This window comes from Magnolia sinica, chromosome 6 (genome assembly GCF_029962835.1).
Source record: "Magnolia sinica isolate HGM2019 chromosome 6, MsV1, whole genome shotgun sequence".
NCBI classification, from domain to species: Eukaryota; Viridiplantae; Streptophyta; class Magnoliopsida; order Magnoliales; family Magnoliaceae; genus Magnolia; species Magnolia sinica.
Window position 1 is genome coordinate 38030555 of NC_080578.1, and position 144179 is coordinate 38174733.

General features: G+C 40.3%; 1 protein-coding gene across 1 annotated transcript; it reads right to left on the bottom strand.

The window, feature by feature from the left end:
* Nucleotides 1-7942: 7942 nt before the first annotated feature.
* LOC131248674 (mediator of RNA polymerase II transcription subunit 15a-like) lies at nt 7943-91537 on the bottom strand. Its single transcript, XM_058249060.1, has 12 exons — nt 91366-91537; nt 91002-91221; nt 81461-81572; nt 79804-79918; nt 69786-71258; nt 46133-46203; nt 25242-25316; nt 22925-24256; nt 11064-11408; nt 9497-9688; nt 9327-9415; nt 7943-8494 (listed from the first exon to the last, which is right to left on the bottom strand). Exons 2-12 carry the CDS (start codon nt 91127-91129, stop codon nt 8290-8292), a joined length of 4137 nt encoding a protein of 1378 aa, XP_058105043.1. The 5' UTR covers nt 91130-91221; nt 91366-91537; the 3' UTR covers nt 7943-8289.
* Between the last annotated feature and the right edge of the window lie 52642 nt (nt 91538-144179).

Sequence of the window (144179 nt, forward strand, 5' to 3'; positions counted from 1 at the left end):
CCTGAAATTGTTTAGTTTTAGGCAGAAGATCCAAGCATTTTTTCCAACCATATGAAAAACTCAGTCTCACACGTGTTTCATATCTGCACATGTGGTGTATGTGAATGGATCTACACGAGTGTGTTTTCATGTTGTTCGCTAGCCCCGCTCGCCCCTCCACCTACACCTCTGCCCAACCAAACAGGCCAACATGGGTCATTGTGTAAGAGATTCTAGCCATGCATCCGGTGGGACTTACCGCGCAAATCATCCGGTGGATCCGCAACACATGCACCAAAACAATAGAGGTATTAGAAAAAAGAAACGAAGATGTTGCAAGATTTTTTTGCCATCCGTTCGTGCATGTGTCACCTAATGGTTAAACGGGTACTCGGTTTGCCATCACAGGCCGTCCAGGCTTAGAAGCTAGATGGCCCCTATGATGTTTGTAAGAAATCCACCCCATTCATCTGTTTTGGCAGATCATGTTAGGATATGAATGAGGTATATCTAAAACTTAAGTAAGCCTCATGACAGGAAATAGTAAGCATTGAATGTCCAACATTTATCAGGCCACAGCCATTTTGAATCAGGCTAAACATTTTTGTGTTTTCAGTTCATCCAGTAAGAATGATTTTATGAATGGTATGAATAGCATATAAACATCACGAGGTTTCAATGGAAGGCATTTAACTAATCACTTTTTCCTTATCATGTGGCCCACTTGAATCTGCGTTATTATTTAGCTCATATTTTAACATGAGATGGAAAAACGGATAGAGAGGATGTATTTCATCATGGCTAGCTTCCAGGTCGCCCGGATCTGGCTACAACACCTAGTTGCACCATGTGAAACTATCCAAACATGGGTCGCTAGGATCTGGTCACAACACCTGGTTGGATCATGTGAAACTATCCAAACATGGGTCGCTAGGATCTGGCTACAACACCTGGTTAATGTGAAACTATTCAAACATTGGTTTGTACAAATTGCTAGAGATTGGGCTGCTGCTTCAACTTCTTGCATCAGGATTCATGCCTGTTGGTGTTATTGATGTAAAGCATGAGATTGAAATACTGGATGCGGCCCTTTCCGTTGGACACGTGTATATATATTACGGACGCGGATATGATCATAAGGTCACGTAGACCTGAACGAAAGGAAACCAAAAATATCAGCTTGACCCAAAACTCCTGTGGTCCCGTCAAGTTTTCAAAGGCAGGTTTCAAGACCCGCTGCTTCCTGTAGTGGGGTCCATTTGAGCTTTCGATCTTCCTCATATATCGAATCATACAGCGTGGATAAAAACTATCCATTACGGTGGCCCCACAGAACACCTGATAGAACCATCCGTGGCAGGATTTGATTTGGCAACGTGCACTGTCAGAGATGAAAGATGTTTGTTGGACGTACTGAGCCCTTTGTCTCACATCGGGTAGCCTTACCGTACGTGCCACACGTATGCACTCATCAATCAGTTAGGTGGCAAAAGCAGGCACAAGACATTCAAGAGTTGGTTGTACGTCCACCATGCACGGCCCCAGTGGGGTCCACATGCAAGGGCTTGATAAGAGCGATCATCTACTTGGCAGTACGGATGATGGGCCAGTCTCGAAAACTACCTTTAACCACTTTTAGCCATTGGCGAAGTTGAATGTGGACAACTGGTATGATGTTTTCGGTCATGATCAGACCGTGGCCACTTGGGTTAGCATCCAGCAGCTGGATAGTTACTGGTTTCTAACACCTCGTTGTCTCTTCATAATGAGGGGAGAGAAGGAAATCAACGGCTAAGAAAAAGCAACCAACGGTCCAGAGTCGATATTCATATGCATCCCACCTGATTATTAGGACACGGCATTGAAAAAGTGGAGGCCATCTGATGAACGACACCGGTATCACACATGTGACTCGTTACCACATGTGAAGGGAGTGCAAGTAAAACATCCACATTATATAATATATTTACAAAACTACCACTGAATATTACCGTACCATTCACGGAATCCCATGGATATGCCCCGGCGTGCTCGGCGGCGTGGAGTAGGGCGAACCCTCGAGCGGAGTCAGGAACGGAGTTGTCCCCGTCGACGGAGAAACCCCGCCGGAATCCTGACTCCCGCCGCAACTCCGAGAGCTCCTCCGGCTGCTCCTGCGGCCTCCCCTCGTCCTCCCGTCCTCTGACTCCGTCATCTCCTCCTCTCCGCTCTCCTCCTCCTTGATCGCGAACAGCGTCCTAGGTGGGCCCCAAATCCCGCTTCTCAGCCACGTCATCTCCCCGCCCTCCACCCCCTCCGTCGACGGCTTCTCTCCCTCCGGTACAGATCCAGCAACTCCGTTGGCTTCTTGCCTCCGGCAGCAGCAGACGAAGAAGACGTAGAAGAGGCCGATTACGACAAAAATAACGGCAGCAATAGAGATGGCCGTTAAACCGATTGCTAATCTGCCCAATGTTCTCATCTCATCTCTGATAATATCGCATTTTCTTGTCTTCTCTTTTTCCTTTTTCTCGCGATACTTTATCTCCTACTTCTCTTCTGGAAGGTGCGAGAAGGGTTGTTATAGAGCAGAGAGAGAGAGAGAGAGAGAGAGAGAGACGGTGGTGGGTGAGATTAAACGGTAAGCTGTAAAGGACGTACAGGTCGGCAGCCGGTGATAGCGACCTTCGCGGGAGGTGGGCCGTACACGGAGAGACAGATCTTTTGCGTCTGATGAAGGAGAGACAGATGAGGTGATCTGCTTCTTCTCGTGTGTCAGCAGCACTTAACAGCAACAGAGATATGCAGTTGTTGAAGAACGTATGGTACTCTGGAGGACTATGATGGTTCCTACACATGCGCTCGGGTATTATTTACATGGCCCACATTTAATTAGCACTAAGCCGTCCATATCGTGTGCCCGACTTTGGATAGATCCTGGAGCAGAGGTTCCACTTAAATGATGTCCTATCTGGCCTACGGATGGGCATTTAATGGACGGTTTGGATTAGATATGGCCAAATCAATCTAATTTTGATGATGTAAACCTTCCAAACCATGGGGCGTAGTGTATATGGCACATCTGCGGAAAATGAGATTCATTTGCTTATTGAATTTGAACCGTTGACTTTTTTTTATGGCCGTTAATTTTGTTGGGTAGCAATCAGATGGCTAATAATCGTTTAATGTGCTTTTCCGGCACAGGTCATGACCCATCTACAGTGCCACATTTTTTCATCAGTTTGTAGAGGAGTACACGTGTACGTGTACGAGTGATTGTGCGCTTGCTTGCGTGTATCTGCAGAGTATGTCAGCGTTTATCGAAATCTTTATGCGTGTGAGTGTAACTATGAAAAGACAGAAATGCCCATGTTATGTCTTGTCTTCTCCAAATGCATGTACGGTGTGGACCCTGTAAAGGTTTCAACGCTGGACATCATTATCACCGCTGTTCTGTGGTGTGGTCCACTTGAGCCTTATATCTATCTCAAATTTGTTCTTGTACTCTAAGATTATATTGAAAAATGGATGTACGGTGTGGATAAAATCTATACATCACGGTGGGCCCCTCAGAGGACCTACAGGTGCGGAGCTGGGACACGCGGGGTAGTACGCGACCGGCGTCCAACAGTCCTGGACCCCAAAGTACGCCATTGGATGCCTGGTGGACCCAGGCATATACGAATTTGGCTGATCACGTGAGGCACTTAACGTACTCTCATGGACGTTCACATCAGCTGACGCACACGATTGCACGCATGTGGGAACCCTTCTGCGGTAATCTGATTAGCACCGTGGGTAGGTGGAACGAGTTTTGTCTGGTGACCCAATGCACCTAGCCGGTGTTAAAGCCCTGTGGGCCCACCATGATGTACGTGTTTTATCACCCCGTTCATCCATTTTGCCAGCTCATTTCAAGGCATAATCCGAAAAATGAGACAGATCCAAATCTCAAATAGACCACACCACAGAAAAATCGTGGGATTGAACTCTTACCTTACCGTTGAAAACTTCGTGGGGCCACGGATGATATTTGTGTTTTCGTTAGTCCAGGTCCGTGTGACCTTATGAACAGGTTGGATGACAAATAAACATCACCGTGGGCCTAAGAAGATTTCAACGGTGGACCGTATTATGCCCACTGTTTTATGTGGTGTGGTCCACTTGATCTTTAGATTTGCCTAATTTTTATGATTATGCACTAAAATGAGCTGAAAATATGAATGGAAGGCATGGATAATACACATACATTATAGTAGGGCCCACAAAACTTTGACATAAGCTAGTTGGTTGGGGTTGTGGTAAGTGTCACTAGGGCTGAAAGTCGGGCGGGTTGGGTTGGGTCGGGTTGGTGCTCAACCCTAACCCAACCCAAGGTTCCTATACCTCAACCCTAACCCAACCCAACCCAATCTCGGGTTGGGAATCCTCAACCCAAGCCTAACCCAAGCGGGCTCGATCGGGTGTATATGTGCTACTATTTTCGTTATTACATTAGTTTACTATATTTTAATATAGGACTTATTTTTTGTATTTATGATTTTATTAATTATATATGTGATTATTCATCATAAAGAACTTCATTTTTTTTCTTTAAAAAAACAAACTAAAATATAGGACAACTACTCCTTTAAAAGTCATGTAGCATAGCACACAATCTATTTGAGAGAGAGAAATTCGGCATATCTTGTTAGCTTGAGTACTTTTAAATGACGTGGACAAATGAGACCCGACATCACTAGTGTGCCTTCAACACAAACGATCCACACTCAATTATAATTTATAAGTAACTAATATATTGATTGGGTTCGGGTTGGGTCGGACAACCCGAGACCTCAACCAGATCTCAACCCAAGTTTTATCCGGTTGGTGTTTGTATAGCCCAAGCTTGAGATCGGACCCGATATATCTTGCCCGAGCCCAACCCAATGTCGGGTCGGTTACGGGTCAGTCGGGTTGAACCCGCCCAACTTTCAGCCCTAAGTGTCACCAGCCAAACCATGTCATCCGGATAGATGATCCATAGCCAAAGCACGTGCGGATCTTCAATTCTTACAAGTGGGGCACGTACGGGGACCTGGACCATTGGCATGTTGAGTCCCACCGCGGATGGGCTGAATGCGGATTGCGGGCACTCCATCCAGCGCCCTAAGCCATAGCCATGTTTGTGAGAGATATCCACCATTTCTATACATTTCTCATGCGAGTAAATTAGGCCAAAAGTGAGCAAAACCAATACTTAAGTGGGCCACACTAAAGAAGAGAGTGGGGATGAAATTAGCCCAAAAATAAAGTAGATTCAAGAATCAGGCTTCAAAATAACCCACGAACCAAATCAGATCAGTTAGTGGGATCTTCCAATCAGAGATATTTTCGTTGACAACAGAGGACTGAAGATGAAAAAAATCAACTAAGGTCCATATTCAAGTAAAACAAGTCCCAAGATCGGTTAGTGGGATCTTCCAATCAGATATTTTTCGGACATGTTTCATCCTCTGCCGGATCCAATAGACAAATGGTCTGGATCACTGAACCAAGAACCCCACTTGTAAATCTTTAATATTAGATGACTCTAACCGTTCAATCAATGACCTCCTAATAGACAATCAAGGAGAATATGTCAATTGTCCACATCCAATTTACTAATTCCAATCAAAAGGTATTGAGATCTTCCAATCTGGCAGATTTCTGAAAGTGCATCAGATCAATGGTTTGGCCCACGTTCACCAAATGGTGGCCACTAGCTTTATTAGCAAGAAAATCAAATGCAAGAAGGGGAATGTTGCGAAAAGAAAAACCTATGTGCATAAACTAAATACAACAGAATGTGGTTTAAGAATCATAAATATCTGTGTTTGGATGTTAGACTTAGAGTAGATTGGATTGCAATCATTCAATTTAATAAGGCTTAATGATCAAAATGGCCCGCTTGGCCCCACTCGCGAGGGGCTCACCCTATATTGCATTTATTTATATTTCAAGTCTAACATAATCACAGGTCTGTTGATTGCAACTAGTCTATTTGGATTTATTTATATTTCAAGTCTGACATAATCACAGGTCTCTCTCTGTCCATTGCAGCTAGTTTATTTGGATTGTGAATTACCTCAGTAAAGTAAAGCATAATATTACAAATTACATTACCTGTCTATAACCGCAGTTCCTTACTCAGAATATTTAAAACGTAAATTCACAAGTCATTCCATGAAGGGGCCAAGAGATCAATGGAGTCCATGAAAGCAATAAAGGGTAAATATATATCATCTTAAAGGATTGCAGTGTGGGAGAAATGAAAATGTTTGCAATTGTTGTACTGAACTTATTACCCTCCAAACAAACAATTGGAGGATGAAATTGCCAGAACGGTAGCCTGGACCTGCCTTGTCTCCAATGAGGTGTTTGTGTTATCATAGAATAGATGTTAAAATCCATTGATATACATTGATATCCTATGCTTTGATGGCTCGAGTTCGTGTTTGAATCCCAAGAGCAGCAAATATGCCTAGATAACATATTTTGCCACTGGGGCCAGGAAAATTAAGCCCAACTTATTTATGGTGTGACACGTGTGTGTGAGTTTGATATACATTAATATGCACTTCTAAAAGTGGAGAGGAAATAGCAATTCCTTAAATCGCATAGAATAAATACCTTGAGCAGTACACTGCAATCAGTGTTCGAAGTGTTGGTATCGCTACAAGTTTCGCTGGCCAGAAATATGGAAACAATATCGATATCGTCGATAATATCACTGATAACCAGAAATGCAGAAAAACATTAGGAAAATAGTAGAATTTTTAGTAAAACTTCAGGAGATGTTAAAATGTACATATTTGCATATTTAAAAATAAAAAAATTACAAAAAGAATGCATACATAACAGGTTTCCATTTAATGGGGCCTTAAAAGCATGTGTTGTAGTAAGAAATCAGTCCAACCATCCCATCTAGCCTATTTAACCATCCAACCTTTCATCCAAACATCCATCGATATTGCAAAATATCAACAAATGATATTTCATCAAGAAATCATCAATAATTGGAAAGGAAACAAAAGATTGTGTCTCAATATCGCACATGTTGCGATATCGATAATATTGAGATATTATTAATATTATCAATGGTAAATTAAACACTACATACAACCATGTGCCCATGAAAAAAAAAAAAAATTGAATTTTTTTTTTTTTTTTTTTAACAAACAAATTTATAATGATATCAATACATTGGCGATATTATTGAAATATCATCGATACACTTATGATACAAGCATGACCTAGAATTTACATAGTCGAAAATATTGGCAATACATTGCTGATATTGATGCATTGGCAATACAAGCGACACCTAGAATTTACAAAGTTGAAAATATTGAGGATTAAATTAGCGATATTGATGCGTTGGTGATACTTAGCGATACATTGCTAATACTTGAAATTTCTGATACTACAAGTGACACCTAGAATTTACATAGTTGAAAATATTGACGATTACGTCAATGATATAGATATAATGGCGATACTTAGCAATACATTGCTAATACCTGAAATTTCTGATACTACCAACGTTATTGGTATCGCTGAGCTGGAGATAAAGATAATATCAGAGATATTTCAATAATATCAAAGATAATTCGAACACTGACTGCAATAACACCATCCTCGAACACTGACTGCAATAACACCATCCTCGAAGTAGCATTTCCTTAAATCGCATAGAAGTATAACTAGAGCAGTCCACTGCAATAACACCGTCCTCTTAAACCTTCATTTCAAACGATGCTGATATCATGCCAAATGCAAGAGAGGTTTGCTAAGGAAATGCAAGGAAGTGGATTTCCTTATTTAATTGTATTTTTCGCAATATGTGCAAATTTGCAATAATGATGATTTTACTTGCTATTACATAGGTAATTCTCAATATAAACAGGACCTAAGTGTTTGTTTGTAATTCTGACCTAAAATGGCGCTGCCCACACTTTGTTAATTACCCCTTAAAAAAATTAAACAAATTGCAATTTAATTCAATCGAGCATCCAAACACACCCCAAATCTCACCGCCGTCTGCCTGACCTGAAGCCAAACATGAGCTAGAAAAGAGAAGTTCCAACGACTAACTGTGCAGAGTAAATGGAAAAGTATACACACACACACGCGCGCGTCTAGATCAGCGTTAAGCTTTACAGAAGGGAGGCTTTAAACCCCTTGCATGACAGCAGACACATTCAACAGTGCCATACGAACCCGAAACAGCTCCGTTTTCTGAGTAGGAACAGAATATAATAGATACAATACCACCCGGGGACATCAATTCTCATACCGGCAATGCTGTGATCAAGCACTGATGCAATTCTCCCACGTCCCATACCTAGAGCTGAAGCTGCCTCCTCCACTCTCTTGTGCATATTCAGCTATCACCTTGCGGGCACAAACATCCCAAGTCCTAGCCATCTCCGCCAGTGATATGGGCTGTGAAATGCCACGGAGGTAGATATTGAGCCTAGATTTCGCCTTTGCCGACAGATCCTCAAGCTCCTTTCTGTCCATGGATGATTAGAACGAATAAAATGTCAGAAACGACACTGATGGTTGATTGAGGTTTTATAAAAAGCTTGATAGAGAGAAACATCATTTTGCAATGTTAAAGGCGGGACCCATGTTTCAGTAACCTAGGCAGTTTGATCCAGACCATGGGTTGAGCACAGTAAGGGCGGCAATGGGTCGGGCTGGGCTAGGCTAGTCCTGGGCCTGACTGGACACTTACACCCCGAGCTTAGATCAGTAGGCCCTAGCCTGAGCCTGAAAAATTGGTAGGCCGGGGCCCAGCCCAGAAATTTGAAAAAAAATAAAATCCCATTTACCACTTGAATGCTCCTAATCTATCCATTGATCAAGTGCGCCCCACATGCACAAAGAGAGACATTTTAGAGGAATGAAACCAACGTCTATATTCAAGACAGATGGCTTGGTATATTTGTAGGATATATAGAGTCAGTCAGGCCTAGCTGGGCCAGGCTGTGACGGGCTAAACTGATTTCAGCCCGAGCCCAACTTGAAAATTGATCGGGCTATATGCATTCGAGACCCAAGCATGGCCCACAGGCCAAACCCAGGTCAGGCAACTACCTAGCCCATTGCAACCTACAAGCATATGCCCTAAGATCACCCTAATCAGATGATCTTGGGAGCTGATTGGAATAGTCAGGTCATCCAATTTGGGAGATTTTCTGGTTATTTCCCATCACCCATGGGACCTAACCATATGAATGATTTGGACCACCAAATGTACATTCATTGGGATAAACAAAAGCTCGATTGAGCATTGAATATTTCCTCATAAGAAAAACATGAACGCTTGAATACATATGTACCTTGGTTCGATAGGCAACTTGTCTAAAAGTATAGGGGAGCAATTTGGATAATTGACGGGAACCAGCAGTCGCAAGGGCGAGATGGGAGACTGCATAACCGAAATACAGAATCAAATCAATCAGTACAGGAAGGGGCATAGAGAGAGCTGACGGGTGTTGCAAAAGCTCACCATCTGTGCTGAATCATACTGCGACTTCAGGTTTGAACAGAGAGCCACAGCACAGAAGGAGCACTTGACAACAGTCCCTTCGCCTTCAGCGGCAGCTGCATTTGAATCAACGTCCTTGTCACAGATCTCCACCACAGTATCAATTAACCGCTGGTTTATCACCCTGATCTCTTCCAATAGTGCATGGTTGACCTGGCAAGGTTGACAGATAAAAGCAACAACATCAGCAGGTTGGGGCAACAGTCGGGAGTTTATTGGATCTGGGCCCAACTTTTGATCTGTGCCCAGGTCGGGCCTGTTCCGATTTACTATTTTGCAAAGCCCCTGGCCCAGTCCATTGCCAGCTCTATCAGCATTCATAGTTATTCTCTATGCCTTCAGGTTTAAGATAATATCATCAGACCCTAAATTTTCTGTAGAGAAGCATTAATGCCTCTACACTATATGAATCTGAAAGTTAATCAAGTAATGCTTGATTTAAATAAAAATTAAAAAAAAAAGAAAAAGATATGGCGTTTTCCTGATCAACCCAGATGTTTTTTTTTTTTTTTTAATGACGTGTCCCTGCCCCTTATTAAGGCAAGACTATTCCCAAATGTTACAGACAATTCTTTAAATATCAATAGTATCAGCCAATATATATCGATTTCGCATGTGGCCTATACAATGTATGGAGCAAGTTATTAAATTCCCCTGTATCACACAAATATTGCAATGTATCACCAATAAATTGTGATAAAATTCCCCTGCATTGCCGATACATGCAATACATTGCGATATATTGGCAATACTTTGCGATACATTCTCTCACCAGAAATTTGAAAAAAAAAAATAAAAAAAAAAATCACAAAAAGCCCAATAAAAATTCATTTTCTCCCAAATTTGCTTGGGGAATCTATTTCATAACTGTATAGTATGATTTATGAATTATATAAACTCAATTTGGATATACTTGCATCACTTTTGTTCAACAGTGCATAACTTAGGACCCCTATATGAGGAAACTTGTGCATACTCATTTCTTGTGATCTTTCGAGTCCAAAGTGTGTAATCATGTCTCTTTCAACTTATCCTGAAGTTCTGTTGAAAAATTCCATCATTTCCCGATGTTCCCCTCAAACAGTGATACGTTCCCTAGTACATGCGATATTTCTCAAATGATACCGATATGTTTCCGTATCCCAAGGGCACGAGATGTGCATCAAATTGACATGTAAATCAGTGGTTTCAGAAGGGGGGCACCTTTCATTAGGCAACCTAAGCTGTCAATGTAGTGGAATGCCCCAATATATTCCCCACAATATCAAGTTGTCGAATGAAAATGGATAACTTGAACCAACAGCATGCATTTAATGGGAACCAGTCAGAAGGCCAGGATCCTCCAATGAGGGAAATTTTGGGGGTTATCTCCAACCCACTGCAGGGTCCACCAAATAAACAGTTCAAATCACCAGAACATGTGCTTGAAAATTTGCTGGTTGACCAAACACTGGGTTCTATATTATATATTTCCTCCGAATCCAAATAGATTCAGTATTATATAGAAATGCAGTAGTCCATATCATACCTCAACTCTGTGCCTCTTGATTTTAGACGTTGCAGTTGACTCTAACTCGGACGTGTCTAAACTGTTTAGCCTCTTGAAACTATCATTTACACTACCAGCTGATGGCACAGTATTCAAGGGCATGGCACTGATGTGGCGCCTTATTTTTTTAGTCGTGGCACCCCCATCTTGTGATATGAAGTCTCTCGCTTGCAAACGGCACTTTGTCATGGCCACCAAATCTTCGCCAACAGCAGCTCTAGATCTATTACCAGGTGCAGATCCTGCTACCCTATCAATCATACTGACCACGGAGCCAATATCGCTGACAGAGGAAGTAAATGCTTCAGGTGACACTGATTGGACCTGAAACATTGAAAAATCATTAGGGTTTCTACATTTATTCCTTAGAGAAAATATACAGTGTAATGCATGCAAAACTTGAGTAACAATTAGCCCAAAAGCTAAGTTTCTCACTTGCCTGAGATGGATGAGGCCTTCGTGGCATGCATGCCAAGAAGGCACGTGTAAAGTGAAATCTAGGGCATTCATCAGTAGGGCAGGCACATTGTGAACCCTAGGCCAAAACTTAGGTAGACCATGTGTATATTGAATACGAACCCATTGGTTTTCTTTAACTGTAGATTTTCCTTATATAAGTGTGGTCCACCTTTTTGGGACAGGGCATGCTTATGTGCACTCTACCAATGGACATACCAGATGCAGAATTGTGTGACATGTTAAAGCTTGTGACACAACACACCCTGTCCATCTCAAGAAAGTATACAAGCATACCTAGCATTTTTCTATCCAGAATTGCAAGAGGAATTTGCATAAACAAATATTAGGAATTGATGACTTCTAGCCATGGTCATAGAATTTATAGCATAGAACTTTCTCCTCACAACTATTGACTGATTGGCTGTGCATGTGGAGCTTCTATGGGTTGGATAGACTCGTTGTGAGGAAAAAAAAAAACCAACCATTATAACTGATTACTGCAACTTCACAAACATATAACATAAGAAAAACCCTGAAGAGAGCTTATTGGGATTTTGGATGCATATTGACATAGGTAAGCTGATTCCCTTGGTTGAATATTTAGATTCAGTTTTCCATGAACATTAACAAAAAGGTTCCTTGTACAAGACCGGCTAAATAAGAGAGAAATCTATGAATATCTGCCCCCCACCACATTTTCCCACCCCCAAATTTTGCTGGTTCTGTTGCCAAGACTTTTAGGTCATAAGAAGAGTAGCAGCACCAGAAATTCTGTATTGACATATCAAACCTTCCATTATTATTAATTTCCATCCATTCCAAATAGTGAGAAATGCTCCAGTGCTCTTAGAGCACTATAACTTATAGTGCTCCTTGTTGAACTGGGACACTTAGTCCAATCCGTTGATCTAAACTGTTCATAAGGTCCAAAACATTTCATGGGTTACCATGGTAACATCACACTCATCTGGCAAATATTAACCATTTGATCAATGGACTTTAATATGGACAATCAAGATCCTTTGCACAAAATTGGACCAATCAACAATTTTACCCACCTATTTGCTAGAAACAATCATGGATTGCTTTGGATTAAACAAACACTTCTATTAGGCAATCGTGACAATCCCATCCATTGCTTGAAAAAGGATGGCTATAGAAAAAAAGGCCAAACAAGGATGGAATGGACTTTTCGGATCAGTGCAATTTTTGTGTGATAACCATTTGATCAATGGACTTTAAATATGTACAATCAAGATCATTTGCACAAAAACTTCCAAACAACTATTTGACCCATCTATTTGCTAGGGACCATCATGGATTGCTTATGATTTGTTGAAACATATTCAAGTGAGAAGCATGCAAAGTTGAATAGACTATAGAGTGCAGTTGAATAAAAGGCAAAATCGCGAAGAATAGACTGTAGAGTGCAGTTGAATAAAAGACAAAATCGCGAACTATCTGTTATTGGGCCCTTGCACACACACTGTACACGGATTCTCTCTATATAAAACAGAGAGTGAATCACTGCTACTGATCATTCTACTGGCCCACATTTCCATCAGCGTCTGTGTCATTCGGTTGTGGAGTGCTGCTGCTCCATTGATGTTTTTGCTGTTGCTATTCCTGCTGTGGCTGCTACTGCTATTTGCGATTGATCATTAGCTGCTCGATCTTTACCAGAAATCCTGTCACCATCATCTGCAATCTGCAATCTACAACCAGCATCATGCTGCGGGGATGCTGATCAATGATCTGTGGACAACATAGTTGGGTCACTATCAATTGTTCTTTTGTGCTTGGTGATCATTGTTTTTTATTGTTGAGATCTGCTAGTATTTTGGATCGCCGTGCTGCTTGCAGTCATGGTGTCTGGACATTGATCACTGTGGGCCTAGTACTACTTTCTTTCAGCCTTCATGAAAGCTGTTTCAGTTTGTTGCCAATTGTATCGTCTCTACTACTGTTGTTTCTGATCAACGTGTTCTGTTTTTTGGCACATATTGCTGAACTAACGTCAGTTCAAGTATTTGTGGCCCACCTCGGCCAGTTTTGATGTTTGAAGTTGTTGAGGTTGTAGCTGTTGTTTGGCACTGTTTGAGGTGTGGTGCTGTAGATTAGTGGTGTTGTGATGTCAAAATTTTGGCCATTCATTTGGCCAAAAGAACTGCTGTCACGATCGTTACTGTACTTAATGTCACCCATGATTGGTCACCACAAAGTCTCCATGAAAAATATATGGGCAGGCTCCTCAACTTCTCCTGCCACCTCAGGGACTGCTCTTGTTGCCTCATATAGATTGTCACCTTGGGTAATCAACTCAAGGGCCACCGACCATAAAACAGGTAGTGTTTTCAGGAAGTGATATATCACCGATATATCAATATATTGGTCATCCCAGCTGGGCAATACGAAACCCAGCTTTAATATCCATTTTTCATGATATCGTGCAATATATTGCACAATATCGTGATATCGTGCAATATATCTGCTCCCCCTTAACAAATTCTTAATGTATCGTGCAATATATCAATATTGAGTATGCTATCGAAAGGGATAAAAGGAAATCGACATTGTTTTGTCGAGAAAATCCTCAAATTTTCACAAAACTCGACCAAAAAAAAAAAAAAAACTTCTTAGTACTTTATAAGGTGATTTCAACTAGTTCACTCTACTTTGTTGGAAAAAAATCTTCGAAATTTCTCTAAAATCGTGATTGGAAGCTTCTTGGAGCTGGATTCTAAAAGGCATGCATTTTTTTATTTTTGAGTTTTTTTATTTTTTTATTTTTATTTTTATTTATTTATTATTATTATTTTGTAAATAGTGTCAAATGGTAAAAATCCATGACTCTTTATATTTTGCATGAAAAATTATGGATTTGGAGCTTCAATTTCGAAATTTGGAGGAGATATGCCAAGTTGCGGAAATTTGGACAAAAATCGATTTTTTTTTTTCCAATTTTTTCAAATCGGTTGCAATTTTAGTATCCAAACACGAAGTCAATCATATATATAACCTGATCTACAAATTTTGTGCAATTTGGGGAATTTTTCGGAAAAAAAAAGTATTTTTTAATTAAAAAATATGTTATTTTTTTTTTCAAAATCTCCAAGTATATTTCTAGTTTTTTACTTCTTTTGCTTTTGAATGTAATGTTTGTCTTTCCATACCTATCTTCTAAGTTCTAACATTTATATATCTTATGAATTAACGTTGAAAATAATTGCATCGATTAGAAAGCGCATAGATTAGGACCCCATACAAAGGAAACCTACTATGTGCATTTTTTTTTGTGATTTTTTTTTTTTAAATTTTTTTTTTGTGTTTTTTTTTTTTTTTAAATTTAATTTTACGTGTGTATTGGTGTTTTTTTTTTAACAATCATATCATTGAAAAATTCGACCAAATTTCCCTTCAACACCGATAAATTATGCGATACAATCGATATATCCCTTGCGATGACCAATATGTATCTGTATCCCAAAGGGTGCGATACATTAAGCGATAATATGGAAAACATTAATGATAGGTTCTTCATCCCTCCTCTCAATACGTCCATTTCTTGTTCCCCGGTTTCCCCGGCGAATGGATCTTTGTTAAAAGTTATTGGTCAAGGAGTCACCTCACCCAGTATTCATATTACTTTATCATCGGTTTTATATATACCTGAGTTTCCTCTTAGCCTACTATTTGTGTGTAAACTTACTAACACATTGAACTGCTCTGTCACCTTTTATCCTTCTCATTGCGCGTTCTAGAATCTCAAGACAAAGGAGATAATTAGTAGAGGGCATGAATTGCATGGATTTGGAACCTCGCATCATTGCAACTGCTCTTAGTGTCAGTGCCACTCCATTACAGTGGCATGCCTGATTTGGAAACCTCTCATCGGACTCCTTGAAAACTCTTCTTCTTTCTTTATCATCTATTTTTTTGATCAAATGTGAACATGTCAATTAGCTAAATGCACCATAACAATCTTTTTGTCACATCTTAATAAGAAGAGTCTATCTCCATTTGAGTTAGTTCATAATGACGTATGGGGTTTGATTAGAATACCTAGTTTCATAATTTCAAGTATTTGGTTACGTTTGTCGATCATTATTCAAGAAATATGTAGGTATTTATAATGAAGGATCGGTTGAAGTATTTAACATTAAAAAAAAAAAAATCGATCTGAGATTCATATACAATTTCACAATGAAATCAAATGCCTCAGGTCCAATAATATATTTGAGTATCTCTTGACCTACTTCCAAGAGTTTCCAACTTCTGCTAGCATTACCCATCAGACATCCTATCTCTATATTCCACACAAAAATTGGATTGTTGAAAGCAAGAATCAATACTTGCTTGAAGTGAGACAGACCCTTCTTTTCATATGCTTGTGGCTAAACGTTTTTGGAGCTTTGTCATATTTACAACATATCATCTTATCAACTGGATGCCCTCCTCCTCCTTCATGGAAAAACTCTCCTTTCCATGTTAATTTTCGAAGCCCTTTACCCATATGGGTGTTTGCTTACACTATGTTTGTCCACACACTACATCCTGGTTTTGATAAACTTGATGCACGTGCAATGAAATGTGCTTTCTTGGGATACTCTCGCACTCAGAAAAGTTCCAAGTGCTTCGACGCACCACGCAATCGAATACTGGTTAGTGCAAATGTAACATTCTTTGAGGATACGTCGTTCTCCTAGCCAGAGAGAGAAATTACACTCAAGGGGAGATCTCTCTTCCATTCCCTATCCTTCCGTTCTCCAACACAGACCATCCCATGTCATCTGAATGAACAGGTTTCCTATCAGGACCACTACTAGGGTCCCTTCCCCACTATTGCCCCCTGTGGGAATCCGAGCTGTCTCAGTCTTAGTGTGGCTGATCATCCGAAAAGACAACCTCAAACGGTCCTGGGGTTCACCAATTGGTTGGTTTTTTTGGAGAACAAATGAACGCACACTTACCCAAAAACTCCACTAGAGTTGGGAGATAATAGGTAGGAACATAAACTAAAACATTATGGAGTTACAAAGTGTAAGGTCTGACCCGAGTGCATGTGTTTGCATTTCGTTTCTTTTGGTCCCGCGGTCCTACCAGTCGAATCCCGGCGACCCGCGACGCTCGGATAGTGTTTGCGGTCATCCTTAAGTCTGGTCACGTTGACCAGACCTGGATCGACCCGAAACCTATGCCATCTTGTCCGTATCATCGTTGCGCTTCCGATGACGCGTCCCCGTGCGTCCATCCGATATGTAGATCATAAGTTGTAGGCATTTCATTTCTAGCCCTTTGATCATGATCATGTGGCCCACCTAGTGTGGAAAGCACGTTTTCCAAGGTGGCTCATCCCATTTACACAATTTTCAACCAGCACCACACACACTACCTAGAGTTCCATCTCCCACACTACTCACACCACCAACACCACCAATCCCTACCCTATAGCCCTCCTTTTTTGCTAGCTCATGATTTGTTTCTCTACCCCATACACCTCTTTCCTAGAGAAAAATCATGGCCTTTTCATCCCTAGGCCTTATAACCCATCATTTCCTTACACTTCCATCATTTCTTCTCTACAACTCTCCTTTCTCTTTTTTCTCTTTCATTTCATTCCTCTTTCCTATTGCAAGATGTGGGACGTCCATACCTTCTTCCATTTTCCAGCAATCCTTCTCTCTTCTCTCTCCCAATCCCACCCTCTAATCCTCATCACCACCATTAGAAGCCTTCATTTGGAGCTTGGGAGCTAGCCCTTGAAGTTTGGAGGAAGATCTTGAAGGTGGGTGATGTATATGGAGCTTCTTCCTTCTTTTCTTCTTGCATTTCCTTTCTAGAACATTTGGTAGTATGCAGTACCCACCAATCAATGGTAGAGGTCCTATATCACTCCATGATGAGAGGCCAAAGGCCTATTTCATGCATGCATGTTTCCACGGTGGGCCATTCTCCATGGACCCACCATGATGGATTTCTTTGATTTAGGATCTTGTTTGGTCATCTAGACCATAACATGCATGTTAGGGATAGCATTAGCAACTTCTTTGGATTGTAAGATCATATGCATACATGATCTATGAAGGATGTATGTGTGATTGTAATGGTGGAGGATTCATAGTACCGGAATCCTCCCCTATGGCCATTGATTTCTCTCTCTCTCTCTCTCTCTATTTCTTTTTTCTATTTTTCTCTTGATGATTAGTGGCCCACTGATGTGCCATAAACATCCCAGACCCTCAGATTTTTGGGACGTCCAGGCCCACTAGGTTGGACGTCCCTATGCATGTTGCATGCATGGGATGGATGACTCCAAATGCTTGATTTTCTTGGAGATCTTTGATTGGGAATGGGTCTGGAATTTTTGTGGTCCATCTAGGTGGACCCCACTTGTATTATTTGAGCATTAATCCCCTTGGATATTTTTCTATGGGCTGGAAATGGACAGCATATGTTGCTGTCCAAATTTCAGACCCATTGGATATATGATTTTGGGCATTGTTTTAGGCCTGTTGGCAAGGCTTTTCTCCCTAATTTCTTTTAGGGTTTTCTGAGGTGTGGACCCCACCTTGATGTAGGATGGAGCCCACCTATCCCTGATTTGAAACCCATGGAGTGGGCCCAAGAGGCCTGGACGTCCCAAAAATCTGAGGGTTTGGGACGTTTGTGGCAAATCAGTAGGCCACCAATCATCAGGAGAAAAATAGAGAAAAGAAATAGAGAGAAAGAAAGAAAGAGGGAGAAAAATCAACGGCCATAGGGGAGGATTCCAGTACTATGAATCCTCCACCATTACAATCACATATACATCCTTCATAGATCATGCATGCATGTGATCTTACAATCCAAAGAAATTGCTAATGCTATCCTTAACATGTATGCTATGGTCTAGATGACCAAACAAGATCCTAAATTAAAGAAATCCATCATGGTGGGTCCATGGAGAATGACCCACCATGGAAACGTGCATGCATGAAATAGGCCTTTGGCCTCTCATCATGGAGTGATGTAGGACCTCCACCATTGATTGGTGGGTATTACATACTACCAAATGTTTTAGAAAGGAAATGCGAGAAGAAAAGAAGGAAGAAGCTCCATATACATCACCCACCTTCAAGATCTTCCTCCAAACTTCAAGGGTTAGCTCCTAAGCTCCAAAGGAAGGCTTCTAATGGTGGTGATGAGGATTAGAGGGTGGGATTGGAGAGAGAAGAGAGAAGAATTGCTGAAAAATGGAAGAAGGTGTGGACGTCCCACCTCTTGTAATGGGAAAAGAGAGGAATGAAATGAAAGAGAGAAGAGAAAGGAGAGTTGTAGAGAAGAAATGATGGAAGTGTAAGGAAATGATGGGTTGTAAGGCCTAGGAAAGAAAAGGCCATGATTTTTCTCTAGGAAAGAGGTGTATGGGGTAGAGAAACAAATCATGGGCTAGCAAAAAAGGAGGGCTATATGGGGGCTATAGGGTAGGGATGGGTGGTGTTGGTGGTGTGGGTAGTGTGGGAGATGGAACTCTAGGTAGTGTGTGTGATGTTGGTTGAAAATTGTGCAAATGGGATGGGCCACCTTGGAAAACGTGCTCTCCACACTAAGTGAGCCACATGATCATGATTAAATGACTAGAAATGCAATGCCTACAACTTATGATCTACATATCGGATGGACGCACGGGACGCGTCATCGGAAGCGTAACGACAATACGGACAAGATGGCATAGGTTTCGGGTCGATCCGGGTCGGGTCAACGTGACCGGACTTAAGGATGGCCGTAAACGCTCTTCGAGGATCGCGGGTCGCCGGGATTCGACTGGTAGGACTGCGGGACTAAAAGAAACGAAATGCATACACACACACACGCACTCGGGTCGGGCCTTACATAAAGATAGTTATTGTTGTTCCTACATCCCATCATGAGATATTAACTCACCCTAGGTGGTGAAAAGCTATGAAAGAAATTGCCGCAAGCACCGGATTAGTACTTGTAAATTGGTCCATTTCTCTCATGGTAAATGTTCAGTCAGTTGTTGCCAAGTTCTCCATCAAATACTTGCCTTATGGCTCGATCGAACATCTGCAAACTCGATTGGTGGGGCAAGCGTATACTTAAACGCCAGGCTTGGACTACGAAGAAATGTTTTCTCTAGTTCCTAAAATCAACTATGTACAAGTCTTGTTATCTGTTGCAACAAACAGATCACGGCCTCTTTATCAACTGGATATCAAGAACACTTTCCCGAATGGCGATCTCACAAAGGAAGTGTACATGGAGCAACCCCTTAGGTTTGTTACTCGGGGGGAGAACAAGAAAGTTTGTAAACTCAAGAAAGCCATCTATCGGCTAAAGCAATCTCTAAGGGCATAGTTCAAGAAGTTTAGCTGAGTTCTAGTGAAATTTGGATTTCACAGATGTCACGTGGACCACTCCATGTTTGTGAATCAAATGTCCAATGGAATTGTGGCATTGGTTGTCTATGTAGATAATATAATCATCACAAGAAGTGATGAAGATGGTATAACTGAAGTCAAGCAATATATCAAGGACCAATTCCAAACCAAGGATCTTGGCGTCCTGGTATTTCCTAGGAATTGAAGTAGCTCGGTCAATTGCAGGGATAAAATTGTCCTATGGGAACTATGTCTTGGACATATTAAAAGAAATTGGGCTCTTCGGGTGTAAACCATATGCAGTGTTTTAAATAGCGTGTAGCGAATAGTGTGGCATTTGGCCCCCTATAGCACGTAGCATAAGCTACACATTCCTTAATATTTTTTAATTAAAATAATAGAAAATATGATAAAATTTACAAAATGCACAATTTCTATGAGTTCTTGATTACAAATCTGGATCATCAACCACATATTTCAATTCAAAATCTCTCTCTCTCTCTCTCTCTCTCTCTCTCTGCCTTTAAACATCTCTAAGCGTGACCTCTTTTTTTTTTTTTTTTTCATTTATTGAAATATGACAAATTCATGATATAGACCACAATTTGGATGGTACAGATTGATCTAAGTGTTTTATCCATGACATGGACCACAATTTGGATGGTCCATATTAGTTTAATGTAGTGCCACATGTCATAGGTTTAAGTCATCACCATTTTAAAATAGGTGTTAAACTAACATAGAAAAAACACTTTAAAAATGAGATTTCAGGTAGCTTACACTACCCACTACACCATGCTACATGTAGCGTATGGTACATACACTGTAGCCTATGCTACATACCTTATAGCTTGCACTACCAAGGAGTTACGCTACTTGCATATGTTACGTAGCATTTTCTATATGCTATGCTACAGTGCTACTGAAAACACTGACCATATGACACTCCAATGGATCTGAACAACAAGCTTTCTGACGATTAAGGAGAACTTTTTGAAGACCAAGAAAGATACAAAAGATTGATTGGAAAACTTAATTATTTGACTACTAAATGACCAAATATCTCGTTTGCTATTGGAGTGGTGAGTAGGGTCATGCACTAGCCCAAGGTCCAGCACTGGAAAGCCATCATCTGTATCCTTTGATACCTAAAAAGAACTCCTGGACAAGGTTTTCTCTATAGATCCCATGGACATCTCAAAATCCAATCATATGCATATGTTGATTAGGGAGGCTCCATTACAGACAAGAAATCCACGTATAGAGACTATACCTTCGTTTGGGAAAACTTGGTAACCTGGAAAAGCAAGAAATAGACAGTTATCGCTAGGTCAAGTGCCAAAGTAGAGTACAAGGCCATGGGTCATTTTATTTGTGAGCTATTGTGGACACGATCACTTCTACAAGAAATTTAACTCTTCAAAGGAGAACTGATGATTCTATATTGTGACAATCAAGCAACTTCGCACATAGCCAATAATCTGGTTTTCCATGATCGGACGAAACACACAGATGTGGACTGCCACTTCATCGAAGAGAAGATAGCATTTAAACAAGATCCCACCCAATATGTTCCATCCAAGGCCCAGTTAGGTGACATATTTTACCAAGTTTCCACCACGCGCACAAGGATTGTTCATTAGTAATAAGCTGGGCATGTTTGACATTATGCTCTAGCTAGAGTATTAAAACATATTCAAGTGAGAAGCATGCAAAGTTGAATAGAGTTGAATAGAATGTAGAGTGCAGTTGAATGGAAGGAAAAAAATTGTAAACTGTGTTATTGGGCCCAACCCACGTATTGGGTCCTTGCACATGCATTGTACAAGGATTCTCTCTAAATAAAAGAGGGGTCCCCCCCCCCCCCTCTCTCTCTCTCTCTCTCACATCATCCCATCCATTTCAAGGATGGAATGGACTTCTGATCAGTGCAATTTTTGCATGGTAGCCTATGAAATGTGTTCTGAACTTAATGGACAGTCAAATTGATCGATTGGACTGTCGAGGTGAGTTAATGCAACTAGGAGCACTATAACTGTTATAGTGCCCAGTGAACACTTAGCATTTCTCTTCAACCAGTAATTGGCAATACATATTTCTAAAAGAAAGTGAAGCAGGCCAAAAGATCCAGGCAAGGCTTCTAACATGTGAAAAAATTGAGAAAATCTTGGGTTCCAAAGTGAAGAATGTGACTGCCAGTGACATCCCCCAGAAATTGAAAATTGCCAAAAGAAAGGAAACAAAAACATAAAATCAATGTTGGTTAATACTTAGTAGAGTTCAAACCAGGTCAATCAGAGGCTGTAAATGGACTGATAAGGTCAGTGTTGGTTTCAGTAATCCAATAGCAGAAGCATTTCGCTTCAATAGCCAATGGGTAATACACATCCACTATAGAACATGGAGCAGGCCAGCTGATGCAAGCAAGGCTTGTAACATGAGAAAGGTAAGAAAATGATAGGTTTGAAGGCAAGAGCTATGACGGACAGCGACATACGTCAGAAATTGAAAATCTCCAAAAGAGAAGGAAAACAAAAAAACAAAAACAAAGAATAAGAAAGAATCATGTTGGTTGATAGAGCTCAAACAATGGCTGCAAATGGGCAGATGAGGTGCCAAAGAGAGGCCAGGGTGGAATCCTGGAAATTTTGGATTGGGTAATGTCAAAACCATGATAATGACACCAAAGGCTGTGCAGAGTAGATGCCATCAAGGGTCAGCAGCAGAATATGTAGAGTGGAAGTCTATGAATCTGATGGCCTTTTTATTGATGGAGCATAAGGAAACAACTCATTTCCCTTCTCCCTAACTTGCTTTTTGAATGATACCTACTATTTCCCTAAAAATTAATATCCGCGATAAAGACTTTGAAACTTTGATCTAAGGTATCCTGCACAAGGATACTGAGACTTTGAAACTTCACCCAATGCACCCTTATGTACCAGAAATCTACCATATAGAACCAAAGATTGGAATGCAAATTAAAGAAAATCGACTAACCACTTTAATTAAGCGCTCCAAGGGCCGCTCTACTGTACTTGATTTGCCACCCTGATTACCATCTGGACTAGTAAAATCTTGGAGGAAGAGAGACGGCGACATCCCAGACGTCAAAAGATTCCCAGCCTTTGAGTTTGAGGAAATACCAGATAAAGGTTTCTCAGGGTCCAGTGGTATAGGAGAGGAGGATAAGGGAGTCGAAGGAGAATGAACAACGAAGGGGGAGGTGGCAGATTGCAAAGGCGATGCAGCTTTCGGGAGAGATGGTAGAAGACTTTGCTGGTCAATCTGAGGTGACGAGTGCTGTGAAATTTGAGGGGACACGGACTGCAGTTGAGGAGAAGAAGTCGGAAATGGAGCACCAATCTTCAGCTGCTGCTGATATGCCAAGCGTTGCCCCACTGGTTGCTGCTGTGAAAACAGGTCCGGTCCTGCACCAGACCTCATCTTCGACTCGTTGGCTTCATTCATCTGATGAAGCTGGGGCATTTGGTGTGGCTGTAATTGTGCAGATTGCTGCTGCTTTTGTTGCTGGTGTAACTGCTGCATTAGTGGTTGCTGCTGCAATATCTGCTGCTTCTGCTGTTGTTGAATCAATTGCTGGAGCACATGGCGCGGTGGGTATTGCTGCTTCAATTGTTGTGGTTGCATAAGCTGCTGTTCTTGCTGCTGCTTCAGATGCTGCTGTTGGAGCACGGTAGAATTTGGTTCGATGTTAGGCTGTAATGGATTCACACCACCTTGTGACAATGTATTAATTTTAGCCTGCTGGGGTGGAACATGGACAGTATTCTGCTGCAAAGATCCCATGGTGTTCTGCTGCAGGGATCCCCTAATGTTCTGCTGCAGGGAGCCCATAGCCCCCTGCGTCAATGAATTGAGCCCACTTCCCAGTGCAGTCGAATCCAAACTAGAACCAGTCTGAAGAGCATTCATCATGTTCTGCTGGGTGGCATGCTGTAAGTTTGTCGTGGTAGTTGAATGCATAGATGCCACCGGACCTTGTGCGCGCATCGGCTGCATCTGGTTTACGAGATTGTCGTGCTGCTGCTGAGAATTTTGAGATTGTGGTTGCTGCGGGATTAAGAGTGATTGACCAACAGAGGGCTGAAGTTGTTGCTGTCCAGGCTGCTGTAAAGCAGGCTTCTTTATCCTGGAGCTGAGAACACCAACAATCTGCTTCTCGAAATGAGACAGTCTCTCTTTGTAAGCAGGTGAAATATTGCTCTTGGGCACCTGCAAGAATGCTATCAAGCGCTCTAACATGGCCTTGTACCATTTTAGTCTCTCGATTTGTTCCGACTGCTTCGGCTGCTGTATGGGAGCATCTAGCTGTCAAAAATAAAAGAATAAGAGATGAACAAGAAAAGATAGCAATGATCAGGAGGGGATGCAAGATTTCCCTGATATCAATGTTATACACGTAGGCCATCAACACCCAAGTGACAAAACATTCTTGTTGTCAATTTCACAGGACAGTAACTTCTCAGAAAGTTTCCATTTTGGGCATTTTCTCGGATATATTTGGGTAAATCATGTGTGAAATAAAGCATAAATGATATGAAACTATAGGAAATATCAAAGATAAATAACCGATAAAGATAATAATAAATTCTAAAAGATTATTATTACCAGGAAAAGATCACAAATATTGTGATTACATCGTGCTATTTATCAGTTTTAATGTTAACATCATTAACAGTAGGGATGTTTTCTCTGATATCCCTATACAGGATAACGAGATCGCCAAGACTCTTGCCAAAGCAAGAGTGATGAGAGGGTCACTAAAAATCAACTCGTTCTTGCCTCTTGACTGTTTCATTTTGTTATATATATGATCACCTGCGCACCTTCTTAGGTGAGAACTCGTGCGCAGTTTTGCACGTGTCATGGGCACAAAATCTGAATGGTCCATGTAGTGCAGCACCCCATGAAACCCCCAGGGGCCAACTTTTAGCCTGATCCAAAACTCTGGTGGGCCATAAAAAAAAGGAAACAATTTCCTCCCTTGATTTGCCTCTACCTTTGCTATGGCCCACCAGAGTTTTGGATCAGGCTAAAACTTGGGGCTTGGGGGTTTCATGGGGCGCCACATCACATGGACCATTCGGATTGTGCCCATGACATGTGTGCAAAGGCGCTCACAAGTTCTCACCTAAGAAGGTGCACAGGTGGTGTGTGTATATATCAATGAAGCAAGAATATCATGCTATTTTCCAAGAATATCCAATATTTATCATGATACACATCCCTCGACTTTAGCTGAGTTTGGTAGAATTTCTACTACAAATCACAACCCAGAGGAAAAGCTCAATACCTGCTGGAACCTCATAACTATCTTCTGGTACATTTCGTTCAGTTCTGGTAGATACAATTCCTTCATGGATTTAATCTGCAAATAAAAATCAACAAAATTATCAATCACAAAAGCTCCACATTTTAAGGTGCTACTAAGGAACTATGTACACCTTTAAAGTCCACAAGCATATGAAAATGTGTTGCCCTGCATTCACAAAATGGCTGACATCACCAACACAACAATCATTCAGAAAATGTGTTAACTATGTTTCATGAGTACTGCGTATTTGGTAACCCTATTGACTTTTGTTTTATTTTAACAATTTGCAATTTATGCACTATGCTAAATTACCTGAGTACAAGAACAGAGGAATCCTCTAGTAAGGCTTAAATTCTTAGGATGAGGTATGGAAAAAATGGTGACAACTCATGAATATAATGAAGAACACTGTCATATACAATCGCATATATCGATCAGACACTCCAGATCACCCGGTTTAGCATCCAACAGGTCCCATGAGCATGTGCCATTGGATAGGTGGTGTAGACCACATCCTGAGGATGTGGTTAACCAAAGAGGTAAAGTACCCCCACAAACAACACTAGAAAATTGCTATAAAATAAAGATAAGAAAACAACAATTCGATATAGAAATGGTTATACCAAGCCAATGTTGCTTTCAACATCATTACATTGAAAAGTTTTAGAGTAATTGTTGAAGCAATAAGTCAATTTGGACCTGGAGTATCATGAAGTGACAGAAACATGCCTCAAAGCAAATGTTGATTTTACTAGAAACGTTATCGTTGAATACAAAGAAGCATGCAAAATTTCTAGATGTACTTTAACGGCATGATGGATAAACCAATAGATCCGGTCGGACACTGATTAATTTTCTCGTTAATTGTATGGTTGGGATAATATTCTTGAAGTCCATGGATGCATCGGCCCATTTCCCTATGGTTGAATATTTGTTTAAATAGTTGGGGAAATAGGAGAAGAACACATTGTCCAAGTTATCATAGATAACACAAACTCCTATACATCCATTGGTCAAGCAACGCCATTTATTTTGAACTCCATGGCATGAGCGGCAACATTGCAAGGATTTAATGTTAGATGACATATGTAGGTTGAATATTAGGGCCTGTTTGGGACCGTGGATTTGAAACCCCCTAGATTTGGAACCCCCTGGATTTGAAATCCTCTTGTTGTGTTTGGCACCCTAGAGTGAGTATCAACTTTAATCCAAAAGTAGCTATTCATAGTATATTTGCAGGGGTTTGAATTTAATTACTAAATCAACTTTAATATCTCTAATTAGAGAACTAATGTAATTTTTGACACAATGGTTGTAATAAGCCCGCTGAAATATATACTTCACCAAAAATTGATGAAATTGCAAGTCTCGGATGGGCCACAAGCACAAGATCACGTCTGAGTGACTAACCAACGATTTTTAACCATTGATTTACATGGACAATGTTTGGACGGTGCTGATCATCATATTAAAGTAATTATAGTGATGCAATTGATAATCTAATTATTTTAGGATATCATTAGTGGGTCATGTGTCCAATAGATTAATAGTCTAGTGATACACATGTTACACATGCAACTATGGGAATGATTTTAGATGTAATCCAAAGTAACACCTTGGATTTGAAACCCCCAGTTACTTTATGGTGCCAAACAATCCAGGGGATTTGAAATCCCCTCAAATCCATGGTGCCAAACGACCCCTAAAGGTGATTGCTAGGGCTAGAAGAATCACTGTGTTTATGTATAAACATTCCATAACATAAGAAAACACATTGTTTGTAATTTTCTGTCTAGTTGTCACACAATTTACAATTAGCCTTTTTAACACTACAAAAATAATAATAATAATAATAAATAAATAAATAAATAATTTGGGCAAAAAGTTTGTAGTGTCAACTGATCAAAATAACAAGCCTTGGTCAAAGAAGACCAAAAGAAAGTTAGTTTAACAAATTATCTTTTCATAATCATTATGGGCACAAGTACTGAAGGCACAAAAATCTTCAGAACCCTTAGTAGGTGTGTTAAGATTGGTGGACAGTAATGAGATGCCAATAATGGGATACATATACGATGCAATCGAAATGGCTAAATCGAAAATTATGGAGCACTTTATTTGTAAATACATGATTATAGGCTTGTATTAAATATTATAGATAAAAGATAGGGTAGCCAAATATCATCTCCTTTGTATTTGACCGCCTACATTCTTAATTTGGCCCTATTCTTCAATTTCACCGATTAGAGTGAGGCAGAACGAAGCATATGGTAAGATTCCTTGATGTTTTAGAGAGAACGATTCTAGATAAAGATTAACAAGATTGGATTTTTGGACTTTTGAACTTCTACTTGAAGAATACAAGGATTTTCTAAAGAGACATAGTTATCAGGCATAGAACTTTGAAATTGTGAAGTACGAACATCTTAATGAGTTAAACTTAGTATAATTTCTTACAATCTGTAAAGTCTAACTTACTTTATGGGCTTGTTTGAATAGAAAATTATGACAGTATTGTAATATAAAAGCGCCATCATTACAATTTCACAACATTTCTTTAAACAAGTAATTTAGTGGTCACATGCATATGTAATGGGAGACAGGTAAAGGTATTTGTAATCAACTAATCATTACAATTTACCATACATGGCAGTAAAAATCTCCCATCTAAACATAAGAATCAATGTATTTTTCCAATTGATTTAACATCTCAACAATGTAAAATTATCATCATTGTACTTATGCCACCCCTATCTAGACACATGATTAAATTACATGTCAGCCAAGAGAAAAGTATTGTAATTTGTAATCATTGCACTTTTACAACTCATTATAGTTGTCATTCACTATCCAAACAAGCCTTAACCATTATTTGCATAGCTGACTAGTGGGGAATGCACGAAGTGGACCTGAAGTGGAAGGATCCAACACTAAAAAGTTGGCCATGAAAATTCTTGGCCTCACATGTTTTGGTAAGGATTTGTGAGTGCAACTAGAATACATTTGAGTCTGTAAGATTTTCAATTCACTCTTCAAATATTGGATTTGGAGTGAATATTAAAAGTATCGAATCGGTAATCACTATCACTAATTCACTTTCAATTTAAATGTTATACTGATTCACATAAAATAATAATAATAATAATAATAATAATAATAATAATAATAATAATAATAATAATAATAATAATAAATAAATAATCATCTTAAACGAAAGATGCTAAATGACCTTATTTTCATCCAATACAACCAAAAGTTGCGGGAATGATTCCTAAGTGAGAAAAGCCTAGTTTCTCTGATCCTATTTGCCTAGATGATCTGGAGGCAGACAATGAGTGATTTGTAGTGACGAAGGACCCGGTGGTTGTAGGAGATAACTTAACATGGGCTCAAGTTGAAGATATCACATTTAGAGCGGCACTTAGAGAAAGTTCTTCAAGTCAAATATTGAGAAGACAAACAAGGCCAATTAGCAATCGAGGCCAAGAAGAAGACAAGATTCAATAGATAAAAGAAAAAGATGATCAACCATTGGATGTAGATCACGACCTCGTAAGAACCAATGATAAAGAAACAAAACAAAAGAAAGTTACAAGAAAGGAGATGGTGGTGGGGGTGGCGGCAATGATGGTGGAGATGTGTCACAATGGATTAAGGATAAAATTGTTTAGATTATTTTTGAATTTTGATTTTTTTTTTTTTTTTAGTTTGTAGTTTGTAATTGTAACATTGTAGTTTGTACTTTGTCACTTTGTAGTTTGTAATTTGTATAATGTATTTACTATTTCTCTACATCAAGTCATCAATAAAATTCCTATGTTGTTTCATTTTCACAATTTTGAATAGGTCGTATCATTTAAGTACTTTTAGTTATTACCTTTTTAGATAACTTTGTTACTTGTTAGATGTAATGCAAAATATGTAATAAATATAACAAAATATGACTCAATGAAATTACAATTCCAAACACTTGTAGTAGTTTTACATTTTTTATTTTTTTTTTCTAATTTTCCTCGTCTTTTGGTGTTTTTTTTTTTTTAAAAAAAAAAACCTATTCATGAGAGTTGTGCGATCACATATGCGATCAACCTTCCAGGACTGCTTAGGATCACTTATGCCATTTGACAACATTGACAATGAAGTTAAATTATTTCACCAACTGTATTCACTAGTTGGGCTAGTAACGTATCTAGTATTGCTCCTAAACTCTAGATAACTAGCAAGTCTAAAAATCAGGCATTTGTTCGAAGAGCAGGAAAGTGGGAACCTTGCACTCATTCGTATCCGACGATACGAGCATCCTGGATGGGTACTACTATTTTCTGAAGGTTCCTAGTATCGAAGGCAATGTGAAAACAAGTTATGCAGATATGAACACACGACTTGACAAGAGTTGTCCTTGAGATCATCTAATTGGATCGGATTAGGAGGTGTTGCATCCAAACTCCTTTTTGGTAAGATTTGCCTCCATTTAGGAACTAATAGACAACCCCTCAAACCCATTTAAATAAAATAAATAAAATCCTAGTTTTGTAGATTGCAACAAGGGCAGTGGGACTAGGTTGCACCACAACCCAACCCCGCCTCATTTTTTATTAGAAAATTTTGGTGTGTAAATTGGATTCCCACTTGTAGAGATCCAGTTTTGGCGGGATTCCATCTCCTTTGACTTATATATATATGAGTAATGCTCACACACAACTAGTTGGACATTACGTTTTCGTCCAACTAGCTATGCATTTAATGAAAACTTTCTTCTTAATTAATGTTAGTAAATGTTTTCACCGCACCCTAATTTCATTTTATCATGGAAAAGTGGCCACGGCTTGAGTGGGTCCCATCATGGTGTTATAAAATCAACTCTGACCATCACTTATGTCACTCAACCTTAGATCAAGGTCTCAAAATTTATCCCCATTGGTAGTCCAAGAGGACCACACGATTGGAATTAGTATACATGGAAAGGTTCACCCTCCAAATAGTTTCCCATAGAGTGGCTCATATGAATCATATATGAACCTGATTTTTGGGACCCATGCTTACTTTTGACGTGACATCTAATGATTGGAATAGATTCCACAGTTTCATCATGAATGGCCCTGTAAAAATCAAGGGTGGATGTCTCTCTCCCAATTATTCTCATTGGTGTGGCCCATCTGAATCACGGGTTAGCCTGATTTATTGGTTGTAAGCTTATTACTTGATTAAACATCCAATGGTAAAAGTGGATCTCACACACATATTAGAGTAGGCCCAAAAAAAACCAGAAGTGGGAGTCCATGTTATACCCGTCTCCAGAACACCCAAAACACTACTATTGGGCGTAATTTAAAGTGGTAATGAATGCTCGTAATGCTAGCAGTCGCAGATTAGCTACGGAACCCGACTGTGACTCACTATTGAAGTGATATGACCACGTTCTGTGGGCCCCATCATGATGTATGTATTATATCCATATCATTCATCTATTTGGAGAGGTCCTTTTAGGGCATGAGCCAAAGGATGAGGTAGATCCAAAGCTCAAGTGAACCACACCACAAAAAACAGTGGGGACAATGACGACCACCGTTGAAACCTTCATGGGCCCACCATGATGTCTATTTGAGATCCAACCTACTTATAAGTTAACAAAAACATGGAACAAGGGAAAACACAAAGATCAACTTGATCGAAAGCTTTTGTGGCCTCAAGATGCTTTTAAGGGTAGGCGTTCAATCCCCACTTTTTTCTGTGGTGGGGTCCACTTGAGCTTTGGATTTGAATCGTTCTTTGTATCGTGCCATAAAATGATCTCTCCAAATGGATGGACGGTGTGGATAAAACACATGCATCATGGTTGGGCTCACAGAACGTAGTGACATCACTTTAGTAGCTAATCCGCGTCCAATGGTACCGCATAGCATAATTTAAGGTTGTAATTAATCCTCGTAATGCCGGCATTATACACCCAAAACGTTGTGGATCACACCACTGTAAATAGTGTTGATTGTGAGGACCGGCCAAAAAATAAGGTAGATCCACGGCTAACATGGGTTGTGGAAAGAGTGGTCATGGCTGAAACCTCTTTTAAAAACAAAGAAATTAGCCTAATACAAAACTTTTGTGGCCCCACTAATGTTGGATCTGTCTTATTTTTGAGCTCATGTCCTGACATAATCTAAAAAAAACAGATGGTCTGGATAGATTTATCACAAGCATTTTAGTGGGCCCCACTAGCTTCCTATGACAAGAAGTTAACAAAGGGTAAGAGGCAATTGGCGTCAGTTACCAAGCGGCAGATAGGGAGAGAGAACATTAAATGTGGAGAGAGAGAGGTAGGAGGAATAAGTTACATACCGGTAGAAGGTGCACACATGTGAGGGGTTTGAATAATGTATCAAATGTGTAAGAAATCTAATCCATTAATCAAATAAAGTTCTTTGTAAGTATATTAAAGGTATAAAATATATTTTTTTTTATATCAATAGTACATAATATTTTTATACAAGAAAAGTGGGTTGTCATAAACCTATTTCAATAATCTAGTTTCAACTTACGTGGATTTAAATATAAAATCCATTTACTAATTTTTGCCTGATAAAATTTAACTATTGAGCCATGTTTTATAAACGAGATAGATCTTTGACACGTGTTTCCAATTTATCCATGTAATACTTGATGTCACGTGGCCTTTTATGAGTAGGCATTATATGCATTATATGTAAATAAAGAAAAATATTTCAATAATTTAATGCACAGATAGTTGGACCAATTTGAATGGTCCAACTAGTTGTGTGTGAGCATCTCTCTCTCTCTCTCTCTCTCTCTCTCTCTCTCTCTCTATATATATATATATATATATATATAATCATCTTCCCAATCATTTTCATTTCTCACCCCAAGGCATGGGTTGTGTCCCCTAGTACATCTACCCCTTAAACTCCCAAATATTACTGAAAGAACATCCTAAAATCTATAAATAGAGCCCTCACTCCTCCAGTAAAGGGCCTTTGGATTTTTTGCTTCACTACACACCCTTTTTCATACTCACCTCCTCTCTCCTTCACTTGAAAAACCCATCCCTTCTAGAAAATCCCACCAAAAGACAAGGAGAAAGGATTGCAAGAAATTAGAAGAAATAGAAAGGTACATTAAGAACTATAAAAAAAGAAAGAGGAAGTGGATGATGCTATTATCCAGCTCTATAAACATCTCCTTTCTAGTGAGAAGAGGAGAAGACCAACTCTCGATCATTTGGAGTTCCCTTCCATCCTGGAGGTTGAGGCAGTGGCATTGGAGAAGCAAATTACAGAGGAGGTGAAAAGGGTAGTGAGTAATTTGGTGAGGGATAAAGTGCAAAGACGAGATCGCTTTCCCATGGTGTTTTTCCAAGTATTCCACGAGGCAATAAAAAGGGATGTGGTCGGCTTTATATTGGAATTCTTCAAAAATGGTGGATTTGGGTGGAATTGGGGGTCACTTTCATTGCCCTGGTTCTAAAGGAAGAGGAAGCGGAAAGTTTGAGGGATATTATCAACCGATCAACCTAGTCGGGGCTCCGTACAAAATTTTTGCAAAGTTGTTGGTTACGAAATTTCACGTAGTTCTAGGGCATGTCATCTAAAACTCTCATGGTGCATCTGATGAAGGCAGGCAAATTTTGGATTGTACGTTGATCGCCCAAAAATGCATTGATTATCGTTGAAGACAAGGTGTGAAAGGAGAGGTATGGAAGCTCGACATCAAGAAAGCGTATGATAACAAGAGGTGTGAATTTCCAGACCAAATGCTAAGACACATTGGTTGCGATGCGAGATGGAGAGGATGAATTCAGGCATTTGTCGAATTGGCTAGGTTATCAATTCCAATTAATAGGTCATCAAAAGGAAACTTCAAATCTTCGAAAGGTCTCAGGCAGGGTGATCCACTTCTGCCTTTTTTTATTTATTGTGGTGCCAGATGTGCTAAGCAGGATGTTGGACATGGGGCAAGCAACGGGTCTGATAGAAGGATTAAAGGTAAATAGGAGCAAATTTCAAATATCCCATCTCCAGTATGCCAATGACACACTGTTATTTTGTGATGCAGATACCTCCAAAGTAGACAACTTGAGGAAGATTATTTTGTGATTTGCGTTGGTGTTAGTGCTTAACGTAAATACTTCAAAAAGTGAGATGTTAGGTATTGGCATCTTCGAGGAAAATGTGGTGGCCCTAGAAGAGGTCTTTCAATGTAAGGATAGCTCGTTTCCTTCATCCTACCTGGGGCTTCCATTATGTTTAGGTAAGTCGCCTACCCACCTTTGGGATAAGGTGGTGGAGATAGTGGATCAGCAGTGACATCTATCTTTGGGGGGTAGGCTAACTCTAATCAAAGCTACTCTTTTGAATATCCCAGTGTACTTTCTCTTTTTTTAAGTGTCCAAAGAAGGCATTAATGAAGGTTGACAAGCTTAGGCGAGATTTCCTATGGAAAGGGATTGAAGACAAGAACAAGTTCCATTTGTTGAAATGGAAGGAGGTATGCAGGCCATATGGGGAGGGGAGCGTGGGCATAAGTTGGAGGAAATGAATGACACCTTGTTGAGAAAATGACTAGGGAGGTTTGGGGTGGAGGAGGATGCTTTTGTGGAGGAGAGTGGTGGAGAGGAAAAATGGGGCCAAGGAGGGCGGCTAGTGAACCAAGGAGTCTTCTCTGTATAGGGCTTCGATGATTTGGAGGGCAATTGCAAAATTGAGGGTGAGGATCAAGGAGCGGGTAGGTTTCTCCTTAAGGGATGGGAGGAGAATCAGGTCTTCGGAAGATGTATGGTTAGTTGATAGCACCTTCCCGTGGATTTTCTGAGGTTAGCTAGTTTATCGTCAATAGCAAAGTCCCCATGGCTATGTGTTACTCCTTTTTGGGTAATAGGTGGTTTGGACTGTTGTGTCATAGAAACCTATCGGATGAAGAGGAATCTGATTTCATCTCTCTTGAATCGGCTAAGCAACGCATAGCCCCTAATGGATGCTAAGGATTTGTTAGTTTGGCTGAAAGATAAATTGGGAGATTCTCGGTGCACTCTTTCTATGAGTTATGTACGCATCCATCGCAAAGGGGCAAGGGGAACACATCTTTTGTGTGGCATTATAGGGCCCCTCCTAAGGTTGCTACATTGGCCCAACTGATTGGCAAGGAGTAGGGTGCTCACAATGGATACCTTCGTAAGAGGAATACAATAGTGATCAATGCTTTTCTTCTATGCTTGAGAGATGAAGAGTTGGTTAATCATTTGTTTATAGATTGCACATTCTCTAGGGAGCTTTGGAAAAGATTTTTGGGGATTTTAAAGATTTCTTGGGTGATACCTGAGTTGATCAAGAGTTTCTTTCTCTCGTGGCATGGGAGAGGGGTTGGAAAGAAAGGGCGTGAGGTCTAGAGGTCAGCGTTGCTAGCATAAAAACCATAAGAATTCAATTCCCTACCCTACCTAACCCACACATGTGACTGTACGGCCACATGTTTGAACTCATAGAGCCGGTTGTACGGTCTCACCCTTATCCCTTTGGCCTTCCACTACCCATACAACAAAACCCTATCTTCTCTTATCCAAACCCTAACCCTAAACCTAAAAATCACAATTCTAATTTCCCTAAATTACCAAACCCTAGGTCTTCAAAACCTTTAATTAAACCCAAATCCCTACATTCTCTTCATCCAAAACCTTAATTCCCCTCTACCAATACCTAAATCCATCAATTCCCTTAACAAATTCACCCAATTTATTCCTAATTTCATCTTTTCCCTAAATTCTAAACAACCATAATTCCCAATTCCCATGAACCCTAATTTTCCCAATTTCATATTTTTCCCTTCCTAACCCTAATCATGGAACCTACAAGTCAGTCCCTTGAGTGTGGAACATGCCTATGCTAATTTGGAAGTTCTATCCTTCCATTGGGCCTAATTTTAATTGATTTATGTGGTTTCTTACCATGCGGGCGTGTGATTTAGGTTAAATCAGATTTTATTTCTTATTATTTACTCTTAATATGTTATGAGTTAGCATCTTTTGTTAATTGAATTGCTTTACAGACTCTTTCATAATTTCCATGTTGCATGCTAGGATTAAATCATGTGTCAACGATCGATGTTTTTGCTATTGTATGAAGATGGGGAACATTTTTCAGCGTGCGAAAAGAGATGTAATAGATTAGGTCTTGTGTTTGAGGGAGAGAGCGAATGGCTCCGGTAACCAAGGTATTCTATAACGGTAACGATGGCCATAACGGCCACCACCGTTACCTTTACGATAAGGGTCGTAACGGTTGTTACGGCCCACGTAACAGCCATTATGATCTCTCTCTTTTTCTTTTTTTAATTGAAATGAAAAACCCAAAAAACATGTATCTGCCCTATAACATTGAAATAAAATCCGAAAAACATGTATTTGCATCATAACAGACCATTAGAGGACTGTTACGACCTTTATAGGGGGCGTAACGAGTCGTTAACGACGGTTACATGTCATTTTTTCCATAACGGTTGTTACGACTGTCACGGCCCCACAACATGTAACAGTTACCACTATTACCTTCAGGGGTCGTTTGGCACCGTGGATTGGAGGGGATTGGAGGGGAATTAAGGGGGTTTCAAATCCCCTGGTTGTTTGGCAGAATAAGGAACTGGGGTTTCCAATCCCCTCTTTGAGGGGGTTTCTAATCCATGGTGAGAGCTTGGATTACACCTAAAATCATTTCAATAGTTGCAGGTGTAACATGTGTGTCACTATACACTATCATTCTATTGGGCACATGGCCCATTAATGATGATCAGCACCGTCCAAACATTGTCCGTGTAAATCAACAATTAAAAATCATTGGATAGACACTCAGACATATCTTGTGCTTGTGGCCCATCCAAGACATGGAATTTCATCATTTTCGGGCAAAGCATATATTTCAGCAGGCTTATCACAACCATTGTGTCAAAAATTACATATCTCACTAATTAGAGATATTAAAATTGATTTAGTAATTAAATTCAAACCCCTATAAATATACCATGGATAGGTACTTTTGGATTAAAGTTAATTCACACTCCAGGGTGCCAAACACACTTGGAGGATTGCAAATCCAGGGGGTTTCTAATCCCGGGGGTTCCAAATCTACACTCCCAAATAGGCCCTTGTGTTAACGGCCTTTACAACCCAAAAACAGCCTTTATGGCACACCATGTCGGTAACCATTACAAAAGGGGAGGCTTTTAAAGCTTTTTTTTCCCTTTTAGAATCTCTACGCATTATAAGAAAAGTGATTATGAATCAAGGCTTCCGCAAATCCGACAAGAACATAACATAGAATAGAACTTTCAGTGATTCTCCACCACACCTTTTCACTATCATCTACTATTTTCTGCTCTTTATTTATTTATTTATTTATTTATTACAAAGAACAGAACTTTCGGTGATTCTCCACCACACCTTTTCACTATCATCTACTATTTTCTGCTCTTTATTTATTTATTAATTACAAAGAACAGAACTTTCAGTGATTCTCCACCACACCTTTTCACTATCATCTATTATTTTATGCTCTTTATTTATTTATTTATTTATTCATTACAAAGAATAGAACTTTTGATGATTCTCCAACACACTTTTTCACTATCTTCTAGTATTTTCTACTCTTTATTTATTTATTTATTTCATCATATATTCATCTTATATTCATTTCTAAAATTTCAACCCCCAAGTAGAGATTGTGTTTGACATGGGTAGAGGTGCCTAACACCTTCCTTTTCCATCATCAAGGCCCTTGTCCAGAATCTATAGTAGGAGGCAAAACCATTGAGTGGAGTCAATCAATGAAACAAAAAATCGAAATGTTTTGATATTTAGCTCTATGAATTTCTAGCCTCCTGTAGATTTTGAAAAAGTAAACTAGTGTCCACTCCTTTTATTTGCTGAAATTTTATAGGCAATTTTGTTGGTCTGCTCCACATATATAAAAAAGTGATGTTAAATTATTTAAGTCTACAATATCCATAGTTGGTGGATGAAAATGAATTCATTGTTTAGACATGCACTAGGTAGTCATTCTAGGTGTGAGGTAACGATATCGGTAGGTGTAACGGTCCCCACTGATACCGTTACGTGTAATGGCATGTACACCCCCATTATAAGTTGTGAGGTAACGGTATAAGTATGCCAACTACCAGGGTATAGTTATAAGTTGAACCACCAGGGCCATGGCTACGCACAGCATCCAGCCTGCCAACACCCATTCAACCAAAACCTACACAAATCCATTACATGTAGTAGCGTACTCACAAGACTTGCTCGTGGTTTCTTACGTACAATGTGTGACCGTATAATCTAGCGATGAGTGGCCTACTTTAAAGCTGGTCAAACTTCTTCCCCAGCCTTGACCTCAGTCAAAGAAGGCCCTATTAGTACCAACTCGGGTCCACGTGGGACGCTCGCCCAAGAATTTAAGGGATACTCGTTCCGCGAGTTGTCTAGTGTTCTAAAAAATCAACATCTTATAAAGTTGTTGCATACTTAGCAAATAAAAATAATAATCAATGGTAAACAAGCAATTGTACATGATACGCCACGATATGCATGCGGGATAATCCATCCGTGTAATTGACTGCTTATCCAACATGTCCACTATCCTTTAAACCATTTGGGCTTCTTGACCATCTCCCTGATGATCCGTCGGCTAGATTCCGGTTTTCTTTCTTTGAACAATTCTCTTTTGAGACATGACTATAATTAAACGATCTAGCCAGTGCACTATACGACTCAAGTACTGGTACACTAATATTAGAACAAAATCAACAATTATCAATGATCTAACCGTTGAACGGCAAGGCTGGCCCCTAATCCTTAGATCCATACCATAAATAGTCCATTCTATTGACAATACAAAATCTTTAATGCAATCCGAACTATTCATCAAGTCTAAATCTTATAGTTATGACAAAATCTTGCTTTAAGCTATGTTGGATGCTAAGAACCATCCGATCTGACCGTTGAATTTCATGATTCACCTTAAGGTTGGATCCATTGGTTTAGATTTATAAGTTAGGCCAGATGGATCTTACTTTCCTTACATTAAACCTCCCAAATAGGTGTTTATACTTAAAATAAACGGTTGGATTGGGCTCGATCAAAATATTAAATGCCCAAGTTGATCATTGTGTCTTTTCCTCTAAAACCATGGCTCAAATCTAAGATTGGTCCAATGATCATAGTTATCATGGCCAAATCATGGTCCTATACATGATTTAAATTATAGATAACTTTAGATATCCAAATCTACTGTTGAGACTTAGCATAGGCAGTATGGCCCACTTTTGATGTACAATTTAAAGTGGTGGGGCCCACTGATCTACCAATTGATCATTGGTAGGTCTACTATGTAATGCTAGATTAGATTTATAGTCTTATTATGGTTTCTAGATCTAAGTCCAAAGGTGGGGTCCACCTGAATCAAGATGTAAAACAAATCAAGGGATTTAATTCAAGACTCAAGTTGGCTAGGAATCCAAAACATAATATCTCACAACATCATGATCTTTAACAAGATATGATAATCAAATCTAAACAAATCGATGGTGGGGCCCACTAAGATGGTAGTGATCGCGAGAGGTGGGGCCCACATGATCATCTTGCCTCAAATCTAAAATAATCAAAGATACACTTTTATGGAAATCAAGTTTCCACTATCAAACAGTCGATCTTGTGGTGGGCCATCCACTAGATCCCTGGGTTGATTTGTTAATCCTAACATTTGGGTATTCCAAATCCATAAAATGAATTTGATATCCCTTCTTTTGCCATTTGGGGCCATTACATAAGATCGGGGTTAATCCATACCATTGATCAATGGTTATAGTATTTAGATCTAACTAGATCGCCGTTAAATCACAAACACAGGTCCATATGTACAAATTATTCTACATCTACAGATAAGCATATGTACACATTATCATCATATATTCATCTCAAGATCATGTGGTGGGGCACATTTATAGGATCATATCTAAATGGTCCTACTACATTAGATCAATCGTTTATACAAGAAATTTACGGTTCAGATTGATTCCAATATCTGCATCTTAAGAATCTAAAATCATGATTTGCTTATCCATCATCATATATGGCCTACATAGTCTTGGAATACTCGGATCTAATATGCAATTCCATGGATTACATATTTTTCAACAATATACATCAACAAGATCAAGATCAAGCAAGATGGGGTCCATCGACAACATAGGGGAAAAACCCCTTTTTCAATATTAATGGTTGCTGACGTGGCAATGGACCCCTTTTGATGTTGAAAAATGAGGATTTCCCCCCATGTTGTCAATGGCCCCTTTTGATGTTAAAAAAAGAGGTTTTCCCCAATGTTGTCAATGGACCCCATCTTGCTTGATCTTGATCTTATTGATGTATATTGTTGAAAAATGTGTAATCTATGAAATTGCATATTAGATCTATGTATTCCAAGACTACATGGACCATATATGATGATGGATAAGCAAATGATTTTAGATTCTTAAGATGTGGATTTTGGAATCAATCTGGACTGAAGATTTTTTGTATAAATGATTGATCTAATGTAGTGGGACCATTGGATCTGATCCTACAAATATGCCCCACCACATGATCTTGAGATGAGTATATAATGATAATGTGTAGATATGTTGATGTGTAGATGCAGAATAATTTGTAGATATGGACCTTGATCAACGGTATGGATTAACCTCGATCTTATGTGATGGGCCCCACATGGCAAAAGAAGGGATATCCAATTCATTTTATGGATTTGGATTACTCAAATGTTAGGATTAACAAATCAGCCCATGGATCTAGTGGATGGCTCACCACAAGATCGACTGTTAGATGGCGTAAACTTAATTTACATAAAAATGTATCTTTGATTATTTTAGATTTGAGGTAAGATGATCATGTGGGCCCCGCCTCTCGTGCTCACTACCATCTTAGTGGGCCACACTATCGATTTGTTTAGATTTGATAATCTAATCTTGTTAAAGATCATGATGTTGTGAGATATGATGTTTTGGATTGCTAGACAACTTGTGTCCTGAATTAGATCCCTTGATTTCTTGTACATCTTGATTTAGGTGGACCCTACCTTTGGACTAAGATCTGGAAACCATAATAAGACTTGAAATCTAATCTAGCCTTAGATAGTAGACCTACCGATGATCAAGTGGTAGATCCGTGGGCCCCACTGACTACGCTAGGTTTCAACGGTAGATTTGGATATCTAAAGTTATCTGTAATTTAAATCATGTATAGGTGATGCAGGACATGAAAATTAAATATGATATGCAAGATTTCAGGCTTTAGATCACACTAATTTTAAAACAATCACAAAAATTCCACATCCTATATACAGTCAAGCATTCAACAAGGGGAATCTACGAGGGTCCAAGCCTACACATGTTAGGGCTGAATCAATTAAGATTATGGACCAAACAATATGCAAAGGAGAATAGATTCATCCACACAAGCAAAGGATTATTCCCAATCCAAGGGATTCACATGTTTCAAATCGGGAAAACCTAGGGTTTGCAAAAAAGTGGAATAGGACTTAGGATTTAGGATTATCTAGGGTTAGGGTTAGGGAAATAAGGTGATAGAGGAGTTAAAGAGAGGAGAGAGAGAACTTGTAATCAGTCCACACGTGTGGACAGCGGGCTGGCCTGACGCACGCGCGAGGATTGCTGCCCCCAAGTGTGTGGGGCCCACGAACAAAAGAAGGGCCAACTAGGGGTTGGTCGGCTAGGGATGGGTCACCCACACACCGAGTTTCAGGGCAATCGGATGACTGGTTTGAGTACGGTGCTTCGCTGAAGTTTCGGCCCTCCTATAGGGCCTGATTCTGAAAATTTGTTGTAGAGAAGGATTAGCTGCAAAATAAAGGTGGATTTGAAGAGTGGATGGCCGTGGGAGATGATGAAAATAGATGGTAGGAGGTGGGGGCGATTTGGGATGGATGTGGCTTCGCGCCACGGTAATTAGCCCTTCGAAGAAGGGAGGGTTTCACACCCAATTAGATTTCCACAACTCAGAGAATTAGAGAAGCAGGAAAACGTAGAATTTTATTAATAATCTTCAATCCAGAAAAACCTACAAGGGGTTGCCTATTTATAAGAAAACCCTATACCTCAAAAGTCGTGCCATGTGCGCACACTATTACTTAAAGACGAAGTAACAAAAATAACAACTAATCAAAAGAATCTAAACCATTCATGATGTTCCTAATAACAATAATAAGCAAAACTCGAAGTCCTAGATTATCTAGGGTAGTGGGCCACAATCATGAGATCCAATGGTGGGATCCACATGATGATCAGGTCTACTCCAAGGAACCAAAACATAGTCCTCTAACTAGGAGGCCCTCCATGGATGTCGTCATCGATCCAGATCAATGGTGCGGCCCTCCTCCTTGCGTATGTGTGTAGGGGGGGCGTGCATGTGTGCGAGATGTCCCCATCAATAGGACCATAATTTGGTCATGATCACCATGATCATTGGACCGATCTTAGATCCGAGCCATGGTTTTAGAGGAAAATGCAAAATGACCAACTTGGGTGGTTAATATTTCAATCGAGCCCAATCCAACGTTCATTTTAAGTATAAACATCTATTTGGGAGGTTTAATGCAAGGAAAGCAAGATCCACCCAACCTAAGCTATAAATCTAAACCATTAGATCCAACCTTGAGATGAATCATGAAATTCAATGGTCGGATTAGATGGATCTTAGCATCTAACATAGCTTAAAGCAAGATCTTGTCATAACTGTAAGGTTTAAGACTTGATGAATGGTTCGGATTGTACTAAAGATAGTGTATTTTCAATATAATGGACTGTCTATGGCATGGATTTTAAGGATTAGGGGCCAGCCTTGCCGATCAACGGTTAGATCATTGATAATTGTTGATTTTGCTACCGGTACTTGAGAAGTGTAATGCATTGATTAGATCATTGAATTATAGTCGTGTCTCAAAAGAGAAAATTGTCCAAAGAAAGAAAATTGAAATCTAGCTGACAGATCATCAGGGAGATGGTCAAGAAGCCCAAATTGTCTAAAGGAGAGTGGACACATTAGATAAGTAGTCACTTACATGGATGGATTTTCCCGCATGCATCTCATGGCATATCATGTACATTTGCATGTTTACCATTGATTATTATTGATATCTGCTAAGTATGCAATTGTCTTATATGATGTTGATTCTTTAGAATACCAAACAACTCAGGAAACCTATACAGGAAACAGTGGTAATTGACCATTACAAACATCTTGTGGGCCATAAAAGCTTTCATACGGGGTTGATTTTTGGGCCCTACAGTTTAAATGGTGTGACTCACCTGATGATAGAGGTGGATTTCACTTAAATATCATGGTGATGCTCACTTCATGTGGCCAAAGATCAAGACCGTAAGGTCTGCATAGCAACATGCGCAAGGGCAATTTTGGAAGGAATTTTTTTCTGAGAAGAATCCGCAGAGCGCATTCCATATTCACTATTAAGCCAGGCCTCCATTGCCCAAAAAAAAAAGAGGGAAAATCATGGAGCGCTATACGGATTGGATGTTAACAAACAACACTTAACGCGGAGCGTTTTCTGGATTCCACATTCCGTGATTTTTTCAGTGTTAACAAACAGGCCCTAAGTCATGAATTTGTACAAATATTCATCGTACATCAATTCCAGTAAGAAATTAGAAAAAAAATAAAAATATAAATAAATAAATAAATAAATTGAAAACTTTCCTCTCTTTTTTTTTCGATTTTTTAACAGAATGGACCAAGGTGCTTTGATTCATCTAAATCGCTTGAATCGAATGTTTTAATCCGCGCACAAGGTATATCTAAATTAGCCTAAGATCACTTTGAGAACAATGAAAATTGAAGAGAAATGGGGAAAAAATTGGAATCATCTGCAGTTGTTTTGAAGGGGAAAAAAGTTTCCATACCATTATGGGGGGGAGGTTACTGCAAGGGAGGTAGCGGCCACTATGCCTCATTACGACCATTACGACATCCTTTTTTTAAGGGGTACCTGTTACAACCCTATATCTCTAAGGGGCGCCACCGATACCATTACATAACAACCGTTAGCTCATTAGGCCACACCTTGCATTTTATGCTCCACTAAAATAGTCAATGACATCTCAATTTCCAACACTCCAAGTATTCAGGAGTCGCATACATCTGCATTATGTTTCCTTTTTTTTTTTTTTTTTTTTTTCCTACCTTTTCCTAAATTAGGCATTGCATAACCATACAATTACATGGGTTTAGAATTCTACACCTCTCGAAAGGAAGCATTTATATGTAAAATGTAACATCACATTTATCTAACACATTATAACCCAACTACAATACAAATATTCCACAAGATCAAAATATAAAGCTGAATTCATAAATCCTAATTTTTGTGGTTCTTTAAGGAGGTTGCTTCTGAGATATGTCAAAATTATGACATTCATGTGCAACATTGTTGCCAAAGCAAGTGCAACACCAAGATACAAAAAAAACATTTGAATGTTTCATATCATTGTCTAAATCTTTTTTTTCTTTTTTCTTTTTTTTTAAAAAAAAAAAAAATTTCTTTTCGTTTTTTAGGATATATTGCTGTAAAACTTATAGAATATATCACTTTCTTTTCTCATATAGCTATAAGACCAGCCGTGCTTTATGGGCAAAATGTTGGGGGGGGGGGGGGGGAGGTTAAAGAACATGTTCATGGGATGAGTATAGCTGAAAAGAGGATGTTGAGATGGATGAGTGGCAAGACAAGGAAGGATAGAATTAGAAATGAATAACATTCAAAGGAACTTAGTAGTAGTACCGAAGTAATAAGATGAGGGAAAGTAGACTTAGACGGTTTGTCATGTGCAACGGAGACCAAGAACTGAGTCAGTTCGGAGTGAGTTGGTACAAGTTGAAGGCTCTAAAAGGGCAATGGGAAGGCCCAAAAAGATGTGGATGGATGTAGTAAGAAAAGACTTGATGACCTACGGTCTAACTAAAGGTCTGGCCCTTGATAGAGAGGAATGGCAGCCACTACGCCTTGTTACGACCATTATGGTGTCGTTTTTCAAGGGGTACCTGTTACACCCTCATATCTCTAAGGGGCACCACCGATACCATTACATAACGACTGTTAGCCCGTTAGGCCACACCTTGCATTCTGTGCTCCACTAGCATAGTCAATGACATCTCAATTTCCAACACTCCCAAGTATTCAGGAGCCGCAAATACATCTGCATTATGTTTTTTTTTTTTTTCCTACCTTTTCCTAAATTAGGCATTGCATAACCTTACAATTACATGGGTTTAGAATTCTACACTTCTTGAAAGGAAGCATTTATATGTAAAATGTAACATCACAATTATCTAACACATTATAACCCAACTACAATATAAATATTCCACAAGATCAAAATATAAAGCTGAATTCATAAATCCTAACTTTTGTGGTTCTTTAAGGAGGTTGCTTCTAAGATGTGTCAAAATTATGACACTCGTGTGCAACATTGTTGCCAAAGCAAGTGCAACACCAAGATACAAAAAAAAAAAAAAAAACATTTGAATGTTTCATATCGTTGTCTAAATCTAATTTTTTTTCGTTTTTCTTTTCTTTTTTTAGGATATATTGCTGTAACACTTGTGGGATATATCACTTTCTTTTCTCATATAGCTATAAGACCAGCCATGCTTTATGGGACAAAATGTTGGGGGGTAAAAGAACATGTTCATAGGATGAGTATAGCTGAAAAGAGGATGTTGAGATGGATAAGTGGCAAGACAAGGAAGGATAGAATTAGAAATGAATAACATTCAAATGAACTTAGTAGTAGTACCAAAGTAATAAGATGAGAGAAAGTAGACTAAGATGGTTTGTCACATGCAACGGAGACCAAGAACTGAGTCAGTTAGGAGTGAGTTGGTACCAGTTGAAGGCTCTAAAAGGGCAATGGGAAGGCCGAAAAGGACGTGGATGAAGGGAGCAAGAAAAGACTTGATGACCTACAGTCTAACTAAAGGTCTGGCCCTTGATAGAGTGGAATGGCAGAACAAGATTCATGGAGCCGACCCCAATAAAGTGGGATAATGTTTAGATGATGAAGATGTCTCGCTGTATAAATCAATTGTAATGCATTCCTGCAATAATGATACAATATGATACAATGAAGTGTAATCGATGTTACACACTGAACTCCATGATAATTATCTGGGGATAGATGTATCTACAATACACTGCATGTGTATTGAAGTGTAATCGATGTTACACACTGACACGAAAGATTCTTTCAGATGCAATTCTGTATCATGGCATGGGTGTTTGTATTGTAAATCCTTATGAACTTATCACGATACATTCCAAATGCTACAGGCATTATAATATTTTGAACCTCAGTATGAAAAAGTAACTCCTGTTGTAGTTGCAACTCATGCTATATCAATGGCAAATGAACTTAGTAAATTGCTTCAACTGCTTCAATGTAAAATGCATCATGCAAGGCAACAATCGGATTCGTTGTCAGTAAAATCCTAGAATCGCCCAACAAAGCACAAAGGAGACAAGATGAAAGACAAGAAACAGGCACATACATAACTTGCTCTTTTGAAAACAATGATACACCTAGACAGAACAATAAATTAAATTAAGGAAAGAAGTGTTCCAGAACAGATTAATGTAGTTGCGATTTTGCTTACATACCAAACAATAGCCTATAGAGTATTAAGAATTGTTCTCAAGCGTGTATTCTATATAGCCATGGAATAAAGATCCATCAAAGGACCAAGATAAACAAATAGACTATTACCAAAAACAAAAAGTATGAGACATTACCTTCTGATAAACATCCTCTTGCCAATCAGGTACACCCACATGTCCTGGCTGGGCTGTGGAATCCATTGATGCTGCAAAGAGGCAAGAGGAAAGTGATTGGAAAATAGACCCCTTTTTGTTGTAATTGAGCCCTTACTGTGATTTATTAATAGATTTCAAATTTAGGAACAAGACCATCAGAAGAATTTAAGATCGGGTGGCAATGCCAATCAAACTCAATCCCCATCACCCCCACCCAACCCCCCCCCGGTCAACTAATCAAAACTACTATTAACAATCTTCGTAACTCCCTAACTACTAACATCACAAAAGAATGACTGAAATACCCTTAATGGACCAAAGGCCCAAAACAAGAGGCTCCTCCATATTCCCAGATTGAATACCAAGCCTTCCTAAGGAACCAACTTTAATTGAGGGCCGGAAAGGCCAAATTTTAGAATCCTCAATGCTCATGCTCGTCAGAAAACATTTAGACCCGCTTCCAAACATTAGATTTCCCTGATTTGACAGTGTGCAAATTGACACAGTGCACTAGCCGCCGATCAGGCTGTGGGCGCCCTGATGTATAGTGCATGCTGTCTAGTGGTGTAAATGATGAAGAAGAAATGAAGAATGAAGAAGAAGAAGGAGAGAAGAGGGAGAGAGAGTGAGAGAGAGAAAGAGAGTTGTATGTATGGAGAAGAAGAGAGACGTGATGAGGATGGGTTGCTCAAACCCTAAACCTCTCACTCCTTTTATAATGTTATAAGACATGTACAAACCGTGTCTAGGCCCTTTGGGCTTTTAACGTGGGCTAGGCCCAATACCATACATATTCAACTATTGCTTGTAACTTGTTCAACTAACTAGAAAACTTTTTCAACTATGTTCCTTTCAACATTCCCCCTCAAGCTGGAGCATATATATCGAGTATTCTCAACTTGCTACTAACACGCGATCCTTATGAACATGACGTAGACTTGATGAATGTGTCGGCTAACTAGGCTTGGATGGGACACATTGGGTGAGAATTTCTTTGGATGTTATCTTTTCTCTAATGAAGTGGCAGTCCACTTCAATGTGTTTTGTCTGTTCATGGAAAACCAAATTATTGGCTATGATGCTTGATTATCGCATTATAGAATCAATGGTTCTCCACCGAAAAATTGAAGTTCCTGTAGAAGTGATGGCATTCACTGGCCACGTATTTTGCATTGGTGCTTGATCTGGCGACAAATATATATTTCTTGCTTTTACAGGTCACTAAGTTATCTCCAACAAAGATACAGTATCCATATGTGGACTTCCCATCTATGTCACCTCTATCATAAGACATTACACGACGAATAGCAGTGGAACCGTTTGAGACCTCGGATGCCACAGATGCTAAGTTGGAAAACTGAACCTATCGAGGAAAGGGAGGGGGACAATGATGGGGACATCTCGCGGACACGCATGCCCCCCTTACGCACGTACGCAAGGAGGGCCCCACCTTCGATTTGGATCGATGACGACATCCATTGAGGGCCTTCTAGTTAGAGGACTGTGTCTTTGTTCCTTAGAGTGGACCAGATCATCATGTAGATCCCATCATTGGATCTCATGATCGTGGCCCACTACCCAAAGTGATCTATGATGGGGACATCACGCGCACACGCGCACTCAAACCACCACCCCTACGCACGTACATACGCAGAAGGAGGACCCCACTATCGATCTGGCTCGATGACGACGTCCAGGGAGGGCCTCCTATCTAGAAGACAAGTTTTGGTTCAAAAAAAAAGTGGGCCCGATAGTCAAGAAAAGCACATCATGAGATCTTATGATCATGGCCCACTCGCCGGATTGATTTCATATTTTAGGTTTTGCTTATTGTTATTATTTAGAACATCACGAACACTTTAGATTTCTCTGTTTGGTTTTTATTTTAGTTTACTTCATCATCAAGTAATAGGTTGCGCACATGGTGTGAGTTTTTGGGGTATAGGGTTTTCTTATAAATAGGCACCCCTTGTAGCTTTTTTCATTGATTGAAGATTAATAAAAATTCTGCGTTTTCCTACTCTCTGAGTTGTAAAGCCTAATTGGGTGCGAAGCCACATCTAGGGTTAACTCCCGTGGTGAGAAGCCACTTTTATCCCGATTCGCCCCCATTCATCGCCATCTCTACTACCCATCTTCTACCATCCTTTCTTCTCATCTAACCCCATCATCTACACTTCGAATCAATCATCTATTGCAGCAATTCTCCTCCCCACAGCAGAATTTCAGAATCTGGCCTTACAGGAGGGCTGAAACTTTGGCAGAGCACCATGCACAAACCGTACATCAGATCGAGCTAAGATTTGGAGGTTTTGGAGTCTATCCCTGGCCGACTAGGGCCAAGGTGGCCTTTTTCTTAATAGTGGGCCCCACACACGTGCGGCCAGGATCACACACACGTGCATCTGGGCCATTGTTGTTGTCCATGCGTGCAGTACTTCTCTGGTTCATCTCTCTCCTCTCTTTCACTCCGCTTTCACCCAAAATCCCTAAACCTAACCCTAAATTACTCAAATCTTCAATTTTATGCCCCTTTTCTTACCCTAGGGTTCCTCGAATTGGAATTTTTAAATCCCTTGGATTAGAGACTGATTATTATGCATGTGTGGATGATTATTTCTTATCATTGAGTATCGTTTGGTTCATAATTTTTATTGATCCAGCCCTATCATGTAGAGGCCTGGACCCGCATAGATTCCCCTTAATTAAATGTTTGGACTTTCATGTGGGATATGGAATTTGTGTAATTGTTTCTGAACTAACGTGATCTTAAGCCTGAAATCTCACATATCATATTTAATTTTCATGTCCTGCATCAAATTTGGTATCAGAGCCTAGGGTTCTTGTAGGGGAATTCATTTCATGTTTAGGGTTTGATTGTTTATGTTCATTACGCATAAATTCTCATCATATATGGCTGTTTAGAGGTCCATAAACCCTGACATAAGCTGCTAAAAATTTCTGTTATCCCCTTATTCGAATTATTTTAGAAATTGACTTATCCTTCTATTTCTAGGTTTAGAAACTTTCCTTTTCTTTTTCTTTTTTTTTAGAAACTTTCTTAATCTGTTTTTAGAAACTAATTTCCTTTCCTTTTTCTATTTTAGAAACTAGTTTACTTTCCTTTTTCTTTTGTAGAAACTAACTTCCTTTCTATTTTTAGAAACTTTCCTTTTTCTTTTTCTTTAGAAACTAGGTTGTTTTTTTTTTTAGAAACTTTTCTAATTTGTTTTTTTTAGAAGCTTTCCTAATTTGTTTCTTTAAAAACTTTTCTAATTTGTTTTTAGAAACTTTCCTTTTTTCGTTTTTAGAAACTAGGCTGCTTTTCTTTAGAAACTTTCCTAATTTATTTTTTTAAAAAAACTTTCCTAATTTGTTTTTTTTTAAGAAACTTTCCTTTTTCATTTTTAGAAACTAGGTTGCTTTTTTTTTTGAAACTTTCCTAACTTGTTTTAAAAACTTTCCTTTTTCGTTTTTAGAAACTAAGTTGTTTCTTTTAAAAATTTATATATAAAAAAATAATACAATAAAATAAAATAAAATAAAAAATCTTATATTTTGACAACTATATTGCTGAATTTTGGTTGGCACCCTACACTAAACATGGAAATATTGCAAGAGTCAATAAACAAGCTGTCCCAAAAGTTAGAGTTTATGATTAAGCGCTTGGAAATGGACCAATACTTAGAACAACTTGATATGCGCATTACCCGACTAAAGACCATCGCCAGGACAAACCCCACCATTGGGGTAGATGTCTCATCTCAGGCAGGTGGCCTGGTGGATAGACCAATGAATGGAATTGGTGAAGGAATCAATTATGGGTGTGCACCCATGCACCCACCCCATGAGAGACATCAAGACCACTATTTTGAGGGGTACGACATGTGCGGCCTTGTGGCTGGAGAGAGTGCACCAGATGCTAGTGTAGAGTTACCCACTGAGGCCATTCCAATAATGGATGAGTTACGTGATGTCTTTCCTGATGATCTACCGGATAAGTCTCCCCATAGGAGGGATATAAAGCACACCAGAACATGGGACACCATAATACCTACAGCCGAGTTTGCATTTAATAGTTCTGTCGATAGGTCCACAGGTCTCAGTCCTTATGAAGTCGTTACTGGTTATAAACATGAGAAACTTATTGATCTTGTCCCTATGTCACTGTCCCATAGGCCGTCAGAGCCTGCAGAGTCTTTTGTGCATCACATTCATTCATGGCATCAAGAAATCAGGCAGAAGATCACTACTAGTAATGAACATTACAAATTTTCTGTATACCAGCATATATGTTTCAAGGAATTCAATGTAAGAGACTCTATGATGGTCTGCATCAGACCCGAGCGGTATCCTCTGGGGGTCGTAAGTTACACGCGCGTAGCACTGGACCGTTCAACACTATAAAACGAAACGGTCTCAATGCGTATGAGGTAGATCTTCCACCTTCTATGGAAATTAGTTCCACATTCAACGTGGAGGATCTAGTTACTTTTCAGGGGACCACTAATACTTTGTCTGACTCTTCGCATACCCGTCTTCATTCCCCATATTTATCCCTTGAACCATGGCCCCTTCCCGACCCATTTTTCCAGCCTCTACCTCTCATACCCACTCTTCCTGACCTTTCTTCGTAGCCTCTACCTCCCATACCTACCCTTCCCGACCCATTTTCCAAGCCTTTACGTCTCATACCTACCCGTCCCGACCTATTTTCTCAGCCTCTACCTCCCACACTTACCCGTCCCGACCCATTTTTCCAGCCTCTACGTCTCATACCTACCCTTCCCAACCCATTTTTTCAGCCTCTACCTCCCATACCTACCCGTCCCGACCCATCTTCCCAGCCTCTACCTTCCATACCTATTCTTTCCGACCCATTTTCCCAGCCTCTACCTCCCGAACCTAACCTTCACACACTCAAAAAGGAAATAGAGGATATCCTGGACCACCAGATAGTTTCGACGTCGGACGGCGGGTTTCAGAAGTACCTAGTTAAATGGAAGTCACGCCCAACTTCAAACAGCACGTGACTCATTGAGGAGGAGCTTCAGAGACTTGATCCTGACATCCTGGAACGGTTCAGGAGTTTTATTTCGCCAGTGGCGAAATCTTCGCAGCCGGAGAGAATTGATGGGGACATCACGCGCACACGCGCACTCACACCACTACCCCTACGCACGTACATACGCAGGAGGACCCCACCATCGATCTGGCTCGATGACGACGTCCAGGGAGGGCCTTCTATCTAGAAAAGTTTTGGTTTAAAAAAAAGTGGGCCCGATAGTCAAGAAAAGCCCATCATGGGATTTCATGATCGTGGCCTACTCGTCGGATTGATTTCATAGTTTAGGTTTTGCTTATTGTTATTATTTAGAACATCGTGAATGCTTTAGATTTCTTTGTTCGGTTTTTATTTTAGCTTACTTCACCGCCAAGTAATAGGTTGCGCACATGGTGCGAGTTTTTTGGGTATAGGGTTTTCTTATAAATAGGCACCTCTTGTAGCTTTTTTCATTGATTGAAGATCAATAAAATTTTTGCGTTTTCCTACTCTCTAAGTTGTGAAGCCTAATTGGGTGCAAAGCCCTCCCTTCATCGAAGGGTTAACTACCGTGGTGCGAAGCCACATCTATCCCGATTCGCCCCCATCCATCGTCATCTCCATACCCATCTTCTATCATCCCTTCTTCTCATCTCACCCCATCATCTACACTTCGAATCAATCATCTATTGCAGCAATTCTCCTCACCACAGCAGAATTTCAGAATCTGGCCTTACAAGAGGGCTGAAATTTCGGCAGAGCACCATGCACAAACTGTACATCGAATCGAGCTGAGATTTGGAGGTTTTGGAGTCGATCCCTGGCCAACCAGGGCCAAGGTGGCCTTTTTCTGAATAGTGGGCTCCACACACGTGCGGCTAGGATCACACGCACGTGCATCTGGGCCATTGTTGTTGTCCACGGGTGCGGTACTTCTCTGGTTCGTCTCTCTCCTTTCTTTCACTCCGCTTTCACCCAAAATCCCTAAACATAATCCTAAATTACTCAAATCTCCAATTTTATGCCCATTTTCTTACCATAGGGTTCCTCGAATTGGAATTTCTGAATCCCTTGGATCAGGGACTAATTACTATGCATGTGTGGATGATTATTTCTTATCTTTGAGTATCGTTTGGTTCATAATTTTTATTGATCCAGCCCTATCATGTGTAGGCCTAGACCCGCATAGATTCCCCTTAATTGAATGTTTGGACTTTAATGTGGGATATGAAATTTGTGTAATTGTTTCTGAACTAATGTGATCTTATTAAGCCTGAAATCTCGCATATCATATTTAATTTTCCTATCCTGCATCAATCTAGTACTTTGAGTTTTAGTTATTATTCTTGTTAGGAACGTTATGGATGGTTTAAATTGCTTTGATTAGTTGTTATTTGTGATTACTTTGTTTCCAAGTCATAGGATGCGCACATAACACAGCTTTGGGGTATAGGGTTTTCTTATAAATAGGCACCTCTTGTAGGGTTTATTTTCTCATGGAAGACGATTAATAAAATTCTGCGTTTTCCTGCTTCTTTAATTCTCTGAGTTGTGAAAACCTAATTGGGTGCGAAACCCTCCCTTCTTCGAAGGGCTAACTACCGTGGTGCGAAGCCACACCCATCCCAAATCGCCCCCATCTCCTACCCTCTATATTCCTCATCTCTTAAAGCCATCCTCTCCTCAAATCCACCCACGTTTGCAGCTAATCTTTTCCCTACAACAGATTTCCAGAATCTGGCCCTCTAGGAGGGCTGAAACTTCGGTGGAGCACCGTGTTCAAACCGATCATTTGTTTGGCCTGAAATTTGAAGGGAAGGTGGCCCATCCCTAGCTGACCAAGCCCTAGCTGGCCAATTCTAGATTCGTGGGCCCCACACACGTTTGGGCCGCCATCCATGCATGTGCGTCAAGCCGGTTTGCTGTCCACACATGTGAGTTGATTACAGGTTCCCTCTCGTCTCTATTTCACTCTTTCGCCTTGTTTCCATAACCCTAACCCTAGATCACCTTAAATCCCAAAGTTCTATTCCACTTTTGCAAACCCTAGGTTTTCTCGATTTGAAACATGTGAATTCCTTGGATTGAGAAATAATCTTTTACATGTGTGGATGAATTTACTCTTCTTTGAGCATTGTTTGGTCTATAATTTTCAATTGATCCAGCCCTAACATGTGTAGGCTTAGACACTTATAGATTCCCCTTGTTGAATACTTGACTTTATGTGGGATGTGGAATTTTTATGTGATTGTTTCTAAATTAGTATGATCTAAAGCCTGATATCTTACATATCATATTTAATTTTCATGTCCTGCATCAAATTTGGTATTAGAGCTTAGGTTTTTTTTATAGGGGATTGCATTGCATGTTTAGGGTTTAGTTTATTCGCATTTATTTTGCATTACATTTCATCATAAAGGGCTGTTTAGGACCCATCATTCACAACATAGACTGCTGAATTTTCTATTGTCAGAAATTCCTCAATTTTCATTGCTGAATTTTCTGTTAACAAACTGTTTGGACAGTTATGTTGCTGGAATTTTAGGAGCGTTGCGTAGTTTCCCTCATATAGAGTCCTATACGAGCATTTAGTCCCATTTAGACGCATATAATTGCATTAGAGAACCTTTGAGTTGAGTGAGTAGTTGTATGCCCACACTTGCTGGTTGCGGTTTTGGGTTGCACCCTGCACTAAACATGGAGCAATTAAGAGAGTCAATGGACAACATAACCCAGCAAGTTGAGTCTTTGGGTAGGCGCTTGGAATAACGTATTGATCAACGCTGGGATCAGCATAATGTGCGCGTTACCCACTAAAGACCTTTGCCTGGGCAAACCGTCATTGGGGAAGATGCCCAATCTCAGGCAAGTGGTTAGGAGAATATACAAGGGAATGGGGGTGACCAAAGAAACAGACATGGGCACGCACCCGTGCACCCACCCCGCGAGGTGCATCATGATCATTATGACCCAGATGCGCAACTCCTCAAGGGAATTAGAGTAGATGACCCTACATTTGATGGCCACTTGGACCCTAAAGCCTTCTAGACTGGTTGGCAGACATGGACCACTATTTTGAGTAGTACGACAAGTGATGCAAGACATGAAATTTAAATATGATATGCAAGAATTCAGGCTTAGATCAGACCAATGAAGAACGATCACATAATAATTCCACATCTCATACAAAAGCTCAAACATTCAGGTAATGGAGAATCTGCACGGGTCCAGGCCTACACAGGCAAGGAGTGGATCAGTAAAATTATGTACCAAACAATGCTCAAAGGGAAATAAAAATCAACCACACATGCATAGCAATCAATCCCTAATCCAAGGAATTCCTTAATTTCGATTTAAGGAATCCTAGGGTGAAAAAATGAGTAAATCAATTAGGGATAATGCAATCTAGGGTTAGGGTTTATGAAATTGAGTATAAAAGGAGAAAATAGGAAGAAAACTTGAAACTGGGACAACTCCTGCGTACGGACAGCGGGCCAAGTACTGGCGCATGTGCACTTGAGGCTGGCCGCACGTGCGGTGGGGCTCGAATCCGCAAACTGATTCCTTGACCTTGGTCGGCCAGGGGGGGACTTCAAACCCTCCAAATCTCATCGCAATCCGATGTGCGGTCTGGGCACGGTGCTCCGTTGAAGTTTCAGCTCTCCTGCAGGGCCAAATTTTGGACTTGGCTGTAGAGAGACAAACAACTACAAAACAAGTGGATTTGAAGCGAAGATGATCGTAGAATGGATGAAATAAGATGGAGGGGGCGGATTGGGGTAAACGTGGCTTCACACTACAGTAGTTAGCCCTTCTAAAAGGGAAGGCTTCGCACCCACTTGAATTTAGCCCTTTGAAAAGGGAGGGCTTCACACCCACTTGAATTTTTCCACAACTCAGAAACTCAAAGAGCCAAAAAATACGTAGAAATTTTTATTCAACTTCAATGAATCAAAAAAACTACAAGGGGTGTCTATTTATAAGAAAACCCTATACTCCAAAACTCGCGCTATGTGCGCAACCTATTACTTGGCGATGAAGTAAACTAAAACAAAAATCAATCAAAGAAATCTAAAGCGTTCATGATGTTCTAAATAATATAAGCAATACCTAAAGTATGAACTTAATCTGACCAGTGGGCCACGATCATAAGATCCCATGATGGGCTTTTTTTGACTATCGGGCCCACTCTTTGAATCAAAACTCCGTCTTCTAACTAGGAGGCCCTCCCTAGACGTCGTCATCAAGCCAGATCGACGATGGGGCCCTTCCCCATGCATATGTGCATTGGGGGGCGGCGTGCTTGTGCGTGAGCACATGATGTCCCCATTAACTCTCCTTGGTTGCCAAAATTTCGCCACTGGCGAAATAAAACTCCTGAATCGCTCTAAGATGTCAAGATCAAGTCTCTGAAGCTCCTCCTCAGTGAGCCACATGCTGTCTTAAGCTGGGCGTGACTTCTATTTAACCAGGTACTTCTGAAACCCACCGTCCGACGTTGAAACTATCTGATGGTACAGGATATCCTCTATTTCCTCTCTGAGTGTGTGAAGGTTAGGTATGGGAGGTAGAGGTTGGGAAGAAAGGTCGGGAAGAGGCCATGGATCAAGGGATAAATCTGGGGAATCAGGATGGGTGGGCGAAGGGCCGGACAAAGTATCAGTGGTTCCCTGAAAAGTAACTAGATCCTCCACATTGAATGTGGAACTAATTTCCATGGAAGGTGGAAGATCTACCTCATACGCATTGAGACCGTTTCGTTTTATAATTTTGAAGGGTCCAGCGCTACGCGCGTGTAACTTACAAACGGCCCCTGGAAGATACCGCTCGGGCCTGATGCGGACCATCACAGAGTCCCCAATATTGAGTTCTTTGAAACGTTTATGTTGGTCTGCAGAAAATTTGTAATGTTCATTACTAGTAGTGATTTTTCGCCTGATTTCTTGATGCAATGAATGTATGTGATGCACAAAAGACTCTGCAGACATTGATGGCCTATGGAACAATGACATAGGGACAAGATCAATACGCTTCCTAAGCTTGTAACGAGCAGTGTTTAAATTATCAGCGATATTATCGAAATATCACCGATAATATCGGTGTCGCTGCACTAGCGACACCGACACCCTAAAATTTCGTTTTTCTCCAGAATATCGGCAAAACATCAGCGAAATTTTCGTTATCGTCAATATTTTGGATTATCGCTAGTAGCCTTGCGTAAATAAGTAAAAATTGGAAGAAAAAAATTAAAAAAAGAAAAAAGAAAAAAAGATTTGATTTCGGTATTACCTGGTTGATCGGAACTCGAAAGAAGAGGATCTGACATCTATTGATAGCTCCCTCTTCGATAGAGGTAAGAAAAATCTCAAAATTTCCCTTCGATGTTGCAAGATGGATGATTTCGGCAAAAATTTCAGAATTTTAGGGGATTTCTTCTTGTTATGGGTTGGATTTAGGATTTTGAAACCCTCAATTGAAAATCCCCCTTTATGAGATGAGAGAGTTTTCAATGCAAACGAAATCCTCATTTCGAAAATCCCCCTTTCTTCGGCGAAATTCCCTCCCCTGCAAAATCCCCCTTTCTTCGGTGAAATTCCCTTCCCTGCAAATCATTTTTTTAAAGCTTCGTGAAAGCGGATTGCGTACTGATATACTCAGTACGCTTTATCGTTCTAAGTAAGCTCTCTTAGCCCACCTTGAATGTATATGGTTTATCCATGCCGTCCATCCTATTTTTCAACTCATTGTAGGGGTTCAGCCCAAAATTGAAGCATATCCAATGATCCAACGGACCACACCACAGGAAACAGTGAGAATAATGATTTCCATCGTTGAAACCTTCCGAGGGCCCACAGTGATGTCTATTTGTCATCAAACCTTTTCATAAGTATACAAAGGCAAGGATGAAGGGATAAAACAAATATCAACTTGATTAAAAAATTATGTGGCCTCGAAGAAGTTTCAATGGTAGGCATTCAATTCACAATGTTTCTTGTGGTGTGGTCCACCTAAGCTTCTGATATGCTTAATAAATCTTGGTACGTTTCCATAAAATTTCTTTCTAAAAAGGATGGACGGTTTGGATAAGACATCCAAATCATGGTGGGCCCCACATAATTTACAAAGTACGCTCTCACAATACTTTAGTGGATTAGGTGTTAGGCGAGTAATACTTTAGTGGGTGTTACCCTTGATGTGCAGGGCCACGTTGATGCATTTTTTGTATATCCACACTGTCCATTAGTTTTTATAGATCATTTTATGAATTGACGTGAAATCTTAAGTAGATCCAAATTTGAAAGCCCCAAGAAGTTTTCAATGGTAGACGTTCGCTCCTCACTGCTTTTTGTGGTAGGGTCCACTTGAGATTAGAATCTAACTCATTTTCTAGCCAATGCCTGAAAATGATATTGAGAAATGAATGGACGGTGTGAATATAACACATGCATCATGGTGGGGCCAATAGAACTTGGTAACATCAACACACCAAGTAGGTCGGTGGTGTGGTACACCATGCATTTCGTCTCCGATTTTGGAGCGGGACGTTGGTGAGACCCCGGAACCAGTGATGTGGGTGGGACCCTTACGTAGGGCTCACCTCAATGCATGCATTGTATATCCATGCTATCCATCTGTTTTTCCAGATTAAATTAGGGCATGGTCCAAAAAATGAAACAAATATAATTTTCATGTAGACCACACCATAGGAAACAATGGTTATTGGCCATTAAAAATATTGTGGGCCACAAGTTTTGGATCAAACGGATATTTGTTTTTCTTTCATCTAGGTTTGTTTGACCTTATCCATAGGTTGGATAATCAATAAACATTACGGTGGACCCTATGAAGTTTTTAATGGTGTACGTTCAATGACACCACTGTTTGTTGTGGTAACTGAAATTGTTTCTTCTTCATTTATTGAGACCACACCCTAATTTAAGCTGGAAAAACATATGGAAGGCATGGATATACAATGCATGCATCAAGGTGGGCTCCCGATTTTGAGGGATTTTGGGGTGCGGCTTTAATTGATCTTTGAATCCACTTAGGTGGGTGGAATCCCTGACCGTGGGGCCCACTGTGATGCATGTGCCTTATATCCACTCCATCCATCTATTTTGGAAACTCATTTTAAGGCATGCTCCGAAAAATAAGTAAATCCCAATCGCAGGTGGACCATAATATGGGAAACTGTGGGCCCCACAGTTATGTAATGCATTTGTGTGTGTGTGTGTGTGTGTGTGTGTGTGTATATAATTTTTAAGTATGCAAATATGTGTATTTAGGCATATCCTGAAGTTTTACTGAAAAATTTCACTATTTTCCTCATGTTTTCCCCTTTTTTCCCGAATTTCCAGTTATCGGCGATAACGATATTATATCTTTATCTCCTGCTAGCGAAACTTGTAGCGACACTTACAATTCGCACACTGGTAACCAATAACGACCTCAAAAGGACTCAAACCTGTGGACCTATTGACGAACTATTAAATGCAAACTCGGCTATGGGTAGTATGGTGTCCCATGTCCTGGTATGCTCCTTACTAAACATCGGAGCAAACTTCTTAGGCTCTTATTAACTACCTCAGTCTAACCATCGGTTTGAGGGTGGTAGGCAGAAGAAAATTGGAGCCTAGTATTCATCATGTGCCATAGTGTCTTCCAAAAGTAACTCATGAATCACACATCACAGTCAAACACTATGGTTTTTGGTAACCCATGCAGTTTGACAACCTCACTAAAGAATAGCTTGGCAACATGAGATGCGTCAGAGGTCATAGAACAAAGAATGAAGTGGGCCATCTTAGAGAAACGGTCCACGACAACAAATATGAAATCATGTTTACAAATAGTCTTGGGAAGTCCAAGCACGAAGTCCATACTGATGTCTTGGCAAGGGATGAATGGAACTGGCAAAGGAGTATATAATCCTGTATTTTGTTTCTTTTGCTTTGCCAGGTGACAAGTATGACACTGCCCTATAATTTTGGCCACGTCTTGCTTGAGGCGTGGCCAATGAAACCTATCCTCCACTAGGGCAATGGTCTTGTCTCGACCAAAATGACTCGCAACCCCTCCTGAATGTAACTCTCAGACAAGAAATTACAGAGGGAGGTGCGTGGTATGCACAAGCGGCCACTCCTAAACAAATATCCATCTAAAATCAAGTACTCACTACTAGCTCCTGACGGACTCTCTAACAACGACGCATACACAACTCCGAAATCTGGACACTCAGAATACTTTTCTTCGATGCTCTCAAGGCCCGTAAATTCAACGCTCATGGAATTGAGTAATGCGACTCGACGACTCAACGCGTCGGCAGGCTTATTCTCTACACCAGCCTTGTGCTTAAGCACAAAAGTATACTCTTGAAGGAATTGAACCCACTTGGCATGCCTAGGGTTTAATTTCTTCTAAGAGTTCAGATATCTCAAGGCCTCATGATCTGAGAATAAGACGAATTCTTGTGGTAATAAATAATGATGCCAATGGCGCAGTGATTACACTACCACATAAAATTCTTTGTCATATGTGGAATATCTTTGTATCGCCTCATTCAGTTTCTCACTAAAAAAGGCGACAAGGTGCCCTTCCTGACCAAGTACTCCTATGCCGACTCCTGATGCGTCACATGCGACTTCAAAAGCTTTTGAAAAATCTGGAAGCCGCGTGACTGGAGCTTTGGCCATCTTGACCTTTATCTCCTTGAAGGCCTTCGAGGCTGCCTTTGTCCATTAAAAACTCTTCTTTTTTTATGCAGTCCGTGATGGGAGCTATTATGGAACTGAAACCTCGAATGAACCGCCTATAAAAGGTAGCTAAGCCATGAAAGTTGCGCAACTCATGAATATTACGGGGTTCAGCCAATTGACGATGGCCTTGACCTTCTCAAGATCCGCCGATACGCCCTCAGCTGGCACAATAAAACCTAAGAAGATCACACTACTAGATAAAAACGGGCACTTCTTTAGATTGGCGTACAACTTCTTGGCCCTAAGGATTCTACAAACCTGCCTCAAATGGTTGAGGTGTTGCTCCTTGGTCATGCTATAAATCAAGATATCATCAAAGTATACAACCAGGAACTTCCCCATGAAGGGCCTCAATACTTGGGTCATCATACGCATGAAAGTGCTTGGGGCATTAGTTAACCCAAAAGGCATAACTAGCCACTCATATAGCCCATCTTTTGTTTTGAACGTTGTCTTCCACTCATCACCAGGGCGTACACGGATTTGGTGATAACCACTTTTGAGGTCAAGTTTTGAGAAGATAGTAGCATTGGCCATCATATCCAACATGTCATCAAGATGCGGTATGAGAAACCGATACTTTACTGTGATTTTGTTGATGACTCTATTATCAACACACATCCTCCACGTGCCAGCGGGCACGGCACACGAGCTCATGCTCTCTTGTATGAAACCCTTCTTTAGGAGCTCATCGATCTGCCTCTTCAACTCATCGTGCTCCTTTGGGTTCATTCTGTAATGCGGGAGGTTTGGTAGAGTCGCCCCAGAGATTAAATCAATGGCATGTTGTATATCCCTCATAGGGGGAAGCTCATTCGGTAGATCATCAGGGAAGACATCACGAAACTCATGCACTACCTGAATGGCTTCGGTGGGCAACCCCATGCATGCCTCTGGTACACTCTCCCTAGCCACAAGGGCATATACCATTGAGTTCGCCTCTGTTTCTCGCTCAAAGTCTTTGGCATTCAGAATATGGAGCGGTTTAGACTTCGACTTCGACTCCTTCAATTCTTTTGAGCCGCTCACACTACTCTGTGTGGTGGACTCTTTTCCAATCGTATTCTTGGGTGGCAGAGGATTTAGCTTGACCTTCTTGCCCTCAAACTAAAATGTACACACATTTGAACGACCAAATATGGTGACATCCCTGTCATAGAGCCATGGTTTGCCCAAAATGATATGGCCAACATCCATGGGAACAACATCACACCACAATGTGTCTTTATATGATCCAAACTGAATAAGAATAAGACAATGGTGTGAGACTGGAATGAAAGTTTCGTCAACCCAAGAGACTATGGGATTGCGGATGGGCTTCTAGCTTTTAAGCCCAAACGACTCACAGTGCTAGTCGATGCCACATTGGCACAACTACCACCATCCACGATCAACTTGCGACTCTTTTCCTCACATTTTGCATGAGTGTAGAATATCATGTTGCGGCGCCAGTCATCAGTGCTCTTGGCTTGAACTAAAGCGCAATGCACAATTGTGAGGGTCGTAGACTCTTGCGCTCCCTCTTCCTCATCACTAAGGGTCTTTACGGGCTCATATTCTTCTTCTTCGCCATCACTCTTTAGGGGCACTACTTCTACTTGCCCATCAATGAAGAATACATTGGTGCCCTCTCTCGTGCTACACTGGTGAGCAAAATGACCAAACCCCTTACACGTAAAACACCTAGTGGCCCCACTTCCACGTGAACTAGACCCGGCAATCTCTTTACCCTTATCATCCTTGGGCTTGGGTTGAATATTATTGGAAGGTTTGTTTTGGAATTCCGTGTTAGGTTTAGCCCCAGTGAGGTTGGCCTTAGCATTGAACTCGTGAAAGTCAAACCGCCTTCCCACAGATGCTTTAAGGTATTGCTCGACATCTAACACTACTTGATACAACTGTTCAATAGTGTCTATGTCTTTGGCGAGCAATTCTCTCCTAATGTCAGGACGGAAGCCCGTTTTAAAACCAGAAAGGGTCGGTACTGGGTCCTCATCAACCTCACAGTGGGTCGAGTACTCTTCGAACTTCTCGATATAGTCCGCAACACTCATGGAACCCCATCGAAGAGACTGCCACTCCTCAATCAACCGTAAGCGATAAGAGAAAGGGAGGTACTTCTCTTTAAGTGTTTCTTTCATTTCTCCCCAATGGACTATTTGGAGTTCCCTCGCTCTTTCTTTCTTTCGCTCAACCGTCGCCCAAAACCTCTTTGCTTGGTCCACAAGCTTCATCTTGGCGAACTGGACTCGTCGAGCATTCGACGTGTCATACCACTCAAAATAATATTCCATATCCGCCAACCAATCTAGAAAGGCTTTAGGGTCCAAGTGGGCATCAAATGTAGGGGCATCTACTCTAACTCCCTTGAGGAGTTGTGTATCTGGGTCATATTGATCATGATGTCCCTCATGGGGTGGGTACACAAGTGCGCGCCCATGACCAACTCCTTGGCTGCCCCCATTCCTTGGTCTAACCTCCTGACCACCTGCTTGAGATTGAACATATTCCCTAATGGTAGGGTTTGTCCCGAGGGAAGCCTCTATTTGGTCAAGGCGCTGATCTATTTGTTGTTCCAAGCACTTACTCAAGGAATCAACTTGCTGGGTTAACTTAGCCACTGCTTCTTGCAATTGCTCCATGTTTAGTGTAGGGTGCAAACCGAAACCGCGACCCGTACGTGTGGGCATACACTTGCTAACTCCACCTAAGGACTTTCTAGGACGACTATATATGACTAAATAGGACTAAATGATCCTATGAGACTCTATATGAGGGAACTAGGCGGTGTTACTAAAATCCAGCAATATAGTTAACAAATTAAGGGACTATGGACTCCTAAAAGCTACATGTGATGGACTGGATGCATGAAGGACTCAAACAACTAACCCTAAACAAGTAATGTATTCCCCTATAAGAACCTTAAGCTCTAATACCAAATTTGATGCAGGACATGAAATTTAAATATGATATGCAAGAATTTAGGCTTAAGACCAGACTAATGCAGAACGATCACATAATAATTCCACATCCCACACAAAAGTTCAAATATTCAAGTAAAGGGGAATCTACACGGGTCCAGGCCTACACAGGCTAGGACTGGATCAGTAAAATTATGGACCAAACAATGCTCAAAGGGAAATAGAAATTAACCACACATGCATAGCAATCAGTCCCTAATCCAAGGAATTTCCCAATTTCGATTCAAGGAACCCTAGGGTGAGAAAAGAGGCAAATCAATTAGGGATAATGCAATCTAGGGTTAGGGTTTATGAAATTAGGTATAAAAGGAGAAAAATAGGAAGAAAACCAGAACCTTGGACAGCTCTTGCGTGCGGACAGCGGGCCAGGTACTGGCGCACGTGCACTCGAGGTTGACCGCACGTGCGGTAGAGCCTGAATCCTCAAACTGATTCCTTGACCTTGGTTGACCAGAGGGGGGGAGACTTCAAACCCTCCAAATCTCGTCGCAATCCGATATACGGTCAGGGTGCGGTGCTCCGTCGAAGTTTCAGTCTCTTGTATGGCTAGATTCTGGACCTGGCTATAAAGAGACGAACAGCTGCAAAATAAGCGGATTTGAAGCGAAGATGATTGTAGAATGGATGAAATAAGATGGAGGGGACGGATTGGGATAAACGTGGTTTCGTACCACGATAGTTAGCCTTTCGAAAAGGGAGGGCTTCGCACCCACTTGAATTTAGTCCTTCGAAAAGGGAGGGCTTCGCACCCACTTGAATTTTTCCACAACTCAAAAAGTCAGAGAGCAGAAAAACATGCAGTAATTTTTATTCAACTTCAATGAATCAAAAGAACTACAAGGGGTGTCTATTTATAAGAAAACCCTATACCCCAAAACTCACACCATGTACGCAACCTATTACTTGGCGATGAAGTAAACTAAAATAAAAACCAATCAAATAAATCTAAAGCGTTCATGATATTCTAAATAATATAAATAAGCAAAACCTAAAGTATGAACTTAATCCGACTAGTGGGTCACGATCATGAGATCTCATGATGGGCTTTTCTTGACTATCGGGCCCACTCTTTGAATCAAAACTCCGTCTTCTAACTAGGAGGCCATCCCTGGACGTCGTCATCGAGCCATATCGACGGTGGGGCCCTCCTCCGTGCATATGTGCGTAGGGGGGGCGGCGTGCGTGCGCATGAGCGCATGATGTCCCCATCAACATGTCGTATGCTCGTCGAGTCCGATTTGCCAAGATGAAGCTCTTGGGCCAAGCAAAGAGGTTTTGAGTTACTGTGGAGCGAAAGAAAGAGAGGTTGAGGAAACCCCCAATAGTCAATTGCGGAGAAATGAAAGAAACTCTTAAGGAAAAATACTTCCCTTTCTCGTATCACTTGAGGTTGGTTGAGGATTCGAAGTCCAAGTCTAAGCCTTTCTATATTCTAAATACCAAAGACTTTGAGCAAGAGACTGAGTCGGACTCGATGGTGTATGCCCTTATGGCCAGGGAAAGTGCATCAGAGGCAAGTGCAAAGTTACCCACTGACGCCATTCCGGTAGTGGATGAGTTTCGTGATGTCTTTCCCGATAATCTACCGGATGAGCTTCTCCCTATGAGGGATATACAACACGCCATTGATTTAGTCCCTGGGACGACTCTACCAAACCTGTCTGAGGTGGTTAATAAGAGTCTGGGAAATTTGCTTAGGTGTTTAGTAGGGGAGCACACCAGGACGTGGGACATTGCACTACCTATCGCCGAGTTTGCATTTAATAGTTTTGCCAATAGATCCACAGGTTTTAAGTCCTTTTGAAGTCGTTATTGGTTATAAACTAGGAAGCCTATTGATCTTGTCCATATGTCTGTCCCATAGGCCATCAGAGTCTGCAGAGCCCTTTGCACATCACATTTATTCATTGCATCAAGAAATCAGGTGAAAGATCAATACTAGTAATGAACATTACAAAATTTCTATTGATCAACATAAACAATTCAAGGAATTCAATGTAAGGGACTCTGTGATGAACCGTATCAAGCCAGAGTGGTACCCTCAAGGAGTCGTTCGTAAATTACACGCGCGTGGCGCGAGACCATTGAAAATTATAAAATGAAACAGTCTCAATGCTTACGTGGTAAATCTTCCACCTTCCATGGGAATTAGTTTCACATTCAATGTGGAGGATCTACTTGCATTTCAGGGTACCACTGATACATTGTCTAGCCTGTTACCTAACCATCTTGATTCTCCAGACCTTTCCCTTGATCCATGGCCCCCTCCCGACCCATCTTCCCAACCTCTACCTCCCATACCTACCCTTCCCACACCCAGAGAGGAGATGGAGAATATTTTGAACCATCAGATAATATCAACATCAGATGGCGGATTTCAAAAGTTCCTGGTCAAGTGGAAGTCATGCCCAGCTTCAGACAGTACGTGGCTCACTGAGGAGGAGCTTCAGAGACTTGATCCTGACATCTTGGAGCGGTTTAGGAGTTTTGTTTCGCAGCCAGGGAGAATTGATGAAGACATCTCACACACGCATGCCCCCCTTATGCACGTACACAAGGAGAATGGCCCCACCTTCGATCTGGATCGATGACGACATCCATGGAAGGCCTTCTAGTAGAGGATTGTGTTTTAGTTCATTGAGGTGGACCCGATCATCATATGGATCCCATCATTTGATCTCATGATCATGGCCCACTACCCTAGGTGATCTAGTACTTTGAGTTTTGGTTATTATTGTTGTTAGGAACATCATGAACAGTTTAGATTGCTTTGATTACTTGTTATTTGTGATTACTTCATCTATAAGTCATAGGATGCGCACATTGCGTGGCTTTGGGGCATAGGGTTTTCATATAAATAAGCACCCTTTGTAGGATTTTTTCTCATAGAAGATGATTAATAAAATTCCGCATTTTCCTGCTTCTCTAATTCTCTGAGTTGTGGAAACCTAATTGGGTGCAAAATCCTCCCTTCTTCGAAGGGTTAACTACCGTGGTGCAAAGCCACACCCATCCCAAATCGCCCCCATCTCCTACCCTTTAATTCCTCATCTCCTCCAGCCATCCCCTCATCAAATCCACCCACGTTTGCAACTAATTTTTCCCCTACAGCAGATTTCTAGAATCTGGCCCTGCAGGAGGGATAAAACTTCGGCCGAGCACCATGTTCAAACCGATCATCTGTTTGGCCTGAAATTTGGAGGGAAGGTGGCCCATCCCTAGCCGACCAGGCCCTAGCTGGCCAATTCCAGATTCGTGGGCCCCACACACGTGTGGGCCGCCATCTACGCACGTGCATTAGGCCGGTTTGCTGTCCACTCGTGCGGGCTGATCACAGGTTCCCTCTCGTCTCTATTTCACACCTCTTTCGCCATGTTTCCATAACCCTAACCCTAGATTATCTCAAATCCCCAAGTTCTATTCCACTTTTGCAAACCCTAGGTTTTCCCGATTTGAAACATGTGAATTCCTTGGATTAGGAAATAATTATTTGCATGTGTGGATGAATTTACTCTCATTTGAGCATTATTTGGTCTATAATTTTCAATTGATCCAGCCCTAACATGTGTAGGCTTGGACCCTTGTAGATTCCCCTTAGTGAATGCTTGACTTTATGTGGGATGTGGAATTTTTATGTAATTGTTTCTAAATTAGTATGATCTAAAGCCTGAAATCTTGCATATCATATTTAATTTTCATGTCCTGCATCAGACAATGAAGTCTCTACTCCCTTAAAGAGAAATTAAGGGATCTGATCTCAAACAGCAAGGAGAGTCAATACTATTGTACATTTCTTTCCTACGAAGCCTACCCAGTCAGCATCTACATAAGATCTATAGAGAAGACGTTGCACGAGAGCACTTTTCAGGTATTGAAGGATACAAATGACGACTTCCTAGTGCTAGATCTTGGGTTGGTGCATGAATCAGCTCACCACTCCAACAACAAACATGATGTCTGGTTGAGTAACCGTCAGATAAATAAGTTTCTCAACTAGTCTTTTATACCTGTCTAGGCCTTCAAATGGTTCACCTTAATCATTAGAAAGCTTGTTCAGATCCATTGGAGTGCCACATGGTTTACACCCCAAGAGACCAATTTCTTTTAATGGGTCCAACACATTTCCTCTGGGGCAGATTTATACCTACAGCTACCCGGGCCACTTCTATCCAAACGAAATACCTCAGGGCGCCAAGATCTTTGGTTTGAAATTGCTCCTTGATGTACCACTTGACTTCAATTATATTATACCATCATCATCACTCCCTATGATGATTATATCATCTATGTAGACAACCAATGCCATCATTCCTTTGGATGTTTGCTTCATAAACACAAAGTGGTCCACGTGACATCTATGAAAGAAAAATTCTACCAGAACTCGGCTAAACTTCTAATGTGGGCTTTGGGCGAATGGTCTTCACCGTAGGTTTGCTCCCTACAGGTGAGGGTTCGATTCCCTTCCTTAGCTGTACCTGATACACGTGGTTGTGGGTGATTGCGTGTATCTGCAAGGATTGGTCTCACTTCAAAAAAGAAGTGGGGACAACCTGTGTCTTCCAAAAAAAAAAAACTTCTAATGCGGGGGCATTTTCACACCAAGCTTGAGTGGGGTGGCCTGTAGGATGCAGGGGCACACTCTGGGTGGGCGGCCCGTGTGATTTGGGGGTCGTGTGAGGCGGGTGACTCGTGTGAGGCAAAATCCATGGATTTGGGACCCACGAGGAGGGTTCGACCGAGGACCTAACCCATGGATTTGAGGTCTGGGCTATGAGATAAAGGGATTAATTCGTCACGCTCTATGAGTTCGAGCTTTTAGAGCAAGGGGTTAATTATCCTACATCAAATTGGTATCAGGGCGGAAGGTCTTGTGTTTGAGACTCTTCATCGTGGGTGATTAATGCGGGAACATTTTCACACCGGGCTCGAGTGGGGTGGCTTGTGGGATGTGGGGGCACACTCTGGGTGGGCGGCCCGCATAACCTATGGATTTGGGGCCCATGTGAGACGGGTGGCTTGCGAGGGGGTGGAACCCATAGATTTGAGGCCCACGAGGAAGGTTCAACTGAGGACCTAACCCATAGATTTGGGGCATGGGCTATGAGATAAATGGATTAATTCGTCATGCTCTATCAGTTCGAGCTTTTAGAGCAAGTGGTTAATTGTCCTGCATCAACTTCTTAAACCATGCCCGTGGAGACTTCTTTAGCCCATAGATGGCCTTTTTGAGTTTACAAACATTCTCGTTCACCCCCTCAACAACAAACACAAGGAGTTGCTCCATATACAATTCGTCGGTGAGGTCACCATTCAAAGTGTTCTTGACATCTAATTGATAAAGAGGCCACAACTTGTTTGCTGCAACAGATAACAAGAATCATACAAAGTTGAGTTTAGCAACGGGAGAAAAGGTATCTTTGTAATCCAACCCCATGGTTTGAGTGTAGCCTTTGGGAAGGAGCAGTGCCTTTAGGCATGTAATTGAGTCAACAGGTTGGTATTTGATTGTATAGAGTGACACCCAACCATTTTCTTTCTTGGATGTAAGGAGACCAATGTCCAAGTGATAGTGCGATGCATAGTGAACATCCGTCCCATCTACCATGGCTCTTCATCAGCCAAGATGAGCTAGTGCATCATGGTATAAGGTTGGAACCACATCACATGACAAGACTAAAGCAAAGGCATGAGATGGAAGACTAAGACGATGATAAGAAACCAAAAGTGAAACAAGATGTAAGGTACAAGAGCGGGTACCTTTTCGAAAAGCTACAGGCAGATTATCGTTGAGCTGTGGTGGAGCTGAAGATGGGATCCCAGGAGGTGTTGGTGGCACGTGTGAGCTGGATGCCTCTTCATTATAACTAGAAGACATCGAGGCAGATGAGGATGATGGAAGAAGGAAACTACTAATGCTTTTGGAGATGGGCAAGCATCCGATGACAACTCCCCCTCATGAGAGGGGGTAAAGAAGTGAGGCATGTCTTCAAAGAATGTGATATCGGCATTGGTATAAAGAGGTCCAGTAACCTGATCATAGAAGTTGCACCCCTTCTATGTACAAGAATAGCAGAGAAAAACACATTTGGTTGGACATGTGTCTAGTTTATCTGATGTTGGATTGTTTTTCTGGATAAAAGCTGTGGAGCCAAAAACCTTGACTGGTAAGGGAAAGGATGCAACATTTAGGAACAATACTGAAAATGGTGTTTGACCATTAAGAACACTGGAGGTTTGTCAGTTAATAAGGTGGCAGGCCATGAGAACAGCATAGCTCCAAAATCTTTTGGGAACCTACATGTATGTGAGGGATCTGACTACCTCAAGGAGATGCCGGTTCTTCCTTTCAGTAACTCCATTCTGTTAGGGGTATAAACACATGATATTTGATGGGTAATATAGGCTGATGTAAGGTAATCATGACATGAGTTTGAAAGGTATTCCAACACACTGCCATATCTAAAACACTTATTGAATTGGTTCTTGATCTCCGAATGAAATAATTTAAACATACTAAACATCTCAGATCTATCATGTATCATAAACGCCCATGTCATTCGAGAAAAGTCATCGATAAATGTAACAAAATATTGAAAATTATGCAAACTTGGGACCCCACACATCATAATAAGCCAGTGAGAAAGGTGTATGACTACAATCTAAAGGTCTAGAAACATAAGAAGATCGACAATGTTTCCCAATTGGCAAGCCTCACAATCTAATGAATTCAAACTTGGTCATACCAGTCAGATTATTAAAGAGCAGAAAGTATGGAGAAACAAGGAATATTTGAAAAGGAAAAAGAAAAAAGAAAAAGAAAAAGAAAAGGAGGGGGTCGAATAATCGCTTACTTGATGATGCCTCTGGAAGCACTCTTTGTGGCTGAAATAGTTGCTTCTGCTGATCGATTGCATTCTGAGACTGTGGTAAAGCACCTGATGTTTGTGTCCTTTGCTGCATATCTCGTTGTAACAAGTTCGGCTGCTGCTGCAATGGCTTCTGCTGTGGCAGTTGTGCTGGCTGGGACTGAGACATGAGCTGCTGCTGTGGTGGTTGTGATTGCGACTGCTGCAGTTGTGATGGCAACACCGTTGAAGATGTCTGCTGGTTTTGTGGCTGATGTGCTGCAACCTTGGCTGGCTGCAACATATGCACTGAGTGCTGCTGCTGGTTCGACACTCCAAGCTGGGACCCAAGTAATTGTTGTTGCTGCTGCTGCTGCTGCTGTAGTCCAGAAACAGCACTTTGAGGGCCCAGTTGTGGCTGCTGGAGTCCAGAAACAGTACTTTGAGGGCCCAACTGCTGCTGCTGGTGACGTAAGTTTGAGATGTTATTGTGCTGACCCAATAACTGTTGCTGGTGCTGCTGCATGTTTGAAAGATTATTCTGTGGGCCGGGCATCCTCTGCTGCTGCTTCTGCATGTCTGGTATATTGTTTTGTTGTCCAAGGAGCTGATCCTGCAGCATGTTTATTGCACTTTGTTGCTGCCCCATTAGCGGTTGTTGAGGCTGCGACGATAGGATCTGCTGCTGAGCGCTTTGTGTTTGCTGTTGCTGAAGAACCGATGTCTGCTGGTGCATGGAAGATCGCTGCGACTGCTGCTGCTGCTGCTGCCTGAGGGCCGATTGTGTGTATTGCTGAATACCAGATGGCATGTTCTGTTGAACAAGAGTCTGTTGATTCTGCTGAACAGAAGTCTGTTGATTTTGTTGAAGGCCAGACTGCGGATTTGACTGCATCATAGAAGGCTGCTGCTGAAGAGTTGGCTGGATCGACTGGAGACCAGATGGCATTTGTTGCATAAGGGATGGCTGAGAAGGTTGCATTTGGTTTGTTTGCATGAGGGGCTGCTGCTGCTGCTGCTGGAAATGTGACTGCCGAAGCAAGGGTTGAATATTCCCCTGAAGCTTCTGCTTCAAATTATGTTGCTGAAGCTGCTGTTGATAAATCATCTGCTGTGGATTCTGAGACTGCTGCTGGTTTTGTTGCTGGGGTACGACCTGCTGCAGATGCTGCTGCCTTCCTTGCATCTGTCTCTGTGAACTGGTGAAATTATTCAACGGTAATCCTTGTCCTATTGAGTTGCCCATGGAGTTCTGTGAAATTTCGGACATAGATTGTAAATTGGAGTTCTGATCGACAGCATTGGACATGGACATTTGTGTCAGTCCTGTCATTGATGATAGTACTGATTGCAAACTGGATGAAGAATTTTGTACGGCAGAAGATGCAATGGAGTTTTGTGTGTTTTGGGGTAAAAGCTGCTGCCGCTGTTGAGACTGACTAGCCGCAAGAATTGGTAGTGACTGCCCTTGGTTGCGTGCTAGAAATAATTTAAGACAAACGAAAAAAAAAAGGTATTGTATGTCAGAGAATATCTAGAAAAGACAAACACATAAGCAATGTTGTCAAAATCGTCATTGTATCGCAAATCGTAATAAGGGTTGAATCATATTGAATTGCAAATCGTATTGTAATCTAAGATTATTTTTTTTCTGATTTTCTTAAAAAAATTAAAGAAAATCTGCAAAATATTAATAAATCAGGAAAAATAAATAAAAATTCATCAGTCATCCATTTCCCGCCATATGCACCATTATACTTTCACATCATGATAGTGTTAGATGATTCTTGCCTTTCCTTTATATTTTCGTCATTCAAGAAATTTACCTTATGAAACATACAAGAATCCTTTAATCATTTATGTTCTTTTTACCTTTCTTGAGCATAGAGTCACATTGGAAAAGCAACATTCAGTTATGTAGACCGACAAGAAAATATATTTTTAACCATCATTACCACAATGTATACAGGTCAACATGATCACAACCATCTATAAAAACATTCCAGATAAGTCATAGATCAATTCGGTGTTTCAACCAATTAAGAAGGAAGAAATCATAAGAAAATGCAAAGCAATTTAACATTGGTGCATGTAATCTCTTGTAAAGAACGGAATAAAATAGTTGACCTCTTCTAAACGATTCTTAAAGCCCCCACCAGTTCGAAAAACATTAAATGAAAGCCAAGTAAAGCTTAAAACATAAGAGAACAAGTACAATGTGAATCGCAAATTGGGATTCGAATCTTAAATCATAGGATTCAAAACATTGAATCGTAGGATTCATCTAAAAATGAAATTCAGGGTGGGATTCAAATCATTTTGCTTAAGATTCAAATGAAAACATCAATCGTAGGATTTTGACAACATTGCATATAAGCAGGCATCCTGCCATAAACCTACTAATAAAATTCAAAATAACAAGTAGATAAGAACTGTAAAAGACCCCCGCTTGTTTTGCACGAGGAAACTACTAGAAGAAAGTCCATGATTTCTGTTCTGCGTGTTTTACTCCCACAAAACAAGTGTGTTCCAAGCATAGTGACAATCTCCTTCTCAGCAATATCTCGGCCCACATATTTCTTGGGAGATTTTCAAATTTTGAGGTTTTTCTCGGGATATCAGAAAATTCTCACTGAAAATATAAGTATCTAAAATATTTATTGTAAATTAATAAATATATTTAAATTTTAAATTTATATTTATATAACAAAATCCTTATCGTTATTACTATATCATGATAAAACCACAATATTGTAAAATCTGCATATATTTTTAAAATCTCACAATAAATGTCATGATAATCTCGTTTAGTGTATTTTTCAGTGATATTTGTCGGACTGGTTCCAAGCAGAGGCACTATGGGCCCATTTTATGTGAAAAGCTATTTTCTCTCCAGAATGTTCTTCCAAACTGAGCCTTACCTTTTCTTTGGAGAGAAAGATACATACTTGTGAAGAAAGGTAAAAACAGTTTTGGCTGCTTTTAATAGGAGATTTAGAGTACATACAGGAGTTCCCAGTTCCCAAGGTCAACACAACTCACTAATGTCAAAACTAAAGTTGAAAAATGTTGAGGACTGTTATGCAGAGTAGTATAAGCTCATGTTTATCTCCTGTGGTTTATCATTATCCCATGTACTCACGTCTAGTGTGACTTTTTTTTTATCTTTATAAATAAAGAGAGAAGGATGATTAGCTCTCTCATTTTCTTCTCTATAGCTCCCCTCTCTACCCTCTAATCGCTAATAGCATAAAAATATCAGCGACCTTCCTGTACAACCTCACTGGTGATTTTGGTTGACAAAAGGTGGGGAAAGGAAGCAATCTTAATGTGAGTTCACTTCCCACACCACCTCAAACGCACATTGCACATTGTAGGCTACAAGATCCTGCCAATTACTACCTTACCCTCTTATCTGTGAAGCTTGGACAAGGCTCATTTGTCTATAGTAAAAGGGAAAACAGATATCAGACACAGCAACCTTGGTGGTTTTTATCCAACCAGGTACTATGGTAGTGGAATAACGTATTATTATAACATCCATATGAATGCAATTGAAATATTTAAAATATAGGGAAAAAATATAGTCTATATGGTTTTTTTTTTTTTTTGGAAAGGCAACGAAGAAAATTTATTGAGAGTGCCAAGATGGCATAAAAGCTACAATCCAAAGAGAGCATAACATCACTAAAAAGGCGGAGAACAATCTTTCAACCCATCTACAAAGAAGCCCACTCTGCTACATTTAACAAAGCCCTGCTAAGGACATGTTCCCTTGAGTTGCCCTCATTTCGAAAACACCTCCCATTCTTTTCTCCCCATATTGCCCAAAGACCGGCCAACAAACATAACCTCCAAAAAGCCCTAGCTTCTGAATGCCCACTCCAGCCATGCCATGAATAGCCCTCCGACAACACTTGGCATCATCCAATCCACATTGAAGCTCCTAAGAATGCCGCTCCACACACAATGCACGAATTGACAATGGATAAAGAGATGACTGACCGACTTGACTTGTGAGATACACATAATGCAAACATTAGGGATCATCGAGCACTTCCAAGGATTATCCACAGTTAGAATTTTTTTCCTTTCCAACTAACCATCTGATGAGGACATCCGAGCAACTTACTAGAGGAGGGTTGAGTCAATCTCCTTATGGCTAGACGAACATTACATGGTGCCCATTTAGCCCAATTCACATTCCTAGCCACATAGAAGACCCCACATGTATGTTCGTGCATATTTGAGGACCCCGCACTAGGAAGATACACAGAATGTTTTAAATATCGTTATCACGTAATGTATCACACCCTTGGGATACAGATACATATCAGTTATCGCATGGGATATATCGATTGTATCGCATAATGTATCGCTGTTGTTGGGAACATGGGAACATTTGGAAATTGGTCGAATTTTTCAATGAAACTTCAAAGATTATTGAAAAAGACATCAATACACACTAAGAAATTAAAATATTACCAAAACAAATGCACATAATAGGAGTTTCCTTAGTATAGGGTCCTAATATATGCATTGTCCAACTGAACTGATGCAAGTATATTCAAAGTCTTTTCATATAATTTATAAACGTAAGAAGATATATATGGAAACACAAGCAATACATTCAAAAGCAAAAGAAGTATCATTAGATCAGGTTACATACATGTTTGATTTTGTGTTTGGATATAAAGATTACAACTGATTTGAGAGAAATTGAGAAATTTCAAAATTTTCCAAATTTCCGCAACTTGGCCCATCTCCCCCAAATCCCAAAAGCAAAGCTTAGAATCCATGATTTTTCATAGGAAACATGAAGAATTGTAAATTTGTAACCATTTGACACCAATTTAATATGATTTACAACCATGATGTGTCGTAAAGGCCGTTACGTAAAGGTAATGGTGGCAACCGTTACGGGGTCGTAAAGGCCATAATGACCATTACGAAAAAAATGACCCATAAAGGCCATTATAACCCCCATAACAACCCCTTACGCCACCCATAAAGGTCGTAATAGCCATGTAACAGTCCATTACTAGGCCAATACAGGTTTTTAAGATTTTTTCAATAATAATAATAATAAGAGGTCATAACGGCCGTTACACCCCGTATCGTAAATGTAATGGTGGAGGCTGTTAAGGCCACCATTACTGTTACAGAATACCTTGCTTACGGCAAATAAATTTTTTTTAAAAAAAGGATCGAAAATGCTTACTGGATCGAATAGGTGAGATATATTAGCACTACCTATGCATTTCATAACGCACAGGTGGGATACAAGATATATCGTGGGATATGTCGGCCAATATCGTCGATATTTAAAACACTGAATGCACGTGAGCTGCATATAGGAGCTTGATGGACACATTGGACCGTTGAATCGAGTGGACACGATGATTAGACCACTAGATCATCATCATCAGACATCTTCATCGTGGACCCCATGGGCCACGAAATAGTCTAGTTGTTTAGTTTGCTTATATGTTTCGTTATTTTTTGTATAGCTCATATTTGTGTTAAGATTAAGGAGTTAGAAACAACTTTTTAATTCTCTACGCATCTTTATGTTAATAATCTTATCTGAGAGCACCTTTTTGTAAAAGGACTTTTCTGATATTATAAAGGGTTGGACATCCGCACTCTAACCATTATGCATGTTATAAATGAAAGAGATTTTTCTCATTTTGCTTTGAGATTGAGCGAAAAAAAATTATCATGTGATTGCTTTGGTGGTGCAAAACCACGGAGAGCGACTCTCTTGTTATCCTTTCTACTTTTCTCTATTCTCAACAAGTTTTTAAAACCCTAATCATAATACTAAAATTCCCAAATTCCAAAATCCCTTGAACCCAAAATCTAAAATTTTAACCTGAAACCTCTCAAAACTTCAACCCTAAGGTTCCAAACCCTAATTCCTCTGAGCGTAGATACTCCAAACCCATTTCTCACATTCCCTAACCCTTAAACAGCCCTAACACATCAAAACTCTTACAAGACACATGATTTGCATTGAATTCAGATTTAACCATATGCTAGGATAAGGGTTCTATCTCCCATAGGTCTTGGTTAATCAGTAATTTATGAGATTCACATTGTGGGGCTGTCATAGGCTTGAATTTGGATATGCCATGAATCTGAAATTTCTAAATTTATGGTAAATTAGCTTTATTTTGTCGTTCGATTGCTCTAGTGAATCTATCTTTTAATTTCATGGCATCATATTAGGTTAGATCATTCCGTCCTACATCATTATCCCAAGGTCGCAACCTTCAGGGGAGCTCCGTAAGACCACACATGCCTTGTCTTCCCCAACTCACTACCCCTCTTTTACGTTGCAGAACAAAAAGAAAGATCAAACCGAGAAGGCGCCTCACTTATCCTTACCCCAAACCATTATATCATGCTTCCCTCCCAGGGCAACACAACTAGATACAATCTAATAACAATACATGCTCCTCCACCTCTTCATCAAGAAGAGGTCTGTTACAGGGAAGGGACCATATAACTCTCTCCCAAATGTAAGAGAAACACTGAGCCACCTTAATATTGATTCCTATAGACAGCCGAGCCATCAGCAGGAACTCTGCATGCGATGACTGATTGCCAATCCACACATCTTCCCATAATTGAATTTTTCCTCATTGTCAAGGAAAAAGCGAACGCCTTTAAAGAACTTGGCCTTAACAAAAGATAACCCCTTTTCCAAATGGTCGAAGCTCTATAAACAAAGGAGTCCCTAATACTCTACCCTCCATCCTGGCATCCATACTTATTAGCCATGAGCTCCTTCCATAGTGCTCCGTCCTCTGCCCCAAACATCCATAAACACCTCCCCAACAGAGCAAGATTCATCAACTCTAGTTCTCTTATATCGGTCCTCCTTCATACGAATTCAACACCTCCTCCCAACCTAAGAGACGGAACTTTTTATTCTCTTCTGACCCCTGACACAAGAATTCCCACCTTAAGCATTCTAGCCTGACTAACACCACCTTTGGGCATTTGAATACCAACATGAAGTAAACTGGCAAGTTCGAGAGGGCAGCTTTTATGAGAGTAATTCGGCCGCCAAGGGGTAGTTGCTGGCCCTTCTACCGAGCCAATTTCCTTTCAAATCTCTCCACTACTCCGTCCCACAAAAGTTTAGCCGACTTTCCTATGCAAAGAGGCAAACCAAGGTAAAAGTGGATGGGAAGGAGCCCGCCTCGCATCCAAATATCTTTGCCAGCCACTCGACTTCCATCTTGGGCATATAAATACCCATCATCTCGCTTTTAGCGATGTTAACTTTCAGTTCCGCACCTCTTCAAAACATCTAATAATCATCCATAGTTTTCCACCATACTAGCATCAATGTCCTAAAACATAATCATATCATCAGCAAACTGAAGATCGGATATTGGAGGACCTGGCCCTCCAACACTGAACCCACTTAAAAGACCAACTGCCTACCCATATTCCAGCATTATACTCAATGCTTCAGCAACCACAACAAAGAGGAGCAAGGATAACAGATCTCCTTGCCTAATGCCTCTTGAACTTTAAAAAAAGCCTTTTGGAGACCCATTGATTAGAACTGAGAAGCAAGCTTAGCTTACACACTCCTTTATCCACCCCCTCCACTTGCTTCCACATCAAACCTGGCTTAGCATGTAATCCAAGAAGTCCTAGTCAACATGGCAAAGGACTTCTCAATATCCAACTTGCAAGCAAATACTTTTCGCCCCACTCTTGTACCTCGAATATATGCACTAGAGAAATAAGCCCACTATCCAGAATATGGTAGCCCATCACGAAGGCTCCTTGGTTCTTAAATATGATGCTTGCCAAGACTAGGCAGAGCCTGAAGGCTAAGACTTTAGCAAGGAAATTATATGGCCCTCCGATAAGGCTAATAAGTACCAAGTGTCTCAAGCTTTCCATACCTGACACCTTCGGAATGATAGCTATAAAGGATGCCTCGAGGTTTACTGATAACTACTCCTTTGCAATGAATTCTACCATGAAGTTCAACACATCTCCTTTCACAAAATCCCAAAAAACCTGGAAAAAAAATGCCTAGAGGAACCAATCCGAGCATGGAACTTTATCCCATCCCAAAGAGAACACAGTTTCCTTTACTTCCTCAGAAAAAGGTCTTTTGAGAGACTCAACCTCTTGGCTGCCAAGCTCTGGCCTCCAATCTTCAACAGTCAATAGCTCATAAAAACACACCATTTCCTTACATACCTTGTCTTTCTCCTCTATCCTCCTTCTCTCCACATGATGCAGGACAATTAACCACTTGCTCTAAAAGCTCGAACTGTTAGAGTATGGCGAATTAATCCCTTTATCTCATCGCTCAGGCCCCACGTCTCATGGGTTAGGACCTCGGCCGAACCCCCCTCATGGGCCCCAAATCACATGGGCTGCCCACCCCGGGTGTGTTCCTGCATCCCACGGGCTACCCCACTCGAGCCCAATGTGAAATGTGCATTAATCACCCCCGGTGAGGAGTCTCGAACATGAGACCTCTCTCGTGGGCCCCAAATCACATGGGTCGCCCACCCCGAGTGTGTCCCCACATCCCACGGGCTACCCCACTCGAGCCCGATATGAAAATGCCCCTACATTAATCACCCCCGGTGAGGAGTATCGAACACGAGACCTCCCGCTCTAATACTAATTTGATGCAGGACAATTAACCACTTGCCTTAAAGCTCGAAATGTTAGAGTATGACGAATTAATCCCTTTATCTCATAACCCAGGCCCCACATCTCATGGGTAAGGGCCTCGGCCAAACCCCCCTCGTGGGCCCCAAATCACATGGGCCGCCCACCCCAGGTGTATACCCGCATCCTATGGGCTACCCCACTCGAGCCCAATGTGTAATGTGCATTAATCACCCCCCGTGAGGAGTCTCGAACATGAGACCTCTCCCGTGGGCCCCAAATCACATGGGTCACACACCCCAAATGTGTCTCCTTATCCCACGGGCTACCCCACTCAAGCCCGGTGTGAAAATGCCCTGCATTACCACAGCTATGTTGCTGATCTTGTTACACCTCGCCCTAGCACTTGTGACACTATAGAAAAGCCTTGCGTTTTTGTCACCCTCCTATAACCATGTATCCCTCGACCACTGTCTCCATTTGATCTTTTCTTCCTTTAGACCAGCTGAGTAAACTTTTGCAAGCTTGCTACGAAAATTTTTCCCTTCCTCTGACAAATCTGCTTCTTCCGCCTTTATATCAAGAGCTTGAATATTACTAAGGATATTTTCAATTTCAATCTCCCTTTTCCCCAACACTTCCCTCTTCCAGACTTCAATTTTTTATTTCAAAAGCTTCAGCTTCTTGCATAGTTTAAAACCTGCATAACCCTCCACATTGAAGGACCCCCACCAATCTTTCACTAGGTTGGGTACCCCTCCACCTCCAACCACATTATTTTTGAATCTAAGGGGCTTCAGGCCCAATCCTCCTCTACTACTTCCAGTAGGATAGTGCAATGGTCTGACACAAGCATTGGTAACTCGCATTGATGTACTAGCAGGAACCGTTGCACCCAATCGGCGGATAGTAGGAATTTGTCGTTCCTTGACATCCCTGCCCAATCTTATCCGTTCGACCATGTGTACTTCCTGCCTTCCATTAGAAGGTCAATCAGTTCATTGGAATCCATCCATTCAGAGAATACTCTCGTGCTGAGATTGATCCTACCCTTGATGGATTTTCGTATGTAAATCTGGTGACATTAAAATCACCTCCCACGCACCAAGGACAATCGGCTTTGGCACGGACCATGCTTAATTCAGCCCAATATTCCTCCCTTTTTGCTGCTACGTTTCACCCATTAACCATTATAAACATTGACTGCCTTTGGAGACCTCTAATATGTAATAACCAAACTCAGGTTTCCCCATGTAGGCAGCCATATTAACATACATATAAAGCTGAAACTTAAAAGAAGCTTATGCGTAAAGCTGCTCAGTAATTGCATCACGTACAAAAAGACTTGGTTCTTTCAAGATGTTACCTGGGTCTAGGGAATTCTGGTTCCCAGTGGCAGAGTTTGATAGTGTCACACCACTTGTTTGAGATTTAGTCTCCATCGTAAGCATCTTCATAGATATTTTCCGCAGATAATCATCCTGAGGAAAACGAGAACTTAAAATAACCACATATTCACATCCCTCTATATTAGTATTCAATACTAAGAGCTTTGCTAGGCCCACACGCATGTGCAATAAAGTTCATGTATGCACCACAAGTGCCAGCATTGCACAGTAGGTCCAAGATCCAATAAACAAATTAGAATGGTACCACTATATTGATGACCTGGGCCAAGAATCAAGTTTATCCATTGGTCGGGTGAGCCATAGATGGCAAAACAAATGCACAGCTCTAAAAAACTCGGTTGAAGTTATCTAACCCATCCACCTGTTTCCAATATTGGTGCCCACATACTGAGTGGTGCAGATATATTTTTCAGAACAAATATGTACAAGGACAGACCAACCTGATGGATGGATTGGATCTTGCACCTATGTGCCATGCTAGCAAATGTGTAGCATTTACATGACCTTTATTCAACTGCCGTGTGCTCTTAGCAAAGCTCTAATAATAAAGACCTCAATAAATAAAGAGGAAATGCCAAGTACTGACAACTGAAAAAATAAAGAATCTGAGGATAAATAAGCATGTACAAATTGGCAACATCATATCATTAGTAAATTTACGAGATTGGCCATCCCATTAGCTAGGAATAAGTTTTACATTCTTCCAGAGTTATGTATCTGTGTGTTCCGTGATATTTGAGGGTGTGTTAGTAAGAACTATCAAATTGAATTCCAATGGCTACTCTAATAAAATGCATATAAATAAATTGTAGGAACCTTCCTTAGCATTCACATTGAGGGCCCAGGCACCAAACTGCAATCACAATAGTTTCAAGTCAGACTCGAAAAAGACCCAAGTGCAATTTGTGGGCTACGTACTAGTCATGAATAGGAAATGTCATTGATTTTTTGTCATTTCCTCTTGATTAAACTGCGCGTTCACAATTAACTCACTTGTGCATCAGACACAACATGAAAGTCAGTAAAAAAAAAGTTATATGTTGACAAAGACTGTCTTCCAACATAGTTGGCTTTAATGTTCAGCCAAAATTCAAGTTAATTAGAGAGGATGTATTTATCACGAAGCACATGTGTCAACTGTCAAGAATGTGTCCTGTCAAGAATGTGTCCAGTGCCCTTTTAACAGACGGTTCAAAGAAGTTTGCTGATTTATCAATGTTATGTCTAAATGATTGTCGGACATGACTGTCTAATGACCAGCATTCTTTTCTTCTTCTTCTTCTTCTTCTTCTTCTTTTTCCATTTTCTTTTGGGTGCTTTGCTCAAGCAGGAAGACTTAAATAATTTACCTTTACCTTTGAAACATGTATAGGATGATAATTAAGATGAGAAATTGTTCTCGAAGGCAATAGAAATTTGCAAGCACTCAATTCTTGTAGATTGCATGTAGACTGTTTTTGCATTGTATGGGAAATTTAGGGAATGAAAAGATCCATTGGAACACTCAATGTGGTTTACATGTTAAAATTTTTAAAAAACAAAGAAACAAAAAGAACAACTAGCAATATAAAACCAAAGATGCAAAGAACAAAAGCCATTTGGAGATGGATGTACCTGACTTGTGGCAGAAGTAAAAATCTTTTCCTCAAATCTTGCAGCAATTTGCCTGAGTTCCACTAACCCATTGGGAGCAGAAATCGGCAAGTTCATCTTTAACGTGTCCATTCTATGCATGTGAAAAGGCAAGTATTAAAACATTAATGACTGTGCTGAAAATGTTAATAGTAAACCAGTATTATTATAGGCAAACTCAAGAAACTCATAACTGGGATGAATAATTCAGCATTAGAATTTTTATTTTTATTTTTGAAGATTAGCATTAGAAATTGTTAGGAAGAAAATATATGAAATTCCTAAAGCTAGGAGTTAACTCTTCAAATGAGAAAAATTCACTCCTAACCAATGATACCCAAAACTTCAAAATAGATAGCATATCCATAATAGTGTACAATACTTCAATTTTATGCATAAAATCCAAACCCAAGCCGCATCCCTGCCACATCCATGCTGCATCTAGGGCTAGAAATAAGTTGACCTCAATCAGCAGCAGCATTTGCATTGGGCCCACAAATGCTAGAGCAACATGACAATTTTGAGATGTATATTTTTGTTTTAGAACAATTCTCATTTCATTTCTCCAAGTATATAGAGTTCTCTGCCATATGATACATGGATTCATCGAGTTTCAATTAGTTGGAAATGATAGAGCTAGATGCCCGCAACTACATATTTTATTCTCTTTGGGGGGCATCTGGAATGAAACATTAAAATTTTAACGGAAGTCAAAAAGAAACCAAGAAAGTAGGTAAGAATAGTTAAACTGAAGCTTTGGATGCATAATTGAACCAAATTGCAGTTATTGGTTCGAAATAGAGGAAATGGCCAATTTTTAATTACCTTCCCTATGTATTAATATGAGGAAATAGTCTTCAAATTATAAATACATTCCTTCCAATCCAAGTTCAACTTCAAAGTAACATAACTGTTATCTGGAGGCTAATCCCACAATATGAATATTAAGGGAGGAGGTGACTGCAATTCAGCCATTTCCACATTATTGAACTAGTTATCACAATTCAATTCAATAGTGCATCCCAACAAGGCTTGAGGCTATTCAGTCACGGAATTGGATATAAAGATTATTATTTGAGTAAAGGTTGCATCCAGCTGTCCAATTTGATTGAATTGCAAAAATTCTGTTAGAGTACACAGCTGTTATACGTGAGGTGCACTAGTCTATTCTGAGCATATTTAGTATATCGTTCCATGGTCCTTCGTAGCACCATAACTTTAGGAGATTTCAATGCATCCTTTTAGATTAAGTAGTCAATTGGTGCTATTTCTTGTAATCTATGATTATTACGAATAAAGATTTCTTAGGGTAGGATAATCAAATCCTTTCCCTCTCTTCTCCTCACACGATTCTCATCTCCCTCTTCTCTTCTCAATCTACATGGTTGGCATTAGAGACTCGTTTCTAATCCTTCTCCTTTTCTTCCTCTCATCACTTTATTCCCTTTCTCATCTCTATTTCCCCCTTCTTTCTTTCATTTTCAAAGTTTTGAGGGTCCACCATCCCCACCTGTGTTTGAACGACCCTATATGATGGTGAATGATGTAGGACATGAAATTAAATATGATATGCAAGATTTCAAGCTTTAGATCATACCGATTTCTAAACAATCACAAAAATCCACGTCCCACATACGATCAAACATTCAACAAGGGGAATCTACGGGGGTCAGTCTACACAAGTTAGGGCTAGATCAGATAAATTTATAAACCAAACAATGCTCAAAGGAGTATAAGATTCATCCATTTTTGCAAAGGATTGCTCCCCAATTCAAGAGATTCACCATGTTTCAATTCAGGGGAAAATCTAGGGTTTGCAAAAGTTGAAAAACTTAGAATTTGGGATTATCTAGGGTTAGGGTTAGGGAATTTAAAGTGAGAGAGAGAGGAAAACAGAAGAAATACGGAATCTGAGATGGTTTCTGCGTGTGGACAGCAGGCCAACCTAGGCGCACGTGCATGATTGCTTGGCCGCACGTGTGTGGGGCCCACGAAACTAAAAAAGGCCACCAAGGGCTTGGTCGACTAGGGGAGGCCAACTCTCACACCAAGTTTCATGACGATTCGCCACCTGGTGTGTGCATGGTGCTCCGCCGAAGTTTTAGCCCCTCTGGTGGGCCAAAATCTAAAAATCTACTGTGGAGGGAAACTTGGGCAAAAAGAAAGGAAAATCTGAAGACAGGAGGGTTGTGGAAAATGGTGGATGTAGGGTGGAGGAGATGGGGACGATTTGGGATGGTTGTGGCTTCACACCACGGTAGTTAGCCCTTCGAGAAAGGAAGGGTTTCGCACCCAATTAGCTTCTTCAACTCAAAGGGATAGAGAAGAAGAAAAAAAATGCAGAATTTTATTCATAAACTTTAATGAAAAAATACCTACATGGGGTTGCCTATTTATAAGAAAAACCCTAAACTCTAAAAGCCGCGCCATGTGCCCACACTAATACTTAGAGACGAAATAACAAAAATAACAACTAATCAACGAAATCAAAACCGTTCATGATGTATCTAATAACGATAATAATCAAGAGTCAAAATCCTAGATCATCTAGGGTAGTGGGCCATGATCATGAGATCCAATGGTGGAATCCACATGATGATCCGGTCCACTCCAATGCTCCATAGCAAAGTTTCCTAACTAAGAGGTCCTCCATAGATATCATCATCAATCCAGATCGATAGTGGGGCCTTCTTCCTCCTTGAGTACGTACATAGGGTGGGGGGGCGTGCATGTGCACATGATATCCCCATCAGTGAAAGGGAACTAGGATCTCACCCATAATCATCATAGAGGGTCCCCCATCCTCACCAATAAATGTCTATTCTAAGAAATTCTATTTAAAAAATAAATTAAAAATATATATCTTAAATGACCACAGCAAGGCTAGCTCCACTGCCTTCATGGTGAACGAATATCCCCCTAACTAAAATTAAGACCATTTCAGTCCGGACTCAAAACACGTGATGCAATCAGCTCCAAAGGTTAGGTCCTTGTATCTCTTTCAGACTGTGCTATAGCGATGCTACGATAATCTAATCATCGTACTCTACACTTCTAAGTAGTTGTTTTCCCTACTTTACATAAGGTAAAGATTTAGATAGAATTTGGATATGATTAGGATAGTTGCTAGTGAGGTGTTAGCACCAATGCAGAACAGGTCGAATCTAGAGTAATGCAATAGCAATTCGACTAAATCCCTCCTTGAGGGATTTGCTCTCAAATATGACACATGTTGGCTAGCCTTTGAGAGAACAAAACTAGGACTACACAATAGGTATGAATATCAGTATTGTATCGGCCGATACGGCTGTATCATTTCCATATCAACACAAGACGATACGCGATAAGGGGTCGTATAGGCCTAATACAAAAAATAATAATAATAATAATGACCATTATCGGCTTACACGACGCGTATTGGCATCGATACGGGGCCAATACCACCAATACAGGCCAATACGCCCATAAAAGCCCAATTTTGAAAAGAAAAAAAAAAAATCAAATTTTCACTCATGTTTCCTCCTTTTTTTTTCATTCAAACCATGGAAGAAGTTTAAAAACTCATTTTATGTTAAATCTAGACCTATTTTGGAATCAAAACAAATTATTTGAATGGGATTCGATAAATTGAAGCAAAGTGGACCATTATGGGAAAAATCAGAAAAAACAGTAAACCTTAACTTTCTTTTTTATATTTTCATCTTCTTTTTGTTGTATTTCAATATAATGGGCCCTAGTTCACCAAATCATGCTTAATTTGTGTTCAATGTCCATTTAGTTGATCTTCAACAAGTCAAACCAACAAACAACATTCTCATCAAAGAATGGTCCGATGGTATCATATGCAAGTCCAAAATATTTTTAAAAATTGATTGATTCTTGAATATCTTATTATTCTCTTTTTTACTGATATTTTTCTTAATTATATCTTTTAAAAATTCAACCAATATGAGACAATATTGTCCGATACAAACCAATAATGGCACGCGACGCCCATATCGTATCATTTTTTGGCAAAGCCGATACGCCCCCCAATACTGATATTATAAACCATGGACTGCACACATGTTAGTTTAGCATCATTTTGAAAATGGTGGTGACTCATCCTCACGCATTGCACTGATATACAGCTATCCAAACCACCCATTGTGGGGCCCATCGTGGATGAAGCATTTCTCTAATATGTCACTGATGAAGCAATCCTAACCATCCAAGCAATGGTTATCAAATGGATGGTTAAAAGTAAAACAGTGAGCAGTACAAATTTGAAAGTAAAAATACAATGGTTAATATCATCTTCACATGGCAAGTTTTCGCTCATGCTCCATCTACAATTGGTTCAATGATTTGGACCAACTGGATAGCCATACAACTGTGTCGTGTTTGTGGTTGAAGACTCACCACAATCTTTTCAATGGTGCAAACTGACATGGGAGTCTCACCCAAAACACCAATCAATTGCAGGTGGCTTTACACTAAAATTGTCGTACAATACCATCTTTCTTGTCAAAATGGCATTGCTTAAAGCATCCCTCCCATGAAAACGGTGGGCCCCACAATTAAGATCAAATGAAACAAAAAGCAAATAGGTCATCTCATTATGTCAGAAACATGACCTCAATGGGCAACAAATGCTTAACTCATCTTACATGTAGACCACATATTTGATAACTGGACTAAATGGGTTTTGGGGTTTGAAGAAAAAAAAAAATAAAGGCATCTACAAATTGACATGCGTACAATTGATAGATTGGATCTCACACACATGTGACATGATAGCATATGCGTGACATGCATATGGGATCCTCTGTACACACATGGACGCTTAGCAAGCCTATTTGTAGAAAGGGACTTATCACATGCAGCTAGCTCTGGGGCCATTCGGATGCAATCAATATTGTCTAAGGTCATGTAGTCTTGGATAGGCTATCTAGATTATGTTGTCTTGGACTGGCTATCATATTCAGCGTTTCTCAAACCCTACACTAAAAATGGACTGTGGCACATGTGTCACAAGTTGGAGCTTAACACGTGCACATTGACGCATGTGGGGCACTTGAAGATTGATGGTGGGACGTGCGGCACATGAGGGGCACTTGAACATGGACATATATGGCACATTTGTCACATGTGCACAAATCATTATTTTTCTGCGTTCACTGAATCATGGATAAGCTTTCCTCATCCTTTTTTTTTTAAGGTACTTTCCTCAACTTTGTTACACCCTTTTCAAAAGAAATGCTATCCTAGCTTTATCCATCTTTTTTTTTTTTTTTTGAAGACACAGGGTGGTCCCCACCTCATTTTTGAAGTGAGACTAATCCCTGCTTTATCCATCTTTTAGGGACAAGATGTCCTTATTTTCATCGGTTTTTGTCCATAAATGGGTAAGACAAGCTGCTTCCCCAGGCATTTTATGCTGGAAACAACTTTCATTATATCCAAACAGCCCCTTTAAGTTTTTCCTGTCATGCAACACCATCTTTCATGCCAATGTGCCCCTTGTCTAGGATCTCTATACCATGCAAACGGTCGGCCCACGACAAAAATCAATTTCCTTGGAAATGAGGTAGATCCGATTATTAGGTCACCGACACCTATAAGTTGAGTCGGAACGTCAGTTCTACATTAAGTCAAAATGTGTGGTCCGCCAAATGCAATTACAAATCTGATTTTATGACATGCAATTTCTATTATGGGCCTACCATCTGCATGGTAGAGATTTCTTACTCAAGTGGCATGTTTGAGAGAAAATATTGTTGTATGAAAATTTAGCATATAATCATCCATGCCTTTAGTCCTCTTTTCCTAAAAAGCAGGAGCCACGATTATTGCTATTTTAGAGCAAATCACCCCTAGGGAGCAACTAACCTGGTTGGTTTGCTCGAAACTGGGCAATTCACTCAAACCACTGTAACATTAACCCTAACTCACAACTTAAACCAGCTAAGGACTCAATAAATGAAGCCCAACCCAAGACCACTAGCCTGGATCTCTTGAAAACTTCCGAAACTGAACAACTCCAATTACAAAAGCATTGATTATTTCTCTCAACCTACAATGCCCAAATACTTGCAAGGAAGGCAAGCCTCCAAAGGACCATTCCTTCTTTTCCTTCCTAAGACTGGGCAAATACCCACAAGAAGGGCAAGCCCAAAAATTGCGAATGGCACTAAATTCCATGGGATCTTTCCCTTTCCCCTAACTGGGCTATAACTCCATTGCATAAATTTCCTTCCAAGGAATCAATTATGGCCGGAGACATTTTGAATTCCACAAGGGAAAATCCCCAAATAGCATCCACTCCCAGACAGTGAAGAAGAAAATTTAAACCATTTGTTGGCATGCGTTGCCTGCAGCGGAAGAAGAGCATAGGAATATTGTGACTACTAGCATAGTAGTATAGAAGCTAGTAGGTTTTTGGTTTTCAACCACAATCCATTTTTCTTTTATATTGATCTGCAATGGATGTTGTGATTCTTTCATATCCCTATATTAGTCAAGAAGTAATTTTATAAGTATTTTCTTATTTAGGAACTTTCATAATAACAATGCTTTCTTATTTAAGTAGTTTCCTATTTTCTCATATCTTGGTTAGCTAGGAATTCTATATTTAGATTTCATAGCTTTTATTGCAGATTGTAAGGGCTGATTATAAGTAAGGTCTATGGCCTATGGAATAAGATATGTTGGATGATATTTTCTTATTTTTTTTATACGGTAGTTGTTGTGTGTGTGAGGGGGGGATCTCTAGTTCAAGACTAGAAGACTATTGAGCTTGCTCACAGTCTTCTATTCATGATCTCTACCATTCGGCTAGAGGATTGCCAGGCCTTTTCCCTTAATCTCTTTCTTCCTTTATTGATCTATTTACTTCCCCTTTGGAGTTTGCATTAAATTGGAATCAGAGCAAGTTCTACTCTTGCGAAACTTAAAGAATGTAATTTTCTCATCTCAATCCTACCCTTTCATCTTTCCCCTTCATCATCCATTTTCTTTTCTTTCCCTTTTCCCATCCCAAAATCACCAAATCCCAAACCATTCATTTTCCTTTTTCCCCCCAAACCCTTTCAACCCTAACCATACCTTAAAAAAATGTTCATATTCTCTTCCAACCCTACTATATCCTAATCCCGTTCCAATCCATCAATTCCTTGCCTAGAATCTTTTCCTTACTAATTTTTTTTTAAAAAATAAATAAATAATAATAATAATAATAATAATCCCAAACCACATAACCTTAGATCTAGAATCTAAGCCTATATAGTCAGTCCATGTTCTTGTTTAGAGATGTCGTGGATAGGAAGATGCCCATACGCCTCATACAATTATCCCCATCCAAACTTTCCTACGCATCCATATCTATTGCGTTATTCTGATCTGGCCCATTCTGACTACCATGATTATCATCCCTATTCATCTCGAGTCTCACCCATCTTCATATGGGTCTTCTAGAGATTCTTTTCAATGGCCCTCCAGATCTTATGAGCAACTACAACCACATGTCGGCTACTCAAAAGTATCCCATTGCATAGAAATATCATTGATGCCCAAGAATGTTCAAGAGACATGGGAAGAGAATTTGCAGGAAGTCAAGAAGGAGATTAGAGCATTCAAGGAAGATATTGTGAATGAATTCAAGGAACTAAAGGAGCTAGTGAGTGCTTTCTTTGAGCCCTCGATTGAACAGGAAAAGCTTTACGGGCTTCAATCTATTTTATCTAGCGTTCCAAGGAATGACGTGGTTATGGATAATGTGGCAACCCAAAAGGAATCCTCCTTTGGATTGGTTGATGGATCTATGGATGGGGATAGATCAATGGTCAAATCGGAAGAAATTCAAGTAAAACCAGAAGATCAATTGACAGATGATCTAATTGAAGAGACTGAAGGTTTAACAGATAGGGATGATCCGATGGTCAGAGAGATGGATAGTGCTACAATCATAGTAGCAAACTCCATAAAGGTCAACACACCAATACCATCTCAACATCAATCAAGGTATGCAAATCAGAAGCCAACTGTGACCACGGGGCCACAATTAACATTTAGAATGTGGAAGGAAAAGATGGTGCGTGTATCAACACAATATTATGCACCAACTACCTGTTAGGCGTGCAGATCTCCACCATCAACTACCAGCAAAGCCAAAGAAAACGCGCTACAAACAAGGATCTTCGCGGGAGATTATGACTACCAATTTAAATTTGAGGATGATTTTTTTTCAAAGCCGGGTGTGAAATTGATGCAACCAAATGGCCACATAAGCTTATTGATCAAGATTTGGGGAAAAAAAAAGGCACACATCTCACACGTGTACGCTTCACACGTGTGTACAAGAAAATGACCACTTTTTTTAGCCCGTCACTACTTTCCTTTTCTTTTAAATCTCTACATTATAAAATTCTCTTTTTTCTTTCATATCTTTATATTAGGCAAGAAGTAATTTTAAATTTTTCTTATTTAAGTATTTTCTTATTTAGTCGCTTTCTTAATAACAATGCTTTCTTATATAGGTAGTTTCCTATTTTCTCAAATCTTGGTTAGAAAGAAATTCTATCTTCAAATTCCATAGCTTTATTGCAGATTGTAAGGACTAATTATAAATAAGGCTTATGGCCTATGGAATAAGACAAGTTGGATGATATTTTCTTTTATGAAATTCTCTTATTTTCTCCACCGTAGCTGTTAAGGGGGTGGAAGTGATCTCTAGTTCAAGACTAGAGGACTGTTGAGCTTGCTCACAGTCTTGTATTCATGATCTCTAGCGTTCGGCTAGGATTATTGGATCCTTTCTCACAATCTCTTTCTTCTCTTATGGTTCTATTTTCTTCCCCTTCCGAGGTTTGCATTATTCACTCTTTCCAAATTGGTTGCCTGACCTCAACATGTAAATATAATATTAGTGTTTAAATATTCATTATGAATTAATCATGCATGCAACTGCACCCCATGTCACATGTGCACGTTCCACAAGTGTGCACAAGAAGAGGACCAGATGGGGTTTGTTTATTTGTTTCGGTTTCGGGTTTCCCTTTTATTGTTTCAGTTCCATAGTAGTTGTTTGGCAATTTTAGAAAGTTCATATTACAGTAGGAATAGAAATATTCAATAAGGACCTTCAAACAGACTATCATTGCATTATGCGTGGGAGAAATTTATACGATTTATGTCCAATAAGAAATGCTGAGAGATTTTTCCTACAGTAGAAGAGTGGAGATAATTTGTGTTATCTCTAGCATAAAGGCTATAAGACTGTTGAGCTTTGCTCTCAATCTTTCGTCTATCTTATCCATGCATGTGGATGTTTGAGCTTTAATCCGGTATGTAATCTCAGTTTTCATTTAGATTCAATTTATTTGATTGTATTTGCATTAATTGAGAATGCCCGCCTCCACTTTGGTATTTTGTTCTAATATCTGACCGTATCATGATTGCAATTCAGTTCAATTGGGCATCCAAACACATGCTGAAGCGAGAATGAAGTATGCCTGAAAAAATAAAACAGACAGAAGTCACTCACATCTTATTAACGAGCCTCTGTCGAGAATCAGTGGTCAAACGGGTCCTCCAATCAATACCGTCCATGTTGGAATCGCTACTATCCATGTTGGATTCCCCATGAGCAGGTCTCCAATTGTTTCCATCCATTGAAAAAAGCCCAAAACAAGAACTAGTAACAAAAGCAGGTCCGGGAAGGCTTCAGAGCGGCACGCCCAAACGCGAAATGCACCCTTCGGATACTGAGAAAAGGCACAAAAGTTCATCAAAAATACGAAAAAAAGGAAATATAAGAAGAATGAAATTGTAATGGGAATAGGATTGTGGTTTGGAAGATTTATCAGCACAATCAGAGGTAGAGAAAAAGAAAAAGAAGAAAAGATTACAGTTTTTTGAGAGAGAGAGAGAGAGAGAGAGAGAGAGATTTGGGTCTGATAGCGCGAGAGAAGGGGATTTGGAGGAATTAGCAGAAAGTAATATTTAGATGGTTTCAGGGTTTGTCGTATAATCCCATAGCTTGGAGTCCATCCCACTTCATGTTTGGAAGAGAAGACCGCCGTAGCGCGGAATGGAAACGGATTAGCAACTCACCCAGCGACTGGCCAATGGCTCGTGGTTGGTGTTCTGTGGGCCCCACCATGATGTATATGTCTCATCTATGCCGTCCACTCATTCCTCCAGATCATTTTATGGTATAAGCCCAAAAATGAGTTTGATCCAAATCTCAAGTGGATCGCACAAGTGTTGATTGAACGTCCACCATTAAAAACTTTTTGGGGCCACAAAAGTTTTGGATCAAACTGTTTTCCCTTCATCCAAGTCTTTATGACCTAATCAACGGTTTAGATGTCAAATACCCACTACAGTTGGCCCTAGGATGTTTTTAATGGTGGACATTCAATCACTACTATTTTCCCATGGTATGGTCTACCTGAGATTTATATCTACCTCATTTTTGAGATCAACCACTAAAATTATATTTCAAAATGGATGGACGGCGTGGATAAAACACAGATCATGGTGGGTCCACATATCACCGACCACTGGGCACCTGGTAGCAGCGTCACTAGCCATATCGCGTCCGCCTGGAATTGCCATAAACCACCACGGCCGTATAGTGCGTTGACGTCACCCAGTTATTTGGACCCCATTATGATGTATGTGTTATAACAATACCATCCATTCGTTTTGAGACATCATTTTATGGGACGGGCTCAAAAATGAGATAGATCCAGATTTCATATGGACCACACCACAAAAATCAATGGGTACAGTGACGCCCACCGTTGAAACCTTCCTAAGGCCCACCCTGATGTCTATTTTCCATCAAACCTGTTCAAAAAGTCAGACAGACTTAGATAAAGGTAAAAAACAAATATTAACTTGATCCAGAACTTCGGTGGCCTCCAGTAAGTTTTCAATTGTAGGCATTCAATCCCACTTCTTTTCATGGTGAGTTTCATTTGAGATTTGGATCTGTCTGATTTTTGCTCCAATGCCTTAAAATGATCTTGAAAAATGAATGAATGGTGTGGATATAGTCCATACATCATGGTGGGACGGGAAAGGAAAATCTTGCCGGCGTCGAGACACCCACGTCCGCTGGATTTGCAAAAACCAGGACATCGATTAAGGCATCATGCATCGAAATCCCAGATGGATTTGGAGGGGTTCTTCTTACCGCTCCTGAGCCGATGATATTAGGGCTTATTTTCCAAAGCATGCCAATCTTATATTCATTGAAGAAAACAAACAAGACGGATGAGTAGCTCCGTGATATTTTTAATTTAATTCCATCCATTACCACCGAATACACTGAACCAAACAGGCCCTTACTGGATTGAAACGTAAAGATCAGTTACGAATCAAAGCACTTTTTTTTCCTATTTCCTGAACACTATATCTTCTGCGAATCCAAGCAATCTCACTCCACGCGCCTTTGAAAAGGAAAGAAGGAATCAGTTGGGTCTCTTTTTCGTTACAGAGACGCAGGAGTCTTACGTTTCTTCGTTTGTTTCAACCATGCGTGCGATTCGCGCGACGAGAGATCAAACCGAATTTCATGTACGGTTGTCTCGTGTCACGCATACGAGATATCCGGGCCACTCATCATGTTGTAGAAACAGTGAAGTTTCCTGGGGAAGAATTTCATTACAACCAAATTGGAGATGGATCGGATTTGTAGGATGTGGAATGTGAATCTTTTCATTCATCCGTTTTTCTTAATAAACGCTTGGGACATGATGAGTGAAATGCGTGCTTTTCGGAATATGGATTGCTTGTGGAGTGTCCAACCTGGTGAATGGCATGGATCTCGCACAAATATGCCAAGTCATCAGCTGACCGCTTCAATCCTTCCTCGCGCAAATGGATTAGGACTTCCCGTCCAGAATCACTCTGGATTTTGGCCTAATAAAAGGGAGCAGTATGATACAAGACAAAACCTTCCACGTCAGTGATGACACGGAGGCTTAGAATTGCATATAAAGAGAGTAAGAGAGGAGAATGTTCCCACCGCGCACCTTGGCACACGTCTCATGGCCCAGAAGCTGAATGGTCCACGTGATACGGCACCCCTTGCAACCGTATGGGCTCAATTTTCAGTCTTATCCAAAACTCTAGTAGGTCACAACAAAGAGAAATGTAAATTATAGGAGGAAACTGTTTCCATTTGCCATGTCCGAGTTTTGTATCGAGCTTAAAGTTGAGTTTGCGAGGTTTCAAGGGGTGTCGCATTACATGGACCGCTCAAATTTTGTGCCTATGACACGTGCGTAAAGGTGTGTACGGGTGCTCAAATAAGAAGGTGCACAAGTAAGCATTCCGAGATATATATATACATATATATATATATATATATATATATATATATATATATATATATATATATATATATATATATATATATATATATATATATATATGACACACACACACACACACACCACAAGTAAGAATCATTAAATAGACAATATCTAGGTTGAGGGATTTTTTTGCTGTGTCTTTTTAACAATATTTTTACACCAAATTTTATAATGCTTCTAAACAAAATATTTGGTAAAATAAATATTTTTAAAAAAATCTTAATGGTACGAAGTAAACACACTTTAAAATAAAATTCATTGAAGCTACTGAAAAGCCTGTGAACCCATCATGTGGGGCCCACTTTCATTCCACAAAGTGATAAAAACTATATATATATATATATATATATATATATTCAATACTAGTGGACTTCAGTTTAGAAGAAGATACTTTATCATAACAGTTGTTATGGGAAGATCCGAGCCTTCTCAACTCCGAGGTCCGACGCCGTTCAGAGCCGACTGGAGATGCACGAATAAGTCTAGAATTACAAGAACGGCTGAAGGGAAAGACTTTCGGCTCGGCCTTAGTTACGCTCTTACTCCGAGGCTTTGGGCAGACGAGCTAGGGCCAGGGCTGTTAGTTCGGAGTAATCTGAGGCCGAGGTAGTCAGTTTGAAACTCAGATCGGGATCTACTTGTGGGACCTCAAGTTGTCCCACTACTGCATGTTTAGTGACGGTTATTCAATCGCCCACGTTCGTACGACCACACAACGGTTGGGCAACTGAGTCCCCCTGCGGGAGGTGGTGAGTGCCCCAAAACGCGCCGAGTTATACGGACACGCCCTTCTCAGGTGAGAGGGTATAAATAGTATCTAGTAGGGAGGAAACAGGTACGCAATATCTCGCACTCTCCCTCTACAAATCAACTTAGACCCAGATTCCCTTGACCGGACTTAGGCATCGGAGGGTGCCCTACTTGAGCCAGGGTCTCCTTTGCTTACCATTGTTGTGCAGGTTCAGGACCCTGAAGCAGCTCGGAGTTCATCGGTCCAAGCGGAGAGTCATCCAGCTTTTGTCAGCAATATTTTTGGCGCCGTCTGTGGGAATCTAATACAAGAAGTCAGTTCCTTATTCTTAAGCACAATGGCGAGAGGAAAGAAGAAATTTGCAGCTGTGGAACCGGAGCAGAATGATCAGACTCGGTTTTCCTCACTACTTCACGCCGAGTCAGCCCCAGGACCTTCCCAGCATTCCCGCAATCAGGCGAGCAAGTATCGAGATATGCAAAGCGAGATACAAGCCATGCGTGACGAAATTAACAAGATGAAACAGCGATAGGAGCAGCAGCCGGAGTCGTATCCTGTCCAGGAAATGGTCAGACTGGTGGTGGAAGTCCAGTCCACACCACGGAGTATAAGACCCGAGGAGTCTCAACATCAATCCGCTCGGGTTCCAGCCTCAGTCCAGAACCCTCCCTCGACCCAAGACCGAGTTTTAAATCGGAACACAATGACCCAAGTTCCAACGAACGTCTCGGTCACCTCAGCTCTGGCACTGGCAGATCTCCATCACGAGATAGAAAAGAGGAGGGGAAGAAGAACTCCTGAAGTAGAAGTCACGTAAGAGATAGTGGCTGAAAACAAAGACTCGTGGGAGACATGGTTTACAGAGCTCAACGACAAGATTCTGATGCTAGAAAAGAATCAGCAGCCATCATCAGTTCCCACCGCCGTCCAAGTGATGATGGAGGAGACCGAATCTCCCTTCACCGCTGCGATCATGAGCGAGGTGATGCCACAGAGGTTTCGGATACCTCCCGTCATTCAATACTCTGGGTCTGGCGACCCATCCAAGCACGTGGAGGCTTATCACTCATGGATGCAAATCCAGATAGCGACGGACGCAATGATGTGCGGGGGATTTTCAATCACATTCACAGGATCCGGTTGGAGTTGGTACCGCCAGTTCAAACCCAATTCCATTGGTTCCTTTGCAGAGCTCAACCGATTATTCCTTACCCAATTCATAAGTGGTAAGAAGAGTTGAAAACTAAACACCCATCTGTTCACCATCAAGCAAGGGCCTAAGGAGTCATTGAAAGACTACATCGTCCGTTTTAATGAAGAAGCATTACAGGTGGTAGACTATGACGACAAGATGGCGCTATTTGCCGTGTTCGGTAGTCTGAAAGAGGGGAAGTTCACCTTCTCTATTGGAAAGAATCCGCCGAAGACGTTAGCCGAGCTCAGAAATATACTAACACTGAGGAATTCTCCAACGCTCATAAGAATGTTCAAGTAGCAAAGCCAACTGGCAAGGGGAAGAGGCCGAGGAACGAAGAACCCAGTCGTCTAGTAAAAGACCAGACGACCGCACTCCTCGCGATCGTCGTTCGAGCAAAAAACTTGAAGGTAAATTTCGTTCCTACACTCCCCTTAACACATCTACCGAACAAATTTTGCTGGACATTAGAGACCAGAAGCTCTTGAATTGGCCCGTTTGCATGAAGGCCGATCTAGATCATCGAGACAAGCGCAAGTATTGTCGCTTCCATCGTGATCACGGCCACAACACAGCTGACTGCGTGGATCTTAAAGATGAGATCGAGACCCTTATCCACAAGGCTCACCTGTGTCGATATACTAAGGGGGGAGAACAACTCGGAGAGAAGAACGAGAGCAACCAAATAATACTGCGAAAGAGCTGGCTGAAATTCGTACCATCTTTAGTGGTTCACCCGGTGGAGGAGATTCAAACAGGGCTCGAAAAGCCCATTCTTAGATCCAGAACTCTACATCCACATGACTGAGTGGCCGAGCAAGGAACTCTGGGTCAGCCCGTGCAATCTGACCTTCACGTAAGATGATGCGTGCGGAATCCAGCATTCGCACGACGAAGCCTTGGTAGTTACTATGACCATAGCCAACCACAAGGTGTACCGCATCCTGGTCGACACCGAAAGCTCAGTAGATGTGATCTTGTAACGACCTTGGAATTTTTGTGCTAATCTTTCCTTAAGTAGTTGTTTTCGGGGTAATTAGCGTTATACTCGATTGCTTGTGAAATTCGCATCAATCACTTTAAATTGTATCTGCATGACTCTAAACTTGTAGATTAGTTAGCGCTCCATTACTCTGAAACCTGGGATCCATCGCTAAATCCAATTGTTCTAGGGATTTTTTGGAAGATTTGGATCGGACCTGGACCGCGCGTCGAAAGTCCGATGGCGATGATCTTAGGCTGTTGCGGTCACCGAGTTGGGCTTCACCATCACCTCGAAAATCAAGTCCATGTGATGTTTTGGGTCGATTTGTTTGAGTTCGGAGTGAAGAGTGTGAGAACGGTTGGAATTTATTAAGTTTTTATGAAATCTGAGTCGTGTCGCTTGCGCGACGATTTTAAGCTATCTGACCATTGGATTCTGACCCAATTTCACCCTCTGATCAGGATAGTTGGCCCAGGCATATCCTAGTGCTTGTGGACCTGATCGAGATTCCGTGACCGTTGAATTGAGTGTGGTCCGCCACGGCTGATCTGAAGAGCCGGTCGGTATGAAAACTCAGCTTGACCTAGATCCATGGTCAAGGAGCTTAAGTCTGACCTTTCGTGGTTATAGGCCCACCAGAAGTGCTTCGTTGGATCGAGAAAGGCATACTTTGGTTATAACCTAAGTATACCTTGTCCCTAGGGTTATTTCCATCAAAGATAGGCCTATTTATAGTCCTTAAACCCTAGCCCTCTTTTCTATACGAATTTTCTCTAACCCTAGCTTGGAAAGAGAGTGGAAAAGAGAGAGAAAGTGAGAGATATAAGTTGGTGAATCATCTTGGATTCTTCCTTGTTCTTCTTCATCTTTGAACCTTCACTTTGAATCATTATTCTGACGGTTCTGAGTTCATTTTGGGGTAAGTTAATCTAACCCTAATCTGTGTTAGAGCTTAGATTAGTCTTGGTGTTGTTGTATCTCATTTCTATCGTTGTTTTAGGGTATCCTATCGCCGTTGACGAAGACAACTCGTCTAAATCAGTTCGGTGTTCTTTCCTTGCTTAAGGTACGGACTTTAAGTGTATAGGTTATGGTTTTCAAGGCTTTCAACACCAGTTAGTGATTTATTCTTGTTATGGATGAGATTTCGCATGCCAAATGTTGTGTTTACGTTGCTTTCCTGATATGCATGTGCTATATTGAGATTTGTGTATTCTATGTGTATTTATAAAGTATCGTATACGTATAAAATATGCACTTATGTTTGCCATGATTATTTGTCATGTATGTATGCTAGATGCATGTATGACAACTCCTTGGTAAAAGGAATTGTCAAAATGCATGTATTTCAACATACGTCATGTATGTTGTTCCATGTATGCTAAGTATTTGTAGAAATGCATGAATGATCTAAAGTGTAATTTATTACACTAATTGCGGGCGTTGAGAAGTGATTCTCAACGCTCCTATTGATGTGCATGATTTCCTTTATACAAGTTACATTCCATGTTATTTAAATTCAAGCATTACCTATGCTTACATTTATGTTAAGTTGAGATTCTTCAGATGCGTATGTACCATGATTTAAGTTGTTATTCCATTACTGTTTTTCATTCCATATGAATATCTGTTGTAGTGTAAGGTGTGTGGGACTATGCATTAGTCCAGGAAATCGGTAATCTACCTTAAGGTTGTGGCTGAGATTGCTTTCGCCACAAAGGACGTGATTAGACGAACCCGAGCCGTATTAGAGTTGTCGGCAGTGGTTTGGCCACGCGGAGTGTTTGCGCACTCTATGTCATTCAACTCAACGTGCGCTCGTGCTAGTCGAGTTCGTCAAGTAACCCGATTATCCGATGTATGTTCACCATGTATTGGACGTTACTGCTTGAATCTAGGGTACCGAACTTACCAGTGAAATCCTATTAACCATGGTACCTCGATCCGCTAAGACTCATGAGCCGGACATGGTGGTATGAGACACCGTGGTCGAGCTGTCGGCCTACGTTGGGGTGACGAGCCTCCCCGTAGTGACCAGTGAGCAACCAAACTCGTGAGCCGATTATGGTGGTATGGGACACTATATTCGTGCTGTCGGCCTACATTGATTGGTGACGAGCCCTTTGTAGTGACCTCGAGCATACCTGGATACCGCAATGAGGTGACGAGCCGAATTATGGTAGTAAAGGTATGAAAGGCGTGCATTGATTGGTGACGAGCCCTTTGCTACGACCTCAAATATATGATCGTATGAGATGTCTAGGATTGACGACCCTAGTATGGATTACTGTTTGAATGGTGATATGAGGAAGGTATCTTAGCTTCCCAACCTTGCTGTGTGAAATGGACTAATAACAACTTGGTAATCATATCCATGCACCGCATTTGCATGTGCTTTGTAGATGTGGCGCACTTTGAGGCGATGTCATGCGTAACGTAAGATGAAGATGCTGAGGGTGTACGTGTGAGGGCACGCATCATATTGCATACATCCTTGCATTAATAAGAGTACTTAGGATTTATTTAATTGTCCTGTTTTATCATTATTGTTTGATTGAACTGATAACATGTTAACTAGTGCCTTATTGTTCCACTGAGTTGATCACTCACTCCCACGTTCTGGGGCGGTGTTAAACACCCACCAGACTCTGTCTTAGGTTCTGATGTTGCAAATGTGGATGCGACTTCTGAGGCAGAGCGGGAGATGGATGATGATGAGGCTGCCTTCTCCTATATGCAGTTTTCAGACGGGTTCTAGCGAGCCTTGGTCTGATGCACGAGATCTCTGGGATTATTTTTGGGAATTAAAATGATTTAACTTGATACTTATAATTTTGTTAAGTAACACTTTCATGCGACCTGGTTGTATATGTACTTCAGGGATTTACACTTGTACACATATTTTTCTATAAGTCTTCCGCTTGCTTTATTCACTTATCCCTGAATCATATCTGTGTTTTGGCTTAATCTATTCCATGTTTTATGCACTAATACAGTCAACATACATCCTTCATTAAATATGTTGCATAAGTGAGGTTTTGGAACTCGGGAGCTGAGTTATGCTCCACCCCGAATTTCAGGGCATTACAAATCTACTCTGAAGCTTTTGAAAGAATGGGAATTCCAAGGTCACGCCTCAGACCTATGAAGACCCTCCTGCATGGCTTTGCCGGAGAAAGGATGATCTCCGAGGGAGCCATTTCCCTCCCTGTAACTGCAGGAGAAGGACGTCATCAAGTTACCCTCATGGTGGACTTCCTTGTCATTAACATGTCGTCAGTACATAACGTCATTCTGGACAGACTTTCTCTCAATGCAATGAGGGCAGTCGTCTCCACCTACCATCTGATGATAAAATTTCCCACCGAGGGAGGAACAGGTTACCTCTGAGGTGATCAACGCGAGGCTCGGAGATGTTATGCGATAGGAGTAAAGAAAGGGTCAGTGAAGCAAGCCCTCACCATCAACATCCTAGATCCTAGGAGACCTACAGAGGACTCATCTGTGGAAGACTTGGAGAAAGTACCGCTCGACAAGGCAGATCCGAGCAAAACCGTTTAGCTCGGAACATCTTTGAATTCCGAGCAACGGTCTGAAATACTGGCTTTCCTGCAACAACACAGAGACGTCTTCACATGGTCGCATGAGGACATGCCCGGGATCTCTCATGATGTCATGGTTCACAGGCTGAATGTGCACCCGCATTATAAACCCATGAAACAGAAGAGGAGGCCGTTTGATGCCGAGCAGTATGAAGCCATAGTCGACGAAGTCTTTACACTGCCCAGTGCTTGCTTCATTGAGGAGGTACACTACCCAGATTGGATCGCAAACGTGGTCCTTGTCAAGAAAGCCAACGGGAAAAGGTGGGTCTGTGTGGATTACTCGAACGAGAACAAGGCATGTCCTAAGGATAGCTTTCCATTGCCTCGAATCGATCAACTAGTAGATAGTACAGCGGGGCACGAACTACTCTCCTTCCTGGATGCCTATTCTGGGTATAACCAGATCACGATACATCCCTCAGACAAGTAGAAGACTACCTTCGTCACCGACAAGGGACTTTATTGTTACCGGGTCATGTCATTCGGCCTGAAAAATGCTAAGGCCACATATCAGAGGCTGGTGAATCAAATGTTCGCTAAGCAGATCGGGCACACTATAGAGGTTTATGTCGACGATATGCTCGTTAAGAGCATCAGGGCGTCCGGTCACTTAGCAGATCTCGGAGAAACCGTGGCCATCCTTCAAGAGTATCAGATGAAGCTGAATCCCGCGAAGTGCGCCTTCGGAGTTGGCTCCGGTAAATTTCTCGGGTTTCAAGTCAGTCAAAGGGGCATTGAATCAAATCCCGACAAGATCAAAGCGCTCCTCGACATGAGCTCGCCTCAGACTATCAAGGAGATACAATGCGTCATAGGACGAGTAGCAGCGCTCAGACAATTCATATCTAGAGCCACTGACAAATGTCTCCCCTTCTTTCAGCAGTTGAAGGGTCATAAGAAGGCTGAGTGGACATCGGAATGTGAGTACGCCTTTTAGCAATTGAAACAGTACTTGGGCTCACTGCCTCTACTGTTCAATCCTGAAGAAGGTAAACCCTTGTTCATGTATCTTGCGGTCTCGGCCTCAGCTATCAGCTCGGCCTTGATTAGAGAAGTAGGAGACAAGCATCATCCCGTATACTAAGTGAGTAAAGTCATGGTACCTACCGAGACGAGGTATCTGGCTCTGAAAAAGTTGGCTCTCTGTCTCGTTGTCTCAGCTCAGAGGTTACATCCGTACTTCTAGGCCCATTCCATTGTCGTCTTGACCGACTCTCCCCTTAAGCAAGTCCTCCAGAGGCTCGAGGTGTCGAGTCGGCTAACTAAGTGGGTGATTGAACTCCGGGAGTTTGATATCCAGTTTCGACCAAGGACATCGATTAAGGTTCAAGCTATAGCCGACTTCATTGCAAAGTTCACCACCCACGACGAAGAGGAGATTAGCGCCGAAGTGGAGATAGCTCCTTCACCTATTCCTCCAAGCAATCAAGAGATAGTATCAGAGCTAGGTTGGATTCTTTATGTGGATGGGTCGTCCAATGTCAAGCGTGCTGGAGCAGGAATTGTCATGGTTGCGCCTGATTCTACACCCATCCAATATGCGATCAGACTCGGTTTTAAGGCCTCTAACAATGACAAAGAGTATGAGGCTCTGCTAGCTGGACTCAGGTTGGCAGCCAGTCTGGGGGTCCAATCTCTCCAGGTACGATGTGATTCTCAGCTGGTAGTGAACCATATCTCCACCGAATACAAGGCCAAGGAGACTAGGATGGTGGCTTACCTGGCCGAAGCAAGGAAACTGATAGAAAGATTTTGGAGCTGCACTATCAGTCAGATCCCCAAGGCAGATAATTCCTGGGCCGATACCCTAGCGAAGCTAGCCTCAGCCATGGAGGGAAAGATCCCGCGAGTCATTCCCGTGGAGTTCATAGAAAATCTTAGCATTGACCAAATAGAGAAGAAAACAGTTAACCCAGTAGAAGATGCTCCGAGCTAGATGAACCCAATTTATAACTACCTCGCATCTGGTGAGGTCCCCTTAGACAAGTTGGAAGCTAGTTGCCTGAGAGTCAGAGCAGCACGATACGTAATCCTGGATGAGATCTTGTACAAGAAAGGGCATTCACAGCCCTACCTCAGATGTCTCCGACCCGATGAAGCAGACTACGTGATTCAAGAGATTCATGAAGGCATCTGCGGGAATCACTCTGGTGGTCGGGCCCTGTTTATAAAAATACTCCGCCAAGGATATTTCTGGCCGACCATCAGGGATGACTCGAAGAATTACTTTCAAAGGTACGATAAGTGTCAACGGTATGCGACCGTGCCAAGGCAACCTGCGGAAGAAATGACTCCCATGAGCAGACTGTGGCCATTCACTCAATGGGGGATTGATATCATCGGACCTCTACCCACAGGGAAAGGGTAGGTCAAGTTTGTTATCATCGCAATTGACTACTTCACCAAGTGGGGCGAGGCTAAGCCTATTGCAAAAATCACAAAGTAGAGGTGGTCAATTTTGTCTGGAAGAACATCATCGGCTGATTAGGGATCCCACGTACCATCGTGTCTAATAATGGTAGACAGCTTGATAATGACAAGTTCTAAGGTATGTGCTGGGGACTCGGCATTTCGAACGCATATTCCTCGCCTCGGCACCCGCAATCCAATGGACAAGTGGAGATAGTTAACAAAGTCATCAAGTACCATTTGAAAACAAAATTAGAGAAGGCGAAAGGCAACTGGGTCGAGGAGCTCCCATTTGTCCTCTAGGCTTACAGGACTACGGCTCAGTTATCCATTGGGGAAACCCCATTCTCACTTTCCTATGGTTCGGAGACGATGATGCCAATAGAAATTAGCCTCCCTATAGCTCAGGTCAGAAACTATCAGGAAGATCAAAACACCGAGCAAATTGCAGCTAACTTGGACCTACTTGAGGAAGCCAGAGACATCTCTAGACTCAGGGTAGCAGCTTGGCATTAGCAGGTAGCACAATTCTACAATTTTAAGGTCAAGACTATGTGGTTCCATCCAGGAGACTTAGTCCTTTGCCGAGTCTTCCAGAACAACGCAGAGTTGGGGGCTAGGGCACTCGGACCCAATTGGGAGGGGCCATACCGTGTGGTTTAATCAACCAAGCTTGGCTACTACTTAGAGGATCTTGAGGGCCGCTAGCTCCCCCACCCCTAGAATGTCGAGCACCTAAAAGTCTAATATCTTTGATGTAATGGCCGCTGAAGGCTCCCAATAAGTATACACCTCCAAACGGCTAGCCTTTAAGGCTTTCAATAAAATTCATGTCTCTTCGTATCTACCTGAATGGATTATCTACTAATAGAAAGTTGCCTCTCATAAGCAGGGGCCGACTTAATGAACTGATCCTTTAAAGAAGGGGTTAGTACGTTATCCCACGAAAAGTTCTCTAAGGCATCCCTTCATATTCGGAGGAAAAGCCCGTAGATGACCCGACTCCTCGACAAAGGAGTCGGCTCATCATCCGATTGACAGATCTACTAAAAGTTGCTCGCCAATCGTGGGAGGAACCGACCCCCCCGGGGGCCGGTCTCGATAATTTTAACGTCATAAAATTCTACAAAATGGCCTTGGAGTGAGCCGACCTGCCAAGAAATTGGTTCGGCAATCGACAACTTAACATCTAGCAATCATCATTTAAAAAATCAACTATGATTTAACGATCATCATCCAAAAAATAAACTACCACGCCCTCTTTAGAGGGTTAAAAAATATATCATCCATTAGATTATCCATTAAAACATAAGTCTAGAAAAGTTATAAAAAGGAGGAATGTTAAAAGCTATTCAATCGGAGGAGCAGAAGCTTGAGAGGCAGAGGCTTGGTCCGGGCATGCGTCTCCAGTTGGCTTCTCCCATGCGTCCTCAAGTAGTAGAGGCTCAAGGTTAAGGTCTAGAGAGAGCTCTTGGACCGCATCTATACAAGCGTCGAAGCCGCAGTTATAGAACTTGGTGGCTTCAGTAGCCCTCTCCTCCGAGGACTTGAACGCGTCCACTGCAGCAACCACCACCGAGGCCAGGGAGGCCTCGTCTTTAGCCTGCTGAGCCTCTTTCACCAGGGTGATCGCTCAATGCTACTCTTCCGTAGCCTCAGCTTTGGTCTGCTCCAGCATGTCCCCCAATCGAGCGTTTTCCTTAGCGAGCGAGTCGGCATGGGCCCTGGCTCGAGACAGTTCGGCTGTAGCAGTGGCACATCGGGCTTCATGATCGTTGGCGACCCCCTTTAGTTGTAGCTCGTGGGCCTTTCCATCGTCAAGCTGTCGGCGTAGTTCTGCCTGCTCCATTCGGAGGAGCGCAGCCTCGTCTCGGAGGGTCCCTATCTGGTTCCTGATGGTCCTTACCTCCGCATCTTTCTGTGTTAGATCCCTTAACCTCTCTCGAGTCAAGAGGAGCCTCAGGACGGACTGAATTGAAGAAAGAGAATAAGCATACAGACATAACAAAAGAAACTAAAGGTAAGAAAGGTTGGTGGAAATACCCAGTAGAAGACAGAAGCTATGTCGTTGATGAAGGACTCATTCGACTTGGTAAGAAGGGCCGCTATCTCCTCCTCCGGGGCATGTTTAGCAGCCTAGTGAACTAAGCATGACATGTGATAACTCGGCTGAAACCTCCCTCCGCTAGTTCCACCCTAAGTCGACCCCATCACTCCCCCTTCTCCGGTCCTGCTACCCGCCGAAGCTTGGGCCTCAACCTCGGGGTCGTTCCCAGCTTTGGGAGGAGAGAGCATCACGTCAGTCATCCTAATAGCCTCCTCCGACTCGAATGAAGATGGGATAGCTATGTAAGGTTCGGGACTGGCGGGGGTGCATCATGGACGCGAGGCGTAATGGCAGGAGGGGAGATTGAAGCTACAGTTGGAGCTATGGCAATAGAAATTAGAGCTGCAGGTGAAGCTACAGTGATAGAAATTGGGGCCGAGGGGCTCTCACCGCAAGGAGCTGTCTGCCTCCTCCGAACAATTATTTTTGTTCGGGGTTCCGCTCTTAGCATCTCCTCGACAGTTGGAGCAGCTTTCCTCTTCCGGGATTCATAAGTCTCGGCCATACCTACATACAGAATAATTAATTGACTTCCGAGCTGAGAGATTCAATTCCCTCAATGTAAAAGATGAAGGAAAACTTACTGAATTAAGTAGGGAGTGGTTTGAACTTGCAGAGCCCGGATCGATAAAGATTATCGGCAGTGATTAGATCTGACTAGGAGCGTAGGTCTCCCGAGCGCGCCTTCGCCTTGGCGATCTGGTTCTTTTGGCCCGAGGTGACAAGAGGCGAGCCCCTCGGGAAGTCTGCAAAAATAAAAAGAAGGCTCCAGTCAGACTACAACAAATGAGGAAGCATCGTGAGAAGACTATTCAGAATCCGACCTAGAGAGTTAAATCGGGTAGGAACCCGAGTCCTTAAGTTCCTAAGCTCCATTGCCAGTGCCTCCCACTCAATTGAAGCCCAAAACTACTTGTTCTTCCAGTCCTTGTTAGAGGATGGAAGTTGCAGGACCAGCCACGAGCCCTTGTTGCCGCAAGTTGTGAAGTAATACCACGACTCTTGGCTATCGTGCTTGACCAAGTGTAAGCTGATCAGCTCCTCTGGAGTTAGCTCGAGTTCTCGACTTGGCGCCAGATGATGTAAGCAGATATCAAAACCCTCCAAGCGTTGGGGATAAACTGGCCTAGAGCCAGTCCCAAGTAGGCCGTCAGGGCTCGGACGAAGGAGTGCATGGAAGTCGGAGCCCACATTACAGTGCGCAGAGGAAGATCACAACTTCCCATTCAGAAGGAGCTCCGGTGGTATCAAGAGGCTCTGACACCCATATCTACACAGAGTCTGGGATCTCGAACTCCGATTGGATCCATCCCATCTGAGACTCGATTAACATAGAGCCTCCTGGGATGGTTTCCGTAGCCTGCCCGCTAGAAGGCATCTCTGCACGGCATGTCGTTAAGTCTCGAGGGGCTCGAGCGGTTTTCTTTCTGTCTATGTGGCGTGTCCGAGCCCCCACCTCTTTGTCCCTTCTGGGTGGGTGGAAGAGAGGTACTGCTTCTAAGGGGCCTTCAGAGGCCCCTCTTCTATCATCCGAGCACCCCGGCCCGGAGTTATCATCAAGGTTGTAATCTTCTCGAACCATATTTAAATCGTCCGACATCCTGCGGAGGTGAAGGAAATAGAAGTAAAGCGAAAACGAAAGGGGGGACTTACCAGACGGTCACCGGGAATCGCTTCTGCCAGAAACTTCGGGTCGGTCGGAATTGCCTTGCTGGAAATCACGGTCGCCAGAAATCACCTTCGCCGGAAATCACCTCCTCAAGGAACCAATAGCCACATGAATTCAGAACGCAAAAATGAGAGGTGTTTCCGAAGCATTGGGGTTTATATAACCCGTGAAGAATCCTCACATTAATGGTGAGACATGATGACTGCAACCGAACCATCGCGAGACGACTTGGGAATACACGTGGCCAAATGTCACTGGCTCAGCACTGCCAGGCCGCATGCCTCTGACATCGGGTGACGAGCTCTGAGCAGTGAAAGCATCGTTCAAGCAGTGGAAGCATCACTCGAACGTCTCTCATGGTTTACGTGGCAGTCCACTATAGGTCCTGCCACGATTCGAGATCTTAACCGTCGCCACACGTTCGTTGGAGGTTAACCCGCAGACGAAAAGCCTCGAGGATGTATCTCTTTGAATATGGAAATCATGATTACAACTATACGTGTGGAGGGTATAATAGTGGAAGCTGTTGATCTTCTGCATGAGTTTACTCTCTGAGTCCATGCTCAAACTCGGAGAGTAGGGGGCTTCTGTTATGGGAAGATCTGAGCCTTCTCAACTCCGAGGTCCGACGCCGCTCAGAGCCAAATGGAGATGCACGAATAAGTTTAGAATCACGAGAACAGCCGAAGGGAAAGACTTCCGACTAGGCCTTAGTTATGCTCTTACTCCGAGGCTTTGGGCAGACAAGCTAAGGCCGAGGCAGTCAGTTTGAAACTCAGATTGGGATATACTTGTGGGACCTGAATTTGTCCCACTACCGCATGTTTAGTGACGGTTATTCAATCACTCACGTTCGCACGACCACACGACGGTTGGGCAGCCGAGTCTCCCGCGGGAGGTGGTGAGTGCCCCAAAATGCACCGAGTTATACGAACACGCCCTTCTCAGGTGAGAGGGTATAAATAATATCTGGTAGGGAGGAAACAGGTATGCAATATCTCGCACTCTCCCTCTACAAATTAACTTAGACCCAAATTCCCTTGACCTGACTTAGGCATCGGAGGGTCCCCTGCTTGAGCAGGGTCTCCATTGCTCACCATTGTTGTGCAGCTTCAAGACCCTGAAGCAGCTCGGAGTTCATCGGTCCGAGCGGAGAATCATCCAGATTTTGTCAGCAACAACAACTATCCAGTGAATAAATTACATGAAATGATGTATACAACACTAGTAGACCCCACTTTAGTGTAAGACCTATTATTGCAACCACAAATGAACTTGCATTTGAAGACAATTAATCCATATAAACAAAATGCTTTTGAGTGATTGAATCAAAATATTTATACCCCTTTGTGAAGATGATTGATCAAATAACAAATTGTGGGTGTGTGTGCAAGCGGGCCGATAACTGGGTCCACAGGCGAAGTTGTGTAAGGTGTCTACTCCCTAATATAAAGATTACAACCGATTTAAGAGAAATTGAGAAATTTCAAAATTTTCCAATTTTTCGCAACTTGGCCCATCTCCCCCAAATCCCAAAAGTGAAGCTTCGAATCTATGATTTTTCATAGGAAATATGAAGAATGATAAATTTGTAACCATTTGATGCCAATTTAACATGATTTACAACCACGGTGTGCCATAAAGGCCGTTACATAAAGGTAATGGTGGCAACTGTTACGTAAAGGTAATGGTGGCAACCGTTACGGGGTCGTAAAGGCCATAACGACCATTACGGAAAAAATGACCCATAAAGGCTATTACAACCCCCATAACAGCCCATTAAGCCACCCATAAAGGTCGTAATAGCCATGTAACAGTCCATTACTAGGCTGATACAGGTTTTTAAGATTTTTTCAATAATAAAAAAAGAGGTGATAACGGCCGTTACATCCCGTATCGTAAATGTAATGGTGGAGGCTGTTAAGGCCACTATTACTGTTACGGAATATCTTGTTTACAGCAAAATAAAAGGATCGAAAATGCTCACTGGATCGAATAGGTGAGATATATCGGCACTACCTATGTGTTTCATAATGCAAAGGTGGGATACAAGATATATTGTGGGATATGTCGACCAATATCGTCGATATTTAAAACACTGAATGCACGTGGGCTGCATATAGGAGCTTGATGAACACATCGGACCGTTGAATCGAGTGGACACAATGATTAGACCACTAGATCTTCATCATCAGACATCTTCATCGTGGACCCCAGGGGCCACGAAATAGTCTAGTTGTTTAGTTTGCTTATATGTTTCGTTATTTTTTGTATAGCTCATATTTGTGTTAAGATTAAGGAGTTAGAAACAACTTTTTAATTCTTTAAGCATCTTTATGTTAAGAATCTTATCTGAGAGCACCTTTTTGTAAAAGGACTTTTCTGATATTATAAAGGGTTGGACATCCGCACTCTAACCATTATGCATGTTATAAATGAAAGAGATTTCTCTCATTTTGCTTTGAGATTGAGCGAAAAAAAAAATATCATGTGATTGGTTTGGTGGTGCAAAACCACGGAGAGCGATTGCCTTGTTATCTTTTCTACTTTTCTCTCTTCTTAACAAGTTTTTTAAACCCTAATCATAATACAAAAATTCCCAAATTCCAAAATCCCTTGAACCCAAAATCTAAAATTTTAACCTGAAACCTCTTAAAACTTCAACCCTTAGGTTCCAAACCCTAATTCCTCTAAGTGAAGATACTCTAAACCCATTTCTCACATTCCCTAACCCTTAAACAGCCCTAACACATCAAAACTCTTACAATGCACATGATTTGCATTGAATTCAGATTTAACCATATGCTAGGATAAGGGTTCTATCTCCCATAAGTCTTCGTTAATCAATCATTTATGAGATTCGCATTGTGGGGCTGTCATAGGCTTGAATTTGGATATGCCATGAATTTGAAATTTCTAAATTTATGGTAAATTAGCTTTATTTTGTCGTTCGATTGCTCTAGTGAATCTATCTTTTAATTTCATGGCATCATATTAGGTTAGATCATTCCGTCCTATATCATCATCCCAAGGTCGCAACCTTCAGGGGAGCTCCGTAAGACCACACATGCCTTGTCTTCCCCAACTCACTACCCCTCCTTTATGTTGCAGAACAAAAAGAAAGATCAAGCCGAGAAGGTGCCTCACTTATCCTTACGCCAAACCATTATATCATGCTTCCCTCCTAGGGCAACACAACTAGATGCAATCTAATAACAATACATGCTCCTCCACCTCTTCATCAAGAAGAGGTCTATTATAGGGAAGGGACCATATAACTCTCTCCCAAATGCAAGAGAAACATTGAGCCACCTTAATATTGATTCCTATAGACAACTGAGCCATCAGAGGAAACTCTGCATGCGATGACTGATCGCTAATCCACACATCTTCCCATAATTGAATTTTTCCCTATTGTCAAGGAAAAAGCGAACGCCTTCAAAGAACTTGGCCTTAACAAAAGATACCACTTTTCCAAATGGTCGAAGCTCTATAAACAAAGGAGTCCCTAATACTCGACCCTCCATCCTGGCATCCATACTTATTAGCCATGATCTCCCTCCATAGTGCTCCCTCCTCTGCCCCAAATATCCATAATAAACACTTCTCCAACAGAGCAAGATTCATCAGCTCTAGTTCTGTTATATCGGTCCTCCTTCATACGACTTCAACACCTCCCCCCAACAGAAGAGATGGAACTTTTTATTCTCTTCTGACCCTTGACATAAGAATTCCCACCTTAAGCATTCTAGCCTGACTAACACCACCTTTGGGCATTTGAATACCAACATGAAGTAAACTGGCAAGTTCGAGAGGGCAGCTTTTCTGAGAGTAATTCGGCTACCAAGGGGTAGTTTTCGACCCTTCTACTGAGCCAATTTCCTTTCAAATCTCTCCACTACTCTGTCCCACAAATGTTTAGCCAACTTTCCTATGTAAAGAGGAAAACCAAGGTAAAAGTGGATGGGAAGGAGCATGCCTCGCATCCAAATATCTTTGCCAGCCACTCGACTTCCATCTTGGGCATATAAATACCCATCATCTCGCTTTTAGCGATGTTAACTTTCAGTTCTGACACCTCTTTAAAACATCTAATAATCATCCTTAGTTTTCCACCATACTAGAATCAATGTCCTAAAACATAATCATATTGTCGGCAAACTGAAGATGGGATATTGGAGGACTTGGGCCTCCAACACTGAACCCACTTAAAAGACCAACTGCCTACCCACATTCCAGCATTATACTCAATGCTTTAGCAACCACAATAAAGAGGAGCAAGGATAACGGATCTCCTTGCCTAATGCCTCTTAAACTTTAGAAAAAGCCTTTTGGAGACCCATTGATTAGAACTGAGAATCAAGCTTAGCTTACACACTCCTTTATCCACCCTCTCCACTTGCTTCCACATCAAACCCGACTTAACATGTAATCCAAGAAGTCCTAGTCAACATGGCAAAGGACTTCTCCATATCCAACTTGCAAGCAAATACTTTTCGCCCCACTCTTGTACCTCGAATATATGCACTAGAGAAATAAGCCCACTATCCAGAATATGGTAGCCCATCACGAAGGCTCCTTGGTTCTTAAATATGATGCTTGCCAAGACTAAGCAGAGCTTGAAGGCTATGACTTTAGCAAGGAAATTATATGGCCCTCCGATAAGGCTAATAAGTACCAAGTGTCTTAAGCTTTCCATACCTGACACCTTCAGAATGATAGCTATAAAGATGCCTCGAGGTTTACCGATAACTGGTCCTTTGCAAAGAATTCTACCATGAAGTTCAACACATCTCCTTTCACAACATCCCAAAAAACCTAGAAAAAAAATGCCTAGGGGAACCAATCCGAGCATGAAACTTTATCCCATCCCAAAGAGAACACAGTTTCCTTTACTTCCTCAGAAAAAGGTCTTTTGAGAGACTCAACCTCTTGGTTGCCAAGCTCTGGCCTCCAATCTTCAATAGTCAATAGCTCCTTATAAAAACACACCATTTCCTTACATACCTTGTCTTTCTCCTCTATCATTCTTCCCTCCACATGATGCAGGACAATTAACCACTTGCTCTACAAGGTTGAACTGTTAGAGCATGGCGAATTAATCCCTTTATCTCATAGCTCAGGCCCCACATCTCATGGGTTAGGACCTTGGTCGAATCCCCCTCGTGGGCCCAAAATCACATGGGCTGCCCACCCCGGGTGTGTCCCCACATCCCACGGGCTACCCCACTCCAGCCCGGTGTGAAATACGCATTAGTCACCGCCGGTGAGGAGTCTCGAACATGAGACCTCTCCTGTGGGCCCCAAATCACATGGGTCACCCACCTCGAGTGTGTCCCCACATCCCACGGGCTACCCCACTAGAGGTCGGTAAGAAAATGCCCCTGCATTAATTACCCCTGGTGAGGTGTCTCGAACACGCGACCTCCCGCTCTAATACCAATTTGATGCAGGACAATTAACCACTTGCTCTAAAAGCTCGAACTGTTAGAGTATGGCGAATTAATCCCTTTATCTCATAGCCCAGGCCCCACATCTCAAGGGTAAAGACCTCGGCCGAACCTCCCTCGTGGGCCCCAAATCACATGGGCCGCCCACCCCCAGGTGTGTCCCTGCATCCCATGGGCGACCCCACTTGATCCCAATGTGAAATGTGCATTAATCATCCCTAGTGAGCAGTCTCGTACATGAGACCTCTCCCATGGGCCCCAAATCACATGAGTCACAAACCCCGAATGTGTCTTTGCATCCCATGGGCTCAAGCCCGGTGTGAAAATGCCCTCCATTACCACAACTATGTTGCTGATCTTGTTACACCTAGCCCTAACACTTGTGACTTTATAGAAAACCCTTGTGTTTTTGTCACCCTCCTATAACCATGTATCCCTCGACCACTGTCTCCATTTGATCTCTTCTTCCTTTAGACCAGCTGAGTAAACTTTTACAAGCTTGCTACAAAAATTTTTCCCTTCCTCTGACAAATTTGCTTCTTCCGCCTTTATATCAAGAGCTTGAATATTACTTGTAAGTGCTATGGTTTTCTGCTCCTTTAGTTGTCAAATTTTGTGGTACCAAAAACACAATCTCTGTCTTGTGTAGCATGTTGATTTATATGTTCAAGACACCGCATCACAATGCTTCAAGTTAAGAACGGTGATCTACTTCAAGACATGCAAGGTCAAGTACTTTGTCCACTCCTATAAGCCTTAAAGTCTAGAGTATTTCAAGAGCTACAAGAGCTACATCAAAAGACAAGTGCTTGTTCAAGATTCAAGATAATGTTCAACTCAAGATGAAGTACAACTCAAGAACAAAAAATCCAAGCTTTAAAAGATCTCAAGTTCAAGCTACATTATGTAGAGATCTCAAAGCTTCATAATCATCAAGGTCAACCATCATCTGAAGAAATGAAGTTTCAATGTTCATACTTCATGTCCTGTATATGAAAGACCTTAGATTGACCTTAGGGTAGGTCATTTTTTATACAATATTCAAATTGAATCACTTTATATGAATTTGGACTGTTCTAAGACTAGTTGTGAACCCTGTTCGACTAGTTCTAGCACTGCCTCGACCAGTCCAAGCAATTCCAGGACCAGTCCTAAGTTGCAAATTTTCAGAATTTTTTAGCTGATGACCAGTCCTGGACTCTACTCGACCGGTCGTGTGAACAGTGCACGATTCGTTCACGACCAGTCTAGCAGCTACGACTCAAACTACAACAATGAAACCTTGTGCCTCACGACCAGTCGTGGAGGCCTCACGACCGGTCGTGAACAGCCTACGACCAGACATGGAACGGTTTTATCCAATTGCGCTCAAAAATTTGAAAATCTGTTCGACCTACGACCAGTCGTAGTGTCCTCAGGACCAGTCGAAGATGCGATTTCTGTAACTATAAATAGAGCACGAATTTTAGAGTTTCATAATCCAATTTAAGAAAAATCAAGGCATCACTTTGAGATAAGTTTGTGTTCATTTTAAGCTACTTTGTGCATATTCAATATTCTCTTTTGTTAGCTTTGTCAATTTGATTTTGTTTCTATATTCCAATCTGATTTGAAAGAGGAATTGTTGTATACCTTCTTCTTGGAATCAAAATCAAATAGTGCTAGCCCAATTGGTTTAATTTAAAATCAATCTAGAACCTAGAACCATTTCAAAGTGAGTATTGGACATTGAACTTCTACATTCAAACTTCTACCCCTATTGGTTCTTCCGGGCTGCTACAAAAGGAGAAATCCAGGTATTTTACATTATTGTAAATTTTCTTATTTTGGTTTCTTTTGAGATTAAGCCAGAAAAATCTCATTGTGTTGGTTATCTGAGGAGAGTCAGAAAACTCAGAGGTTGGGGTTTTTGAATTGTGTAAGCCCATTTGAAAGACACAATTGTGAAGGTTTTGTGTGAACCTGAGAAACCTATTTTCATAGTGAACACTAATATCCCCTGTGTGAGGATATTAGGAGTGGAGTAGCAAGCTGTGTGGCTGCTGTTTAACAGTTGGTGTACACACAGGCGAACCACTATAATTATTTGTATCTTGTGATTTGAATGTTTGTGTAATTTCTATTTCTTTTATCATTCAAATTTGTGGGATGTTTGCGTGGATGTGAATGTTGTAATATTTACATTTCAAGCATTGTAGGGAATGTTATAATAGTTCAGACTTTCTTTCAAGCTATTTCTTTTTATTCCTCTTCTGTTTGAGTTTTTGATATAAGGACCTTTCTAGAAATCAGGTTGTACTACCATAAACCTTGGTTTTTGGTGTAAGGTTGTCCTTAAAACAACATTTGTATCAACCTCTCAAGACTAGAATTTTGAGGTTGCTTTTCATTTCAGTACTGTGATTTATTTATTATGCTATCTTTTCTTTATTCATTTATATTCCGCTGTTAAAGTTTTAATCTAGCTTAGTCCCATTCACCTTCCCCAGGACATATAGCTTGGCCTTTTACAAGCGGTATCAAAGCCTAATAGCTCATTTTTATTATTATACTTTTGGATTGATTTCCTGAGCTAACAGATCTAAACTATTTATAAGATGTCAAATTTTGATAGCCTTTCAGTCATTAGGCCTCCACCATTTGATGGCTCCAACTATGCCTATTGGAAAGCCAGGATGAGAATTTTTCTTAAATCCATGGATGAGAGTATGTGGCAAGCCACAGTGACTGAATAGACCCCTCCTACCATTGAAGTGACTGGTATCGATGGTTCAAAATCAATAAGAGTAACACCTTATTTCTCTTGGACCACTCTTTAGAAAAATGAGAGTGGTGCCAATGCAAAAGCACTAAATGCAATCACTTGCGCACTATCACTGGATGAATTCAAAAGAATTATATCTTGTGATGCTGCAAAGCAAGCTTGAGATATTTTAGAAATGACACACGAGGGTACATCAATTGTCAAGAAATCTAAAGTCCAACTCCTCACAACCAAATTTGAGGAAATACATATGGAGGAAAATGAAATGTTCATGGACTTTTATACAAGATTAAATGACATTGTAAGCTCTATGTGGGGTCTTAGCGATAAAATCCCAGAAAGTAAAGTGTGTGCAAAGATACTACGCTCACTTCTTGAACGGTTCATTTCTAAGGTAACCGCGTTCCAGGAACTTTGTGATACGGACAATATGAGGGTAGAAAAACTAGTTAGGTCTTTACAAACCTATGAATTAAATTTTAAAGCTCTTAAAAGTAAATCTATTGCCCTTAAATCTTCTAAATGTATTTCACAAGAAAATTCTGAAGACAATTTGGCTCTTTTAATGAAAAAGTTTTACAAGATTTTCAAAAGGAAAAAGAGGGTTGACTTTCAAAAATCAAATGATAAGAAAAGATCTAAATCTAAATCTAAAACTTAGAAATCTTTAAAAGATAGTCAATGTTACAACTGCCAAGAATATGGGTATTTAGCAAACAAGTGTCCTAAAAAAGACAAACCTAAAAAGAAAGGAATGTTGGCTACTTGGGATGAATCTTCTGGCACTGAAGCCTCTTCTGAATTAGAAGATTCTGAAACCGAGTCAGGCAATGAAGTTAAAGCCCTTACGACTCTAGCCAAGTTCACTTTTTCAGATCATGATGATTTAACTAGTGAAGAAAATCTAAATAGTGATCATGAAAATGAAGAAGACCTTCAAGATGCTTACAATGCCTTATACAAGGAAAGTTGTAAAATTGCCATAAAATTAAAACTTCAAAAAAAAAAGTTTTTAAAACTTTAAAAAAATTTTGATTCCCTTGTTTTTGAAAAATCCCACATTTCAGATTGTTTTGAAAAATCAAAACGCAATTTAGATTTCAAAACTTCCCTAATTGAAAATCTAAAATCTGAAAATGAAAATCTTAAACTTGAATTCTCTTCTCTTTTGAGTTTAAAGGATACATTCAGGTATGCCCAAGGTGATCTTAAGTTAGAAAAACTTTTGTCTGGATCAAGAAATGTGGCGACCGATCCAGTTTGGGCTACGATAAAAATGTTCCTCATAAACAGAAGAATACTCCTCCTAAGTTTGTGAAAGGAGAGTTTTCAAACTCGAAAGGAAATAGTTCAAATCAAAAGTTTTCTAAAAATGCTAAAACTTCTCAATCTTTCAAACCTAAAAATAATTATATCAACTATAAAAATCAGAACTGAAACCCTTTAGCTGAGAAAATAGTTGATCTACTTAAGGAGCTCTTAAAATCTAACTCAGTGGGTCATTCTTACAACAATTACAAATATAAGAAGACCAACTATACTATGAAACCCAAAACAGTTATCAAATGGGTTCCGAAGGTTACTTGCTTGGTTGCCCACATGGCTTTCAAAGCTTCAAGTCATTCAAAGTGGTACTTAGATAGTGGATGCTCAAGGCATATGACTGGTGATAAAGGTCTATTCACGACCCTTAAAGACATGACTGATGGATTAGTCACATTTGGTGATGGTAGCAACTGCAGGATTATTAGCCAAGGTACGGTTAAACTTTCTAACCTCCCTTTATTTGAGAATGTTTTATACGTTGAAGGGTTAAAACACAATCTGTTAAGCGTATCTCAAATATGCGGTAAAAATTATTGTGTTAAATTTTCTAACATAGGGTGTGAAATTTTAAACAAAAATGGTTTTGTAATATTAACTGGTTATAGAACGTCTGAAAACTACTATGTTGTTAGTGATTCTAGCTCATCTATTCAATCGTGTTACATGGTCCATATCGATGGGACTGAATTATGGCATAAACGCCTTGGACATGTACACTACCGTAATCTATATAGATTGAGCAAAAGAGAACTGATAAGAGGTCACCTAAATTACAGAAAGTAGACAAAATATGTGGTGAATGCCAGATTGGCAAACAAACTAGGAGTGCTCGCAAAAAGGTGGACTTCAATGCCACATCTAATCCTCTCGAACTTCTCCACATGGATCTTATAGGATCAACCAGGACGGAGAGTCGAGGTGGCAAAAAATACATACTGGTGATCATGGATGATTATACCAGATTCACTTGGGTAGCCTTTTTAAAGGATAAATTAAAAACCTTTGATGAAGTGAAAAAAGTTCTCAAACGAATCCAAAAGGAAAAAAGTTGTCAAGTCTGTAAGATCCGTAGTGATCATGGATCAAAATTTGATAATAGCAGTTTTGAGAAATTCTGTTGCGATCAGGGAATATCGCATGAATTCTCTGCACCTAAAACACCACAACAAAATGGAATTGTTGAAAGAAAAAATGGAGTGCTTTAAGAAATGGTTAATATAATATTGAATAATATAAAGCTCCCTAAAAATCTTTGGGCTGAAGTCGTAAATACTGCATGCTATATAATTAACCAGGTCTATACGAGAAAATCAAACTGTAAGACGGCTTATGAAATATGGTTCAATAAGAAGCCTACTGTCAAATATTTTTAAGTTTTTGGCAGCAAGTGCTATATTTTACGTGACTGTGAAAATCTGGGCAAGTTTGATACCAAAAGTGATGAAGGGATCTTTTTAGGATATTCCTTGAACAGTCGAGCATATCGAGTACTGAATAAGAGGACCGGTGTCATTCAAGAGTCCATTAATGTGGTCATCGATGATTAGTTGAATATACCTACATCAAGTTTAGATAATGATGAAGTTCTTTTAATTGACAAACTAGATACTTTATCAAATCAAACTAATTCTGAACTAAGGACTGTTAAATATCATCCAAGTACTTAAATTCTTGGAAACCCTCTCACTGGTGTGCACACTCATAGTCAACTAAAAGATATATGTAATTACATGTATTTTACATCCCATATAGAACCAGTAAACGTAAAAGAAGCTCTTACTGATGAAAACTGGATAGTTGCGATGCAAGAAGAGCATAACCAATTTGTGAGAAATGATGTTTGGTATCTTGTTCCTGGACCTAAAAATAAACATATTATTAGAATTAAATGGATTTTCAAAAATAAGTCTGATGAACTTGGTAATATAATTCAAAATAAGGTTAGACTGGTTGTAAAAGGGTACACTTAAATTGAAGGAATCGATTATGATGAAACATTTGACCCAGTAGCTCGTCTTGAATCAATCAGACTATTTATATCTATTACTTGCTTTAGAAAATTTAAAATTTATCAAATGGATGTAAAAAGTGCCTTCTTAAATGGTGATCTACATGAAGAAGTGTATGTTGAACAACCAACGGGTTTTGAAGACCCTAAGAACACTGATCATGTCTACTGCCTTAAAAAGGCTCTCTACAGATTGAAACAAGCTCCCAGGGCATGGTACGAAAAGTTGACTAAGTTTTTACTAAGTCATAAATTTTAAATGGGAAGTGTTGATAAGACTCTTTTTGTTAAAAAACATAACGATGACATCTTAATGGTACAAATCTATGTTGATGATATTATTTATGGATCTACCTGTACTAACATGACTATTGAGTTTGCAGATTTAATGAAATCTAAGTTCGAAATGAGCATGGTTGGCGAATTAAATTATTTCCTAGGGTTGCAAGTAAAATAACAACCTAATGGTATTTTTATTTCTCAAACCAAATATGCTTTGAACTTAATTAAAAAGTTTGGATTTGAGAATGGGAAAAATTTTGATACTCCTATAAGTACAACTTTAAGGCTCTCAAAAGACTCTACAAGTAAAAATGTAGATCCTAAATTATATCGCAATATGATTGACAGCTTACTTTATTTAACTGCAAGTAGACCTGATATTGCTTTTAGTGTTGGTATTTGCGCTAGATATCAATCTAACCCTAAAGAGTCACATCTAACTGCTATTAAGCGTATTATTCGTTATGTCACAAGTACTATTAATTTGGGTCTCTAGTATCCATATGATACTAGTGTTCAGTTGGCTGGGTACACTGATGTTGATTGGGCTGGAAATATGGATGATAGGAAATCAACTAGTGGTGGTTGTTTCTATGTCGAAAGTTGTTTAGTTTCTTAGTTTAGCAAGAAGCAAAGTTCTGTATTGCTCTCAACTGCTGAAGCTGAATACATCGCAACTGGAAATGCATGTACTCAGCTTGTTTGGATAAATAGAAAGTTAAGTGATTATGAAATTGCACATAAATCGATGGTTTTATATTGTGACAATTCTAGTGCAATAAATATTTCTAAAAATCTAATTCAACATTCACGTACTAAGCACATTGACATTAGGTATCATTACATTCGTGAATTAGTGGAAGAAAAAATAATATCTTTGGAATATATTCCGACCGAGAATAAACTTGTTGACATTTTTACTAAGCTGCTCGACAAAAGCAGATTTAATAAATTGAAATTTGATCTTGGTATGTGTAATCTAAATTGAATATTCAAGCATATTTGTATCATACTGTATATATATTTGATAATTTATTGGTTTAAATTTTAAAATTTATGAAAAATGCATGTTTTTGATGGTACATGACCAGTCGTGGACGTGCTCGACCAGTCGTGTAGCACGCTGGTCCTTTTAAAATTTAGAGAAAACTTCATCTTCTTCATTTCCTATTTCTTCTCCAATGAGCCGACGCCCGACCGGTCGTACCCACCTTCCTAGATCTTCAAGATTAGTGCGTTATTTACGTTTTTCTTGTAGATTCTAGTCAATATTACTTCATTTTCACTCTTAGAGTAATTTATTGTGTGATTCATTGTGATTTTGGGATTTTCTTTTGAAAAATCTGTTCTAGTTAAACCCCACTCTACATCCTTTCTTATATCTTGATTCCTTGAGTTTCTTCTTACAAATGGATGCTAAAGGGAAAATGAAAACTTCCCATGGTCCATCTTCTTCTAGATCTACTCCAATAGCACGGTGCCACCTTCGGTCATCCGAAGTTGATCCCTCATATGTGCGAGATTTGTGTTTACACAATGTTATTATTGAGCAATCTGTTGATCTTGAACACATTGCTCCTTTTGGTATCCTTCCACTTCTTCAAGCTATAGGATGAGCTAACATCTTACATTGGGGTGGGCCTGCATACCAGTCTATTGCTCAGTCCATATTTGCATGCATTTCTGATTTTTTGACTGAGAATTTAACGTTTAAAATTGATATTAGAGAAGGTCCATTTGAAATTGATCACCATCTGATTTTAAGGCTAATGGACAAACCTGTTAATGACAAGGGTATTCCTATTCATACTCTGGTTGAGAAACCCTCAGAATGAGAAAATGCATGCTCACTAGAGATTTATGCAATATGAATGTGCAATGGACTCATAAAGGGAATGCGCTCCCCTCAAAGTACTTGTTACCCAGATACAGGGTTCTCCACAAAATCTTTATTTCAAATCTATATCCACGTTCTGGTAATAAAATAGAACTGACTTCCTTTATGGTTCGGGTTTTGCATTATGTCATCTCTGGTACTAAAGTTTATCTTCCTTTATTAATATGTCATTCCATCATTCAGTTTCATCTCCATCCAGGTCACAGTGATATTCCATTTGCATATCTTAAGACTGTGTTAGTTATCACATGCTAGTTGTTATGCCTGTTGGAGAGGCTCCTATCCATCATCTTATTTTTAACAATTCAAATATTAACAAGATGAAATTGGAATTGGCTCCTAGCCAAGTAGATGTTGGTGGTGGTGGAGCTGAAGGAGTGAATGAAGATGAAGCTGGTGATCTTCCTCCTGATGATATAAATATGGATGGCATTTTTGATAAAATTGAATCAGACTCTGGAAATAATCTTGACTATGAACCATTTGATTTTGATGCGCGTCTTCATGCACTTGAGGAGAAGGTAGAGAATATGAATGTTGCCCATGATTTATAACTTAAATATATGCACAAGTATCTTAGGCGCTTAAACAAGGGCCTTCATCAACTTGATCCTACCATATCTGCTCCTTCTTCAAGATCTGATTAGGTGTTTTTATCCTATAGTCTGTAATAACTCCTATACTACTTTGGTTTCTTTCAGTGTGCTAGACTTACTTTGGATTATACTGGTTTATGATATGTGCACTTTGAATTTGCTTTTATATTTTTTTACCTATTTAACTCCTTTATTATTCTCTTATTGGTCTTCCTCTTCCATTTATTCCTTCTTCCTTTGTCATATTGTGACAAAAAGGGGGAGTATATTAAGTTGGATTGAATACTTATGGATATGGATTGAGGGGGAGTAGAGTAACATAATTTTTTTTTTGGATATATGTGTGCTACTTAGGGGGAGTAAGTAAGGAGGAGTTTGAATTTGTGCTACTTAATAATAACTGGTGCATGATTCTTTAACTAGGCTGTAACTGGTTCTCTTATATATGACTGATGCATGATTCTTTATTGAGTATGTTGTGCTTCTCTTATTTTGATTGGAGTGTATTTTGTCACAAATTTGACAAAGGGGGAGATTGTAAGTGTTATGGTTTCCTGCTACTTTAGTTGTCAAATTTTGTGGTACCAAAAATACAATTTGTGTCTTGTATAGCATGTTGATTTATATGTTCAAAACACTGCATCAAAATGCTTCAAGTTAAGAACAGTGATCTACTTCAAGACATGCAAGGTCAAGTACTTTGTCCACTCCTGTAAGCTTCAAAGTCCAGAGTATTTCAAGAGCTACAAGATCTACATTAAAAGACGAGTGCTTGTTCAAGATTCAAGATAATGTTCAACGCAAGATGAAGTACAACTCAAGAACGACAAATCCAAGCTTTAGAAGATCTCAAGTTCAAGCTACATCATGTAGAGATCTCAAAGCTTCATAATTGTCAAAGGTCAACCATCATCTGAAGAAATGATGTTTCAATGTTCATACTTCATGTCCCAGGTATGAAAGACCTTAGATTGACCTTAGGGTAGGTCATTTTGTATACATAATTCAAATTGAATCACTTTATATGAATTTGGACTGTTCTAAGGCTAGTCCTGAACCCTGTTCGACTAGTCCTAGCATTGCCTCAACCAGTCCAAGCAATTCCAGGACCAATCCTAAGTTGTTGCAAATTTTCAGAATTTTTTGGTTGAGCTACGACCAGTCCTGGACTCTGCTTGACCGGTTGTGTGAACAGTGCACAATTCATTCACGACCAGTCCAGCAGCTACGACTTAAAATACAACAACGAAAATTGGTGCCTCACGACCAGTCGTGGGTTGGTCACGATCAGTTGTGGAGGGCTCACGACCGGTCGTGAACAGCCTACGACCAGTCATGGAACAGTTTTATCCAATTGCGCTCAAAAATTTAAAAATCTGTTCGACCTACGACTTGTCATAGTGTCCTCAGGACCAGTCGAAGATGCGATTTCTGTAACTATAAATAGAGCACGAATTTCAAAGTTTCATAATCCAATTTAAGAAAAATCAAGGCATCACTCGGAGATAAGTTTGTGTTCATTTTAAGCTACTTTGTGCATATTTAATATTCTCTTTTGTTAGCTTTGTCAATTTGATTTTGTTTCTATATTCCAATCTGATTTTAAAGAGGAATTGCTATATTCCTTCTTCTTGGAATCAAAATCAAATAGAGCTACCCCAACTGGTTTAATTTAAAATCAATCTATAACCTAGAACCATTTCAAAGTGAGTATTGGACATTGAACTTCTACATTCAAACTTCTACTCCTATTGGTTCTTCCGGGTTGCTACAAAAGGAGAAAATCAGGTATTTTACATTATTGTAAATTTCCTTATTTTGGTTTCTTTTAAGATTAAGCTAGAAAAATCTCATTGTATTGGCTATCTGAGGAGAGCCAGAAAACACAAAGGTTGGGGTTTTTGAATTGTGTAAGCCCATTTGAAAGACACAATTATGAAGGTTTTCGGTGCACTTGAGAAACCTATTTTCATAGTGAATGCTAATATCCCTTGTGTGATGATATTAGGAGTGGAGTAGCAAGCTGTGTAGCTGGTGTTTAATAATTAGTGTACACACAGGCGAACCACAATAATTCTTTGTGTCTTGTGATTTGAATGTTTGTGTAATTTCTATTTCTTTTATCATTCAAATTTGTGGGATGTATGTGTGGATGTGAATGTTGTAATATTTACATTTCAAGCATTGTAGGGAATGTTGTAATAGTTTAGACTTTCTTTCTATCTATTTCTTTTTATTCCTCTGATACAAAGACCTTTCTAGAAATAAGGTTGTCCTACCATAAACCTTGGTTTTTGGTGTAAGGTTATCCTTAGAACAACATAAGTATCAACCTCTCAAGATGAGAATTTTGATATTACTTTTCATTTCAGTACTGTGATTTATTTAATATGCTATCTTTTCTTTATTCATTTATATTCCACTGTTAAAGTTTTAATTTGGCATAGTCCTATTACTACCAAAAAAACGATCAAAGGCTACAGACTATGTTAGTTTTTGGCTACGGATATAAACCGTAGCTCAACTGCTACGGCTTAAAGCCGTAGCTAAAAATTCCCAAACCGTAGCTAAAAGCTACCACCTTCACACATCCGTCCAACTTGCATAGCCCCTTGAGGGACTCTACGAGGCCCATTAAAATTCGTGTGCTCCATCTAATACGTCTATCCGTTTTGAAAAATAATGTTAGGGCAGGATCCAAAAAAATGAAGTAGATCGAATGATCAAGTGGACCACACGTTAGGAAATAGTGGAGATTAATACCTACCATTGAAAGTTGGTGTGGTTCAATTGGACAAAATGTTTGTAGATTTGTTGGGCTCATTTCCTATAAAAAATTACAAAATTAATGAATGGAGTGGATTTGTCAAATGCATCAAGATGGACCCCACAAATAGAATAAAAAATCCTTCCGTCCAGATCCCACCAAACGTGTGAACGCTGAGGGGTGGTTACGGACGGAACAATAGCTACGGCTTAATGGACTTTTAGCTACGGATTTAGACTGTAGTAGAGCCGTAGCAGGTACAAAATGCAGAAAACCGGGCTCATTTTTCTTTTCCCTCTCCCAAAATTTTATTATTTCGCTCTCACGTCCATCCCTTTCTCACTCACTCTCACGTCCGTCCCTTTCTCTCTCTCTCAATCTCCCACTTCTCTTTTCTGTCTCTCTCGATCTTCGACACCATTGTTCCTGTCTCTCTCTCTCTCTCTCTCTCTCTCTCTCTCTCTCTCTCTCTCTCGATCTCCTGCACCATTGTTCGAAACAGAAAAATCATCATCGGCATTCCTTAGATTGCATCGTCAGAGAGGATTTTGGTATGCGTTCTTCTCTCTCTCTCTCTCGATCTCCGGCCCCTTTTCTCTGTCTCTCTTGATCTCCGTCACCTTGATTCATTGCAAATCAAGCCTCATCCCAATTTATTGGATGATGAGGCTTGGATGATGATGAGAAATGCTGCAATAAGTCATTGGACTGTAGTAGTCATCCAACCAATGGCATGAGAAAGGAACTGTTCACTCAAACAAGAAGCATTGGTTGACGGGCTGTTGAAGACAGAGCCTAGGGAGTGGTCATGGGATGATCAGAAATCTAATGGTGGGATTTCAAAGTGGGATGGGTTAAAAAATCAAACCTCAATCATAGCAAATGCCATGTAAGGATAGAAAGTTCTTTGTATGATTACCTGTTGCCTGTAGAGCCTTTGTTTCTAAATCTTAATTGCACATATGGGTTTTTCGAATTTTTTGCCTATATACACTCATGGGGTGGCACACCAGATCAATGATTTCAATTACTAGAACTCATATAAAGTGTTCTATATAGCATTTCTCTGTATTTCAATTACTAGATCAATGTTTTCAATCACTTGATTTCAATGAATATGAAATTTTTGTGGAGTTGGTTGTTAAAACATGCAGGGGAGTTGGTTGTTAAAATGTCAATGAGATGTTATTTTACGGAGTAGTATATTTTCAGTTTGATTGTATTCTCTCTCTATCCATTGATGGAATATACTTTCAGGGTATATTGTTGTCTGATACTCACAATAGACTACTATTTTGTTTGATGATGCTGGAATATTAGTAAAGGGTATTGATGTCAACACCCAACCTGATTGATTTGCTTACCCTCCATTTTCCATTTTGGGCATTCTAAAGAGTACATTTGTGGTAATATTTCAAGACCCAAAATTGAAAATAGTGTGCAGCTAAATCAATTGGAACAGCCGTTAATAGAAACTCCCCTGGTTAATCCAATAACCTGCAATTGATTGCTTTCTTTCGAATCAAAAGGAATGCCATAAATTTATAGTAGCCGCATGAATCCCTACTTTTAAGGTGCTGGCCCACTTCAACCACTCATGGTCCCACTACCTCTTGTTGCAATTCCTTCTTTCTTTCATTTCTGGTAATTAAATCACATATATTCAACTCAAAGAACTTTGCTACATCAATATAGTAGTTACACAATTAAAATAGATAGCTTGAACAGGAAACTACGATTTTAAGTTTCTTTAAAACAGAAACAAGGAACCAAAGAAGCAAAGTAGGTGTGGGAGCGGGGAACCATCTGTTTCAAAATGTTGTCAAGTATAAACAGCTAGGAAGTAGGAGCAGCACGCTGTGTGACTGTGTCTAAAGAGAGAGAGAGAGAGAGAGAGAGAGAGAGAGAGAGAGAGAGAGAGAGAGAGAGAGAGAGAGAGTTAGAAGGATCCTACAACTCAGGAAAAACACAACAGTGCAGCATTTTGAGTTTATTTTGAGTCGAACATCTTTGGAATCTTTTCTGCATTCTTTCTTGGTAGAATTGTTTCGGCCATAACCAATTAATTGTGTTGTAGGTCTTCAAGTTGTACCATCCATTGGCCTTGAGAGATTTCTTGATAAGCACGACCTACCAATAGATTAAGGTCTATTTGGTTGATGTTTATTTGGCCAAGCTGACAAATAACATTCTTATCAATGAATTGTTTGATGCACCGTTGAATTCTTGATAGAAAACACTTAAAAGGGATATTCAGAACCTTTCCTTGAAATCCCTTATAGAACCTTCCAGTCTAACCATTTCCATCATTTTACTTGGAGCCTCAACTAATAATACAACAATGGTGGTGGCCCGCACTGGGTTTTAAGTCTTCAAAGATCTCTTTTCATGGCAACGAAGGAACTTTTGCCTTGGGTAACTTGTTGTGCTTGTATGGATGCTAATAGATGACCTTTTTTCATTGTGCATTGATAACAACAATGAATCATTTCTGACTAGCATTTTAGCTAAGTACTTCAAAACTCTTTGGTGTTTTAGTTGGTTTCAAATCAAGATCATAGATGCATGTGTTTAGAATTATATTCGTGAATGAGTGAAAAATACTTATTAATTTTTTTTTGGTAAGGTGCAGGTTTAAAAAGGACCCTTTGGTTAATCAGGTTTTGCCTATAATGGATAGGGAGTGGATAACACTAAGTTTTCCGAACCCATGTTTTATTTCTGGAATGAGAAGTTTTTAAAAGTTTGCGCGAGATCACCTTCCTGGTAGAGAAATCATTTTTTGTCCATGCACCACTTGCAGATGTGCACGTTTACCGATTTCTTATGATGATTAGAAATACATCTAATGAAAAATGGATTCGATCCAAGATATAGGGTTTGGAACATGCATGGTGAGCATGTATCACCTGAGTGCACTGAACGTGCATCAAGTTCCCAACAATGCCATAGTGTCCCAAACTTAAATGATTTTCACAACATGATCGTTCAAGAACTCGGTGGTAATAACCTAGATAAAGTTGTCCAAGATGAGTCGAACGTGACCCCTGTAGTCGAAGGCGAATTTAGGGAAAATGAACGTAATGATTTTGAAGCAAATCTACAAGAAACAATGACTGAGCTATACCCTGGGGCAGAAGATTTCACTATGCTGACTTTCATTGTATAACTTTTTAAATTAAAGGTGAACCATGGATGGAGTGAAAAAAGCTTTACAGAGCACCTTCAACTACTAAAGAAGGTGTTGCCTTCTGGTAATAAGGCCCCAACTAATACCTACCAAGCGAAGAAGATTATTACAAAGTTGGGTCTTGATTATGTGAAGATCCATGCTTGTCCAAATGACTGCATCTTGTACTGGAGAGAGCATGAGATGAAAACTAGTTGTCCAACTTGTAACACTTCTAGGTTCAAGACAGAAATGGATGATGACAAAAAACAATTTCAAGTACCTGCCAAGGTGTTAAGGTATTTTCCATTAACACCAAGACTACAAAGAATGTTTAGTGTGCCATGGTTAGCGAAAGAAATGTCCTGGCACTCAACCAGGAAATTGCAACATGGAAAGATGGAGCATCCAGCTGATTTTATTGCATGGAGGAATCTTGATGACAAGTATACAGATTTTTTAGCTAAGTCTCATAATGTTCGATTGGATTTGGCTACAGATGGGTTTAACCCATACGACACTTATAGCGCTTCATATAGTTCATGGCCCGTTATGTGTGTGACGTACAACCTTCCACCAAAGCTTTGTATGAAACCTCAATTTACTATATTGACTTTGCTCATTGAGGGACCGCGACAACTGGGAAAGGATATTAACGTTTACTTACAACCATTGATTGATGAACTTCAAGACTTATGGTAGAAAGGGGTCATGAAGTTCAACGCATACCATGAAAGCAATTTCAATATGCGTGCAATTCTACTCTGGACAATCCATGACTTTCTAGCATATGGCAACATTTTCAGTTGTAGAACCAAGGGTAAATATGGTTGTCCTGTATGTGGTCCCAACACAGATTCCTTGCGACTCAAGTATGAAAAGAAACATGTTTATATGGGCCATAGACGGTGGTTGCCAATGTTGGACCAGGCTAGAAAGGACACAAGTGTTGGCACTTACAATAAGAAAGTGGAGATACGACGACAACCGATCCGTCTGGATGGGATTGAGGTCGAAAGACAAACTGCGAACCTCAATATGCAGTGGGGGAAGTCTGGGAAGAAGAATAGAAGGGGTATTGATGGAGGCTGACAAGAGCTAACCGATGACGTTGAATCACCGTGGTTCTTCAAACGGTCTATATTATTTGATCTGGAGTATTGGAAAGATATTCCCATGCTCCACAACCTTGATGTTATGCATGTCGAGAAAAATATATGTGAAATCCTTGTCGCTTTGATGTTGAACACACCCGGCAAAACCAAGGATGATGTTAATGCGCGCAGGGACCTAAAATGGTTGGGAATTAAGAAGCGTCTATGGCTGAAAAAGAGCAATGGCAAGACGATTCAGAAACAAGGTCCTTTCTGTCTAAGAAAAGAAGAGAAAAAGCTTTTCATTCAGACTTTACATAATCTGCGTGTTCCTATTGGTTTTAGTGTGAACTAGAAGACCATTGTAATGGAAGATTGCATGGATTTAAAGGTAATGAAGTCTCATTCTTATCATGTGTTGATACAACATCTACTCCTGGTTCTTATCCAGCATGCATTTAAGGATAGGAAGGTCATTCGTCCTATAATTATAAGCTTTTGCACCTTCTTTAATGGCTTGTGCTCGTCAACCATAGACCTTCAAACGCTCATTACTCTCGAGAGGGGCATGGCTAGGACGTTATGTCAGCTTGAGATTATATGCCCTCTATCGATATTTGTCATGATGATGCATCTTACCATCCACTTGGCCTACGAGGCTCGCATATGTGGTCCTGTATACTATCGATGGATGTATCCATTCGAAAGGTACGCTATGAGCTTAGTAAGAATAAATAGGTGAAACGTCTAAAGATGCATGTATATGTAATGTATCATTATTTTTGTCAGGTTCATGAAGACATTCAAGGCTTATGTCCGTAACAAGACGCGACCTGAGGGTTGCATTGCAGAACAATACATCCAAGAGGAGACGGTTATATACTACAACCAATACAGAGGAAAACATAAAACAAGCCTCTTGGAAAAGCTGGAAAAACATTTTGATGGAGTCATTCCAAAACCACAGAAGTTACAAGAAATTATTGATGATGATTCTAATGATGACAATGTTGGTCCAGTAGGTTCGAGTCAAAGTGTCATCCTAATGGGTATCGAATATGAACAAGCTCGTACTTGGGTCATGAAGAGTCATCCCAGCTATGATGCGTGGGAAGGGTATGTACTTTTAGCTCATATGTATATATCTTCTTTACTTTATGCAATTTCAATATAACATTGGTATCAAATAACCCACAGGAAGTATAAAGATTTCTTGCAGTGATGCTACAGGAGGACCAACAAGGTGCCTAGCGAGGATGAATTCATACCTTGGTTAAAGAGACAAACAGAGTTCAACGAATCTAACGAAGAAGAATTCAAAGATATAATGAGAGGACCTCTAGCTTTTGCTACGCAATACAATAAGTATTGTATTAATGGTTTTCTTTTCGTCACTAAGGAATATGAGGAGAATAAAATGAACCAAAATAGTGGGGTTATGACAGAGGGTATGACCACTTTCCGATCTAGTGCTAAGGATATAAATACAGTGGATGAAAATCAACCTTACTATGGAGTCCTTCATAGAATTATCCAATTGGAGTACCGTACAGGGTATAAGCCCATCCTATTTAAGTGTGATTGGGTGAAGGTGACACATCATGGTGTTGCTATTGATGTTGAAGCGAATCTGAGATTAGTAAATTTATCTAGTCTTTATAGTTCAGACAAAGTGGGTGACGAGCCATTCATTCTCGTGGAGCATGCCGTACAAGTTTTCTACTCTAAAGATCATAAAAATCCTAAATGGCACGTGGTCTTGGAGGTTCCAAAAAAGATTTTTGTCAAAGAGGAGACATGTCTTTTATCAGAACGATTGAAGGCTGTAACTGATGCCGATGCAGGACCTGATCTCACCACCTTAGCAAATGCTGATGAGTTGATATTCAATGAACCTGAAGAAGTCAGTGTTGTAGTTGAGAAAACAAAGAAAAGATAGTGATCAAGGAGAATCTATTGAATCTTTGTATTTTTAATCCATGTAACAAAATGATATATATCGAAGGAAATATAATGAAGGTATGGATAATATAGTGAATTGTTTGTACTTTATCTGTTATCTAAATTGTTTCTTAACCATTAGGGTTTTTTTTTTCTATTAGCATATAAATAAGCACATGGACTCACAGACAGAGGCATTGGGTGCAAATGCAAGTAACACCAAAGGTAATAAGATAGTTCTCATTAATTAGATATGTAGATTTCATTTTTCTTATATATTAGTGGTAATCAACGATGTTTATATATAATTATTATTCTTTTTTATGTAGATGTGCTAGCTTCTTTTTCATCTAGAAAGAGAGGCCCTACTAAGGGTGCTTCTTTACATGTGCAACCTGATAAGAAAAAAGTCCTTAAGACAAATGAATTCGGGCAACCGAATGAGGACAGTCCCAATCACAAAGACTTTGCATCACATATCGGTGTCCTAGCCCATGCTCATATCCCGATCATATACGAGGATTTTCGCCAGGTGCCTTATGCACACATTCAAAAGTCATAGAAACATTGTCACTGTTTTATGAGTTTGAGGGTCAAAGTTGGGATGCAGGTATTTGGTACATAACACAACGCATCAATGAAACATGGAGAAATTATAAGAAAAGGTTGACTAAACAATATATAAAAAACAATGATCCTATAGTTGTTAGAGATAGTCCAGCCCCCCCAGGTGTCCCTATGGAGGATTGGAGGATCTTTGTGGATCAACACAACACCGAGTAATTCAAGAGAGTAAGTGCAAGGAATAAAGTCAATCGGGCAAAGCTAAAAGGACCTGCGTGTCTTGGGAGGTGCAGCATGGCTGTTACTCACCATCAGATGGTATGTATATAATGATATATATTATAGTTTAAAATTAAATTTAATTTTGATCTAATTAACTCTATTTATAATATGTATTTGAACGATATGTTATGTGCCAAAGGCAATGGAGAGGAATCTTACCTCTGATGCCAAGATAGGTAGAGGTGATGTCTACTTAAGAGCCCATACGAGCAAGGACAAAGTCGTCCAGTATCCTGACCTTGTTGTAAGTGCACCCCTCTTACCACTAACTAGTACCATTATGAAATGTCATTATATAACTTTAAATTATTTTATGTTTATTTGTATTAATTTTGTCACAGCAAAAACTAGATGAGCTTTATAGTAGCAATCCTGCTTTTAAGATGACCGGCGTTGACGATGCCCTTACACAGGTACTAATAAAGTTTTAAAATTACTTGAGTTTTACGGTAATTATGAATTTCTTAATAACTTGATTTGTAATATTTTACAGTTGGTTGGTTCTGATAGTAGAGGACAAATGCATGGTCTGGGTTGCTCGATAAGCAAAACAGGACTGAAGAAGTCAACCCCTACTTGTTCAAAGCTACATAATATGGCAAAAGAAAAAGAAGGCCTAGCACAGGAGATATTAGAGATAAAGAAATCATTGATTGATATAAAGTCCTAGGTGGGTATGCATTAAGAGGCACAGTCTGGTCAAAACCTCCCATCACCACCAGTGGCTAAATCTACTCAGGGATCATCGGTACGTAATTATAATTTCGCTAATGTAATAAGCTTACAATTATATTATAAATGCTAACAATACTAACGCCATTTTATATGTGTACATGTAGCCGGATACGATATATATTGGTAAGAAATGCGAGTTGCTTGGTTGGGGCTTACGTGGTGTTGTTGCCCGTGGTCAAGTACACGAAGTTAGTCCAAATGCAGTTGTCCATTGTGAGCCATTAGTAGAGGGAGCTTTTGTTGTTATTCTAACTGAGATTATACACCCTGATGCTCCTTTGTGGAAAGAAGATGGATTTGCATCTACACTTGGAGAGGCCGGTCCGGGATCACTTGTGCAATGGGGGAAGCAATCAATGAGATTCCTATAATTTGAATAGATATAGTACTATATAATTGAACATATAGTAATTTGGCTTAAGTGGGTTTTGGTTGGGGCTTACATGATGCTGTTTTTTGGCTTAAGTAGTTACTCTATATGATGTTTGGCCTAAGTAGTTACTCTATATGATGTTTGGCTTGTTTTTTTTTTTCCGTACTCTATAGTTCATCGATATTTATAGTCTGCTTGAATTTTACACTATATATTTGAATATATTTATAGTCTTAGGCTCCATTTGGTCATCACATTGGTGTTTATGAATGTAAATTTATCTCAAACCAAATGGAGCTTAAGCCCTTTTTTAACTCCGCCAATGCAACTCCTTGCATTGCCGGTCCCAAGCCCGGGTAAAGGAGGAGGGAGAAGGGCTTCAAGGTGAGTTTTATCATTATTTTTTTTTTCATTTTTTGAAGCTGTTATAATTTTTGAGTTTATTTTTGCTTACAGGCTGGCAGATTTGCTCGCATATGTTGGCATATGGCCTTATAATTCTTAGAGGTACGCATGGAACTTAACAGGATCATTGGCCTATAAGTTCATTCATGTTGTATCTGATGATTTTACATTCAGTGGATTATGATGTCAATAGGATCACCTGGTGATGAGAAAATCTGTTGATCTCATTTGGTCACAGATCTGTAGTGCATGGGTTGGAGAATGTGTAGCATAGGAGAATGGAAAGTAGAGTGATCTTGCTTCTTTCTAGAGAATGATGATATTAACTGCTTTTCTGATTCAGTGGCAAATTAAAATAGACACGCTCTAGAATTTTTCACAGATAGGCAAAGGTCCATGTGACTAGGAAACCTCACTTTTTATTTTTATTGTTTATTTAAGATTGAATCTTAGCATATTTTATTTCCTCACTACTACTAATGTCAATATTGTATTTTGTATTTATATCCAAAGATCTGTTATGAAAACAATAAAAAGAAAGCTTTTACTTTTCTATGACTGTATGATTTTTCAAGTTTGTTACAAAGCCCTTCTTCTAAAAACCACTGGTTTTATTTTAATGACGACAAGGAAAGTGCAGCATATGAACTGTTGCAATGTGATTCAAGCCGAGGAAAAAAGGAAATAAAAGTTCTGTTTATGGAGACACTCTGTTTTTGAAAATTCTGTTTGGTCATTTTAATGATTTTGAGAAATTGAAACCCATGTAAATAGAATAAATATGAAATCTAATTGCAAGGACAATGGAGAACTCCCTAACTAAAATTTTCTTATTTCAGGCACTTGTTGTCCTCATGCATGATATGGGTCCAAACTGGGAGCTGATAAGTGATGGTATCAACAGTACCCTGCAGTTCAAGGTGAAGTTGTATTTGGATCTTTTTCTTTGGTTATACTAGGAGCACAGTAACTTTTAGTGATCTAAGGGAGCTGAAGCATTTTCTGAGTATGGAGCACAGTAATTTCATATTATTTACGAATTACTGGAATATGAAGGACAGCTTATTAAATGTGTTGACGCGCTTGGCCGTAATGAAAATGATACTATTTAAAGTTAGAAAATGAGTTTCCAATGGTGGAAATCTAAGGAGCATATGCTGAATATTTCCTGCTAGAAGTGCAGTATGAAGACATTATTACAGTATTTTTAATGTCTGTTTAAAGTCACAAGCCTCACATTTATTTTAATGTTTGTAACTTGCAGAATGAAGGTCTTAAACACCGAGTGTTTGAGTGTTCCTTGGCTGACCTTCAGGCTGATGAGGATCAGTCCTACAGGATTTTACAACCGACAAATTAAGATCGCTGGTCCGTAAGTGGCAAACCTTGATCGAGGCGCATGTACATGTGAAGACGACAGACAACTACACCCTGAGAATATTTTGCATCGGATTCACCAAGAGGTGGCCTATCCAGGTTAAGCAAACCTGTTATGCCCAGTCAAGCCAAATCAGACAGATTCGCAGAAAAATGAGGGAAATCATGGTTAACCAGGCAACGTCCTATGATCTCAAGGAGTTGGCGCTTAAGGTTTAGTGTTTTCATTTTCCCTTTCTATCTTCAATTTTCATGGAATGTTTGAGGATTTTGTTTTAGTGGATGGAGAATTTTGAGAGATGACAATAAGAAATATACATGTAACTGTGGTGCAGATATAGTGTCTGCGGGCTGTGGTGCAGATATACATGTAACTGTTAAAATAGAAAGTGCAGACGCCACACCAAATCTGCTTTCTATCATTTCTACATCTGATGGGGTAATCAACTTAATCATTTCATTGCCAATCTTAAAAAATGTTGTTAAGTTTAAAAAATATTTATCTTTCTGTCTGAACAAATGCTTGTTTCTTTTGTACTGTCTTAGTTATCTTTCTGAACAAATGCTTATTTCTTTTGTACTGTCTTAGATATCTTTTCAGAGGCTATTGAACAAGCACAGTGGAAAGCGAGCTACTTGGGAGTATCCATTTGTTGTGGCTAGTGTAAATATCACATTCATGATCATGCAAATGCTAGATTTGAACTCCCGTAAGAGTCATCTCTCTCTCTCTCTCGCTCTCTCTCTCTCTCTCTCTCCCCTTCCCTCCCTCTCTTCCTCTCTGTGTGTGTGTGCGTGTTCATGTGTGTGTTCTTTGTGACACACACTAACAGGTCCCAAGCCTAGGTAAATTTGGACGGTTGGTGTCAAATGGGCAGCTCAGCATTCTTAAGAAGCTGACCCGAAATAGCTGAGACAGCTATGATGATGACACACATATACATATACATGGAATGAGTGTTTTTCCTTTTTCTTTTTTCTTTTATGTAATTATTGCCACGGATATTAGTAATATTCTCAAGGCATTGGTATCATCATATCATGATCCTGGTATGAGCACTGCATGAATAATGCTGTGTTCAGTTCATTGCTATCTGAATCTGGGTTCCGTTTTTCATGAAACCAAAAATGGAAAAAAACAAAAAAGAAAAGAAAAGAAAAGGACATGGCACCAACCTCTGCATCAGTGTTTGTAAACGAATCTGTCATAGCCTATAAACTTGAAATTCTATGGAATGTGTAGCTACCTGATTGAGAACTTGTCACTAATGATGGCTTATATATATTTGCAGCAAAACGAATCTGTCACTAATGATGGCTTTCAGGTTAGACAAAAGTGTCTATGGCCCTCAGACCTGAGAATATGTTTTTATACGTGGGGCAGGCCTGTGAGATTTATTTATTTTTTGCTAGTTACGCTGTTTGTCGAAGATCCTGAAATTTGATATGGTTACAGGAATTTGCAGCCCCAAACAAATCACTGTTCCAAAATTGAAAGCCTATGAAGGTAAGTTGTGTACACATCCCTTTTGTACATAGCTATTTACAAGTTAGCTTTGTATCCCTGCTAGGTCTAAAAATGAAAGTATTGGCTATGTGCTGTAGGTACGATCTGCTATAATTGACACATGGCTTCTAGAACAGGTTGCATTTATTCAAAGTAAGCATGCAGAACACTTCTTAGCCTTCTTTATGAGCTTTTTAATTGCCGCAAATCTGCCTACCAACGAGGACAGCTTCTTAGCCTTCTTTATATTGATTTTAATATTGGTCTTACTCTTTTGGTTGTATGCAGTAATGGGAAATGAGAAGTCATAGATCAAATTACTTTCTTGAATTTCTCTATTTTGAAGTTTTGTAGCTAAAAATCTTTGTTTCCAACCGAACTACAGGAGATTCAGGCAAAAAGAGCTCTTCAGAACTCTGTATTTCCAGCTGTAAGCAGAGTTTGGAATTTTATTCTATGGAAAATAGGATTTTTTTTTAAGACTTACAATTCCTTTTCCCTTTTGAAATAGGCACTGGCAATGAAGAGGTGGAGTACAAGCCTCTCCCTGGTGGTTTAAGAAATGGTACTAAAAAAGAGACTAGGGCATCTGGAGATGCAGAGGTGAGTTTTTGTTGTTAGTTGTATTCCCATCTATCTAAGCTGTTGGAGTAGTTTCTTGTAACCATCCCAAGTCCCAGTTCTTAAGAATGTTTACTGGAATGACCTCATCCTTTTTGTCTCTGTCTGGATTGCATTCCTTGCACTACAGATTGCCAAAGTGAGAGCTCTACTATGCCTCATTTTCATGTTCAAGTGCGGTAGATTTTCCTGTATTGTGTTTGTTAGAACATGAGCAAACCGATCGGTAGCTTGACCTGTTTGATGCAGCATTACACGGCAACCTGTTCGATAACATACTGGGTTTTGAACTTATTGCAGGTACAATCTTGCTCTGATCCTTGGTTTACACACATTTTGAACTTACTGAGATGTGGTTACAAAATTTAAGTATAGTAGTTATTTGATTTAAAAGAATTACACTGTTTACATTTCGGACAACAGATAGGAATGTTATCTCTTTACAGTTAGTTTACAAGAATATGTTATAGTTTGTTTTCCATAATTTTTTAGTACTTGGGCCCCATTCAACTCAACCTGCATATTTTCTGACCGAGCAACTCAAAGAGTTTTTAAGATTACTTTGATAAGAGATGAATGCTCCTGGAAGCCTAGTTTTTAATGTGTTGGAGTATCGAATGTCTGTCTATTGATATCTCTCAGATCCTAGTTGTTGTTGGGGTGTCTCTATGTGAGGTAGTTAGCTTATACAAAGGTAGAAGAGTAATCGCAAATTTTGTGGACCTATGAGTAACTTGAAAAAAAAATAAAAAACAAAATCAAGTCTAACATTGTGGACCTATGACTAACTTGAATTTTAAATGGGTAAAAAGAAAAAAAGAAAAAAGAAAAAAGAACCATGATCCATTTAAAACCGGATCGGTAGTGACCCTGATCCACTTTGGACTGCTTGACTGTAAGCAAATTTTATGACCTTATGAACAAGTTGGATGGCAATTAGCCATCATAGTAGCCCTGTGAATGTTTCAAGGTGGGTGTCATTATCCCTACTACTTCCTGTGGTGTTGTCAACTTGAGCTTTGGAATTGCCTCATTTTCCGTTTCATGTCTAAAATGAGCTCATAAATTAATGGACGGCTCTCCATTCTCATTTTTCTCATGCCTGCATTAAGAGTAATAATAGCACACTAAGAGAATGCCGCCTCTCCATTCTCATTTTTCTCAGCCCTGCAACCCAAAAGAAATTAGCAACTGCAACTCAGCAACATATCAGTTGTTTGGATGTGCCAATCTATGAGAAAAAGAAAACACTAAAGAAGTTCTGAGTACTTCCTGACAGCTACTTCTTGAAATAGTTCACAATAGAAAGCTGAGGTGCATACAGCTAATTAGTTTAGAGGATATTCCACGGTGGGATGTGAGAGTTCTCAAAACTGCAACTAAGAGAACTGAAATTCACCATAATCCATGGGCTGCAATCTGTGTTAAGCATATCTTCATGTCTCTGATGCCCCACTGAGCTTGTACACGTTGGTGTTCATAGACAGAATAAAAGATCATAGACTTGTGAAGGAAATGTTAAGGCCCTTTTCGTCAGAGGCCTGAAAATGAGTTCATCCCATTTTAGTTAACAGTAATTATGTATTACAGGTCCTGATCTGTAATACATAATCACTGTTAATAAAGAAGAAATAAACTCATTTTTAGGTGTCTACCAAATAGGGCCTACACAACAATTAATAGGAAATGTATCTAAACTTAGAGTAGGCAATTTGCAACTATTTTTTCCAGAGAAAAAAAAATAGTTACAGGGGTGGATTGGATTATGTTACAGGCAACCTGCAGCTTTGGTATTGTTCGAGAACATAGTATTAGTGTAACACATTATATGCAACTTGCGACTTTGCTTATTGCATGCCGAATTTCAATTAGGATAAGTGATGGCCATGGATCAGTAATCCAACCCATTCATCCATTGCGTCCCAGTGGACAGATTGTGCCCTGAGAATCCCCTGGATTTGTTGCATCCTTTTAGCAACAAATCTAGGACTTCTCTCAATCAAAACTGACCAAAATTTATGGACAACTCCCATTGCCTTTAATCTACTAGAACTAGCATGTGTGGATTGGCAAAAGTGCGAATGCACTTGGTGTAATTAGTAGCGGTGAGGATCTCCCACAATATTGATAAAACTCTATAAAATAGGAAATAACTCAAATTATTATCATAATATGTTGTGTACTCTCTTGGGGCTGTGTATTGGGGCTCAATACACAGTCATATGGTTGTGTATATAGCTGAACATGTATATACCCTTACCATTGTGTATATTCTACCATATGAGGAATTTCCTACATATATACCATCAACATGATTGTTTTATTTGTACATAGAGATATACATGCTCTAGGGAGTAACATGAAGAAAATGTAGAAGCGTGAAAAGGAGGAATTTGCACAGAAGGCTTTTGCTGAACAAGAACTCATCATGGAAAGGGTGGTCCAAGAGTCAAAGAAACTTCAGTAGGAGGCAGAGGAGAATGCGATGGTAATGATAAAGGTGACAGCTATGAGCAACAAAGACTAATATAATTCATAGCATTGTCTGATCGTCTTGATGCTCTGTTGCAGCTACGAGAGTTCTTAATGGACCATGGTCATGTTGTCGATGAATTGCAGTAAGTCTCCATTCTCTCATTTCTTGAATTATAGAGCTAGAGGTTTCAGCTACTTTTGGACTGAAATCCCTAAGAAAAAAATTCATGTGGGACAGTCCAGTCCAGTCCAATGTTGCCAATATTGTAAAGAATGGGTGGCATTTGAAACAATAAATGCTTTTCTTATGTGGTATATCATGGGATTAGCTATCTGTTGATAATTTTTTCTTGGGTATTTTAGTCCAAATGCAGCCTAATCTAACTTTGATTTATTTGAAAACTTGGCTGGTCATTCATTCATTTCCTAACAATGAAATTCTGTCATTATTGGACAAAAAACAAGCGTCTTCTGGTCATAGATGAACTGTTATTAGCATTCCTTTCTTGTCATTGTCTTTGTCCAGACTCTTAGTTGGCCCCAGTAGTAGCAGATAAATGGATCTGACTCTGCCACATTGTGATATTACATTGAAATCTTTCTGCTTTAGCTTATCGATCGGAAGAGAAGGATACACTGTGAAGGCTCATTGATGTTGTCATCATAGTAGTAGCCTTGTCCCAGCCATTTAGGGTCAGCTTTCACATGGAATGCATGAATCTTGATGTTTTCCTCAGATGAGAACAGTTGAAAACAGAACTTGATTTCTCAAACCTGATGAAGTTTGAAGGATAAATCTTAACTATTTAAAAAATACATCAATTCTTTTTACTTGACCCAATTTCTGATGAATTTACAAGGATAGACTTTGAGAATTGTTGGGTCCTTAGTGAGAAACTAGAGATGATGTTTGGCTGAACAAAAAGGTGTTTTTGGTTTTGCTAGCAATGGTGTTATTGGCCTCCACATTTTTGTGACCTTAACCATTCATCTGGTGGCGCCATCATGAATTTGTTCCCAAAGTTCACCTCTGGAAAATATTGCACATGCAGTTTGACTTTTCCAATTGAATGTGGACATGCCATTTTAAGGAAATCGAATTGCGTACTGAGTTACTCAGTACGCTCTTATCGTACTGAGTTACTCAGAAACTCAGTTGGGCCCACCTTGAATGTATGTGGTCTATCCACTCTGTCCATCCATTTTTCCATATAATTTAAGGGGTTGAGCCCAAAATTGAAGCATATCCAAAGATCAAGTGGATCATACCACAGGAAACAGTGGAGATAATGATTTCCACCGTTGAAACCTTGCTAGGCCCCACAGTGATGTTTATTTGTCATCCAACTTGTTCATAAGATCATACAGACATGGATGAATGGAAGAAAAAAATATAAGCTTGTGTAGGGTCCACCATGGAATTTATATGCCACCCAAACCATTCTTCTGATGTTCCTTGTCAGGATGAAAGAACTACCTAAAAAGTGCAGTATTAGAAAAACTAGGTAGGCCACACCATAGGAAACAAAAGAATATTGATGACTTGGAAAGAAGAGAAGGAACACTGTGGGGCTCCACAATGAGTTCCTAGGTATTAAACTTTCAAATCCCAAAAGCAGCATATGCATGAAGTTGACAATTATCATTAGTATGGTTTCTAGGCAGCTTCAAAGAAATGTACTTACCAAAGATCAATTTGAAAAAAAAAAAAGAAGAGTACTTCAACTATTCTAACAAGTGGACATTGCTTAATTGAGAAGGAAACAATATTTGTGCTGATTATTCTGTCCAAAGGCAAGAAAACAACAATACAACAAAATTGCAGGGTTTTTTTTTTTTCTCCTTTTACATTTTAGCATGACCGACAAGCTACTATTTATATGTGGATAAAATTGAGCAGAGAACATAGAAACAAGATGCTCTATAATTTAAAGGACAAAAAAAAAGAAACTTGTAATCATAACATAGAACATAATCCTATAATTATAGACTTCTTTTTTTTGTTCTACAAAGGAATGGCAACATGGAATCCTTACTAGACATAGACTTTGAAATGTGTAGCATTGAGGAAATTAATTATGGGAAATTTCTAGAATTAAATTTTAAAACATATCTTTCTTCATGAACTGGAAGTAGGTATTTGGAATTATAGTTTTCTTTTTTTTTTTTTTTTTCGGACAGAGATTTGAATTTTAGATGTGTTGCTCTTTCCATGTGAATCTGATTTTCTTTTAACATCTTTTTTACTGTAGATGGGGTGTTAAGAAGCCTCAAATCATGGAAAATTTTGTCACGATCTTGTCGAATGTAGGTCTTGGGATGGCCATGTTCAGTCTCGGTAAGATCGTTGATATGCTATCTGGTCCTCAAGTTGCAGCAGAAGGGTTTCACACCATTCCCTAAAACCAAAGGCGTTGATACCAACGAGGCAATGGAGACAAGAAAATGAAGAGACACCGGAGGTGGGAAGAGTTGCAAGAGCAAGTGATTATGAGTATCTACTATTGATGCCAATTGAAACCTTGAGGCTAGAAAAGGTTCAAGAGCTATTTGGCTGCGAGAAGGCATTGGATCTTGCTGTTAATGAGAACTTTAAATAGACATATAACTATTATGTTGGCATTGTATTTTTGTGAATGGAAATGAATTATTGTGTTTGATTGAATGAATGAATGATTGAATGAATGAATGATTTAGCCATGAAGTATTTATCTATATTAGCTTATATGAGTTATCAGGGTGTACTACAATGGTAAGAGTTGCCATTACTAATTAAATTTTTAATTAACAATAAACATTAGCTACGGCTATTAACCGTAGCTATTTATTGAAAACCATAGCTCTTACTAAGTTCATCTTTTTACTACGGTTCTCATTCTACTTTTAGCTACAGATAAAATCCGTAGCTGTATATAATTTTAAACTACGGACAATATTGCTACGAATTTAATCCGTACCTATAGTTCCATTGGCTACGGCTATTAACCTTGTATCTAAAAACCGTAGCTGTTGCTAATTTCAGCCTATTGCTACGGTTCTTGTTGAACTTTTACTTACAGATATAATCCGTAGCTGTAAATACTTTAGCGCTACAGAACCAACAACTACGGATCTAATCTGTATCCATTAGCTTTTAGACCTATGGCTACGGTACCAATGGCTACGGTCGTGCTACGGATTTTAACCGTAGCCGTCGACTTTTAGCTATGGTTTTTATCCGTAGCCTTTGCCCTATTTTCTGGTAGTGTATTCACACCCCCCCCCCCCCTCTAGGACATATAGCTTGGCCTTTTACATTACTAAGGATATTTTCAATTTCAATCTCCCTTTTCCCCAACACTTCCCTCTTCTAGACTTCAATTTTTTATTTTAAAAGCTTCAACTTGTTGCATAGTTTAAAACTTGCATAACCCTCCACATTAAAGGACCCCCACCAATCTTTCACTAGGTTGGGTACCCCTCCACCTCCAACCACATTAATTTGAATCTAAGGGGCTTCGGGCCCAATCCCTCTCTACTACTTCCGGTAGGATAGTGTAATGGTCTGACACAAGCTTTGGTAACTCGCATTGATGTACTAGCAAGAACTGTTGCACCCAATCGGTGGATAGTAGGAATTTGTCGTTCCTTGACATCCTTGCCCAATCTTATCCGTTTGACCATGTGCACTTCTTGCCTTCCATTAGCGGGTCAATCAGTTCATTGGAATCCACCCATTCAGAGAATACTCTCATGCTAAGATTGATCCTACCCTTCATGGATTTTCATATGTAAATCTGGTGACATTAAAATCACCTCCCACGCACCAAGGACAATCGGCTTTGGCACGGACCATGCTTAATTTAGCCCGATATTCCTCCCTTTTTGCTGCTACGTTTGACCCATTAACCATTATAAACATCCACTGCCTTTGGAGACCTCTAATATGTAATAACCAAACTTAGGTTTCCCCATGTAGGCAGCCATATTAACATACATGTAAAGCTGAAACTTAAAAGAAGCTTATGCGTAAAGTTGCTCAGTAATTGCATCAGGTACAAAAAGACTTGGTTCTTTCAAGATTTTACATGGGTCTAGGGAATTCTGGTTCCCAGTGGCAGAGTTTGATAGTGTCACACCACTTGTTTGAGATTTAGCCTCCATCGTAAGCATCTTCATAGATATTTTCCGCAGATAATAATCCTGAGGAAAACGAGAACTTAAAATAACCACATATTCACATCCCTCTATATTAATATTCAATACTAAGAGCTTTGCTAGGCCCACACGCATGTGCAATAAAGCTCATGTATGCACCACAAGTGCCAGCATTACACAGTAGGTCCAAGATCCAATAAATAAATTAGAATGGTACCGCTATATTGATGACCTGGAACAAGAATCAAGTTTATCCATTGGTCGGGTGAGCCATAGATGGCAAAACGAATGCGCAGCTCTAAAAAAATCGATTAAAGTTATCTAACCTATCCACTTGTTTTGAATATTGGTGCCCACATACTGAGTGGTGTAGATATATTTTTCAGAACAAATATGTACAAGGACAGACCAACCTGATGGATGGATTGGATCTTGCACCTATGTGCCATGCTAGCAAATGTGTAGCGTTTACATGACCTTTATTCAACTGCCGTGTTAGGAACTATCAGGAAGATCAAAACACCAAGCAGATTCCAGCTAACCTGGACCTACTTGAGGAAGTCAGAGACATCTCTAGACTCCGGGTAGCAGCTCGGCATTAGCAGGTGGCACAATTCTACAAATTTAAGTCAAGACTAGGCGGTTCCGTCCAGGAGACTTAGTCCTTCGTCGAGTCTTCCAGAACACCGTTGAGCTGGGGGCTGGGGCACTCGGACCCAATTGGGAGGGGCCATACCATGTGGTTCGATCGACCAAGCTTGGCTCCTACCACTTAGAGGATCTCGAGGGCCGCCAGCTCTCCCACCCCTGGAACGCCGAGCACCTAAAATTCTAATATACCTGATGTAATGGCCGCTGAAGGCTCCCAATAAGTGTACATCTCCGAACGACTAGCCTTTAAGGCTTTCAATAAAATTCATATCTCTTCGTATCTACTTGAACGGATTATCTATTAATAGAAAGTTGCCTCTCATAAGCAGGGGTCGACTTAATGGACTGATCCCTTAAAGAAGGGGTTAGTACGTTATCCCACGAAAAGTTCTCCAAGGCATCCCTTCATATTCAGAGGAAAAGCCCATAGAAGACCTGACTCCTCGACAAAGGAGTCAGCTCATCATCCGACTGACGGATCTACTAAAAGCTGCTTGCCAATTGTGGGAGGAACCGACCCCCCATGGGGTCGGTCCCGATAATTTTAACATCATAGAATTCTACAAAATGGCCTTGGAGTGAGCCAACCTGCCAAGGAATCAGTTCGGCAATTGACAACTTAACATCTAATAATCATCATAAAAAAAATAAACTATGATTTAACGATCATCATATAAAAAATTAATTACCACACCCTCTTTAGAGGGTCAAAAAATTTATCATCCATCAGATTATCCATCAAAAGATAAGTCTAGAAAAGTTATAAAAAGGAGGAATGTTAGAAGCTATTCAGTTAGAGGAGGAGGAGCTTGAGACGTAGGGGCTTGGTCTGGTCAGGCGTCTCTAGTTGGCTTCTCCCCTGCGTCCTTGGGTAGGAGAGGGTCAAGGTTGAGGTCCAGATAGAGCTCCTAGACCGCGTCTATACAAGCGTCGAAGCTGCAAATATAGAACTTGGTGGCTTCGGCAGCCCTATCCTCCGAGGACTTGAACGCGTCCACTGCAGCCGCCACCACCAAGGCCAGGGAGGCCTCGTCTTCTGCCCGTTGAGCCTCCTTCGCCAGGGTGACCGCTCGGTGTTGCTCTTCCGCAACCTTAGCTTTGGTCCACTCCAGCACGTCCCCCAATCGACCGTTTTCCTTAGCGAGCGAGTCAGCATGGGCCCTGGCTTGGGACAGTTCAGTTGTAGCAGCGATG

Bases quoted from the DNA above. Each gene is read 5' to 3' on its own strand.
- LOC131248674 (XM_058249060.1), bottom strand. From the start codon at position 91,129: ATGGATGGAAACAATTGGAGACCTGCTCATGGGGAATCCAACATGGAT. The intron at 81,573-91,001 runs GTGAGTGACTTC...TCACATGCATAG, and splicing joins CAGAGGCTCGTTAATAAGAT to AATGGACACGTTAAAGATGA. The intron at 11,409-22,924 runs GTTAGTCGATTT...TCAATGTTTCAG, and splicing joins TGGAGCGCTTAATTAAAGTG to GTCCAATCAGTGTCACCTGA.